Source organism: Podarcis cretensis (genome assembly GCF_951804945.1).
Source record: "Podarcis cretensis genome assembly, chromosome: 4".
NCBI classification, from domain to species: Eukaryota; Metazoa; Chordata; class Lepidosauria; order Squamata; family Lacertidae; genus Podarcis; species Podarcis cretensis.
This window is the reverse complement of record NC_137173.1, coordinates 49,047,389-49,191,567: the sequence shown is the minus strand read 5'-3', so window position 1 is coordinate 49,191,567 and position 144,179 is coordinate 49,047,389. Positions and strand designations below refer to the sequence as shown.

The 144,179-nt window shown below is 40.9% G+C and overlaps 2 protein-coding genes across 5 annotated transcripts; one reads left to right on the top strand and one right to left on the bottom strand.

Moving 5' to 3' along the window:
• Positions 1-47,350: 47,350 nt before the first annotated feature.
• On the top strand, positions 47,351-111,017 carry TMPRSS15 (transmembrane serine protease 15). Of its 3 annotated transcripts, XM_079972024.1 has the most exons (26): positions 47,356-47,536; positions 49,953-50,074; positions 51,183-51,250; positions 54,517-54,668; positions 56,166-56,207; positions 58,062-58,100; positions 59,099-59,218; positions 64,974-65,082; positions 68,560-68,669; positions 69,591-69,728; positions 75,078-75,227; positions 75,899-76,004; positions 76,240-76,390; positions 77,429-77,570; positions 84,165-84,254; positions 85,317-85,442; positions 86,296-86,436; positions 87,213-87,323; positions 90,362-90,494; positions 94,472-94,567; positions 96,264-96,313; positions 96,780-96,954; positions 102,320-102,501; positions 102,733-102,828; positions 109,550-109,689; positions 110,329-111,014. In XM_079972024.1, exons 1-26 carry the CDS (start codon positions 47,392-47,394, stop codon positions 110,482-110,484), a joined length of 3,090 nt encoding a protein of 1,029 aa, XP_079828150.1. In that variant the 5' UTR covers positions 47,356-47,391; the 3' UTR covers positions 110,485-111,014. The 3 variants fall into 3 exon arrangements, with proteins under 3 accessions (XP_079828152.1, XP_079828150.1, XP_079828151.1); XM_079972025.1 differs by lacking the exons at positions 56,166-56,207; positions 58,062-58,100 and having other exon boundaries at positions 47,357-47,536; XM_079972026.1 differs by lacking the exons at positions 94,472-94,567; positions 96,264-96,313; positions 96,780-96,954 and having other exon boundaries at positions 47,351-47,536; positions 110,329-111,017.
• A 551-nt stretch (positions 111,018-111,568) lies between these two features.
• Positions 111,569-136,673, bottom strand: CHODL (chondrolectin). Of its 2 annotated transcripts, XM_079972087.1 has the most exons (8): positions 136,073-136,673; positions 117,945-118,257; positions 117,378-117,535; positions 116,731-116,778; positions 116,262-116,345; positions 115,031-115,133; positions 113,543-113,621; positions 111,569-112,470 (listed from the first exon to the last, which is right to left on the bottom strand). In XM_079972087.1, the coding sequence occupies exons 1-8, from the start codon at positions 136,167-136,169 to the stop codon at positions 112,468-112,470; spliced, it is 885 nt and encodes a 294-aa protein (XP_079828213.1). In that variant the 5' UTR covers positions 136,170-136,673; the 3' UTR covers positions 111,569-112,467. The 2 variants fall into 2 exon arrangements, with proteins under 2 accessions (XP_079828213.1, XP_079828212.1); XM_079972086.1 differs by lacking the exon at positions 113,543-113,621 and having other exon boundaries at positions 136,073-136,672.
• Positions 136,674-144,179: the final 7,506 nt, after the last annotated feature.

Here is a 144,179-nt window from a genome sequence, read left to right as displayed (position 1 = left end):
AGATACTGAGTCATAATACTATATGAACCTTGACTCATCCATTCAAGCTGAATGGTGGGAGATTTAGGACAGTAGAAAGAAATACTTCTCCACACTGTCAACCTGAAGGGCTTTAAAAGAACAAGATTGCACACATTTGCAGAGGATAAGAATAGTACTGGCTACTAGCCATGATGGCTGTTGTCTTTGTCCATGGAGTTTTCTTGGCAGGCATACTGGAGTGGCTTACCAGTTCCTGCTCCAGGTGGATCATGTTTAGTCAAAACTCTCCACTATGACCTGTCCATCTTGGGTGGCCCTGCATGGCATAGCTCATAGCTTCTCTGAGTTATTTAAGCCCCTTCGCCACGACAAGGCAGTGATCCATGAAGGAGGAGGTCCATGGTGCTGGAGGAGACTCTTGAGAGTCCCATGGACTGCAAGAAGATAAGACCTATTCAATCTTAAGGAAATCAGCCCTGAGTGCTCACTGGAAGGACAGATCCTGAAGCTGAGGCTCCAATACTTTGGCCACCTCATGAGAAGAGAAGACTCCCTGGAAAAGACCCTGATGTTGGGAAAGCTTGAGGGCACAAGGAGAAGGGGACGACAGAGGACGAGATGGTTGGACAGTGTTCTTGAAGCTACCAACATGAGTTTGACCAAGCTGTGGGAGGCAATGGAAGACAGGAGTGCCTGGCATGCTCTGGTCCATGGGGTCATGAAAGTCGGACACAACTAAATGACTAAACAACAACAGCCATGATGGCTATACAGTGGTATCTAGGGTTAAGAGAGTTTTTATTTTGTTCTTATTCATTGGTTACTGTTTTACAGTAACAATAGTCAACAATTAAATTATATTCTCATAGGATATAATCCTAGAAGTTTCTGAAAAGCAAATAATTTAGCAAGAAACTGCCTCATTCTGAATCAGACTATTCTGTAATAGACAGAGAACTTTCCCAGTCCTTCTCCCTAAGGTCTAAACTGGACGTTACTGTCATTGTGTGGCTAACTGCATTCTATGGACTTTCATTTTCATTAACACCAGGAATAGGCTCCCTAATTTCCATTGGGATTGCAGTGTTCAGGGGTTTACCCCTTTCTTCCCAAGCTATTGTCCCAACAAAAGTTGTCTATAGGTGATTTAAGTCTGGGAGGGAAGAGTTAAACCTCCCCTCTCTATGTGCTGTGCTCCCAATGAAAATCCCCCCCTCCCATAAATAAATAAACAGCTATCAACCAGCCAAGTATTAAAGATAATAAAACTCCAGGCACGGCTGCTAACCATGCAGTTAAAGTAACATCACATTTGGCCCACAGATAATTTAACAGAGGGTTCTGGGTAATGCTGTAAGAAGCAAGACAACACTGCAGTGATAAAGCCATTGAACCATGAATATTTTTATCTGTTTAATTTTGCTGCTTGATCGACCTCAGATCACCACCACAAAGAAAAGGGATCTGGTACAGAGAGAGCTTCATGTTTAATAAGATAATGATATCTTATCGTTGCCATTATAGTAATGAGGTTCTGGCACTCTTGTGATCCTTGGGATACCCCGCACCATAATAAAACAAGACACCATAGGAAAGGAGATTATGATCTGTTATGCCTCCTTAAGCTTACAATATCTCCAAGGAAAGTAGTACAGATTCTATAAAATAAAACTAACAGGAGGAGTGAATTTGACCGAATAGAATGATATGCATTTAAGCCTCTGCGGCTGTGAAAATAATCTGTCTCAAGAACAGAATGATGGCTGCAATTGAGATTCAGGGGAATTGCTTCAGAGCAGTAATAGTTCAAAAATAAAAACATAGTAATAGCTTTTAAATCTGTGGGTTATGCTTCTTATTACTCATAATTCGGGCCTTTGTTGCATATGCTCTTATAGTCTCAAGTCTAACTGATAGGACCACGTTGTTCATATCGCTGCCCGGTCATGTCAAAGTATTCTTACAGTTATCAACAACGAAAGACAAGCTTAATATAAAACTTGGCATTTTATATACTTGGTTTTACATATGCTGTTGGAAAAAAATTTAAGCTCTCAAAGCACTATCTGACATCTGTAGTATATTGTATGACTTAATATTGTCCAGGAGGTCTCTGCATGCCACTGGATGCCTCACAATACCTCCCACCCAAGATCTCCAGAGCTGCCATTTGCCACCCCACCTGCCTCCTCCTCCATCAGGGATATATTGCAATTCATCCCTTGCTGATGCTTGCAGTTTCTGGTGCTTTAAAGCAGCCTCTGAACCAGTTCATTCACGTTAACTTCTGTCATTATGGTAGAATAGAGTCTTCCTGTTCTATGCACTCTTCAAGTGGCTTTTTAAATGCTGAAGGGGCTATCTTTGTGCATGACTTGGGTAGTTCCTGGAGGCATTAAGTACACTGGAAACTAGATTCTGGGTTAGGTGGGCCTTTGGTCAGACCCAGTAGGACTTGCTTAAGGTCTTATATCTTTCAAAGCTGCTTACAAGTGAATAAAAACATACAAAAAACAATAGCAGCTAGCACATTGAAAGCAACATGTGTGTGTGTGTGTGTGTGTGTGTGTGTGTGTTGAAGAAAAAGAGGTGGTGGAACTCACCATGAACACCTTTCTTGTTCTCATATAATAGCAATGGTGCCCACCTGAGAGGTGCTGGAACTAAGTTCTGGCTGAAAAAAGACATCCACCCACATGTACACATATTTTGACATACCTTGAAGAGCAAAAAAAAAGAGGACAGCCCAAGCTGCTGCCAAACCGAGCCAGGGAAAGAGGCATGGGGTGCAGGAGGCCACAGTCACCACACCTCCTCACCTCTTTCCCCGGCTCTGGCCAGCAGCAGCTGTGGCATCCAGACCAGCTTAACTCCAAGCTTGAGCTGCCCGAGACTGTGTATTAAATATATATATATATATATATATATATATATATATATAGTAAAAGGTAAAGGACCCCTGGATGGTTAAGTCCAGTCAAAGGCAACTACGGGGTTGTGGTGTGCTCATCTCACTTTCAGGCCAAGAGAGCCAGCGTTTGTCTACAGACAGCTTTCCAGGTCATGTGGACAGCATGACTAAACCGCTTCTTGTGTAATGAAACACCGTGATGGAAACCAGAGTGCCGTAGCAGTACCTATTTATCTACTGGCACTGCCATGCCTTTGAACTGCTAGGTTGGCAGGACAGAGCAACAGGAGCTTACTCCATCATGGGGGTTTGAACCGCCAACCTTCTGATCAGCAAGCCCAAGAGGCTCAGTGGTTTAGACCACAACGCCACCTGTGTCCTGGACATATGGCAACCCATATATCCTATAGTAACATCATTACAGTAACATCATTACTTCCTTCACAGACTTTATACAGGAAAGGTGCTGTACAGCATTTTAAAATGTCTTGAATACACCAAACACTCTCCCGCCTTCTCTCTTGTGAAAGTTCACCTGTTACGTTACTCACTTGATAATTGCTTAATAGCAATGGATATGTCAAACTGCTCTCATCAGTCATCTTGGTTCACTGCCTCTTATCAGCAAAGACCCAACAGTTTAGCCAAGCTACAGGAACAAGCTTATCACATGTTGGCTGGTTCCTGTCATCAGATAGCTATCACTTAAACCAAATATAAGAACTGTTCTTAAGACAGATTTAATGAAAAACATCTTAGGTAACAGATGAACTGCTCCACTTAAGCTAAGGCAAACCTGGGCAGCTTGTTATCAGTGGGGCACGGTTACTCCTAGGGCACCTCCAAACAGTCAGAAAGATACATTTACACAAGAAATCCTTGTTATATGATTTCAAGGATTTTCTGTGTTTAGGGAAAGGCATCAATAAGAGAGAGGCATCAAAAAGTGTGGGCCCAGCAAATGACAAATGGGAAAATACTAGTGCCACACAAGCGAATCAGGATGACTCAGGATGTGCTTATCCTCATCTTTCCTCCAAAGGGCTTGAGGATGCTTTGGCAAGATGTTGAGTTCCTTCTTGTTTCTCCAAACTACATTGTGTCACCTTAGTGCAAGGGTGATGTAATTGTGGGCTGTGTCACCTGATTGATAGGGTTGATGTGGGTGGCATGAGGGAAGGTCAAACTTTCACAATACTCCATGTGTTTCCCTCCTGGAGCTGAATGCTCAGTGGAAGAGAAGGACCATCCCTGATAGTTTACTCTTCTTTGGTTAAGCATGTCACTTCAGTCTCCCTCACTTGTAGAACATGATCCACAGGAGATTGCTAAAGAAGAGCTTTTCCCCCTCTGGTAGCAATTTCATGTTTTAAAACTTCAGCATGATAACTGGCCCTGACAACTGTGATTTTTTTGCTTGCAAACATTCGGTTCTTTGTGATTTTGTATAAATAAAATGGCGTTAAACCTTGGGCCTTCATTCTGATCACCATGATGTTGGATAAGCTCACTTCTTTTAAGATTTACGAAAAAATCATTTTTGTCACTTGCTTTCTCATTCATTTCCAAATACTAGATATTAGAACATCTAATGTCCAGCATACAGAACACCTACTGAGTCAAAGAATAATAAACTGGTAAAATAAAATATCAGGGGGGAATGGAGGTATGAAAAAATGTGGGAAGAAAATCAGTTGGTCATTAGTGGGTTTCATATCCACATTAACTAGGCATTGAACTGGTGCTGTCAAGGTCCAAAATGAAAACAAGCAAACAGATGGAGATTATTCATTGATCAACACTGGAAAAAATCAAATGAAAATTGGCCCAATCTAAAAAAAAGATTAAACAATAAGATAGGGATATAGAAATAGCTTGCCTTGAGGCAGATTGAGCTCTGCATGACACCTATGATTTCTGCTCAGAAGAAAGGAAAGGCAACTGACCAACTGAATGAAGCATTGATAGGAATAAATACAATTCCTAAACACCTACTGCGGCTATTCAACTTTGGGCACAATAGAATTCAGCAACATGACATCACGGCTTTGAATTACCAAGTGGAAACCAATAATAATGACCTAGTAACATGATGATTAGGAAGAACAGGCCTTCCCACCCATTATGAAACACAGCTTGTCTAATATCAAAGCAAAAGTGTAAATTCCTAAAGAAGTTGATTCTGAAAGGCACAATGAGGCAGGACTATTTCCAAGGATGGCAAATAGCTAGCACTATACTAAGAGAAATATGCATTTGTTTTCTTTTTCAGTGAGGTAAGTTTCCAACACTCACAGGTTTGATGCATTGTAATAAATGCCATTCCTTCCCCTTTGGCTCCAGATCCATTTTTGCTTCTTTCATGGTTAAATAATAGGTGCCTTTAATGAATAAGACTTCCACAGCAATAAAACCCAAAATGTCTAACTCACATTTTCCACTCAAAAGAAATTGATGGCCAAAGGCTAGAAGTTGAGAACAACTCAGCATGATGCAAGATACGACTTTTTGAAAAATTGGCTTCAGATTGCAGGTATTAATGAAGGAAAATCTGGTGTGAGCCTTACATTATATCACACTTCTCAAAGAATAGGGGTGAAGAACCCAGTGTCCACTGGATGTAGCTGGACTGCACCTCCCATCATCCCTGAGCAGTGGCCATCTGGAGACAATTAGCCATCTGCGGAGTCACAGGTTCACCACTCCTCATATGTAAGGATGACCTCAATTTCAAAGCATCAAAAAGGAGATGAAAATAAGGATAATTTCTGAGTGTACATTTGGATGGCATGAATGAAGCCAGTCTAGATCAATGCTGTTAGCACCTGCATGTTATTGGCCACAGTCCAACTTGGAGTGAAGCACCCTTAAGCCTATTAAAAGCAGTGGAATTAAGTGTGCTTACCTCTGTATTGGACTGTAGCCATTATGTCAACATAAGTAGCTTTCTCGCTTAATCTAGTCAAAGGCCCAAATGTGAGAGGTTAACAAGATGGTTCAAATCAGAATTTGTATATGATGCTTCTTTAGCAATCAGGACTTTTGTAAGCGATTAAGAAGAACATCTGTAATGATCTATATAATAGTGTCCTTGTGGCAGTGAAGACTTGCTTCATGAAGCATGCATATGAGTGAGGAGATAAACAGAACTGAATGAAAGGAGGTTGTGCCTGGTAATGTGGGGCCCCCATGCAGCAGGGCTGTGCTTGCTGGCCATGACTGATGGGTATGTTAATGTGACCTTTTATTTCAGTCCGCCCCAATCTGCCTCCAGTTCCCAGGCAAATCTTAATTCCAGAAGAATATCACTTCTATTGATTATCATACCTGTAACATACAGGCAGCCTGTCACTATCTGCTTCAGAGCCTCCAAATGCTGACAGCCACAGCAGAGGTCGCTCTAAGGGCAGGTGTCATCTCCTAGGAAACACGAATACAGGAAGAGATACACTGTTTTTATGACTCCCCCCAAAGAAGGTATAGATGGAGCTGTTTCCTCCCTTGGCATGCTTCTTCTGCAGGAGAGACATGAGCACAGGAAGCTATGCCTTACCTTCTGCAAGCAAGTGTCTGGAATAAGGTGCAACCTGAGATGAGATGGAAACCAAGAAACAAAAGTTTTTCTGCTGCCATCAGGTCCAGCTGGGCAGGGAGAGGAGAGCTAATGTTCTCTTCCATTGCAGCTCCTTGAGATAACATGAAATACCCCAGCATAGGGAGACATGTAAGCACTGCATGCATTGAAGGCACAGGGACCCCAAATATCAAAGATGAATCACAGGGCTGACCCAAGACATTTTGCTGCCTGAGTCAAAGAGATGGCAGCCCTTCTGATTCCAGGTACAGAGCTGTCTGGATTGCAAGTTTCAACACTGGTGATGGGACAGCATCCCTTCACCATACTTGAGGGTGCTGGTTACTTTAAAGGACAATGGACAGGTCATGTGGCACACATTCCTTTGTGCTGCTTCATTCTGCCTAATGGTAAGGCCATTGGTGAGAACATGTCACTGGACACATCCCTCTTACAGGGCCTAGAGAAAGAAGGAAGAGGCCAGACAGCAGGAACCAAGCAGCCAGTAGAAGAAGAAAGAGCAGGGAACCATTTTCACCTTTTGGATGAACTTGTGTTGTCACATATAATCACAGCTACCAGTACAGTGGTACCTTGAGTTAAGTACTTAATTCGCTCCGAAGGTCTGTTCTTAAACTGAAACTGTTCTTAACCTGAAGCACCACTTTAGCTAATGGGGCCTCCCGCTGCTGCCGCGTCACCGGAGCACAATTTCTGTTCTCATCCTGAAGCAAAATTATTAACCCGAGGTACTATTTCTGGGTTAGCGGAGTCTGTAACCTGAAGCATATGTAACCTGAGGTACCACTGTATAACCTGCACACAAATTCATCCTCATCCATTCAAGAAAGCTTAACATGTGTGCACCATCCATAACAGAGTGAGATATGTAGGCATCTCTCAATAAAATAATCTATCCTACCACAACATATATAGTCACCAGGCCGAAGCAAGTCAGACATATTTTTTAAATATGAGGGAGAGATTATAATCATTGAGATCAGCCTTCTTACTTCCTAAGCATTGGGAGTCTAATTCAGCTATTCATTTAATAAGTTCCTCAGACTATTTGCCAAATGTACAGATACATGGAAAAAACTAATGTTTTAAGACCTAGATGGTTAAGTTTTAAATAGCATAATGCATACTGAAAGCTAAAGGCTTAACTGAGTGCCAATATATTGTGAGAAATGTATTTCGCTGGTGAATACTGGAGTAGTTCCTCCCCCCCCCCATCTTCTGTAAAAGAACCATGATGTCTAGTCATGCATATCTAAAATGATCCATCTCCAAAAAACAAGCTGAAAGCACCAATGTTTATTTCCAACTGAGTTTTTAAAAACTCTATGAATGGCACAAATATTGATATTTGTATCTCTTGTCTCTATCTCTCTAAAAGTTTTTCTTTTTGAACTTGCGTTTCTTTAGTACATGTCTACCTTGCCTGCTGTCTTTAATTTTTAAAATAAAAACATGTTACAAAATTTAAAACTATCAGCTTTTGCACAATAGAACAAAATAATCAGTATACCACAAATTGTTATGACAGCACCGGGTGGGGGGGGGGAGGAGGAGTTTGGATTTGGATTTGATATTCCACTTTATCACTACCTGAAGGAGTCTCAAAGTGGTTAACAATCTCCTCTCCCTTCCTCCCCCACAACAAACACTCTGTGAGGTGAGTGGGGCTGAGAGACTTCAAAGAAGTGTGACTGGCCCAAGGACACCCAGCAGCTGCATGTGGAGGAGTGGAGACGCGAACCCGGTTCCCCAGATTACGAATCTACCACTCTTAACCACTATACCACACTAGATCTATGTAAAGCAAAGTGCATGTGAAAACAGAGTTACCAAATTATGCAACCTGGTTAAATAAATACCTTTCAGATTTGATCCCAGAGGTTCCAGTTGGCTCCTGATTCAAATTTACATGTTGCATTGCATGATATGATTAATCTGGGGCATCTGTAGGAGAGGGGCCAGTGCATCCTTTGCGTGCCAAAGATCACAGATTTAGCCCTTGACACCTCTAGTAGGCAGTGGGGGCTCTTAACAAAGGCCGTGGGTATAAGGACCATAGTACTTTTCATTTTTGTAACAAAAAGCCATTATGTGATGTATTGGTGAGAGGGTGATGTGTTTTTTTGATGGGCAATTTGAATTAAAGGAAGGCATATTTGAATTAAAAATAATAATTACATATTGAAACCTCTGTGTATCACATGGAATTTGACTGTCCTCATACCAGTCTGCTGTTGAGCCTTTTCAGCAATGATTCAATGGCTGGAGGAAAGGTGGTTAAATATATGTGCGGTGCTCACGCAAATACCTTGATCAACTATCACTGGCCTGACCTTGAAGTTCTAATTATTAAATTGTTTTCTATTATTTCTTGCCCAGATGACATTGATTCATCAATCTCATTAAATCTCTAGCTCCCAAGATATTTTTCAGCAAATGAATAGCAATTTTGTGTGCCTACTATTTTCATTGGTGTTCATGGCTGCTTATATGGATTATAGACTGTCTGTGTTCAAAGCATTAAAATTCATCATTCAGATGTAGCAAATGGCTATTAGCATGTGGTCATTTGTTTTACTATAAGTGGTTCTATTAGTCACCACAGTTATGCTTCACTAGAAGGATAAAATCCCTGTGCACTTTCCAATTCTCTGCAAAATGAGGTACTGAAACGTAGCTTGTGCCACATCTCTTTGAAGAATTGAAAGTAAATAATGCATATTTTCTATTGGGATATAAGCTCTTATATTTTGAAGATGTTCTCTCTTTTCTCCCTTTAATATAGCAATTCAACAGAGATGACATGGTCATAAAAACATAAGAAAACCCTCCTGGATCAAACCATAGTCCTGTCTAGCACAGCACCCTGTCTCACAATGCCTAATCAGATCTGTGCAAACACTAATTGAGGGGAGGGCAACAGAGAAATCACAATTAGAGGAAATCAAGCCAAATTGATTCCAAATTGTTCAAGTGTTATCGTTTGGGAAATGTTTTGTATGCAAGGGGTGGGGTCTAATATCTCTTACTGTTTATGGATATTTTTGTTATAAGGCGAATCCAGATCAAGATGGAGCTGCTTCTTTAATTTATAAATTCCTTATTGCTGAACTGATGGGAAATTCTCAGGTGCTGACAGATTCATGGAGAAAAGATTTGGGTGTACACTTCCCTGATCAATGAGGTCCAGTTTCCTCCCTCCTTAAAATAGTGTCAACCAAAATTCAAGCTCGTACCTTAAAAATGTTGTTGAAATGGCAACGGACACCTCTTAAACTTTTCCATATGAATGACATGGTATCCCCAAAGCAATGGAGAGGATGTGAAGGTTTGGGTTCCTCCAAACAAACGTGGTGACAGCGCACAGTGATTCAGTGCTTTTGGAAAATAACTTCCAAAGAAACTCTTACCATTGTGGGTTAGCAGTCTACTCCTGACTCAGTGCTAGAATCTCATTCGCTAGAGAGTGACTGTAACCCTAAGGCTGTATGCAGGCGCACCGCCTTGCCACCACAACAGCAGGTGCCCGGGGCACATGCTGATGTCACTGTGATGTGCCGCCGCCAAATAGAACCTTGGGTTCAAAGAAAATTTGTGGGTGCCTAGGCTGCCATGGCTCTGCATAGATAGCACCTATGGTTATATGCAAGGGAATTGCCGCTAAATGAAAATTTGGATCTGGTCTTATTCTTCAAAATTGGCTTGTTGGGATTTGGGAGATAGCATTATCAGGGAGATTAATAAAGCATAGTAGAGTGGTAAGAGCTCACTCCAAAGATGACATGTTTAATGCAACCTAGTTCCTGTCCATTTCGTATGTTAATAAATCTGCTTCCTCAATTAAACCTCTAGCAACACACATAACTTTATGGAGAAATTTGGTATCTTATAATATATGATACCACGTTTGGGCATTGTATGTGGCCAGTTTTACGATTTACTTACTTATTTATAAGAATATATATATGCTGCTGTGTCATAAAAATATATCATAGTGGCTTACAACAATATAAGAACATAAATCCAGACAATAAAATCATAAAAAGTTAAAAGCAAGTTAAAAACAAAAATAAATTTAAAAACAAACACCCATATACCATTGTGGGGTGTGTGCTCTTAATTGCCTGAATAGTTACATTATGTAAGTAAAAAAATGTACCCCACACCTCTTTTTTGTTGTTAATATATGTTTATTGAAAATAAGTTATAAACACAGAGATGCCCATCTGTGTGTAGATAACATGGATAATAGCTGCTGCTTTAGAATACTTTTTTGCACAAAGTTAGAAAATGCCCCCTGTACATTTCAAAACTTGTGTGTGTGCACAGCCATAACTTTCCAGCAAACAAATCAGGATGAATGCTCTGTAAACAGTTTGTTCAGAAAGAACCCAAGTGGCCAACTCTTTGGGAAAGAAGGAGAAGGATGTCTGCAGTTTGCAACAGCTCTTTCTAAAAGTGAGATCTATGATTGCCCATTTTCAACCCCAAACCCATCACATAATGCTAAACTACCAGCAAGCTGTAATATAAGTAAAAGAAAAACAGAGAAGTCCTAGATTCTCTGTTGTTCTTCTGACCCAACCTTATATTCTATCCAACTATTGCTGCACTGAATTCTTTTTTGCTCTTTCTATATTTGCGAAAAGATCAAATGATTTCTTTAAAATATGTATTTTTTGTTCTCTCTCCCCCTTCCCTCATTGTCTTAAAAGCTTGATATAAGTTTCTCCAAAATCTTCCTAAAGACAGCCAAGATTGAAATCTGATGCTTTTGTGCAGATTCAGGTTGCTTGCTACTCTGACCATTTCAATATTACACCATGCCATGTTTCATTCATTGATCTACCTCTTCACTCCCAAGAAAGTGTATAATTGACTATATCACATTGGAAGTTCATATTTTGACTCTCTGAGTGGCCTTTCTTCATCTCGCACACGCCACGAGGTCTGACATCCTCTTATGGAAGAGTGACAGAGCAGAGATATCCATGAACATTTTATGTGCAGTTGGATGGAGAAATGAATGATCATCTATTGGAATGGATGAACATTTGAAAAGACACATCAGTAAGTAGGCAACCCAAAGCCACCCTATAGGTTGAAAGCATTGGATCAAGGGAAGATCCCCATGGAACTGTCACAAGAGAAACGGCATGTGCCCAGCATGTAGCTTTTATCTAAATCTGACTCTCTGCCAAGAAATTAGCTCTGTCACTCCTCTGATACACTAAGCTGGTAAAGCCCCTGTCTCTTGTTTCAGTCCTGTACATTGCAATCTAGTTATTAATTTAATGTTTCCCCACTGCTGCTTCCCTTGTAGATTTAGGCTTTCATCTGTCAGATGAGCAATTGTTTCTACTATACTTTCCCATGTTTACGTGACCAGGTTTCAGATTATAAGAAACAGTTTACCTGAGCATGATAACAAAAAATATATATGAAAAAACGTTACAACCATTTTATGTTCTCTCACATGAACATACTGTGGCCAAATCTGAATTTACTTTTAAAGATGCATCAAACAGACTTTAAAATTGGCTAGGTCTTCTGTGACAGACCAGTAGCACCACCAACAGGGCTCATTGCAGATGTGAAAAAATTGTTTAGGTTTTTTTCAAGTATATGCAGGAAATGCTTTGGTTATACAGATAAATTTTGTTCCATGGTTTTGATTGTGAACCAGCTGAACCAATAAAAATACACAAATAAACCTGTTTTCTTACTTCTTAGCTGAAGTTCTACTGCAAACCGATTACTCATTTTAGACTGACATTCAGCATCTTCAAGTCACAGTATGAGTTTTTAAATTGACTTGTTATTTAGAAACTCAGCTGCTGTGAAATCAATTCAGCCATGTGAACACTGAGAATTGTTCTTTATTATATAGTAATAATCATGCTGTCCTTCTTCAGTAATTTCATTTCACCAGATAAGTGCAGCTGTTAAGCACTTTAACTTAACTTTTAAATTCACTGTTTTATTAATTTATGGGTGTTTTTATATATAATAAATATGCATTGACCTCTTACTAAAAGTTATGGATAGTTCTGATGTTAAGTTTTGTGTTGACAGTCAGTCCTTCAATCAGAAGAACTATATTTGTAATAATAATAATAATTTATTATTTGTACCCCGCCCATCTGGCTGGGTTTCCCCAGCCACTCTGGGCGGCTTCCAACAAAGATGAAAAATACACTAAAATGTCACATATTAAAAACTTCCCTGAACAGGGCTGCCTTCAGATGTCTTCTGAATGTCAGGTAGTTGTTTATCGCTTTGACATCTGATGGGAGGGCGTTCCACAGGGACGCCTGGTTCCCTGTAACTTGGCCTCTCGCAGTGAGGGAACTGCCAGAAGGCCCTCAGAGCTGGACCTCAGTGTCCGGGCAGAACGATGGGGGAGGAGACGCTCCTTCAGATATACTGGACCGAGGCCATTTAGGGCTTTAAAGGTCAGCACCAACACTTTGAATTGTGCTCGGAAACGTACTGGAGAGCCAGTGTGGTGTAGTGGTTAAGAGCAGTAGTCTTGTAATCTGGGGAACCGGGTTCGAGTCTCCGCTCCTCCACATGCAGCTGCTGGGTGACCTTGGGCCAGTCACACTTCTTTGAAGTCTCTCAGCCCCACTCACCTCACAGAGTGTTTGTTGTGGGGGAGGAAGGGAAAGGAGATTGTTAGCTGCTTTGAGACTCCTGAAGGGGAGTGAAAGGCGGGATATCAAATCCAAACTCTTCTACTGGGAGCCAATGTAGGTCTTTCAAGACCGGTGTTATATGGTCTCAGCAGCCGCTCCCAGTCACCAGTCTAGCTGCCGCGTTCTGGATTAGTTGTAGTTTCCGGGTCACCTTCAAAGGTAGTCCCACGTAGAGCGCATTGCAGTAGTCCAAGTGGGAGATAACCAGTGCATGCACCACTCTGGCGATACAGTCTGCAGGCAGACAGGGTCTCAGCCTACGTGCCAGATGGAACTGGTAAACAGCTGCCCTGGATACAGATTTGACTTGTACCTCCATGGACAGCTGTGAGTCCAAAATGACTTCCAGGCTGTGCACCTGGTCCTTCAGGGGCACAGTTACCCCATTCAGGACCAGGGAATCCTCCACACCTGCCCGCCTCCTGTCCCCCCAAAACAGTACTTCTGTCTTGTCAGGATTCAACCTCAATCTGTTAGCCGCCATCCATCCTCCAACCGCCTCCAGACACTCACACAGGACCTTCACCGCCTTCACTGGTTCTGATTTAAAAGAGAGGTAGAGCTGGGTATCATCCGCATACTGATGAACACCCAGCCCAAACCTCCTGATGATCTCTCCCAGTGGCTGCATGTAAATGTTGAAAAGCATGGGGGAGAGGACAGAACCCTAAGGCACCCCACAAGTGAGAGCCCAGGGGTCTGAACACTCATCCCCCACCACCACTTTCTGAACACAGCCCAGAAGGAAGGAGCAGAACCACTGTATGACAGTGCCCCCAGCTCCCAGCCCCTCAAGACGGTCCAGAAGGATGTTATGGTCGATGGTATCAAACACCACTGAGAGATCCAGCAGAACTAGGAAACAGCTCTCACCTTTGTCCCTAGCCCGCCGGAGATCATCAACCAGTGCGACCAAGGCAGTTTCTGTCCCATGATGAGGCCTGAATCCCGACTGGAAGGGATCCAAATGGTCCGCTTCTTCCAGGCGTGCCTGGAGTTGTTCAGCAACCGCTCACTCAATCACCTTGCCCAAGAATGGAAGATTTGAGACTGGGCGATAATTGGCCATCGTGGCCGCATCTAAAGATGGTTTTTTAAGAAGCGGTTTAATAACCACCTCTTTCAGCGGGTCTGGGAAGGCTCCCTCATGGAGGGAAGCATTCACCACCCCACGAAGCCCATCGCCCAGTCCTTCCCGGCTAGCTTTTGTAAGCCAGGATGGGCAAGGATCCAGGAGACAGGTGGTTGGCTTCACTCGTCCAAGCAGCCTGTCCACATCCTCGGAGGTAACAGATTGGAATTGATCCCACTCAACTTGACTAGACAGGACTCTAGCACTCTCCCGCCCTGGCTCTGCTCCCACGGTGGAGTCTACTTCTTCCCGAATCTGAGCGATTTTATCTGCAAAAAACTTTGCGAAATCATTGCAGGAGATCATGTGGCCCGTGCTGGGCCCCGATGTCGCAGGTGGTTCCGCTAAATTGTGAACCACCTGAAAAAGTCTCCTGCTGCTGTTTTCTGCAGATGCAATAGAGGCGGCGAAGAAAGTCTTCTTTGCTGTCGCTATCGCCACTTGGTAGGCTCGACGTTGAGCTCTAACCTGTGTCCGGTCAGATTCGGAATGAGTTATCCGCCACCGGCGCTCTAGCCGTCTCAGTGATTGTTTCATTGCCCTCAGATCCGTGGAAAACCACAGGGCTGTTCGGGCTCCATGCAATCGGAGAGGGCGCTTCGGAGCCAAACAGTCAATAGCCCTGGTTAACCCCACATTCCAGCGGGCCACCAGGGAATCAGCTGAAAGGCCGATACCCACTGTGCTTCTTTGTTAAGAAAGGCAACAAATATAGCCAAAATAAGCACCAATCCAATCAAGTAGCATCTAATGCAGGGATGGCCAAACCTTTGACTACTTGAAAACTGCTGAGGATCTTGGGAAACCACTTAATTATTTTTCTCTTTTAGCAAGTGTAATATTAAGTGCTAGATGCTGTATGGTTTTTAATGGTATTTTTTTCTGACAGACAGTGGACAACCCAAATGAAGCATCTGGACCACTCTTCAGAAACCCCTGATGCATTGCTTCACGTTGAAAATTTATGAGCCTTTAGAACTTTATCATAAAAGATTATTTCAAATTTTCTTCCAGACATTCTGTTCTCTTTTCCCTTAAGCCAAGTTAGGGGGGGATGAAGAAATCCAAGGGAAATAATTTAAAAATCTGCGTACAGTTTTGTTCTACATACAATAAAATGCATTTGGAAAGTCAAAGACACTAACAGAACAATCCTATACCTGTGGCGGACTTTGGGCTCTCAAATTTCAGTGGCAAAACTAAAATTCAGTGCTCTGCCGCACCTCTTGCATTCCATTCTGAGACATTGTTTTGGTGCCCCCTTCAGGGTGGCACCAGTGCGATCACACTGGTCATGCAGCCCTAAAGCTGCTTCTGCCTATACATATCTACTCAAATGTCAGCACAATGGGGCTTACTCCCAGATCACTGGTTACAGGACCATAGCCTAAGATGCTGAAACTGGTCATATCCTATGGCTTAAACAGTAAGCTCAAAACTTCTGCTTTGTAAATTCTGAGCTCAGCTTTTCCTGCAATGAGTCTGGAGCCAAGCTGACAAGTAGATATTTCTCAGATGACATCTGGGGCAACAAATGCTATTACCAAGTCCTTCTGGGTTTTATATGGGTTCAGATTCCTGACAGGGTGGCAACTGGGCAGATTAGGCTGGTAGCTAAAACTGATAAGAGCTAGCTGTATTCAGCAAGAAAATGGTAAGAACTGAGGCTGGTCTTACCCCTCCTCCATACACACACACAAAGTATTGGTTTCCTGAAAATCTTCTCTGCAATGAAAACAGAAGTCTATTTTCTGTTGCTTTCTTGGTAAAGAATTTTGTGAGGCTCAGGTTGACACCTTAATTAACCTTACAAGATAGCTGTGGGATTTCTATTTTTTCCTGCTTTTATTATTTTTTGCAAGTATCTCTCCACAGTTTCCTGCCAGCTGTACTTCCTCTGTTTTGCAACCCTGTAATGTGACATGTGGCTTCACTCTCAAGGCACTCCAGGAAACATGGCTGGTGGGAAGTGAAGAGAGTTTTAGTGCTGTGAGCCACGCAAAGCTTTTGAATGAATGAATGAATGAATGAATGAATAGCACACACACACACACACACACACACACACAAACCTGGTGACCCTCATCTACCAGGTAAGATTAAGTTAGGTAGTCAACAACCTTCCTGCACACTGATGAGAAATGTACTTTCCCTTTGGGGCAGAGATTTATTCAGCCCCCTCTAACTCAATGAATGGTTGAAAAACAAATGTTTAAGCTTTTCAGCTTAAGACATTTGAAATATGGCAACCCTATGTCAAGGCAGCTCAATAGCAAGAATAAAATCATGCTTGTAAATACTTGGATACTTATATTCATTAGTTGATCTCTTATTCTAGTCAACCAATGCTCCTGGATGCTTATCTCTCTATTTGTGGTGTCCAAGTACCAATGAAAAATGAAAAGAGGAAAGCTTGGTTTAAATGAGACAGGAAATAGAAGAAAGAATCTCTAGGATGAATATAGACCCAGTGTCTGAAAGATTCATTTTTCTCAAAGTAAAGACACTATAAATCCTTTCATAAATGCCACAAATGTCTCTTTTTTTTAAGCTACTGTCTCCCTTTCTTTTGATGTACAGAGAATCAATCTGATTCTTGAAATGATGCCCTGTAGATCTGTGATGTTTCAGCAAAATGAGTCACCTTGTAGCTTCATAGTGTTGTAGCTTTAAGTGGAAAATGGAAGACATTCATGCCGTCCCCAAATTTCTACAGCCCAGCATATGGGAGCTGAGAAAGAGACCACCAGTCCCTAGATCAGCCATGTCTTTAATAGGAGCAGCTGATCACTGGGAAATCAGGGACAAGATAACAGGGAGGTTGGCACTCTGTGGTTGCACGGATGGATCCAATATGGCACTCCCGCCAATGTGTCTGCACATTGCTGGCCTCTCTGCTACCTCTCTCTTTGCTTGCCAGTAAATGGCAGTGATCTTACTGACAGGAGGCACAGACTGTTCCTGGTCTTTAATAAAGGTGTATGCTGTTGGACTGCACAGTTAGCATGGCCCATTGTCACAAATGGTGAGAGTTGGAGCCCAACAACGTCTGGCAGCCCAATTGTTGAAAGCCTTGCTTTCATAGACGTGTTGCATCAACACACAGGTACAGCTTCTTTCATCACAATACAGCACTGTGAGCAGCTTATGAACTCCCTTCAAAAGCCACAAAGGGAAGATCAAGCTGCACTCATTCTCATATACAGAAATGGTCTGTTCCTTTAGCACTCTGAAACAACAAACTGAACAAATGACGTTCACATAAGAGATTTTACAGTAATCTCTACCTCTTTGCAGTTATAAATCTTGCTCTTCCCTTCAGTACATGATAGATGAGCACAAGTAGATAATAATAGGTATGCCCTAGTTACATCTGCCCAAGGAGTAAGCCACCATAAAAAAAGCCCCACTAGTACAGTCAGTCACCTTTGGCAGTCTTTGACTTTTAAACGTTGTGATGTTATTTTGTTTCATTACTTTAATCTCTTAGAGCATCTCAGTCAATTCAGGGATGCTTTTATCTTAATCACTCACCCGTCATATTTATAAAGGCATTAAACAGTCCCTGAATCAGTGCAGATTATTTCCCCCTAAAATGTTTAGCTAAACATTTCCTACTAAAATTGTTACTAAATAATTTTTTAAAAAAAACATAAGAATGTAGTCAGTTGTAACAAAATACCAGAGGGAGACAAAGAGAAATATCATTACTGTATTATTACTTAAAAGCTTCATGTTGATCATCCCTGTCAATGACTTTTCCCCTATATCGCCCTGAAAAAATGTTTCCCTGTGACACATATATCATTAACTTCTGTTAATGTTATGGTTCCCACTTAGCAGGAATGGAGCGGCTCACCATTTCCAGCAAGCATCTTTGGACTGGCAGGATGGAAGAGTTGTACTGGTCGAGGGCCATTATACCTTAGTCCTGTTATGCAACATTCTGCAGGCCTTGTTTCCCTATAGCAGGCATGGCCAAACTTGGCCCTCTAGCTGTTTTGGGACTACAACTCCCATCATCCCTAGCTAACAGAACCAGTGGTCAGGGATGATGGGAACTGTTGTCCCAAAACAGCTGGAGGGCCAAGTTTGACCATGCCTGCCCTATAGGAACGAAACAAAGATGCACCAATGGATCTGAAAGTAAAGGAGAACAATTTTTTTTTATTTTTTTTTGAAAACCTCATCCAGACAGTCAGGTGCACCCTGGGTGCAGAACTTGCCCAGGACAACACGAGAAATGATAAATTGGTGGGAATAATGAAACTGCTCCTGGAAGCTGTGATTCAGATTGCAGGTAACAGTGGAAAGAGGGAGGGAATACCAAAAACAAACATCTGCACATAGTATGCCATGCAGGCTAGGATAAACACTTTCCCAGTATTTAATGTTTACTATATGTGAAGTTTCCTATAAGAGAAAGCATTCAGTCATGTGAACCGTATTTGCACTCTGATGTGGTACAGTCCAGGAACAATTTCACCACCTCATCTATTGTTTGTGTAGAGCAGGCCTCGCGCTTTAGCTGTACCAGCACAAATTCATTATTAAGTCAATCCATCACATTTGGGAGACTGTCTTGCCTTAGGCAACAGTGATATTAAAGCAGTTTTGAAACTCTAAATTTCTGCTTCCCTTTACTACTAATTCTTCTTCTGATTTGTCTTCCCTTCCCCTTTATTCCCACTGATGTTTGCGGAACATGATGGTGTTGGTGCTTTTAAAAAAATCAGGTCCAGGTAAAATAAAACAACATTTTTAGTTGTGCATCGAGGTCCCCAATACACCCCCCCCCAAAGAAAAACACAATTGACACTTAATTTTTGTTTAAGGTTTTTGGCATAATTTTGGCCACAACTTTATTCAAATTACAGCAATGTGAGTGGTTGCTTAGGCATTGGTAGCACTAACTGACCCCGCCCGGGGACAGCTCTGACATTCGCACCCCCCGCAAAGTCAGCACGGGTAAGTCACCTGGGGAGAGAGACGGGACTGGGAATCTTGCCTCATCTCTCCCCAGAAAGCTCCCAGGGGCTTGCGTGGCCCTAGCCCCTTGCCAGGAGGGTTCGGACAAAAGCATGGGGAGCCCCTGGGTTCCTTTAACAGAAAACCCTTGCAGCAGCAGCAGCATTTTGGAGGGGCAGGCACAGCCAAATCCATACCCCCTCCACCAACCAATTCCATGACCAATGCCTAACCGCAAACCTTACAAGTTGTGACGATTTGCTACGCAGTAGGCAAAAAACCAAGTGGCACACACTAATCAGCAGACGACCCCATGACAGGCATAGCAAGGTCAAGCAAACAGCCTAAAATTAGGGAAGGGAGGGTGGGTGATCCGAAGCACACAGCTAAAAGAGGACGTTCGTCACTGCGTGGATTGTATTTAACAAATAGGGTTGTCAATCAACAAATGGCAACATCTAGATTTCCCCAGTAACAGCCCACCCCTGCTTAAAGGATGTCCAAACCATTTGCCTAGCAACAGTGAGGTGTCTCGTCAGCCCCGCCCACAACCCGTGCTCTCCATGAGGGAGAACACACTTTACACAACATGAACTCTGCTTTAACTTATGTGCTGCTAAGTTTAGCCAGTGGAGCAGAATTTTGCGGCAGAGGTCCAGGGTCCAGTTGACAGAATAAACAGAAAGCCATCTACTTGCTTGCCACATTTTGAAGTAAGTCAGGTGGGGGAATAACCCCATGTAAAAAGCCATATTTCCTGTCAAGACTATTAAATCCAGAGTCTAAATTTACCTATCTACAATGTTGATTTAGCCATTTTTAGGGTTTTGTATGCATATTCATCATCAGTGCGGTTTGAGCCATGCATTCCAATAACCTTGTCAATCTGCTGCCAATTAAACAGTCTCAAATGCCAATTTTTTTGTCTCTCTTCTTTTTTCTAGCAAATTGTTTATAGTATAGCCCGCGCACACGAACACACACACACAGGTTTTGGATTTAGGGGAATGCAGGGTAACTACTAAGATAGGATGCTTAATCGTTAGGATGGCATGTTGGAAAGCTTCTTGGGATATCATGTCCATGAGCAGAATATTATAACAGTTGGCAGACTAGCAGCTAAATGTGTGAATCGCCTTCACTGGAAAAATTATGTCTGAGGTGATGCCAGGTAATCTAGCACCTCAGTCTGTGATGCTTGAATTGTGATACCTGCTTTACTCAAGTCATCACTTGATGTTGCCACCACTGAAGAATGAACATGTGAACTTGCCCTGATCTGGAGCCCAGCCAGTTATGCATTTGCAGCTTTGTTTTCTTGTAACTACCAATTTATAACGTCGTGAAATCTATGATCCTCTAAGCAGTGCCTGCTAAAACCTTTTCAGGTACATTTGTATCTAGTATGCTTTCATCCCCTGTCCTGCCCTACTCCCCACAGCCAGTTCCCTGGAGAATTCACAGATCAGAAGGGCAACAATGATGTTCTCCCTTGAAAGCTCTATTTGGAAGCAGGCAACATTATCTAGGAATACTGAGAATTTAAGAAAGGGTAATTATATGTGCCGTGTGGATCTGAATCAAATATAAATATATTCATGGTATACATTAAAAGTAGTGCACGTCCTCTGTGTCCACGTGTTTATGACTATACAGGCTCTCTATATCGAACTGCCAAAATGTGCCACAATAATTACTGTCAATTTAACGGAGAGAACATAGCCATTGAGGATTCTGTCAGCCTTGAGCTTCTGAGCAAGACATGTTTATTGCCTGATTAAATATTAATATGATGAGAGGTCATGCTCTTTTGCGAAATCCCATTAGTAAACTGCACACCAGTAGGAAAAAACATCTACATTCAGCGCTATTTGTAATATGCCCTGTTTAGAACTGCATGACTAACCGCCAGCAAATAAAACAGTCTGAGTTCTCTCTAGTCTTGAAGGTACAATCTGTTGTCTGCCTCATACAAGATGTTTTAGGCATCAGCTAGGTGGATTTAAGAAGGCCTCGTGCAACCAACTTGGTGTCTTCCAGATCTCTTGAACTACAATTCCCATCAGCACCGTATGGTCATAAAACAGGATTGCAAACAATGTATTAATTTATTGTTACAACCATGATAAAAATGTTATAGTCTGGTAGCCAGTATCAGGGCTTGAAAAGCTAATTTGTTTCATAGTTAACCTAGCCATTATTGTTTCCTCTTTGCTGCCTCTGTGAGGAGTATGGATCTGAATTTATAACTTGCTGCCCTACATTCACATTACATTTTATATTAAAGACTGGTAACCTTCTGACTTGGCATGCACTCTCACCTAAATACAGAAATTTCTAGTGGAAAAGCATATAGGATACTGAAAGTTGGAGCCCACATCATGTTATGTATAAGATGTGTCTGTATTTTTAATCAAAGTTTGTGGAAGAGATGTTTTAATTTATGCTAGCTGCTCTTGTCAAGGCTATTGACCCATTCTGGGAAACAGAAGACTATAAAAAGGGGGGTCTTTCTTGGAAAACCACTGAACCATATTGCCATCGATAGGATTAATCAACATCAAGAATAACCACACCAAGAATCTATTAGGCATGCACAGTCAGTTTTATATGGACTGAATGTCCAAGTCTGTCTATCTCATAATTTCAATAGCTTTTCCTAAAATCTCCCATTGAGATCAATTCTTAGCACCACATAATCAACTCGTGTGTCCCCTATGTTTCAGCCCTACAGCAGAAGTAGGCAATATTTTTTGAAGCCAAGGACTGCACTCCCTCAAGAGTTATCTGCCCTAGGTCACCTACCAACCATGAGAGAAGCCAGAGTCAATAATGGATGGAGCCAGAGGGGAAAATATGTTCTGGGTTAATTAATCTGGAAAAAGACTGTCCCTGCTTCAATTTTCACCTTAGTGACTACTTCTATGGTAGAAGTGACGTCCAGGGGGGATTTCCGAAAAGCGGCAACATAAATGAAAAATCGTTGGGGAGGGGGTTAGGGCTTTTTTTCTTTAAAAAAAGCTCAACAAATGAGCTATTCACCCAAAAGAATTCAACAACTTTGGGAATTTTCTAAAGAAAGGTCAACAATTTGTTTGTGTTCGGATTTTCACTTATTGAAATATGGCAACCCTAGGCTACCTCAGATGAAAATTCCCAGTTTTAACTGCTGCAACACACGCCCCACACTGTTAGAGGAATGTGCTTCTATTCATACAAGGTCTTAGGAGCTATTATAGAGGATGGAATGGTTCTTTCGGAAGAAATTGAGGAAGAGTTCAGAGACATTCTGAGCAGCATTCCTTGAAAAGATTCAGAAAGGGAAAGCTAATGAGAGAAATTGGGGGGGGGGGAGAGAGAAAGGAAACTGAGGAGACTGCTGTGGTTGTGAATGAAAGGAACCATCCTGAGAAGTGGGCGAGGGAGAAAAGGGCTGCCGTCTTCCATCACCCAGCGGCAGCTCTAGCACCAGGGAATAACAGAGACTGCGGCTACAACTACATCCCAGCCCAGGGCTGTATAGTCAGACATAGACAGGTCTGAGAGACTCTAATTGCTCTCCTGCGGATAATTATTTTTATCAGCCTCAATTCTCTTCTATTTTTTTGTATAGAGATTTATCACAACAGTATTTTTTAAATCTGTGTTACTCAACTTGCTGTCCTCCCCTTGTTAAATCAACCCTAGTTGTTTACCTGTTCTGTTCAGTTGCCCACTGTTCCCAACCCCCTAAATCCCTGCAAGAAATGTGGGAATTGTTGGGTCAGAGGCACAACAGGCTATTTTGCCATTCTTCCACTTCATCTGTCACACAACTCTTTGAACCCAGGTCCACAACAAGGTGTGAAAAGTGTGGGTTATAGGGAGGCCACTGTTCCTGTTGTAGTATTTAATCAATACTTAATGCTAAAGAGACAGTGTGCACTGTGTTATACAGTAAATGACAGAACATTAAATTTGTGGATTTAGAGTTCATGGCACTGAGGGGTTAATGTGTTAAACTGTGAATGCTTTGGGATGAAAATAGAAGTAGGTTTTCATTCTTCTTATTAAAACTAATTTATTTTCCCAAAGAACTGTTCTTCCCCTCTTCCTCCCCAATCTAAATTTCAGTGCAAGAAAGCAGAAGTCAAAGTAATTGTTACACTCATTTATTTCTCCATATTTCTCACTGTGGAATATTTCAGAATTGCAGGATGTACTAAAGCAGAAATAAAATCAGTTATTAAAAATCTGACTGCCTATGTGATTCTGCGAGTGGATTAAACAATCCTTACCAGCAACCCTAACAGAGGAGTATGCTTTGAAATGCTTCATACCATTTTCCCCATTCTTTTCTAAGAAGAAGCATGGGAACTATTTTGGGTTGAAAGAGCCTTCACAGAAGACAATCTTCCCAATAAATAATTTCAGTTAAACATCTTCACCTGGTTTCTGGAAACCCTGGTACCTCCATCTGGCACAATATTCTTAATTCCCATGCAGAAGTGCCCATCAAGAGTTCTATTCCAGGCATGGTTTAACACCAGTTTGACCTTACATCTTGGTTTTATGCTGTCTTCTTATGGCATTACATTGCCTGCCAATATGATTGAAATGGAAAGCAAGAAAAGGATGGGATAATGATGAAAGGAAACAGAAGGTGCTCCCTCCTCACTTAAGTCTTGGGGGTGTCTGTGTATATGTGTGTCTGAAGTCATATCCAATTCTATTTATTCGGTTACATTATTTCTTACCCCATAAAGTCACCAACTGGTTTACAGAGTTATAATCATACGGACAAAAGAAATAAAACAATTTATATATATTTATAAAAAAACAACTTAAACAATTCCAAATAAATTTCAGCAGAGTATAGATTCAACAAAGCAGAAGGTCCCACAAAAATACCTTACTGCCAAAGGCCAAAATAAGAGATACATCTTCAGCATACAATGGAAGCTGTCTAATGAAGATGCTAGGTGCACCTCTATAAAGAGAACGTTCCAAAAATTAAATGTAAAGGTACCCCTGGCCATTAGGTCCAGTAGCAGACGGCTCTGGGGTTGCGGCGCTCATCTTGCTCTATAGGCTGAGGGAGCTGGCGTTTGTCCGCAGACAGCTTCCGGGTCATGTGGCCAGCATGAAAGCTATCTCCTGGTTAGCCTTTCCTCACACTTCTGAGAGTGACAGAACTACCAAGAGAACACCCTCTCAACTACCAAGAGTCTGTAGGTTTGGAGGTGGTTTTTCAATGCTTGGGGTCTAAGTCATTTAGAGCTTTAAACACCAATATGGGTGCCTTGAATTGGCCTCCAAAGCAAAGTACAACCTTTAACCCCTTATGTGAAGTATTTCTTGAATATCCAGCTGATCATTCCATTTTCCAGAACCTCATATATTTATATTTCTAGGCTTAATACCAGGACTTTTTTTAAAAAAGGCCTTTTGAATTCTGTCACCTTCGTCAGTGGTAAAGTTTCAAAAATTGGGTGCAGTATGTTCTTTGGTAAATATATTCGAAAGATAATTCTGATTCCTAAAAAAGGATGTTGGTTTGAAAATAGCTTTCTTTGAAACATACGAGTGCCCAGCTATGACTCCTATTTTAGCAGTCATTGGTTTTAATCAAAGCTCTTAATCCTCAGCAATTCTGAAGCTTGGGCACAATTTATCTTAACCTGGACACTCAGAAATAATGAGCTCATCAGAAAACTGGACAGTATAGTCCCTTTATCCAGTTCTTGCTAGCAATATTTCTCCATATACATTGCAACATATGCTAGTTGTTAAGCACAAATGCTGGTCTAAGCTTTTCTACACTGTGAATTGTCTGAGAAATAATATTACTAGCACTGTATATTATCTTTCTTCATGAAGAAACAGAAACCTGAAATCCCAGCTCAGAGAATTTTAAGCAGCTTCTTCATAGCAAGATAGCTAAAGATGTTGAGAAAGAGCACCCATGCCCCCTGGTGGTAATATGCATTCTTTGTTAAAGGGATTTTGAATTTCCTTTCCTTTATTTTTTTAATGGCTATTGTTTATTTTTGCTTTTGTTTAGAGACATGTAATTTAATAATTTAATATATAGTACAATCATCTGAAACTTTTCTTCTACATAGGTTCAAGATTTTGCCATACTAGTGGCATAAAAATGACATCTTTATGACTATCCTAATGAAACAATGAGATGTATCCAACTAAATTCTAATCCATGAGTAGGCAAACTAAGGCCTGGGGCCTGGATCTGGCCCAGTCGCCTTCTAAATCTGGCCCATGGGTGGTCTGGGAATCAGTGTGTTTTTACATGAGTAGAATGTGTCCTTTTATTTAAAAAGCATCTCCGGGTTATTTGTGGGGCATAGGAATTAGTTCATCCCCCCCCCAAAAAAAAAACTAGTCCGGCCCCCCACAAGGTCTGAGGGACAGTGGACCAGCCCCCTGCTGAATAAAATTGCTGACCCCTGTCTAACTAGAGTAGTCTCATTGGAACTGATGTACCTTTGCTAGTCATGTCCATTAATTTCAACAGGTCTATTCTGAATATTACTAACTTTGGATAAAGCCATATCACTTTTATATCCTCCCAACATTTCTCCGATGAAAATAGGGATGTCCCATTCCATAATGATAATTTTACTATTTATACATCTTACTGGGTTGCCCCAGCCGCCCTGGACAGCTTCCAACATATATAAAAACACAATAAAACTTTAAACATAAAAAACCCCTTCCCTATACAGGATTGCCTTCAGGTGGCTCAGGGGTCAGAAAACGGTATCAAAATTGACAACAAGAACACTTTTGACACATGCCAGTGCTTCTGCATCTTTATCCCAGTTTTTTTTGTGCTTCTTTGTCATCCCAACTACGGTACTTGCAGTTAATTGAAGGCCACTCCCAAAGTTCCCTAGACTGAGAGTTTCAGAGAATCATAGGATTTCCTCCTATAACCATGTACCTGGGAGTAAACCCAATTAAATTTGATGCAGCCATCTGAGTAGACATTCTTACAGTATGTTCCACTTCTGTGTGAACTTACTCAGAAGTAACTGCCAGAGCATTCAGAGGGGCAGTGATTCTACATTTATGTACAATTATGGGGAATATTTTTCATTGTCAGCAAGTCTGCTGTTGGTTAAAGATGTGCAATGCACTCAGATGGATCTATTCTCCTATTTGCTGATCCTAAATCATACTGGGCACTGTGAGAAATTGGGTATGTTTGCAATCCCTGCTGCTTGCCAATATAATTACAGATTACAGTGTAGTGAGATAGATAAGAGCTGTGGTTTCATATAGGAGGAAATCAATTCTGGACAAAGTCCACAAATATCTTCCTTAAAAAGCAAACAGAAGGAAACGTAATTGCTTTTATCTAAGTTTATGATATATGAATTTTATCTAATTAATATGTTAGTCTTCTGCAAGCATACTATTTAAAATAAATGAGAAGTGGCCATAACACCTGTAATTCAAAATAGAAAATATTTTGTGCATTGGCCACAGTTAGATGCAAAAAGAGATACCTATCAACGTAGGCAGTACCAATTTCTTATCTAACCTCCCAGGACGTTTAAGGAGGTCTGTTATATAACGTGTACCTATTAGTTAATGCTGGCAAAGGAAGGTTTGTTTAAAGGGTCATATCAGCATCAATCCACAGTCCCACATAATCTAAAATCAATCTGAAGTTTCCCCACATTTCAGTATTCTCAGTTATGGCTACTGTTGTATTAAAGTGGAGAAAAATAGACATAAAAGCATTGAATATGACAAGTGGTGTGAGCCTATGTATGTTTTCTCAGACACACATCCCATTGAGTTTAGTGGGAATTTCTCCCAGACAAGTGTTGCAGCCTAATTTACTTAATTGATTGATTTATAAATCAAGAAGTCTGTCCAGAAAGGGTTGGAGTGGAGATTCAGTAATGTGGGAAAACGTTGGGCAGATATGTAGCCAGGCCAATAGAAAGGCAAAAGGACTGGTTAGTGTGCATGTAGGATTGCAAATTGTTCATTGCCTGTAAATGTCTCCCCCCCTTTCAGGCCAGCTGTAATAATAATAATCACCATCATCATCATAATATTTCTTATATCCCGCAGATCTGACTGGGATGCCTCAGCAACTCTGGGTGGATTCCAACAAAAATACAGGAAAAACAATAACAATCTTTGAGAGCTTCCCAATAGGGTGTCTTCAGACACCTACAAAAAAATTAATAGTTGTTTAACTCTTTGACATTTGCTGGGAGGGCATTCCACAGAGCCAATGTGACTACTGAAAGGGCCTTCTGGATCCCTATAGTCTCAATCTCTTAGTGAGGGAACTGCCGGAAGGTCCTCAGAGCGGGACCTCAGCGTCTGGGCTAAACAATGAGAGTGCCAATTCAGTTTCCCCTCTTCACCTGTTTTTCTTTGGGGGTGGGTAGACATATACCTTGGTTAAACAGATAACTTGTGTTCCATGGCTCCACTCGGGAACCATCAAAGACTGCTAAGGTCTGCCCCCATGATAATCAAAACTGAGTGAAGTCCACCTCAAGCTCTTTCTTTGTAGCTTGTCTGTATTCTGTCCCACTACTAGAGTATCTGTATCACAGAGACCTGCACCTTATGTGCAAAGAGATCAAGGGACAGGCAGGCAGGCAGGCAAGTAGGAAGAAGAGTATAGACAAAAACTGTCGAGCCACACTAAGAAGACTAACTGGGACCAAGACCTGATTCAGAAATGTTTATAGCCAGGTCAAGTCAAGTCAGTCTAGAGCAGTGAGGTTCTGGGCTGGAGTTCAAGAGTGGAATCACACTGGAGCTCTGGGAAAGGGAACATTGCTTTTCTGTCATTCTTTCCGAATACTGGAGTGGCACCATTGGACGCTACATGTTAGCATGTACATAGGATGCTCCCAATTCACGTTTAGCTGATTCTGACATATGATGGGACCCTGATATTTTATAATTAGAAATGTTGGATTGGTCCATAGGGGTGACTGTGAATCTTCTATCTTCTTACTGGTGGTTATGTTTGGGCATCTGATATCATAGTAAGCCAGTAACACAGTGGGCTAGTGCATCAACCTATTAACCAGAAGGTTGGTGGTTCGAGCCCACCCAGGGGCAGCTGTGGGCAGGATTCCTGCTTTGCAGGGTGTTGGACTCATGGTCCCTTCCAACTCCGCAATTCTATGATTCTATGATTTAGAAGTAAAAAAGGATGTCATGTCAGACCCAAGCTGGGAATGCCTCAATAGGGTCCCAATAATAAGCATTTCATTTTAACCTTCTGAACAGTTCCATCCCCTAGGAATCCATGTTCAATTTCTTGCAAATTGGAAAGTATGTAAAGTTCATAGATCATCTTTCATTTGAACCACATATTTTCTAATTTGGCTGCTCAAACTCTCTATTCATAATGCAATAAGTATTAGTAGCCATAAGAACATAATACGCAGGCACACATATATATGGAATTTGTATTGCATCAGAAAATCCATGACAATTTTTTTTTTTTTTTTTTTTGGTTGTTGGAAGAAATTCCCTCAAAAACTGACCTTTTGCTAATGAGGTGGTTAGTTGAAACAATTCTAAAGAAACATCCATATTAGCTGTATGATAGAGATGCATGGAAATATTTGAATCATTATGTCTAGCTTCAGGAGCGCCATTTCAGATTTGAGGGGGTGAGCAGCGTTCATTAATGTCTGACACAGCTTGTATATACTGTAGATTCAAGATAAAGGGTGAAATCTTCTACACAAAGGATGAAATCCTCTACATTACCTTGGAGTAAGTGCCATTAAATTCATTGAGATTTTCCTTCTGAGTAAACATGCATAATATGGTGCTGCACATTAATTTTTTAAAAAATGCCTCTCAGTTTTAGCAATGTTTTGTGTCATTTTAAAATTGTTAGGCATATGATAGAAAGAATGGGAATTCAGATGAAGCAGAATTGACTTGATAACAAAATTGAAAATTTCTGTTGCAATTTGTGGCAGACATTTCAACAAATCATACTCCACTATGGATCACTTCACATTTCCCTAAGTGTCCTTTTGTGCATAATCATGAGATTTTTAGTAACCTTGTGAAGGATGCCCATGTGCACCATTTAATGTTAATTATTCTGCATATGGGAAGGGTGGCGCTGTGGGTTAAACCACAGAGCCTAGGACTTGCCGATCTGAAGGTCGGCGGTTCGAATCCCCGCAACGGGGTGAGCTCCCATTGCTCGGTCCCAGCTCCTGCCAACCTAGCAGTTCGAAAGCACGTCAAAGTGCAAGTAGATAAATAGGTACCGTTTCCGTGCGCTGCTCGGGTTTGCCAGAAGCAGCTTAGTCATGCTGGCCACATGACCCGGAAACTGTATGCTGGCTCCCTTGGCCAATAAAGCAAGAAGAGCGCCGCAACCCCAGAGTCGGTCACGACTGGACCAAATGGTCAGGGGTCCCTTTACCTTTACCTATATTCTGCATATGGACCTAGAGGTGACCAATATGAATTGTTCAAGCCCATTTCATTTATTTTTCTTTTGAGACAATGGATTTTCTTTAGCAAGAAGATCAATTATTTTACCCAGCTTGCTCTGAGCTGAGATAATTTTGTGAAAGTGAAAACTACCCACCATGAGTTAAGTGCTAATAAGTCTTTTGCATGCATATCATCATACCTGTAGCTTTGGAGTACATAGTAAAAGCACATTAACTGCTCAGCACATATCAGGTGGTAGCCGGTAACTTTTATTTGACCAACTTACCATTTGGCAGCAAGGGTTAAAATCCAGCATAAACCAGACAAAACACTGTTGCTGACAACTGCTCATATTGCCATGTGAATAAGTCTTAGGTTTTGCCTTTTGTTTGTGAGACTTTAGCTATGCATGCTGCATCTTCAGGATGAGAGATGACTAGAAGAGTTAGCCTGGTGAAGCCACAGCTCATCATGCACAGAGGTGAGTCTAGCAAATATGGGTCACCAACAGTGTGTATGAGTGGGTGTTGGGTTCAGGTAGGTTGCAGAGAGGTTTACTCTGCAGAAAATCTCACGATCAGGGCCATATTAGACAAACTCTCTGATTGTGAAAGAAAGGCACATTCTTTAAAAGGTAGCATAATTAAAGGAGAAGATATACGACATCGAAATTTGACCTTTCAACAAACCAGCTTTGCTGTTTACAGAGGCAGATCAAGATCCCAACAACTCCAGAAACATGAAAGGAAAATAGAGAAAATTTGAGTTTTGTGCCATTCAAAACATCTGCACATTTCTTTTTCCTCTAAATAAATTGAAATGATTGCTCCCTGCTTCCCCCAAAGGACACTGAAGTGGAATAAAGTATATTCATTTGTATGCAATAGAGCTTCGCCACCCAGGAATTTCAGTAAAAAAGAGCAGGCCACAAGAGCAAAGACTTTCAAACAGCACAGCAGCAGCAATTGCTTTTCTCTTTTGCTTTTTTTTATTAAATGAGCTTAGGGACATGATTCTTCCCTAGGTGCATGCGCATAATTCTCATTAGCACTAATGGGAATTATGCATTCAAAGGAGAATATAACCCTAAATTGAGAGTTTATAATGCAACTGCTCTCCCCCCCCCCCATTATATTTGAAAATGAGCCATAAAAGTAGGGCAGCCACAATGAAACAATGCTGGAAATCAAAACTGAAAATGAAAACTTTCTCTCTAAAGGGAAACTTCATTGTTCTAGTATGATTGCTGCTGCCATGCTTATTTGTAGCCCACGGTGTGCTAAGAGCCATTCCATTTGCTGCCGTGTTTCAGTTTTATCTAGTCAAATTACCTATGGCAGTCGTTTTCACACTCTATTCTGTGGGACCTTAGGGTTTCTCGGAAGCTTATTACTGAATCCTATAGATTAATAATGGCAGACAAACACCCCTTTTAAAAAAAGATTGTTCAATGTTATTGGTCTTCTGGAATACACAGACATGCGTTGGGAATGTTCTCGGTCCCAAACTCAAGCATGGCTAGGATATGACATCTATCATGCCTGTCTTGTGTCTATGTTAAATATGAGTGTGCTTTCGAATGCAGAATAATCTGCAGCCCACGGGAGCTGTGTGTGGCAAATATGTGGTGCGCTGCTACGAACAAGTCACAAGTGGAAGTAAGTAAAGTTTGAAAACCTGCTACATAAATAGATAGGGTAGATCCACTTTCCAGCTACATAACTGATGATAATCTAGCCACACATCAACAGCAACTCTGCTTATGAATGGATTGAAGGGGTGTATGTGTATATGTGTGCGTACAATGCTGTTTAAGGTAATATTGTTTGCTATATTTGAAAGAGTTTTTAGACTTTTTCACAATTCTGGAAATAGTATTAGTTATGCCAAATATATGTTGCATTGGTTCCAGCACGAATCTTCAGGCTTTACCAGGATTTTAAATGCAAAGCAAAAAGTCAAACTTTCCCGACTATCCAAACGTCAAGTACTTACCGACTGAAAAGGATTGTTTGATCTGAGACTTTGAAGGTGCCCAGGGGTATAGAAGTGAAATGGCCAGTAAAATATTTATAGAACTCTGTGGGTTGTAGGTTTTTCTTTTCTAGGGTATATCCCAGTGCAACAGCAGCAATTTTCTGTGTGCTAAAATGTAACAAGAGCACTTGACTTACATTTTCTGCTGAACAAATATTCAAGCATATAGTATAGTCAGAATTATTGACCATAATTTATTATAATGAAAACAAACAATATCTTTTTTGGGGAAAATATGTTACATACATAAATATTACCTGACCTCTGTGTACCTGCTTTAAAAGATCCACATTTTATCAAAGGAACCTGTAAGTGAGTAGTTAAGCTAATACCATATACTGTTTTATATTGACATCTTGTAGGCTTGTGATTAAGATATGCAAATAATTTTGTTGTAACTGTTCCAACAGTTCTGATGCAGAAACGTGGCAAACTAAATCTAAGCTTGCAAAAATGAGAGAAACTGTAATTGACAGCATTATTTTAAATACATAAGTAATAGCACCAGTCCTGTCTCTGCTGCCATCGCATCCACCAGCTCCATGCTCTACAGCTGGGAGAAGGGGCTCTTATGAATGTACTAACTCCTAGTGGGGATCATGAGGGTCTCTGTGTACCTATTCTGGTACAGCGGGTGGTGCTGTGGTCTAAACCACTGAACCTCTTGGGCTTGCCGATCAGAGGGTTGGCAGTTCAAATCCCCGCAACAGCTCCCGTTGCTCTGTCCCAGCTCCTGCCAACCTAGCAGTTCAAAAGCATGCCAGTGCAAGTAGATAAATAGGTACCGCTGCAGTGGGAAAGTATATGGCATTTCTGTGCACTCTGGTTTCCATCACGGGGTTCCATTGCACAAGAAGCATTTTAGTCATGCTGGGCACATGACCCGGAAAGCTGTCTGTGGAAAAATGCCGGCTCCTTTGGCCTGAAAGCGAGATGACTGGGCTTAGCCATCCATGGGTCCTTTACATTTTTTTTACATGCATATAATCCTTTTTCATCATCGCAGAACACACAGCTAGTGGCGAGGGTATGGCTAGCAGGTATGGCAGATGGATGACCCAGCATGCTTTTAACACTTGAGGGATATCATCTGAAGCCCCCTATGTAGAGAGCATATAACAATATGCTTTGGACTCTGAATACAGGTTTTAATGAATATGTGTTGGTCTGGGACAGAACCTGCCATGGCGATGCCACTTCCCTGATCCCCACATATGTTTGTTCAGCCTTTTTGAATGCATTAAAGGGGCTTTTATCGCACATGGAAATAGCTTTAGATTTTTTTATAGTGTTGACTTCCTTTTTTCCCCTTAGAGTTTTGTTTACAACGTATACAACAGATGGTCTGCAAAGTGAGATTGAAGACTTGAAATGCTACTATAACATCAGCACAACTTCTGGACACCATTCTTCCTGAATCTTGAATAGTCTGCTGTTGTCTTCCCATTTGGCCAGTCCCTTAGAGGCACTTGCTAAACTTTTTGGGGCTTCCAGATGCTTTTTAATAAAGCTATAAAACTTCCATTTTAATATATATATTTTACAACCACCTCTTTTTTCAGGTGGAGTCGTGATGCAGCCCCCCTTCCTCACCAAATAAAAAACAAATACAAGCACTATTTATTACATAGTAGAAGCTGCATATCAAACAGAGATTTTAGTATGTAAATATGAAAGCCGGTTTTTCATTCTGCTTCTCTTTGCGCTGTAGTCTTTTCTTTTAAAACCCTTAACCAACACTACTTTGAGAAACTAGTAAATATTAGATTCCAGAGAGACCCCATGGATATTAGGGAATATTGCATATCACAGCCAATGTTGTTTACTGAAGCACTGCAGCACAGTCAGTCGGTAGAAACACTTGTCAGAATTTTTACTAATGTGCCCACATACAATCTGGAAAATCTAAAATCATCCATCATGCTGGCAGTTCAGTCCCTTCAGTTTAGGATCTGTCCATCATGCGATACAGACATGATTTGAGGGGAGGGGATCCTTCCAAAATAAAGAGCTACTCAGTCCCTACTTCTTTTAATATCAGTCAGACAGACATTGTAGGAGCAGTCTGCCAAATTTAGTAATCCTGAGAGGTTATTAAAAGGAATAAATAATGTACCTTTTAAGAAAAATTTGCAGTAGACTCAGGAGGCCGCATTTTCAGTGATCATAGTATAACTTCATTTAAATAAAAAATGTAAACTAATTAGAACCTACCTTTCTCTACTAAGGTTTTAAGCAGTTCGATGCCCTTACAGAGGAATCAAGAACAGGAATTCCTCCCTTCCCTTGAACAACTGCTGAATTCAATTAGGTAAAAAGGTAAAGGACCCCTGGATGGTTAAGTCCAGTCAAAGGCAACTATGGGGTTGCGGCGCTCATCTCGCTTTCAGGCCAAGGGAGCTGGTGTTTGTCCACAGACAGGTTTCTGGGTCATGTGGCCAGCATGACTAAACCGCTTCTGGCACAACAGAACCCCTTGACAGAAGCCAGAGCACACGGAAACGCTGTTTACCTACCTGTTTATCTACTTGCACTGGCATGCTTTTGAACTGCTGGGTTGGCAGGAGCTGAGACAAAGCAACGGGAGCTCACTCTGTCACAGAGATTTAAAGCACCAACCTTATGATCGGCAAGCCCAAGAGGCTCAGTGGTTTATTATTATTTTAAAAAAATAATTTTTTATTAAGATTTTACAGATTACAGAAAAAAAGAAAAAATAATAACAATCAAGGGAAAAAAGAAAAAACAATACATATAAAAAAAAATCATCAACAACCAGAAAACAGAAGGAAAAAAATAAAAAACAAGTCAAACCTGTACATCACTTACTTACATTCACTTATTTCCTTGACCTCCTCACACCTCCCATTTTTGTATTCTAATTCAATTTGTTATTTCAGCAAATCCTTCCAACCTTATTTTTATCTTAATATTTTGTCTTAATATACTATAAATTTACATTCTCTCTTTCACCAACTCATTTTTACTTAATCCTTTATGTCATTTCTACTAAAACCACATGATTTTCTTTTCCCAACATCTTTCTAGCAATCCTTAATTTTGCAATATTTTTGAAGATAAACTTTGAATTTTTTTGAATTTTTTCCAATCTTCTTCCACCAACTCTTCTCCTTGGTCCCGAATTCTGCCGGTCATCTCAGCCAGTTCCATGTACTCCATCACCTTCATCTGCCATTCTTCCCGGGTGGGTAGATCTTGTGTCTTCCAATACTTTGCGATGAGACCACAGTGCTACCTGCGCTGAGAAGTGCCTGAAGAGTGCCTCTTTGTGGGTTATTTTAACTGGAACTTGGTTTTATACTATGCATCATTGGTATTCCGTTTAGATTTCCTTAGCCAGTATAACTAAGATTAATAATAAGAGCACCAAACAGATGCACCTACTCAGCGGATTCTGTGTATGTTGCTGTATAAGCACAGAACTGGGATGTACTAGGGAGCGACAGATTGTACATTCCTATTCTATATTGCTTGGAGCTTAATTTTGTGCTTAGTCTTAAATGTTGTATGTATTTTGTTATTTCTTCTAGAAATTGTTTCTCATGTTTGCATTCTTATTATTTAATCAAATAGTGGTGTGGTATGGTATGTTTCACTAGGTATTCCTAAGCAAGAACAGGGAGCCTGCTATAATCAGTGCCAGCTTTAGTTTCCTGCAGGATTTTCATTTCATCCCAAGGCATTCCATCTTTAAAAAAATGGATAAAAAACATTTTGCAAAACCGTAGGCAAATATATAATAAGCGACCCCTGTTTTAAGAATTCCTGTGCATTTTTCACATAATCTGACCAAAAGAAAACCAGAAAGCCCACCACATTAGTTCTGTCATTGTTTTATTTCTCAATCATCTTGTCAAGTGTCCACTGTGAAGTGCTAATTAGGAGCAAGGAGATAATTGGATTACCACAGAGGTCTAACCTGAATGTCTTTCCTCATGAGGTGCTTAAAAGTGCATAAATTATCTCTTGTTCAGCATTCAGCTCCCCTGTTGATTGTGGATCCTGCAAGGAAGAGAAAGTAAGTGTGATTGAGCAAGCCTGATGATCCAGAAATGTACCTCTGTAATCTTATTACCACAATTAACAAGGGGTGGCAGATAGATCCCTCAGGCATTCCTATCCTCATCAATCTTCCAGTGATAAAATGAAGATAGAGGAAGGTTAAACACAAAAGGCACAAAATATTCAAGAACATCGTAAGATGGCTTGATTTGTGGGTTTTTCTTTCATGTTGGTTATGTCAAAACATAAAATCATTGTGCTTCTTTGTTTACTCAAATGATAGCAATGCTGTCTTATGACTTAGGAATTTATGAGACTCATTCTAACACAGTTAGTTAGCGTACTGCCAATATTAAATTATGTGAGGATTATGTATCTCAGGAAGCACACAAACAAGGTTTGGTTTCAGTAATAACTGCTGATTTGCACCATAAAATTTCATAATCAAAGGTTCATATGGTTATGCAAAACATGCACTAAAACTAAAAGTGAGGCAGATCCTTCTTCTGGACATATTGGGTTGGATCCAGATTAAGTAAATTGAACTTCAGTCTCACTGAAATCAATGGGACAAGTTAGTCATAGCTTGCCTTAGATCCCATTGATTTTGAATGCAAAGTAAGTGCAACCAACCCAGTCTAGATCCAATCCATTATCATTTATTACCAAGCACAAAGATCAACACCTTCCACCCACCCAGGTGGCTAACAATTAAACTTTTATGCCAAGCTCCGATGGAAATATCCTCTGCTAAGGACCTGGACCCTCTGATGATCAAAAGCCCAGCTGAGCAAAGAGAGCTCCTTGACTGAAGACCCAGGTCTATTACCAAAGGGGACTCTAGAAGAACCCTTGGGGTGAGGGTTCCGATCCACCTCTGACACAAGAGGCTTTGGCCAAGTCAGAGGGGAAGTTTGAGTCACACACAAACACCGTATCCTTCAGAACATTTGTTCCAGAAGATCCAAACCACCCAACAATGGTGTGTGCCTGAGAGCCCAATGTTCACTGCACAAGTAAAGAGCTCCTTGAGAGTAATGATAATGCTCAAGAGATGAGGTTTTTAGAACAGACTCAGGCACTTGCAGCTGGTGTTGGCTGTGGCCTGAGCTATATCAGTCTTCAGTTGGAGTCTGCCAGATGTGGGAACAATGAAAGTACCAAGAAAAGAGCTGATTGTAAATCTCAGGGGAGATAGCTCTACAGCTGAGAAGGCCCTGCTTCTCTAGCCTGCAAGCCTCAGCTCCCTTCCTGGCATGCATGCAAGCAGGTTCATAGGTCTTTTAAGTACCTTGGCCCCAAACTATTAACCCCTAAGTATATTGCAAGTGGAGCAGAATTCCCTTCCAAAGCTCCAAACTTTTATTTGTTCAGATTCCTAGGTTTGGGGAATGGGCTCGCATCATCTGTGATGAGAACTTAACCTTGGTTGCTGCCTCAGCTATGGATGCAAAATGTAATATACTGTATGTTAAAATCACCTGTTGAAAGCTGAGCTAGAACTTTGCCCATTACCAAGTTATTATTAACTCATTCCGCTTTTCACTGACAAAAAACATTTTGGCGCCAGTGCTGCTGTGGCTTCTTTTTTTTTCTTCCTGCTGTGCCTGTCTCTTGTGCTATTAGCATTATCAGTGGAGATAAGAAACTGTTTCTTTCTTAGTTGTAGCACAGTGACTGGTGCCCTTACCTTTCGCAGAGAGGACTTTGACTCATCTGAAAGTTTATTTATATAGTCCATGATGCCTCTTATCTTATAAATGCAGTTCTTGTATACCTCTCCCCCTCATCATTTCAGTGCTTTCCTTTTTTAGAGTGGTGCTAAGTACTCTGTGACCTGGAATTCTGTGCCTAGTGCATGGACTGAGTCATATATTTTCCTAGCAATGAACTGTTTCACATCCTAGGTGAACCTGACACAGAAAAGCCCTAATGAGCCCACAGCTTCCTTCTGCTTTGTGTAATGCTTTTAAACAATTGATTGCCCACAACCCACATGAAAACGAAATAAGCCTTTTACTGGCACCTGGCACAGTAAGCCAAAATATGACTGCACAAGCCTTTGAACTTCCAGAGAGAAGGTTGCAGCAAGGGATGTGGAGAAATGCAATTAAGTTTGATTTTAAAGGCAAACCTACAAAATATCACGCTTTCTGAAAGAATATGCAGACTGAAAGGCAGACATAATTCAAAATGCATGCTTCTCTGACTTATGAAATGCAGGTCTCTAGCCAAGTAATGTGGTGGGAAATGCACATATTACAGTAAACTACATGTTAAAAGGGACGCGGGTGGCACTGTGGGTAAAACCTCAGTGCCTAGGACTTGCTGATCGTATGGTCGGCGGTTCGAATCCCTGCGGCAGAGTGAGCTCCCTTCTTTCGGTCCCAGCTCCTGCCCACCTAGCAGTTCGAAAGCACCCCTAAGTGCAAGTAGATAAATAGGTACCGCTTTATAGCAGGAAGGTAAACGGTGTTTCCGTGTGCTGCGCTGGCTCGCCAGAGCAGCTTCGTCACGCTGGCCACATGACCCAGAAGTGTCTCCGGACAGCACTGGCCCCCGGCCTCTTAAGTGAGATGGGCGCACAACCCTAGAGTCGGACACGACTGGCCCGTATGGGCAGGGGTACCTTTACCTTTACTTTACATGTTAAAATGCTCTTATTGGTAAAAATAACAGACAAAAATATTTTAAATTGGGGAAAACTGCTTTGCAGGGAAGCTAGTTGTGAAGTAGCACCTGTACTCAATGGGACTGATGCCTCCACATGATGGCTGTTGGGTGAAAGCATTGATCCCACATGCCTCAGGCAGGAAGGAGAGTCACAGCAATGGGTCTACCATCTCCAGGGAAGCTTCCAGGGTAGCTTCCAGTCCGGTAGGTCTGCAATTTCCTGTCCTGTGTATCTCTTCTTTCTGCCTGGTGATGGTGCCCCACGCTGTGGATGGTTTACTCTGGGTCATCCACCCCAATTTGCACTGATCCATGACTGACCTCCAAATTTTACTGATTTGGGTCAGGACTCAGCTGAATTCAGTGCAGAGCCCTATATGTTACTATGTGAATGGACCCCCTTAGTCCATAGTTACATCTTCTGTGGCATCCTTCATTCTTATCGCTCATAACCTGCTTCTGATGGCATGACCACAAAATTCTTACAGTCCTGGGCTCAGTATACTGCAGTATGTGATGAGCTGTTATGCACACAATTTCTCATGCAATGTCCGAAGTAATCTTTTGGCCTTTTCTCAGATATGCGTGCTTCCTGTTAATTTACATGTACTGTATGGTTAAGGCCACAGCTCTCATGTGTCTGACACTCTGAATTAGGATAAAGATTGGAAACACTTACTGAAGTAGTACAGCTTACTGAAGCAGAAAAGTCATAGTTTATTGCAAATATGATCTCAATTGAATCGGTAGATAACCCCATATAAAAGAGAAGTGGAGAAATGGGTGTGTTTATCAGTAGTGCAACACATATTGTTGCACAAATCATAAAATACAAGCTAAACATCCACAACAAACAATTCCAGCAAATTTAACAATACAAAGGGAGAATAAAGACTAAAAATGAGCTATGCATGGCATTGCACTTCAATCTATACTTTATAAGCAGTTTTCTGACTTGCCCCACAAAATGTAAACAATTCCTGGGTGCACCTAGGTTCTTAAAAGAAATAAAGGAAATACTTCTATGCTTATTATTATTTCCTAAGAGAAACTTTTTTTAAAGTGTATCATATTACTTCCCATTTTCAAATTCCTCTGTTGCAGTATTTTATGTTGCTTTTCTGTTGTGTGAGAGCTCAAATAAAATGCAGAAATTAACCATTAGGGAAATGTCAAAGAAATGGAATAAAGAGCCATGTGAATGCAGCCTAAAGCATCCATTGCAATCTTCAATTAAGCAAGGGCAATACTGGCTTTATATAGAATTTGTAATGTCTTAAGATGAGGTCACCAAACTTTTCCATTCTCCTGACTGGTGGCTTCAAAGACTGGCCAGTGGCCAAGGATCATGGCTAATAAGCAAAGCCCACCACCCTTGCGATTGTACTTTCTCATGCTGTAAAAAGGGTAAAGGTAAAAGTACCCCTGCCCGTACGGGCCAGTCGTGTCCGACTCTAGGGTTGTGCGCCCATCTCACTTAAGAGGCCGGGGGCCAGCGCTGTCCGGAGACACTCCTGGGTCACGTGGCCAGCGTGACGAAGCTGCTCTGGCGAGCCAGCGCAGCACACGGGAACGCCGTTTACCTTCCCGCTATAAAGCGGTACATATTTATCTACTTGCACTTAGGGGTGCTTTCAAACTGCTAGGTGGGCAGGAGCTGGGACCGAAAGATGGGAGCTCACCCCCCTGCGGGGATTCGAACCGCTGACCATGCGATCGGCAAGCCCTAGGCACTGAGGTTTTACCCACAGCGCCACCCGCGTCCCATTTCTCATGCTGTAGTTTTACCAAAAGACCACAGTCCTTTCTCATGACATTATACATTCCTGCACACCATTAACTCCTTTAAGTCAGCCCCAAAAGAGTCTATAATTAGCCAAATAGTTTTGGGTTAATATAGAGGCCTTATATAAGGTCTGAGAGATAATCTGATGAAATGCCACACTTTTCTTGTGGTTGCAAGATATCTTCTGTGTATTGTTGTTGTTGTTATGTTATTTATTAAATTTCATCATAGGATCTTGTCTTTCCCATACAGTGACTTTCCCATAAAGTTAACAAAGTAAGAAAGGCACCTTAAGAACCAGCTAATTTTAGTGGTTGTTGTCATAATCGTATTAACTTTCATAAGCAGGAGGCTGATTCAGAGGCACAAAATGCATATTTTTTTTTGTAACATAGTCACAGTGAGAGTTATGCAGGGAAAGCAGATGTGCTTAAATGTTTAACAGAAGTGTGTGACATAAAAATAACATATTGCAGAATTGGTGTTTTGCTAATACTCTTTTAAAATATGACTTTTAACAAGACAGTGTGCTAATTTGGATGTGTGTCAAATGGCCAACCTGCTTATATTTCAAAATTCTTACATTCCCCCAGCAGGCAAGGATATCCATCTAAGAGTTCTTTTCATAAGCATAGGCTCTAAGTGTCAGCAAAAATAAGCAACTGGACTTTTTCCCAGGTTTTCATCACAGATCCGTCGATGCAGTTTATTCACCTTTTTTCACAGCAGCTAGCACTGCAGAATGGATCGAATCATTTAACACACCTGCCACAGGAAAGCTGAGTCTGACTTCATCTTGCTAATGGAGGGCAATCCTGTGCATGTAACCAAATCATTTCCCCACAGATGGATTAACAATATGTCAGGCACTAGCTTCTTTTCACATAGATCTGGAATTAAAGGGATTCTTCTTCTTAAAAAAACACAAAAAACACACACTATGCTTTCCCATTCTGTGTCAGCAACTTCTTTTGCTTGTGTAGTCATGATTAAAAGGAGAAAATAAAAACAGCACAATGAGACTGTAAATCTCAAAGAAACTGCAGATACTGCTGAGCCAACATAAACTTCATCGAAACATGAATCTGTGGGGATTCAGATATGTAAAACATTTCTCAGAAAAGAAACCATCAAGACTTCTGGCCAGTTTGACACTGACAAGGTTTATGAAAAGCACTTAACAAAACAGTGCCTGAGAGGATGGCAGCCCTTCTGCATGTAACAGACATTTAACGGTAGTTGACACAGAGGCTGGTTGTCTCCTATGAAACGCTAAAAAGAAATTACAAAATAAAAACAATGTTTATTGAGGTTTTCAATTAATTCCTGATGAAACAGATAGTGTGAGAAAACAAGAACATAAACATGCACATAACCTGGAAGATAAATTAATATAACCATTTATTTTGTAAGTGGCAACATGGAAGAAAACAGATATCATTGGAGAGGAGTCCATTCACATGAAAGGTAAGTTCAGGTATTTATTCTGTCCCTTCACCAGGTATAGTTGCTTAGATAGCTTTTCTATCAAGGATACGTCCCATACTTTATTGTACCAACGATCCAGAGTAAGAACTTTTGAGCTTTTCAGTGTTGGGCTGTTAATATCCTAGCTACCATGAGAAGAAAACCAATTGGTTTCTTGTTAGCAAGCAACACTCGGTTTGTTCCCATATACACATTTAATAATGCCAATTCTGGTATTGCAGTTATTGCTGTTCTTGTTATTATTATTATTTATTTCTGCAAAAATAGAATCCCAAAAATGTTTAACTTTTTTGCAGTCCCACCACATGAGAGAAAATGAACCCACCTCACCACAGACTGCTCAGCATTGAGCTGTGGATGTTTTGAACATATACAAAAATCTTAATGGTGTCAGGTACCATGTTTTGCGCTATTTATTAAGTTGAGGTTGCTCTAAACAGTTAACAATATCACAATATTTCAAATCAGAAACTGGAAGCTTCTTAGGAAGAGTAATGATGGACAAACATCGCCAAAATAAAGTGCTGCCCATTCCTGAACTTCCTGTTTGTGATCTGCACAGCACAGGAGACTGCAGATTGCACTCAAAGTTGTATTCTAAAATTTATTCATTCAAAGGAAGGGAGAGGTTTAATATGTCTAACCTGTAACCTGCATGAACTGATGGAAGTAACCTTTTCAAAGTTATAATGACTGGGGGTTTTTTCTGGTAGACTATATTTCCTTCTTAGGCCCTGAAATGTGCTCTATGTATTTTTATTTTTTTAAAGAATTTTTTTTGTTAACCGACCAATCACATCAAATCAAACCAAATTACATAAATTCCAAATTACACAGCTGAATTTTAAATTTTTGTTGGGGGTACCCATATTTCAAATTCTGAAGGGGATTCAATCAACTTCTTGCTTCTTACTGCTGTTTTAATGTCCACAAATCTAACCTTTTGATGTTCACAGTACTATCCAGTCCTTTCTTCTTGTTTTTCCACATCTCTTGTTGTTATTTTCATATATTTTTCCTTTCTCTTTGTGACCTCTGATAGTCTCCACAAGCTGGTTAGACAGTTTGTAATCCTGTGTGGATATTATTATTTTTTATCCAGTAGCCATATCCAGACGTTTTCCATGTAACATCACTTCCATACATCAAAACAGTCTTAGCGTCATTAATCTTCACCAGTCTGCCTCCTTTCTCAAAACCTCTGAGGAGATTCACCAGGAATGCAGTCTGAAAACAAGTCCATTCCTTCTCTCGGCTATAAATCCTTTGGCAAGATGGCGACTCCAAATTGATTGCTGCGCCATTCCAAAAGCTCTTATTGCTTCTCGATCTCCATAAAGCATACTTTTGGTTAAAGTTTATCTCCACACAGACCTTAATCATCCTGCTTGGGTCAGTTCAACCAACGATTCTAATGAGGAGGGGTTCTTGTAAATCATATAGAAGGAAAGTAAAAAAGGTCCCCCCCCCATTCAGTCCCGTTGTCAACATACCCAGCCTTTGGTGTATCTTCATCGTAAAATATTCCTGTTTCTCCAACCCGTCGTCTTCTTTCACAGAGGTCACTTAAATTAGCAGACTTTACTCCCCTTCTTCACTTGAAATATGTGCATTTGCTTCTTTTGTAATTAATTATTCCAAATTGCTGCAGCTAGTGCGCGAACAGAGACAGCGTCCAGGAGAGCCGAGGTCCACATGGGGGCATTCTGCCTAGGGCCCTCACCCCCTTCTTTCAAATTAGGGGGTGATTTATGGGCACAGCAGGCAAAGGCAGTGTTCCCCATTTCCTTGGGGCAACAAGGGAGGCTGCCTACTCCCATAACAGCTTCTTAATTACCCTGTGTGGGTTGGAGAGATGGTATTGTCGGCCATCTTCCAATGCGCCCCCTAGTGGCCCCCTTGAAATGTGCTCTATGTCAGCCTGTTGTGTGAAATACTGAATTTAAGAGGGTGGTAATGCTGGGAAATTTCCCATAGTTTTGTGGATTGCCTTAATCAAAGCCTGCTCCTGTTGTGGATACCTGATAGAATATCTATATAAATTATTTCAACACCAATAAAAGCTGAACATTACCACTATTTTTATTTCTTAACTCAGGCATAAGCAAACTCCGGCCCTCCAGATGTTTGGGACTACAGTTCCCATCATCCCTAGCTAACAGGACCTGTATGCTTGTCTTAACTGAATTAGGATGGATTCCCTGGAACATGTTTCTACCATAACTGTCATTATTTTTGAAGTTACTGTAGGATGGAGATTCCCTTGACTTAGAATGGAACATTGGAAATGATTTTCTTTCAATGCTGGGAAGCAAAGGAAAAAATATATACTGTGTTGTGTGAATATTTATTAGGCAGAGGGCCTTCTCAGTAGTTGCGCCCACCCTATAGAATGCCCTCCCATCAGATGTCAAGGAAATAAACAACTATCTGACTTTTAGAAGGCAGCCTTGTTTAGGGAAGTTTTTAATGACTGATGTTTTGTCGCATTATTATCATCACCATCACCATTAATTCTGTTGGGAGCCACCCAGAGTGGCTGGGGAAACCCACCCAGATGGGTGGGGTATAAATAAATTATTGGAAGTAGTAGTGTAGTAGTAGTATTGCTGGATGGAGCAATATCAATGATCAATATGAAAATAAAGATTTACAGTAAAAGTATTTTTTTTCCAGTGTGAGGAACTTTCTGCTTTGCCATTTAAAATAATGTGGGTGATAGAAGCTTGGAGGGTGTATTTTCACAACGTATAAGACCTCTGATAAGGTTTTTTACTCAGATGATACCTTTCCTCAAGGCCTAATTCACCCTAACATGTCTCACCCCCTCCTGCATATTCTTTGCAGCTCCCAACTTTTCATTGTGTAATGGTTCTGACAGTCTTATTGAACTACATCTTACTGCTGAATTTCCGTAATAAAAAATAACAGCAACCCCTGCTAATGTAATTCTACAGAGGGCAGCATTCTTTTGCATACAAAATCTTGCCATTTGGGCAGTTTTCTAAAGCAAGAAAATTTTGGCCTCCTATCTCCCCTTAAAAGATTACCGTATTTTTCGCCCTATAGGACGCACCGTCCCATAAGGTGCACCTAGTTTTTTTGGGGGGGAAATAAAGGGGGGGAATTATTTTTTTCCCCAGGTGCGGGGCTGGGGCAGGGGAAGCCCGAGCTTCCCCTCACCCCAGCCCCCAGAACAGGGAGCTCTTTGCAAGCCGTGGGAGCCCAGCGCCGGCTCCCGCTGCTTGCTGAGAGGTCCGTGAAGCCTGGAGGTGCTGAGCTCAGCGCGCGCAGGCTTCAGCATGCAGGCAACTCTCCGCAAGCAGGTGGGAGCCAAGCGCTGGGCTCCCATGGCTTGCGGAGAGCTGCGCGAAGCCTGGAGAGCGAGAGGGGTCAGTGTGCACCGACCCCTCTCGCTCTCCAGGCTTCAGCGAAAGCCTGCATTCACCCCATAGAAGAGAAGAAGAAGAAGAGTTTGGATTTGATATCCCGCTTTATCACTACCCAAAGGAGTCTCAAAGCGGCTAACAATCTCCTTTCCCTTCCTCCCCCACAACAAACACTCTGTGAGGTGAGTGGGGCTAAGAGACTTCACAGAAGTGTGACTGGCCCAAGGTCACCCAGCAGCTGCATGTGGAGGAGCAGGGAATCGAACCCGGTTCACCAGATTATGAGTCTACTGCTCTTAACCACTACACCACACTGGCTCTCATAGGACGCACACACATTTCCCCTTCATTTTTGGAGGGGAAAAAGTGTGTCCTATAGGGCGAAAAATACGGTAATTTATGTACCTGGCACAATTCCCTCTGATTTCTAATATGGCTCTTTCTTTGATTGCAGGAGCTCAAGAGTTTTGGAAAAGAAAAAAAGATGGAGTAGGCCGTCACACTTTCTTTAGTGGAAGAAAGAACATGCACTAGGGTTTGGATTAGGAATTATAGCATTATAAAATGTGAGCTTTCCCTTTAAAAGCTATTTCTCTCCAACCTGGTGTTGATGGGAGTTTTGGTCTGGATACAGTAGTGTTAATACTGCGGGTTAATAAACTGAGCTTGAATCCCAGAAAAATGGAGGTCTGGAGGGTGGGTGATTCCTGTGTCCAAGAGATGGGTCAATTACTTGTTCTGGGTTTATTCCTTAACCAATCTCTGTCACTAAAGGCCCAAGTGACTTTTGTGGCCAGAAGTGCTTTTTAATAATTCTGACTGGTACTCCAGCTGCAACAGTACCTGCACCACAGCAGTCTGACCACAGTGGAAACCTCATGACTTGATTACCGTAACAAACTTTATGTGGGTCTGTCCTTGTATCTGGTCCAGAAGCTGCAGCAAGTGCCATAGAACTTCCCACATGACCATGGAGGGATCTCCCTATTTGATGTGTGTCATGGGGGGATTCTAAACTCTGATGAAGTAAAAATTAACCCTGGCGAAGTAATCAGCCAGCAGTTGGGCTCATTGATTCGGGGTGCATGCCCAACACCTCTGCCAAAGCCTACTTACATCTGTAATCAATAAAGATGTGGCCATTTCAATCCCAATACAGTCATACCTTGGGTTGCAAATGTGATCCATGTTGGAGGCTCGTTCGCAACCCGCAGCGTTCACAGTCTGAAGGACTGCGTCTGAGCATGCCCATGATGCGATTTGGCGCTTCTGCGCATGCATGTGAAGTCATTTTGTGTTTCTGCGCATGTACGAGTGCCGAAACCCGGAAGTAACCCGTTCTAGTACTTCCGTGTTCGGCGCGGTCTACAACCTGAAAACACGCAACCCGCAGCATTCGTAACTCGAGGTATGACTGTTGTCATTTTTTATGCTTCCCACACCCCAGCCCCAGTGGCCTCAGGCTCACTCTGATGAACTAAATGGAAAGGAAATTGTTGTAAAGCTCCCAGAATGAAGGAGAAATGGAAAAGCTGCCTGCATTCCCTCCCCATTCAGATTTCTCTGCCCATGTGAACGTCACATGTAGAAATGGGATGGGATAGACTAATGGGTGAACTCATAAAAAATAGCATAATCAGGAAAAAAAATGATGGTTTTACTTATCCCTATCTTTATACAGGAATGGAGGATCATTTAAAAAACTCGTGTTAGGTGATGGTATCTCTTCAGCAAACCCTGTGCAACTGTGTGTGTGGTTTGAAGATAAGTGGTTTGAATGTGAATGGACCTTTCCAAGCTGACTGCCACTGTTTCTAGCAGTTTAGAACTTTGATTTCATATCTTGTTGGTGCAAAGGTAAATTGACACAAGGCTTCCAATACCTCTAGCCTAGTAGCAATATAGAATGTCACATTAATTTCACTGGTGACAGATAAATGGTGGAATAATAATGTAAAGTTGACAATTAACATTTATAACCTTGGGTGTTTTGTTTACATACGCTATGTTCAAAAATATTATCTTTCTAAACAGGAGTTACATTTTCATACTATGTATATGTTCTTGAGGACATATCATTACACTGGATGACAGAGAAACCTGGGCTGAAATGACTGAGTGTAAATGAAGATTAAAGTTGCAATTAGTTTCTAATCACCATCGGTATATAAATATCTGCTCAAGCAGATCATTGTTCTTGTTATTCTTACATGCATCAGGTGGCAATCCTTAATTTGTCACCATTTTCCATCCTGAAATGAACCTGATAAAAAGATCAAAGAAAAACTGCATTCCTCTTACCAGCTATGAAATTTTGTTTGCTGCTCTGTTTACAGTATCATTATGCATCTGCATTGGATTATTAACACTTTTGTGGTTCGAAAGTAAACCAGCTGAACAAGGTAAGGAGGTAGGCTTCAACCTTGAGTTCTGAAGTCAACTGCTCATGTTACTTTAATTATTTGTCATGTTTGATGCTAGGCAGATGTACTGCTGCTTTGAAAAAGAATCATTATACATAACAGTAGTGAACCCTTAGACCATAATTTAAATACTAAAGCATATGTTCACTGAGTTAATGACAGAATAGAACAGGGTGACTTTAAAGTTGATATGAAAGTTGCTTTTGTACTTAGCCTTTTGTGTGAATTCCTTTAATTTACAATTTTGAGAATTGATTGTATGAGCTATAGGGCACTTGCTTAAATCAATGGAATGTTACAGTGCATTGAACAAAAAGATAGATGAAGGAAAAATAAGTTCTTTTGTTGAAGCATGTTTGGCACCACATTCTGCAAAGTGCTAAGTGTTTCTAATATGACAGTACCCCTGTGGTACATTTTACTAATAAGTCATTCAACACTAGGACACAGGTGGCGCTGTGGGTTAAAGCCTCAGCGCCTAGGACTTGCCGATCGAAAGGTCGGCGGTTCGAATCCCTGCGGCGGGGTGCGCTCCCGCTGCTCGGTCCCAGCGCCTGCCAACCTAGCAGTTCAAAAGCACCTCCGGGTGCAAGTAGATAAATAGGGACCGCTTACCAGCGGGAAGGTAAACGGCGTTTCCGTGTGCGGCTCTGGCTCGCCAGAGCAGCGATGTCACGCTGGCCACGTGACCCGGAAGTGTCTCCGGACAGCGCTGGCCCCTGGCCTCTTGAGTGAGATGGGCGCACAACCCCCGAGTCTGTCAAGACTGGCCCGTATGGGCAGGGGTACCTTTACCTTTACCTTTAATTCAACACTTGGTTAGGACGCATTGGTTCGAATCCCACAACGGGGTGAGCTCCCATTGCTCTGCCCCAGCTCATGCCTACCTAGCAGTTCAAAAGCACGTCAAAGTGAAAGTAGATAAATAGGTAGGGAAGGTAAACGGCATTTCCATGCACTGCTCTGGTGTCGGGTGTTCCATTGCACCAGAAGCAGCTTAGTCATTCTGGCCACATAACCTGGAAAAACTGTCTGTGGACAAATGCTGGCTCCCTTGGCATGTAAAGTGAGATGAGCACTGCAACCCCAGAGTCATCTGTGACTGGATTTAATTGTCAGGGGTCCTTTACCTTTACCTTTTAATTCAACACTTTGAGTCCCAGTCTCATGTTACATTTGGAGATCATGTTAAATTTGCCACAGAACTGTCACCAGAAGTTATATTTTCATGGGAGATTGATCATCACCATCATTTACTTGTATGCCACCTTTGAAAATAAAACATGCTTAGGGCAACTCACAACATCAAAAAGATAACATAGTTCACTAACAGTGTTGTGCCCAACCACATGATGTCAGTCTCTTTGCATCTGCTAGTGACAACCAGGAACATGAAGCAGAGGCATTGCTCTATGAACAAATTAAGCTGCATTTAAAGGGACAACACGAGGAACATTGGATTTATTTAAGAGATTGCTTTTCAAACCTTGCTGTTTTTCAGAACTGGAAAAAAAATATCTTAGGCTGGATTAAATAATTTAAATATTTAATGTGCTATTTTTAGATCTCAAATGACTGAAATGAACTTTATTTTATAAGATTACCAATCTGAAAGATCAAAATGACTGTAGGAAGGTATTCTCTACATTCACCAAAGCAATACATGAGTTCTGACAGAAAAGGTCAGACATATCTGTGTCAAATCAAAGCAGCCTCTTTCAAAGTGGTACATCAGAGAATTGTATCTATTTCATGCCCAAAGGAAATAGCATTAATCCTTAGTTCTTATAATACCCTGAAAGTATTCAATTTCCTCAGCATGATTTCCTGTATGGGATAAAATTGGCTGCTTAGCCATTGTCCCTTCCTTAGACAGAAGTGACACAACTTCCATAGCTGATGCCAACCACCGTGTGTGTGTGTGTGTGTGTGTGTGTGTGTGTGTGTGTGTGTGTGTTGCTGCAGGAAATTTCCAACATTCCTGTGCAGTAGAAGTGTAACTATATAAAAGAAAGCATTATGTCCAGAGGTGGATTTAAGGGAGTTTGACTGCAGTGGTAGCTGAACCTCAGCAGAGCCACAGGGGACACTGCAACTATTATTTCGAACAGAATGTGACATGTGAAGGGTGTAGAATTTTGGCATTGCCCAAAAGCTGCCGAAATTTGAGATCCCAAGGTCTGCCTCTGCAAGGTTGGGTATTTACACCAAACCCATTGTCAGAGATTTACTTCAAAACTGTGAGGAAACTTATAAGCATAACATAAGGTTTGTCACTCATTCCTCCTTGATGTTGTGGTTCCATTTTGGAATTCACAGAAAGTGCAAAGGACAGCTCTAAATAAAATGAGAGAAGTGTATCCTTGCTGATATATATCTCCTTTAATTATATCAGATGTGAGCAGAACTACAGCCCAGGGCAAATTCACCATACTGTCAGGAGCATCTTTCAGTCCGGCTTTGCAAGATAAATCATCAACAGCCTTTAAAGCTCTTGCCTTTGATGTTCAGCAAATGGTAAGTATCAACCAATACATTCTTTACCAAATTGCAATTGATTAGTTTTCACAGGTTCCTCTATATTGTCTTTCAGTTTTAAATCTATCCAAGTTCTCTGCCATTTACATGCAGATATCAGTAGTGGGAGACATCCAGTTGTGGTAGCCATTTGTGGAAATGAAATTTACCCTTCATCCTCTCCCTCCTGCAGCCCACCTCTGATCTGCTTCAGAGAGTTTGGGACCCTCCAGAGAAGATTCATGGTTGAGGCCTGCAGGAAGGGGAGAAAAAGAAACTTAATTGGAATCGACTGGTGTGATGTTTATTATCTAATGATGTACATGAACATGGCATTATGTGGCTGTTTTCTATCATTAAAGTAGCCACCATGGGCTTGTAGGGAGGGAACTGATGCTATGGTCTGGACAAAAACACCCCTATACCCTGAAAGATGCTATTTAGCACAGAAGGAAAACTGCCATTGGCATCAATATCTGAATGCCTTCCAATGCCAAATTGTGGTGATGTTCAGCAGTGTGTCCAAGTTTAAAGCAGAGATAGGAAATCTCATGCCCAGGAATCAAATGCAGCCCTCCGGGTCTCCCTGTCTATCCCATAGGATTCTCCCCATGCCACACCTCTCCCTGGTGCTGTATCTTCCTTGAGTGTTTTTACACTTTTTCTTCATTTAATCCAGATTTACCCTTTCTGTGGAAAATTTGATTTAAATAAAAACCCTGGTCCCAATGACCCATTTATGATAACTGATTGATCCAATTACAATATTAAGTCTGTGTCTAGAAGCCTCCATGCTTACACATGTGCAACTGTCGAGCACCAGGAGTTCGGAAAAAATTGAAGCTTGATGCCTAGTCAAGAACAATATTCTTACCTGGTCCTATACAGCTTTGTTGGACTTGTGGATCTTATTCTCAGTCTTTCTCTCTCTCTCTCTATCTCCACCCTCAGAACCTTCCAGATTTATTTATTTTTTTACAGAGCTATACCTCACTTGAAAGTTCATAAATTTGCATATAGGCACTGACTGAAATATTTTGTCATAATTGCCTGTCATCCTTCCCCCTCTAGATAGCTGAAACATTTTATGTCATCCTTTCCTATCTAGGTGGATGATATATTCCAGTCAAGTGAACTTCAAAATGACTACAAGGACTGTAAAATATTGCAATTCAGGTGAGGTATTTTTTTTCCCAAAAAAAGGGGGGGGGTTTGCAGTTTTATGTACACTAAATACTGCTAAAATCATACAGATTGAAATATATGCAAATGTGTGCAGGAATGGAGGCTAAATTATTTTGATAATAATACAGCATATTATATTCCTCTTCATGCTTCTCTTTAGCCCACTAAAGACGATGTGGTATTAAACATTTGAGATGGGGTAGCAGAAACAAGCATCCTAGCTCCACCCTGCCTCATTTTTGTAAATCTCAACTTCTGGAAGTTCTTGTGTGAAGCAAGCAGTCTCCTGTATCCATGGAACCCTACCCACACATCACAATGTGGTTTACAATCCTGAGTTTTCATATGATTCCATAAGGCACATGGAACCTTACAGATACAGGATTCTGCCCATATCATACAAATACCTTCCACAAGGTGAGGGTGACAGGAATGGTGATGTGGGGAGGAGCATGCTAGCTCTCCCAACACCTTCCAAATTTAGCAGTGGGTCCTAAGACCTGGATTTGTTCATTTAGTTTCTTTCATGACTTGTATAATAGCACTTCTAGCAAGGCCTAGGGAACTGTGCTGCTATAGAACGTCTGTTGCTTATTTCTTCTGAGAGTTTCTTTGATTTTTCCGAGATTTTTGTTACTCTGTGCATTTCCTCATAGCATATCTGACTGCCATTCTAATCAGTTCTCCAGCAGATCTGTCAAGAAATAAGACACATTTTCCCTTTGCTAAATACAGCAGCTGGCTGGTGCCTTTGACAATGTTAATGAAGCACAGAATCACCATTCCCAAGTTTAATAACATTTGCTGTCAAGTTATACTCAAATTAAGTAAAACCAGAACCTTTTGGCTTGCAATCTGAGAAATAAAATGAAACCAAATACAACATAAATGTTTTTAGTAACCAAAGCAGTATCAATTAAGATCTTTTGAACATCTAACCCCACTGTAATTCAGATTGTCAATGAAGCTTTAGGCTGCATGAACACTTCCACATATCGATTACATTTGATAAAGTGCCAACATGTATGCTCAAGCATACACAGGCAATGATTGCTCAACTCAACACTGAAAAAGGATCCCTGAATGTTGATGAATAACTCTCCACTTGACCTATAAGCCTTGGCTTTCTCTGGGATGTGGGGTTCAGTTTACCCACCCACTGTTTTCTTTTTCTCTGCCCCTCTGCCAAGGGTACCAGGACATGCTGGATAAAATGTAAAAATATTGGCTTGAATCCTATGAAGCACCAAGTAACCTTCCCAATAGCGCAAGGGTTTCTGCTTCTGCAATGGGACTTCCGCCCCCCCTTCCCCCTGACCACACATCTCTAAATCTGTTCTGGGATTTCCTCCAACCCTCTAGAGTAGCTTTGGAGAAGGTGCAGGGTACCTGATGGAGGAGGAGAAAAGGGAAAGTCCTATTGTTCAGGCAAAAATCCTTGCACTCACAGGATAGCTTCTATGTGCTGTATTAGATATAAGCCATAAAAGATTGTGCCTTAGAATCACAGTAAATATACGGTACAAGCAGCAAGCACATCAACACCACAGAGAAGGTGGAATTGGTTAAAACAGTGGTTCTCAAATTGTGTGGTGGAGAGGATGGCAAGTGTGGTAGGAAGATTCAAGAACAATCAGTTTTATATTCTGAGAATGATTCATGTTCTTATGTAGCTGCATTGTTTTACACTTTCTAGATGTGCCACAATCATATTACAAAGCAGCTGTGTTCTGTGTTATAACTCAAGCACCATTAGCAGTTGCTTCTTATCAATAAAAGAATGCTGTGTGGCACAAGAAAAAAAATTATTCTGAAAGTGTGGCCCAGAGAAGAAAGTCAGAGAACCACTGAACTAAAAGCATCACTTCACCACACTGCTCCAAAAGCCTGAGCAAAAATAGTGTATCTTCACCTGCTTATGAAAGCTGGTGCAAGGTGCAACTGGAGAAATCCATTTCACAACTTAGAGGCTACTGCCAAGAAGCCCTACCTATAGGCTTCATTTAGTGATGGTTCTGTGAATAGATCCTCCCCACAACCTTACAACTGGGCAGGGCAATAAAGGAGGAGGCACAACTTCAGAAATTCAGGGTCTAAACTTACCAGCATAGCCCTAACTTCTAGACAACAAGAGCATGCATTGTTTGCATGCTGACCAACTTCAATTGTTACTTTGATTCAAAGAGTGTATCCTTGTGCAGCTTTCCTAAGAAAAGTGTTTGCCCTATCCTTCAGGGCAATCCGATTTCTTGTTTCATCCCTGGAAATCAGATGAGTCACAAAGATAACATCAAAAGCTTTTGTTTACTCAGCATGGCCTAGAGGTTGTTAGAATCATTTAAGAAATTAAAGGGAAGAATCTTTCACTACATTGCCTCAGCCTCTCCTTTGCTCCATGATAGGATTAATCACCTCTTACCCCAAAGCACAGCTGTATCAGTGACAGTCTGCTGGCAGGAATTCTTTGAAATAAGAAAGGTCACTGCTGATTTTTAACCACGAGAAAACTTTCTTCACTTCAGTAAGCATTATTATAGAGTCACACATCATCGCCAGTCCAGATATTGCTACAAGTAGAGACATCTATATTGAGAGTAAAGAAAATGAAGGAAACCAAGCAGAAACTTCCACTGGGTAAACTAATGTTGTCAAAAATCCCAATACTCAGATTAAATGGCAAAGGATAGAAGCATTTTAGGTCATGTTCACTCTCCCCACTTATGAGGGGTATATTCTAAAATATGCCACTAGATTCTTTTTAATTTGTTTAGCCTGATTGAATGCACACACACTTATTCACCAGATTCATTTACAGGCCTCTTTTCACCCTTCCCTCCCTCCCTTTTGCTTTCAGAGTCAACACCCATGTATTTTGCAGTCTCTTACAAAAATATATTTTTCAAGATCTCCTCTCCCTTATTTCAGATCTTGCATTTTCATTATAGCACTATATAAACAAGGATTATATGTCGTTTTGGTGTGGTGACATTTTAAGGGGGGGGGGAGATGACCTTTTTTTTACTATTTCCTGATCTGGAGTTTGAAATGTGCACCATTTCTGGCCCACTGCCTAAACTTCCATGATCCCCCTTGGTCATCAAAGCAGTGAGAAAAACAGTAGACAATAAAATTATCAAAGTATCAATGAAATAAACAGTTTTCATATATTAAAAAAATGTATGTATTACATTTGAATTTATCTAAACAAAAAAGTTTTTCGCAGACTTTAATTTTGTTTTGTTGTTGTTCTTTGGCAGAAATGGCAGCATTATGGTACTATTCAACCTTTCCTTTCTACAATGGGTGCCTGGTGTAACTATAAAGAATGAACTTGCATTGGGCATTGAAAGAAATAAAAGTGATCTTCTGCAGACTCTCAGCATTGATGTGAACAGCATAGAAATAACAGGTAATCATTATTTCCTTTTGAAACATTGCATTGTGCTATTATTTCAACTACCATCCATTCATGCCTGATTCAACAGTGGCATCTTCTCGAAAGTACCCCTGCTTCTGCCAACAAGTCTTTATGTGTCGATAAGAGTCAGCAGCACTCCTCATCCTAAAGTATTTACCTACAACAGCCACAACAAGGCTGACTTAAAACAAAGAAATGACTGAATTTGTGAGGTGCAGTAAGATGAGTCAGAAGTGGAATTCAGGCACTGTGTACATTGAAGATGTGAGAGAGGATGGGAAAGTTTCCAAATGGGGTGAATATCCACAATATAATATAATAGGGACATTTGGTGTCCCAATTTATTTGCTTTCCCACCCCAAATTAGCAACCCCCAAATCCATCTCCATAGTGACAGGACTAGAAAACTGTTCAGTATTTGGCATTTGTTATTTGGCACTCAACATCTGGTATTCTGTCTTCAGTAGTATTTAATAGTTTGCATCTAATAATGTAAAAAAAAATTAGTACAGGATATTACATATACAATATCAATTGTGGACCCACTTGCAGAGCCCCCAACTTTGAAGGGTGAAGCAAATAGCAATGGTATGATGGAACAAACTTGACAAGAAAACAGTCTGGAATTAAAAATTGGCCACAACTTTATTGATTACAGATATAGGTTAGGTTTTGACTCAGGCATTGGGTGTATCTCTATTATCAGCCACCTGATGGGAGGGATGAAGCGTAAGCACGGTCATGCCTGGGATTTGGACCATGACAAGATGCAGGTCCACTGATGGGGCCCATCCTTGTCTGCTGCTGGAAGCTCTATGGCCCATTTGCCCCACACTTGGCTTCTGGGCAGAGACTTGCCCTTAGCCCCCTGAAATTACACCTGCTTTGCATTGGGGTGACTGAGATGAGTGAAATGCATGCAGAAGGCCTTTATTCCATCATCCAAAACAGCTGACCAGGGGAGGACTAAGTGGCTAGCCGCACCAAAAGGAATTTCGCATCCCAGGCATGGGGAGAGCACGCGACAGGCCACAAGTGCTGCCCACCCCTCCGTAGCCATTCCTTCTAAGTTTGGCACATAGTAAAACTATCATTTGAAAATAGCTTGCACTTGAGAGGTTATATTCTGTGCAAATATTTCATACCTAGTGTGTTTTAGATTCAGAAATTGAAGTCCAAACTGGAATTCATTGTTATGGAAACCACTAATTGAAAATGCAGCTGTTCGTTGCACAGTCATCTAATTAGCATCAGCCTTACTGGCTAGACCTTATATTTAATTGGTAGGGGTGACTCAGGGTAAAATCAGGGCAAATTCTCGCATTCCCAAGTTGGGCCGTGCAATTAACAAGGCATGTTAAATTGGAGCAGGGAGTCTCCAACCCAACTCTTTCTCCTTGTTCTTTTCCAAAAAAATAATGGCACTTTATTCTTTTGTTTTTCCTTTCCTTTTCTGAAATAATATTCAGTTTTGTTTTGGCTTTGCAGATTCAGGATTGTTTAGCACAAACAGTCCACTGACAACATCAGGTTAGTAAATACAAGTAGAAATCATATAGCATTTTCTGAGAAATGAAACCCAGCTGATTGGACAAACAACTAGAGCTTGAGAGGGGATAAGATGTAGAAAAAAAGGAATTGGGTAGAGAGGTGGGGGATCTCTCATTCTGAAATCACAGCAAATTATTTTTCAAAGCAGCTCTAGTAACAGTACTTTAGGGTAAGGTAAAGGTAAAGGTACCCCTGCCCGCACGGGCCAGTCTTGACAGACTCTGGGGTTGTGCGCCCATCTCACTTAAGAGGCCAGGGGCCAGCGCTGTCCGGAGACACTTCCGGGTCACGTGGCCAGCGTGACATCGCTGCTCTGGCGAGCCAGAGCCGCACACGGAAACGCCATTTACCTTCCCGCTGGTAAGCGGTCCCTATTTATCTACTTGCACCCGGAGGTGCTTTCGAACTGCTAGGTTGGCAGGCGCTGAGACCGAGCAGCGGGAGCGCACCCCGCCACAGGGATTCGAACCGCTGACCTTTCGATCGGCAAGCCCTAGGCGCTGAGGCTTTAACCCACAGCGCCACCTGCGTCCCGTACTTTAGGGTAGGGGTATTGAAATAAAGAAACATAGTCCTTTATGAGAGTGGCCATTCTCTTCCAGTCTTAGCTGTGAGACCAGTGTGTAAGTGGCTGAATTAGATTGTTGGAGTGATTTTCTTATTTCCTACTTGTTATTTTTTCCTAATGGATGGTTAGGAAAAAAAATTCTCTCTCGTATACTATATTTGCATTAGTCCATCATCAGACTCTTTTTATTGGCTGTTTCCCAAGGCTCTAAAGGCCGGGACATAGAAAGGAGGAAGGGGCAGGAAGGAAAAGGCACGCTCATGTCTGTAATAAATGACTTTGAGTGGTTAAGGGAAGGTATTGCTGAGGCAAGGAAGGGGAGAAGAGTTTCTCTCTGTGTGAAAGTTTCTCCACTGAGAGGGGGGAAATAGTAGTTTTAAACAATGAAAGAAATTTTGAGTAAAGCAAAGGCGAAGAGACACTGAGGGCAATGGAGATTTTAAACAATGACTGAGGTTTGAATAAAGCAGGGATAGAGAGACACTGAGGAGTTAGTTTATAAAACAACAACATTCAGTTTTAACAAGAATAAATAGCAGAGATGGGTCCAACACAGAAGCTAACACCAAAAGCAAGTGAATGAAAACAAACATAATTTCAATTCATTTAGTTAATATGTTCTAAAGGTTATATCAGCCTAATTAAAAGGAAAATCTGTGAAAAATAATTGATGATCTCCAATGGCTAAACAATATACTCCCACACTTTCCAATATCATTCTGACATGTATTATTATTATTATTATTATTATTATTATTATTATTATTATTATTATTATTCTCCAGCCACTCTGGGCAACTCTCAACAAATTCTTAAATACACAACAAAGCATAAAACATAAAAAAAAAACTTCCATATACAGGGCTGCATTCAAATGCCTTCTAAAAGTTAAATAGTTGTTTATTTCCTTGACATCTGATGGGAGGGCATTCCACAGGGTGAATTCCACTACTGAGAAGGTCCTCTGCCTGGTTCAACATCAGGTTAGTAAATACAAAGCATATAATCTAATATTAAAAGAAATCTAGACAAAGTCATTGATGAAGTGCAACAACCAAAGTAATATACTGCTCACATCATTTTCTTCATTGTTGCATAAGGCTACAATACTGTGCTCATTTACTTGGGAGTAAGTCTCATTGAACTCAGTGGGGATTACTGCATAGGATTGTACTATCAAGCTTATAATATGAATGGAAGGAACATTTGCTTTATAAATAATTTTCTGTCCCCTCCCCCAATTTTCTTTGTTTTTTGCTTTGAAGACTTCAGAACATTTGGTACAAGTCCTTTGACAACACCAGGTTAGTAGACAGAAAATGGCAAGATATAGTGTTTTTTGTATCAAAGATTCCAGGTATTTTTGTAATCAAGTAAATCATATGCTTTTCCACCCACAAGATCCACACTGAGCCTATGCAGATAAGGCTTTAAAAGGTTGTGTTCAAATTATGAGCAGCACTTTCTGCCACATTACACTAATATACATCTATTTCAGTAACCAGTGTCTGTACCAATTAGTGGATATTAGGAACAAGTAAGGAATATTTGTGCTTAAAAAGGTTGATGATTGGATATGCTTGTTATTCTGACTTGGAAAGAGAATCAGTAATGGAAGAAAGCACATTTTCTTTCCCCAGTAGATGGCATTGTGGTTCAGTTTTCTGAAGTTTAATTCCAAAAGGACTTAAACTTGTCCTTTATAAGCACAGTTTCTAACGTCAATAAAACTCTTTGAGTTCTTTGAGTTTTTGCAGACTACTACTGATTATTTTCACAGGATTTATTATGCCTTTACTTGAAGTATCTCAGAACTTATAATCAGTCTCTGACACTGGTAATATTGGGCTCACAGAATAGTATGAAGACACAAAGTTCTCTTAAGTGGATGGAGGGCTTGTAACTCGGAGGTAAAACTGATGCAGTTCTAGGTTCAATCCTTCACAGCTAAACATTTTAACCTCCTGATTGCTGCAGAACCAAACTGCTGTTAAAGGGACAGTTAGCAATCTTATTGGAAAGACTAGAGTAGCACATCTGGGAGAAGAATGCATGTCTGTCTTTTGCTCCAGGTTTGTACACTGTAAAGTTTGCACTGGAAGTATAGAGAACACTGTCAATACTGTATTTTGGATTGGGCATCCCAGACCACCCTTGCTATATTTATTTACTTATTTTAAAGCTTGATATGTAACTTAATATTTCAAAAATCTCTAATTGGTGCACAATCTATACAACAAACTGTGTATGAACAAAGCAACTTTCTGAATAATGCCATCTTCCTTTTAAAAACTTATTTTAGTGAAATGCTTACCTCTTGATGAGCTTTGTGCTGACGGTGTAAGCTGCATAAGAAGAGAATCATTTTGTGATGGAATACCAAACTGCCCAGATGGTTCTGATGAAAATGAAAAAACATGTGGTAAGAATTTGAGTTCCTTCAATTAACCTCTGACCCTTTACAGAATCTCTCAACATCATGCAGTGTTGTGTGGAAGGTAATACAATATGTGGAAGGTAATACAATATTATTTCTTTAACCCATCAGGAGAAAGAAATTCTTGCAACTTGAGTTACCAGTTTTTTAAATAAAAGAATAATGACAAAGAAATTATAGGTGAAATACTACAGAAAAGCAATATTCTGACTACAAAAAGATTTATGCAATTAACCATGAATAGCTGTTTTATGCTATCTAAAAGGCTGAGATACACTGTTGCTTTGAAACAAAGATCCAGCTTTCACTGCTCTAAATTCATATTGCATTCATATCCTCAGTCTGGTCTGGTTCCTTTCAGACAGAGGCTACAATAGAAAGAAATAGAAGTGAAAAGCCAAGCCTTGTATGTAAGATGAGATGGTCTCCCATGGAAGGCATCTTGGAGGCTATATGATAGCGTGTGGATCCACAGGAGGAAAAGGAGGTGTCCATTTGATGCCTCCATTTTACAAGCATGGAGGCCTCTGCTGCCCTTGCCACCCCACCATTGGTATTCTAGTTGTAGTATTGGCACAGATGCGGTGTTTTGGGTGGCAGATTGGGGATGGTTTTGCATCTGGCAGCTCCCAACCCTTTCTGTTCACTTGGTGCCTCTCCAGAATGAAAGGGAAGTTTGGATCTGGCATACTTCTTGTCTCAAAACCCTAACACACCAAGTCAAAAGGTGAAGCCCAATTCAGTCACTACTGTGTGTGTTTTTCTGCTTTCGTGTTGATTTTTTAGGGAAACATTAAGAAATATAATTGCTTGTCTGTAGTCTGTTCTACCTTATAAGTCAACCACCTCTTTCCCAGCCCATTCTTAAGGTAAAGGCCCATTGGTCAATGGTAGAGCATCTGCCTTGCATATAAAAGGTCTCAAGTTCAATCCCTGGCATCTCCAGGTAAGGCTGGGAAAACATTTTTCCAGAAATCCTGGAGAGCCACTGTCAGTCAGTGTAGCCAGTTCTGAACTAGATTGTCCTACTCAGTATTAGCCAGCTTCTTATGTTCCTAGTCTATGGTGGATAGTTGGGCTGTTTTCTTGAAATTGTATGATGACTGTTTGTGTTGAGATTTCAATATCAGGAGGCCAACAACAGATAAGGTGGGGAAATAAATTACATTCCAGCAGTTGGGACTTTAAGCACCAAACTAGTTAAGACATGGGAGACACATAAACAGTCTAGTGGTGGTTGTTATTAGTTATTACTTGAATACAACCAGGGAAGGGCTAGAAATTTGAATGGGAGAGTGGTAGAAAGATGCTTGACTGTTTCACTGCAGATGATTTTCTCAGTCAAAATCCCCCCTCCCACAACTGCTTTTCTGTTGTAAAATGATAGAGGGTCTCTTTTCCCCTTCTGGAAAAAAAGCAGTTGAGATCAGGGTTTTTTAAACAAGCAAACCAACAAGAGTGGTCCAGTTGGACAGGGAATTACTGCTACTATTACTACTATTTGTAGCAATATTTCTATCTGATTCTTCAATCTTTGCACCTAACGCAGCTGGTTAAGCACACCTTCACCTTCTGCCACTACAACTCCTCTGAGCATATTCACATAACCCAGAGCTATAGTTTGCTTACACAAACAAAGGTTATGAGATTGTTCACTTATGTCCACAACTCATATTGATGCCCCTGAGGGCGAAACTTTACAGGAAGTGCCTTAAGGAAGTATTCTAGTTACATGTGATCAAATATTATTCCCCAGTTCCAATGTCATGTTTCTCTGTGGGTGCTTATGCTCAATATTTATATTTGTTTTGTTCTTTCAAATTTCAGGTTTCTGCTGTTGACAATATAGCAAGAGCATTGGTGTTAATATTAAGATGTTAAGAAGCTAGCATGTACACAAGCTGCTCATTTAATCCATTTCTTTTCCTGACATTTAAAACAAAACTTCACAAACCATCAAGGGAGTAACTATGAATACAGTCTCTTTCCTAGTATGTCAACAATGTAGATGCAAGATTAATATATCACAGCCTCAAGTGTAGGAACACTGAAAGATGTTAAGCCAATACACAAGGATATATATATTTTTTTTCTATTTCCTACCTATAGAATTCAGCTTTCAGCTTAGTGGGAGTCTGTGAAAAATCCATATGCATAGAACTGAAAAATTAAGCTTAGCTCTATATCCCCGTGGTATGCTTAGCATGTATGCAGTTCAGTGATAAACCTCTGAGCTTTCTAGTTCAATAAACCCAATAGCTCTGAGCCAGAGTGAGCTCCTGCCAGTCGGAGACGTTATTGGACTATTGCTATTACTCAGTGTACAAAAGCTTTTGATGGCTTCTTTTTATTTGTTGAAATGACACATCACAATACATATACAGTATGGTCCCATCTTATGTGGGGATTTGGTTCAAAGGGTTCTGCTTATACTTGAAAATTACCTATAATCAAACACTTGGAGCCACCCTGCAACTTGAGGGTGAGGGGGGCGGGGGGAGAGAGATTCCTCAGTACTGCCAAATCCTGTGTGCTGAGTGGGCCCTGCCCTGCAAGCAAGACAGAAAGTTTAAAAGCTTGGGGGGGGGCATTTGGTCCACTTGGGGATACCTGGTGCATAAGGAGCATTTAAGCTCTCTGCCCATTCAGCATGCTGAATCTGGAAGGCAAGAGATGCTTTCAGAAGATCTCATGGGAGCTCAAATGACCCAGCTAGATTTTTCAAGAACATCTTGCAAGCTGAATGGGCTTGGGTGCCCTGCAAACCAGGCAAATAGCTTAAAAGCTATATTTGTGCCTGGTCTGCTTGGTTTAACTGGCATGAAAAGAGCTTTTAAAGCTCACTGCCTTGTTTGCCAGGCAAGGCCATCTCAGCACTCTGGCTCTGGAAGCCTAAGAACGTTCACATACTGGAACTCAGATTGCCCCTCAAGATCTCACGAGAGCATCCTAGAACTGGGAGTCAGAGTGGGCCTTGCCCCCTAAGCTGGGTTACCCGATGTGAAAATAGCTTTTAAGGTCATTCTGCAGCAGGTAACCCCAAGAGAATTTCAACCAGCCTGCCTTCAGCCACAGACGGTTGAAATGGCACAAGTTAAATGTGCATAAGATGCTAACATACTACATGGCCAAAGTGTTTGTTTCAGCTCATTGCTTCCCTAAAGAAACCAGCATGGTGCAGCAGTTAGAGTATTCAATTAGGACCTGGGAGAGCAGGATTAAAAGTCATACTTACCTGTGAAGTCCAGTGGGTGACCTTGTGCCACGCACTATCTCTCAACCTAAACTACTTTGCAGGATTTTTGTGATGACAAAATGAATAGAGAGAAAAGTGGGTATATTACCTTTGGATACATGGAGCAAAGGTGGTATATAAATGTGGTGATGATAATAATAAAAGTAGATAAAACCTGCCCTCCACAAAATTTAGGAGAATAGGTTTCTGTTGGGATAACAGTGTGACATTTTGACCATTATTTTTATGGTTTTATAGTTGGAAGTGAGGAAGAGTTCTGCCAGGCTTTAGTTCTTCTAGCAGAGTTAGCAGAAAGACCATCAAGAGGTGAACCAAGCCACTTACACTGTCAGAATGCAGGCCAAGTTTTCCAGGTCTGTGATTTTTCACTTGGTTCCCATTACCAAAGGGGCATTACCTCTTCCATAATAGCTGCCTGTGAAGTTTGGAAAAATTTACAACAGGATTTATAGTCATTTTATAACTACTCTTGTCCACAAAAGAACCTATGTCCAATACCATCCGGTCCCCATTAAAATTCCCTTTAGTGCTACTGAGTTCAGCATATGCTAGAGGTATAAAGCCACAGCACAGGAAGGGTGTAATTCTAACAGTTTCTTCCTGATGCTGTCAGAGTTCAGTGAAATCAATTAGCTTCTCAGCTGAAATGCAGACAACAGGTGACATTGCAACCCTCTGTCCCCTAGTTTTAATGATAAAATCGCCATGAAATGAAGTGACTCCACCATTGTCCCCATTCCTTAATTCAGCTTTAGAAAGTGAGAACCATGTCCTATACTGAAATTCAGGTAGTAATCATAGTAGAAGTAGTCATGGTACTAAAAGATTTTTTTGTTAAAAGAGGACAGAGATATATGGGAAATCTAAAGTGTTTTGGTTTTTTTATTAAGTTGTTACTTTATTTAAAATAAGTGGTGGATTGTATGACTGTAAGACAGAGATGTCAGCTAAGTCTAAACACAACAAATTTGAACAGCTATATACTGTTTATAGCAATCACCTTCTGCAGGCATTATTAAACAGTGAACGTAGACACAAAATCAGGGTTGTAAAATGTGGGGGAAGCCCCCATGGATACCAAAGAGTGTCAGCTTCAAATTGTCATCTTCCATGAAGGCTATGAAAACAGTGAGGGGCAAAATGACTAATGCTAGCACACTCATCCCCAATGCCTTCCCTTGCATGTTTACTATCACCATTTACTAATGCCTGAAGAGGGCTAATATTGTATCTGAAACTACCTGTCAACAAAATATCTTGGTTAGCATGGATTGGCTGTGAAGACATGGACACCCTTCCTCATTATCCTAAGGACAAATTCAAGAAAATGTGCTTGGATTGCTGTAATGAGTCAGCAAAGAAGCAAAAACAAAATATGCTCTGAGAATTTGAACTCATTTGGCCAGAGATTGGTCTCCCTTGGGGGAGAAAAGTGACCAGATTTGTATTTCTTCACATTCACAACACAAGGATTTACCTCATGGGCACAAGGCTAGCACGAGGATTTTTGCTGTCTGAGGCAAAAGACAAGATGGCACTCTCCCCGATTCTATTAGATTAGTTGAATCTAAGGCGCCATCTGCACAATACATTCAAAGCATTATCAAATGCTTTAAACAGTCATGGCTTTCCCCAAGGAAGCCTGGGAAGTGTAGTTTGTTAAGGGTACTGAGAGCTATTATTTAGGAGACCCCATGCCCCTCACTGAACTACAGAGCTCAGAGTGCTTTGCCAGCCAGTTACCCTTCCCAGGGAACTCTGGGCATTGTGGCACCTTGAACAATGTACAATTTCCAGGGTTCTTTGAGGAAAGCTATGACTGTGTAAAGTGGTATGATATGGCTTTAAATGTATAGTGCAGATGGGGTCATCAACAGTAGTGATGGAATAGCATCTCCTACTGAATTTGAGGATAGAAAGCTAAAGCAGAGCAAGTGGCACAAAAACAGTTCTCTCGAATACCACCCCACTTCCCACCATCTGCTGTCTGACGTGATTCTGTGACTGTGGCTAATGGTATGGCTGGCCCTCCATAAGAATGAGCTCCATGTCTCTAGTATACCAAGTTCTATCTAACCAGACCTTGCAATGGTGCCAGTGATAGTTAAGGCATATTCAGAAAGGAGGCTGTAACTGCAGCAGTGGATGAATTACTATCACTGTCTTAGAATAATGGTTGCAGCTGATTTGTGAGGTAATTTTTCCTGCTCCAGAAATCAATTTAATGTATAAGGGGGAGCCCTGGAAACAAGAAACCTAGCCCCTTCAAGACAGTAAAAATAAAATGAGGAATACCAAATCTATATTCTGTCTGCTAATATAACCAAATTTATCTCAAACTGTGAAGCTTTTCCTCTTCCCATAATGTGTTACTGAGACAATATAGTTGGAAAACAAAGTACAATTGTTCTTTATAATCAAGGACTGGAGCAATCTCTTTCTGAGACTGAATTTCTTGAAAAGATAATTATTATTTATTTACAGCTACACGCTGTGATGGAAAATTTATTTTGACTGGCTCCACTGGATCTTTCCACTCTATTCATTATCCAGAGCCTTATATTTCAAACCTTGCTTGCCAATGGATTATACAGTAAGTCACTTGACAACATTTTATCAACTAGACTGTATTTGCAGATAAAATGCAAACACTTTTTTCTCAACAATGTTTGTATACACTCTAGTTAATGCGGGGCATAATATGCAGCAATAAGTTATTTACATACATATGGTATATAATTTTATTTGGATGCCAACTTTCCATAGTACAAACCATGCTCAAGGCGACTTGCAACATAAAAAAATAACTACAACATAAAAGTAGTCATAAACAATAAATAAAACATTAGGAAATATGCCCTCTCTGCTCTCACCTGGGGGCCTTTCTTCCCTCTGCATCTCTCACCCTGGAATATCTTCACTTCCCTGTCTTTTATTATTTATTATTATTTATTGAATTTTTATACCAACCTATACCGGAGGTCTCTTTCACTCGGGATCATTCCACCACCTATCTGCAAACTTCATGGGGGTGCAATTCTTGGCCCCCAATGGCATCACAGAAGGGTAAATCCCAGAGGGGCCATTTTCTGTATTGTCTCCTCCTCAAGGTGATTCCCACAGGCACTGAGCCATCACTGAGCAGCCCACTGTCTGCAACGTGCGTGCCCAGCTTCTCTCCTTGTTTTGATCAGGGACAGCCCATCTCTGAGACAAGGTGAGGCAACTGCCTTGTGCAGCAGAATCTACAGTGTCAACATATCTGGCCTCCAAGCGACAGCTGCAGTGCACTCCTTGGAGGCCAGATTTGCAGATTCCTCAACAGCAGCTGAATAGGAGGCACTGCTGGTCTCCTTCCAACCTTGTTCCCAATGTAGATCACAACACACATGTACGCACACACACACTCTAGTTCCTGGTGTAGATCTTCACTCACACCTTCTTCTCTGGCAGGAAGGCATCTTGTGGTTCACCTCAGGTGTCAAAATGTCTTGGGCTGGCCCTGGTCTTGATACATAACGTCAGGGTGGGTTGCATCCAGTTTGCCTGCTTCTATGCATCAGTCAATTAACATTGTCTCATGCAACAAATGACTTCCTTTTCTTTCCTTAATAACCTAACTATCAACTGTTGTCGCCATCAGAGACTACTGACACAACTCTAGGAGCACCTCATAGGTCAGGGGGTGGGGAGGCTTACTGATGAACATAGATCTCCAAAGTACAGCTGTTGCTTGTCTTGTTTGCAGAGGAGGAATATGTTTTTTTCCCGATATAGGGCCAATATTGGCTGATGGATGAGAGCCCTTTAGCTCTCAATCTCCTAGCTAAATACCTGAGGGGTGGGGGAAACAAGCACAAGCTCAGGATATAGGATGAAATATCCTAGGTGTTTTCTTCCCCTTCCACCCTAGTCGTCTTCTCCAGCCAAACTGGAGGGGTATATTTTGAAGGAGCTGAGTGGCATGTGAGATATTTGTGGAAGGATTCAACAAATTACTCAGACACTTCCTGTCCTTGAATGATGATATAAACATGTTGAACTCCTGCACGTGCTGTTGTCAGTGATTCAAAAGTAAATCAGAAGCAGGACAAAGATGATCTGTTAGGGTTTTGTTTTGTTTTGTTTTGTTTTGATTTGTTGCTTTCTTCTGACTTAAGCTTTTATGAAGATTTTTCATTTCCTCATCCAATTTTGTGCTTCTTTCCTGAACAGAAATATATAATATTGTTATTCTTTTTAATAAATGTAGAAAAATAACTTGATTGTTGTCAAATTACCCTATCATATTAAATTAGCCAAATATGCCTTACTGAGTTACTTTTCCCAGCATTTTCCTTGAGCTTTTTTATTGTCAGATACAATTTTCTATGCTTCTTCTATCTACGCAAGTGCTAACAAAAGAATAAATAGAAAGGATTACAGATTGCATTAAAAATGTGCTCTACTGCACTTTCCAAATTGATTCTGACAAGCATGTTGAAATGGTTGTGGTCAAATACTTCAATTCCTTTTGGGAACTGCAACCAGGGGGAAAAAGGTAATTTAGTAAATTCAAAACAGTTTGCCAGTTTGAAGTTTGTATTCACATCCTGAGTATTCCAGATTTTCTAGTTTCTAAAAGGAGGAGGACATGACAATGTAAATGAGGACTGTTTCTTAGATGATGCTACTGTTTATTTTAAAAAATTACTATGCATTGTTTCCAGCACTGTTGTTCTGTTCATGCTACAGAGTTCCACTTGCATAACTGAATTTTCCCCTACAGCCCTTATACACCCCCAAAATCTGCTCCAGAAGACTGGGATACATGACATCCTGGAGCAGATTTATATCATTTTCTGAACGTGCATGTCTCTAAAATAAAGGGGGGGTGTGTATAGTTCCATTTCATGTTACATAATGGATGTAGTGCAAGTTCCTAGGTATAATGATAAAATGTATCCTGTTTTAAAAACTCTGCGTACATTGCATATATACTTTGTATAGACCAGCTCCACCCAGGATGCATGCATTGCTCAAATAAATTTGCAATCTTCTCCCATTTTACAGGATACATTGTCATCATATGTAGCACACTTTCTAACGTGGTAAAGTGTGAAGTGGCCATAGTATTACCAGATTTCTTAAATTCATTGCCTTAAATTCCAAGTTGACAAAATATAATCTAAACAATACTCTCCAACAAATAATTTAAAAATTGCCATGAACTTTCAGAGCAGATAGTGCACAATTAATGCTTATATTTATTTGTTATACAAATCAGCAACTTATACTTAGATTTGCACAAACTGGGGGGGGGGGAGAAAGTTTAGTTAAACAGGATTCAGATTCAGACTGAAATCCTAAATTAGGTGGCTCATAGAATTCGTTAGGACTTGCTTCAAAATTAGTCTGTTTAGAATGGGATGTCAACCACTTTTCCGCCATGCTACAGAGGCCCAACTGGCCTCAATCAGAAGTTGAGCATTCAGTCTCCAGCCTCATGTTTTGAAACACTCTTCCAACAGAGATTCAGCAGACACTGACTTTCAAACAAGTTGAATATTGTTTTATCCCACCAGGCCTATGTGGTTGTTTAACATTTTCTTGAGTAGCCACTAGCCAGTCATTTCAATCATCATTTTGCACTGTTTTAAATGTTTTTTTTTTAATGTGCTCCTATTGCTGTACAACACTCTGGTATTTTATGATTGGGCAGTATATAAATACTCTCCTAAATATAAATAAATGAAGTGTGTGATTTTCAAAATATAACTATCCCTGAATTGCTTCTCTTGGATACAATTCAAGGAGCACCTTTATAGGCTCCTTTGGGAGGAAAAGTGGGGTGGAAAGCAATAAAGTAAGTAAATAAAATGTGCAATCAACTATTTGAACATCTGGACGGAGCTCCAATGCTCTTTACATGAGCAGCATTTTTCTAGCACTTAGTTTGCAATGCAAAGCAAAATTGCTGCTGGCTGGGTGGAGGGGATTTGATTCAAGATACGTCCTCACATTTCTGTGTGTTATGTCTACTGCATTCAGCAACCACGCAGCTATTAACAGAATATTTTGCCCCCTTTAGTGTAAATCAAGAACTGTCTATTAAGCTGAATTTCAGTGCTTTTGATACACAACAGTATGCAGACACTCTAAGTATTTATGAAGGTGTAGGCCCAGGGAAGATTTTAAGAGGTAAGACACCTTTTTAATACTGTTTTAAATCTGTGATACTTACAGCAACCAGGCATCCTTTTCTTTTTACAATGCAATGTTTTATAATCCCATGTGGTGAGAATGATGCTCTTCATCCAGAGTTTTGTGTTGCAAGATACGCAGGGATTTTTTTTTCATGAGCAGGCTTCCCCATTCAGCTGAATGGAGGAGATAGCACCTTGTGTACATTCCTTTCAACAATTTCATTGTGGCAATTGCAAATGTGCTAGTCAGTTCAATAGGCTTTTAGTTGATCACACCTTTATGTGTCCCATTTGCATTTTCCAAAAGTTCTAAGAGAAGTAAGAATTGCTATTATAATAAATGCAATGTCCAACTTATACTTTTCCTGCAGATGAAAGCACAACACTTGTTGCAGTATCTCTGCTTAAAAGCATTCCAGGTTGCACTTCTAACCACATGCAAAGCCTCTGTTAGTTGAAGTTCTGATTATGCAGAAGTCAACCACTACTATATGCCCAAAGCCATGGGGAACCAGTGCCCACAATAATGCTGAACTCTTCATGTGTCAATGTCATATAAATGATTTGTTTGTTTTCCATGAAGTTATGAGTCAATGGTGTTTCTAATTCTAATTATAAATTGCTGTCTATTTCCATCATGAGATTCTAGAAGATAATCTGATATATTCTAAGATAACACTTATGAGGGCAGAAACAATTCCAATGGCAAATTGTAATCTTGCTCACAGCTTGGTGCTTAAATATGAGCAACTCCATTCATTATTAGGTATACAAATGGGTAATAGTAGAAAAAGCATAAGTGTTTGGGCTCACTTTTGGGCTCACTTTTCTGTAAACTGAAGACTACTGATTTGGATTATTTGCATGTATGTGGCATTATACCCTTTAGATATCTTTGTCATCTCTTTCTTTGTAGGTTTCCTCTCAGGTTGTGATCCTGGTACAATTTACATATTTTCTAATAAAGCCACTGTAGAATTTGTTACAGACTACGCTGAAAATTATAATGGCTTTAATGCAACCTACACTGCATTTAACACAAGTGAACTGACAGGTAAGTAGTCTTTCTAACTTCTGTTTAAATATCACATTGTTAGTATATGTGGTGGGAGGAGATCTAGCCACAGCTAGCAAAACTGTGACATTGCTCTGATATGGAGACAAATGCACCTGATTTCACATGTGATTTGCAGTGGATGTATTAAATCAGCTCCCATAAATGTTAGTCTTACATTGTGTCTATAGCCTCATGCTACAGACACTGTACTCTTTTATCAAATCCATTTTGAAGTGCTAATGTAACAAGGTGTTGTTATCCACTTAACTTGTCCAAACACCCCATGAATAATTTGTTGTTGTTTAGTCGTTTAGTCGTGTCCGACTCTTCGTGACCCCATGGACCAGAGAACGCCAGGCACTCCTGTCCTCCACTGCCCCCCGCAGCTTGGTCAGACTCATGCTGGTAACCTCGAAAACACTATCCAACCATCTCGTCCTCTGTCGCCCCCTTCTCCTTGTGCCCTCCATCTTTCCCAACATCAGGGTCTTCTCCAGGGAGTCTTCTCTTCTCATGAGGTGGCCAAAGTACTGGAGCCTCAGCTTCACAATCTGTCCTTCCAGTGAGCACTCAGGGCTGACTTCCTTCAGAATGGAGAGGTTTGATCTTCTTGCAGTCCATGGGACTCTCAAGAGTCTCCTCCAGCACCATAATTCAAAAGCATCAATTCTTCGGCGATCAGCCTTCTTTATGGTCCAGCTCTCACTTCGATACATCACTACTGGGAAAACCATAGCTTTAACTATACGGACCTTTGTTGGCAAGGTGATGTCTCTACTTCTCAAGATGCTGTCTAGGCCTGTCATTGCCCTTCTCCCAAGAAGCAGGCGTCTTTTAATTTCGTGGCTGCTGTCACCATCTGCAGTGATCATGGAGCCCAAGAAAGTAAAATCTCTCACTGCCTCCATTTCTTCCCCTTCTATTTGCCAGGAGGTGATGGGACCAGTAGCCATGATCTTCGTTTTTTTGATGTTGAGCTTCAGACCATATTTTTCACTCTCCTCTTTCACCCTCAATAAAAGGTTCTTTAATTCCTCCTCACTTTCTGCCATCACGGTTGTGTCATCTGCATATCTGAGGTTGTTGATATTTCTTCCGGCAATCTTAATTCCGGCTAGGGATTCATCCAGCCCAGCCTTTCGCATGATGAATTCTGCATATAAGTTAAATAAGCAGGGAGACAAAATGCAGCCTTGTCGTACTCCTTTCCCAATTTTGAACCAGTCAGTTGTTCCATATCCAGTTCTAACTGTAGCTTCTTGTCCCACATAGAGATTTCTCAGGAGACAGATGAGGTGATCAGGCACTCCCATTTCTTTAAGAACTTGCCATAGTTTGCCATGGTCGACACAGTCAAAGGCTTTTGTATAGTCAATGAAGCAGAAGTAAATGTCTTTCTGGAACTCTCTAGCTTTCTCCATAATCCAGCGCATGTTTGCAATTTGGTCTCTGGTTCCTCTGCCTCTTCTAAATCCAGCTTGCACTTCTGGGAGTTCTCGGTCCACATACTGCTTGAGCCTTCCTTGTAGAATTTTAAGCATAACCTTGCTAGCGTGAGAAATTAGTGCAATTGTGTGGCAGTTGGAGCATTCTTTGGCACTTCCCTTCTTTGGGATTGGGATGTAGACTGATCTTCTCCAATCTTCTGGCCACTGCTGAGTTTTCCAAACTTGCTGGCATATTGAGTGTAGCACCTTAACAGCATCATCTTTTAAAATTTTAAATAGTTCAGCTGGAATACCATCACTTCCACTGGCCTTGTTATTTGCAGTGCTTTCTAAGGCCCATTTGACTTCACTCTCCAGGATGTCTGGCTCAAGGTCAGCAACCACACTACCTGGGGTATATGAGACATCCGTTTCTTTCTGGTATAATTCCTCTGTGTATTCTTGCCACCTCTTCTTGATGTCTTCTGCTTCTGTTAGGTCCTTTCCACTTTTGTCCTTTATTATGGAAATCTTTGTACGAAATGTTCCTTTCATATCTCCAATTTTCTTGAACAGATCTCTGGTTCTTCCCATTCTATTGCTTTCCTCTATTTCTTTGCATTGCTTGTTTAAGAAGGTCTTCTTGTCTCTCCTTGCTATTCTTTGGAAATCTGCATTCAATTTCCTGTATGTTTCACAATCTCCCTTGCATTTTGCTTGCCTTCTCTCCCCCGCTATTTGTAAGGCCTCATTGGACAGCCACTTTGCTTTCTTGCATTTCCTTTTCATTGGGATGGTTTTCGTTGCTGCCTCCTGTATAATGTTACGAGCCTCCATCCATAGTTCTTCAGGCACTCTGTCCACCAAATCTAAATCCTTAAACCTGTTCCTCACTTCCACTGTATATTCATAAGGGATTTGACTTAGATTGTATCTTACCGGCCCAGTGGTTTTTCCTACTTTCTTCAGTTTAAGCTTGAATTTTGCTATAAGAAGCTGATGATCTGAGCCACAGTCAGCTCCAGGTCTTGTTTTTGCTGACTGTATAGAGCTTCTCCATCTTTGGCTGCAGAGAATATAATCAATCTGATTTCGATGCTGCCCATCTGGTGATGTCCATGTGTAGAGTCGTCTCTTGTGTTGTTGGAAAAGCGTGTTTGTGATGACCAGCTTGTTCTCTTGACAGAACTCTATTAGCCTTTGCCCTGCTTCGTTTTGATCTCCAAGGCCAAACTTGGCAGTTGTTCCTTTTATCTCTTGACTCCCTACTTTAGCATTCCAATCCCCTATAATGAGAAGAACATCCTTCTTTGGTGTCACTTCTATAAGGTGTTGTAAGTCTTCATAGAATTGGTCAATTTCAGTTTCTTCAGCACCAGTAGTTGGTGCATAAACTTGGATTACTGTGATGTTAAAAGGTCTGCCTTGGATTCGTATCGAGATCATTCTATCATTTTTGAGATTGCATCCCAGTACAGCTTTTGCCACTCTTTTGTTGACTATGAGGGCCACTCCATTTCTTTTACGGGTTTCTTGCCCACAGTAGTAGATATGATGGTCATCCAAACTGAATTCACCCATTCCCGTCCATTTTAGTTCACTGATGCCCAGGATGTCAATATTTATTCTTGCCATCTCATTTTTGACCACCTCCAACTTACCCATGTTCATGGTTCTTACATTCCAGGTTCCTATGCAATATTTTTCTTTACAGCATTGGACTTTCCTTTCGCTTCCAGGCATATCCGCAACTGAGCGTCCTTTCGGCTTTGGCCCAGCCGCTTCATCAGCTCTGGATCTACTTGTACTTGCCCTCCGCTCTTCCCCAGTAGCATGTTGGACGCCTTCCGACCTGAGGGGCTCATCTTCCAGCGTCATAACTTTTATATGCCTGTTGTCTTTGTCCATGGAGTTTTCTTGGCAGGGATACTGGAGTGGCTTGCCGGTTCCTCCTCCAGGTGGATCACGTTTGGTCAAAACTCTCCACTATGACCTGTTCATCTTGGGTGCCCTGCTCGGCATAGTTCATAGCTTCTCTGAGTTCTTCAAGCCCCTTCGCCACGGCAAGGCAGTGATCCATGAAGGGGCATGAATAATTATCCCTTTCTATATTGGTCAGGCCCTTTCTATATCATTACCCTTTTTGCTGCTTATAGATACCAGAAGGGCTGTATCATCAAGGCTGCTTACTTGTATTTCAGCTTTGAACTCTTTAGACTTTCTTTAAAAAAAAATAAATCAAAATTGGGAAAATGTATCCATACCTAGAGATGTTACCCAGGAACATACACAATTAACAGGATTTACAGATTAATGAAGATGATTTCCCATTTAATTCCCATTTCACCTTGATAATTACCATATTATGTTACTTTTTTCCTAGATGTTAGTACTCCGTGGTTTGGGAAAAAATAAATTAAATTGATTGAAATGTCTGACTAGTGGCATGCAAGAATATATTTCTTTGTTTAAGAAATTTCTGTAGCACATTTTAGGACAATATCCAGTTACTTCAAACCAGCATCCAGCATCATGCTCTACTCTCCAAATGGCATTTTTTAAAATGCGCATTGACAGGTCTTTTAAATTCTTTTAAATTTAAATTCCTCCAAAATTGAAAACCATGATAGGCAGAAACATGATAGGCAGGAGGCCCTGATTCTTGTGCTTCGCTGCAGGCATCAGATCAGGACATCTGGCATAGCTTTCATGAAATGGGTAGTCTGGTATGGGTGCAAGTGATCCCTAAGATAACTGGGTTACAACCTGTTTAGGGCTTTAAAAGTCAGAGCTGGTAACAACTATGCCCAGCATGTTGTACAAAACAAAAGCAAAAACACAACTTCTATATTCATTAAGAAGACATTAAGTGCTTTCAGCTGAGTCTTCTTTCTTCATATAAATAGATACCCTGTTGGAACACACACAGTTCAAACTAAATGTAGGCATTCATGCATAAGAACCACTGCTGAGTTGTAATATCATGTGTTATTTTGAAGCAAATATCCTCTGGCCCTGAAAACAAAGACCTGTATCTTTAATATTCATTTCTTCTGTGGCTATTAACAAACCTTACAGTCATAAAAGATACAAGTTGCTGCACTGATCTTGAAGAGAGGTAGAGTTCTCCAGTTGCCTAGGCATTTCTGTCTTCCTTTGCAGACGGGCCTAGGGCTTAGCCACACTTACCTTTCCCCCCACTCTTTCCCAACCCAGCTCTGTGTCTGAGCATGGGGGTATTTTTGCCCCTGAGCTTTCCCCACAAAAACCTGCTTTTTGAGCACTTCATCAGAGCAAATATCAATTTGGCTTTTCCACGGATTGCCATTTGTTCCAACTGAGCTTTAAAGAGTGGAGTTTTGTGGGGAAAGGCTCTGGAGCAAAAAAGGGTGGGGTGCTCGGACATAGAGCTTTAAAGCGTGGACCATGCCTAGAACAAGCAGAGGAAATGTAAGTGTCGATAAGTCCATGGTTGAATATTAGAATGAATATTAGAATGGAGGGAGATTTGCATCTGCATTACAGGCTTACTGCATATCGAGAATCCTAGAACTGCAGAGTGAGAATGGACTCCAAGGGTCATCCAGTCGAACACCAATCCCCTAATGCCGGTTGAGGGAAATAGTACTCATGTTTAGTGCTTTGAGAATGGGGAAAGACCATTAAACCTACCATGAAACTAGTACAGAAAATAAGTGTGTGTGGATTATCTACAGAAAACCATGCCAAGGCTCATAGAAGCTAACATTTGGGTGATGTATTTTCAGGTTGGATGGGAAGCACTTTCAACACAGTCACTTTGCTTGTAATATGAAAAGGATTATAATAAATGAGTACATGGTGGAATGTCATTGTTCACAATCCATTGAGTTAATTTATTAAATTTTGTTTCATTAATTTATTCACATTTCGCTTCAAGACAGTCAGAAACTTAGCTGCACTTTTGAAGATGGCTTTTGTTACTGGATTCAAGATTTAGATGACGATGATGAATGGGCAAGAATTAGTGGTCCCACATTCCCTATTACATCTGGCCCTAACTTTGATCATACATTTGGCAATTTATCAGGTAAGAATTAAGATATGAGCAAAACATGAATTGATTTGAATTTTCTTTTTTTTACCAATGTATTTTTGCAAAATAAAATAGAAATGTCTTGCAAGGCAGGAGGGATAATTTCCCCTCTTGAAGATCTCACTACTCTTTGTACACTTGACAATATATCTTATAATCATCAATCTCATTTGGATACCTATTTGGACCAATGGAATGCATATATTAATATCAATGTTTAGGTCAGAACTGACGGATTATATTTATTGTTCATGTGAGTTAACAATGTCCCCCCCTTTTTTGTTATATCTGCAAAATAAAGAATATTTGTTTGTATTTAGCAAAGGAAACAATGTCTGCTCTAAAAACTGAGAGTTTTAGCTTGTCAGGCCTGGGGCTACAAAACATGGGCTCCTTGGACCTTTCCCCTCAGCCCAGTGATCCATCATGCTTAGGCATCTGTATGAGAGCCAGTGGACTATGTGTGTCTCTTTTTATAAAGCTACAGCAACTAAGTGTCCCATTGAAGCCAATCGTATAAATTATTTTATTATTATTTATTCAATGTATATTCCATTGTTCAGGGTAGAAGTTCAGGGCAACAAATTAGCAAGTATACTTCCTTAGGTAGTTGGTGGAACAAGGAGTTAATAATTAACTAATATATATTATTATCTGTCTTGCAGGCTATTACATTTCAACACCAATGATGTCTGGAGGCAGACTTGTGAGAGTTCGACTTTTAAGCTTATCCTTAGTCCCCTCTTCAGATGTGTTCTGCCTAAGTTTCTGGTATTGTGAACATACCATATGTACTAATAGCAAAGTCAGTTCTCTCTCCTCCCTCCTCAAAATCTGTTCCAGAGAATCCCCCAACCCTCTGGAACAGATTTTGAGGGTCCACGAGGGGCTGCAGAGGGGAGGAAAAGCTCAGTGCACAAGCTGAAGTCTGCTGTGCTAGTGGATACCAGGTGGATTTCAATTTAATATGCCAGAATGAATAATTACTTCTCATTTTCCAATTCAGGTATCACATGTATGGTATTAATGTGTATCGTTTGAGCATTACCATCACGTACGATCAGAACACTGAAAGGACAGTTTTCCAGAAAGAAGGAAATTATGGAAATAACTGGAACTATGGGCAAATAACACTAAATGAAACATCTAATTTTAAAGTATGTCAAGCTATTTATCATCAGTAAAGAATGTAGTCAGGTCACTGAGTTCAGTGGGCCTTTATTACCATTCCCAGTCTTCTATCCCAATCTTCATATCTGCAAAATGAATACTTTTATCATTACAGTCTGCCAAAAAATGGTTATAGCACACAAGACTAGTTAGTATGAGCAGACTGTATGTTTTTGACAGAAGAAATTATTATGATTATGTTGGAACACTGAAACTTCTCTCTGTCTTGAGCTAGCCAGCTTTGTCACCAGCTAAGAACCCTTGGCTAGAGTGATGAAATATATCTACAACTGAAATTTACCTGCTTTACTTGAAGTACTTCATATAGGAACGCAATATGAAGTCTCTCTCCCCCTCCCCAATTTCTTTTGGGACTCACACCAGGGACCTTTCGATTCCAAAACAGCAATTCTAGGACTTGGTTATGCTTACATTGTCAAACTTGGCTTCTAAAGAGAACGTGCTTAGATCTAGTTTATAAATTATTGGCCTAACATGTCCAATAAATCAACAGAACCTTTCTATTGAAGAATTGTTCCTTCAGGTTTCCTGTACTGAAAAATGGATTCGGTCCATAAGTTCTACTGTATTCATATGTCATCTTTCCATCCACTAACACTGTCGGTAGCAAAAATGGCTAGAGATGTTTTGGGAATCTGAATGTGTAGTGATTCCTTTTAGGGGAGGTAGAATTCCTTGTAAAGCCATTAAAAGGTTCACATAGATGACTGCTCATATTTCTACTTATTAAAATTAGAAATGTAGAAAGATTCCTTCTATAATAGTGGAATCCCATACATGTCTAGGAAGCAAGCCCCATCACTGAATCCCATGGTTCTTACTCCCATGTGTGTCTGATTTTAAAAATGTGTCTGCGTTGTGTGGTTTTATGTATGATAGCTCTTATATCTTTTTATGAAAAGTGATATATAAATTATGTGTAAATAAGTAGAATAAATAAAATAAATAAGTAAAATCTAAAATGAAACGGTATGTATAACATTTTATGTGATTTTTTTAAACAGGTTGCTTTTGATGCCTTTAAAAGACCAGGATGGGATGGCATTGCCCTTGATGATATTGGTCTGACAAATGGAGGCTGCAATGAAACTGTTTATCCAGAGCCTACTTTGGTCCCCACAGTCCCTACGACCCCTCAGCTGCCCAGTAAGTATTATTGTTTTCTGTGATCACAGAAGCATTTCATTATAGGTTGGATTACTATGTTGTATTCTTGGAGGGGGCTATCAATAGTAAGTGGAACAGCTGATGACAGAAAAACAAAGCAAAGCTAGAGGCATAATATCTGAAGAAGGAATAACATCCCTTCACCTGCCATTCCTATGTTATCTCTTTCCTACTGACTGTTCTGCTTGCTGCAGCCAGTCAAGGTGGGAATTAAGGATTTAGCACTGCCAGGGCTGGACTCTTATCGGCATTGCTGCACTATAGCTCTCCTCTGCACTGTACAATTATGTGGTGCAAGGGGTTATAATGCTCTGCTGTTCCACTATTTTAAATTTTGAATGGCATGTCTGCCCAGGACTTTCTTTGGGGACTGGCTGTGCTAATTTAGCACATTTGAGCCCTTGACTCCAAACAACTAGCTAGTGCCATGCTAGCCCTCAACCCTCTGGCATGGCAGATGATGGGGGAAATAGTAGGGCTATTTGATTTATGCCACACAGAAGCCAGTTTTTGAGCAAGGAGGGATATTTCACTATGTGGAGGCCTTAAGACGAAAGTGTAATATTTCTAATGCATCCCCAAATTAACTGTAACCTATTAAAATCCAGACTTCCTACTGACGTCACACACTGATGCAAATTCATCCATGGCATCACTTTGCAGATCATCACTAATGTAAAATCCCATTTATTGCATTATGTGACAACTTGATGTTCACTGAAAATCTCAGCAAAAGCATTGATAGGATATGACTTTCGTGCGCAGGGGGGAAATAAGGATGTCTTAATTAAATTCACATATTTTCCAATTTTGCTGCTGTTGCTGTGTTAGATGCTGAAAGACACAGAGTTGATGATGCACATGAGTAATTTCTGTCCATTTCAGAGAGAAACACTAACCTATATCTCATGAACATTCAGTGAACTGACAAATAATAACAAGGGTGGAAAGGATAAAGGGTCAGCCATACATGCTTATGAAACAGTTAATGAGGTTCTGAGGCAGGATCAGATTGCTTCACATAATGAAATAATAGCATATTCTATACTAACTCTGGCCAGGGAAAGATGGCTAATACGTCTAGTTTTATTATATTCCTTCTTCTGCTAAAGCATGCTGAAAATTGTTTTCCCTCTAGAGCTATCAGAAATCTTGAATACCATCAAATTCAATCTTTCAACTTGTCACATTTTTATAATACTACTGATATTATTAAATCTGTTCTGCCAAAAACAACAGACAAAAAGGACCTGAGCCTACCTCAGCCTACTCCAATAAACATTAGCTGTAATGCAGCACTCAATGGAGACAATAGCAAAGCATCAGTGATTTTAAAGGAATTGGATAGGCCGTCTTTTACACGTTGCTGTAATATTCCCATTTCTAGATGTGAAATATATGGTTTTTTTAAAAGGATGGATATTAGTGAAATTTTAAAACAGGGCATGGTGTTTAAAATCATTGGAAGGGGATACCCTTACCATCTTTTAGTATATCACTAATATCTATCGCTCTTTTTTCAGATTCTGTTCTACATGGGGACATGATAGGAGATGGAAGTTGCATTGCACACAAAATGTCCTTGCAGTAACAAAACTATATAGCTGGACACCACCCATAGTTATTTGCTGCTATTTGCAGAAAAGAGTCCATTGCAAACTAATTTCCACAGCTAGTCTGCTTCAAAATGTTTCCCATAATGTTACTCTTGAGGGTGTCGCTGAACCAATCAGAATTCATTCAAAATGCTTTCAACCATTCACATTGCTGCTGCTGCAGTTCCTTTCTAAGAAAGACGGGTATGGTCTACTGGGTGGACCAGAGTGAAGACTTCAGGTGCTGGTCTTCACTCTGGTCCGCCTACTGAACATAAAGGCAGGTCGTGCTTGCACTCTTCTCCACACCCTTCCCAGCCTTTTGCCTTGCTCTTCCTTCTCTTCCCATTGCTTAAACTCTGTGTAAATTTGTGTGTGTGAGACAGAAGGTGGGGTTGCTCTACCTACTGTGACCTCTGGCTCTTCCTACCCCTGCTCTTAAATGCCCCATCCTTTGCCCAGCCAGCCCCACTAGGTAGCATCCGTCATCTTTCTCTTATTCATTTTCATTTTACATAGTTCTATAAACCTCTAACATGTTCTATCTTCAGCTTTTTCCCCAGACTAAACGCTTAAGTGCCTTAGCCTTTCCCTTGAAAGGAAGCTGCTCCATTTACACAGCGTTCCAAATCTGACTGTGTGACCTTGTCATTCTTGAGATTCTGTTTTCGTAATAATTCTTAACACTGAAGTCAGATGACATTTCCAGTGAGCTTCATTCTATAGATCCAATATGGCTTTTCTGGGTGGCCACAGACACTGAATATCCATTCAGCATGCATCTGGTTGGGAATTTATTTTTGTCCCTAAGTAATTTACTATGCACATACAATGGTACCTGACATTTTTTTACTCCTTTATTTAATTTTGGATCACCTCACAATTTCAAAATAAACATAGAAAAGTGATGTATCTTCCAGTCTGATGGCTTGGAAGGTAGTATGAACAATCTTGAAAGTACATTTCAAGATAAAAGCAGAAGTATTTTTCTACATTATTTTTGCCAATAGAACTATGTTTCCTATTCATGAATAGGAAATCTAGTGTACAGGAATCATACACAATCAAATTTTGGCCAAGCTCAAGTTTTGACTTTGCTTCTATGGTTCTGTTTAAATCATCAGATCACACACAGAGAGACACTATTTTCCTCATCTTGTTATCCAGCCTTAAAAACCTGCTCCAAAACAAAATGCCAGTGATTTATATCTGTTGAGAATGGACTTCACTTGAGGTTTTCCCCTGACTCTAGTTCTATCAATATCTTCATTAAATTTATGTCACTTGATGTGTAGCTTCTTTCTATTGCACATCTTTTGCTATCTCTGGACGTGGCAATTCAGTCAACTAGAAAACCATATAGATTGGCCAACACTGAAAAATGAAAACAAGTCTATTCTTTATTGTAGCACCCAGCAGTTCATAGAACAAAAAAACTGACAGGCAATCAAGGCACAGTCTTCACAGGACCACGCTCCAAATTTCTTTAAACTTTCAGTAGATGTAAGAGAGCATTCTGCTGAGACACATTTGGGGCTGTTTGTATGAGTACACTTCACTTAACGCCATATGTCTCAATATGGGGAGACCAATCCATGTGTAAACAGTTCAAATAACCTTGGTCTCTATAGCCCTAGCCATGGAGGACATTAACCAAGAACTGCTTAAATTATGCGTGATGTCAGGTTTCTTGAGGGTTTCCTATGTGGCTTATATATCCAGTTGTTCCGCCAAATTGAAATATGTGATACATGCAAATAGTGTTTAAACTCAATGTAAAACAAAGATTGATTCCATAGTGCTGCCATCTTTCACCCTCAATGTGCCACAAATGCATAGAAAAAATGGTGGGATTTGTATAAAAATAAAATAAAAAATAAGGGTGTATTCTCTTTGGGATGCCATATATTAGAACCAAATGTACATACCTAGAACATCCCTTATTACTTTGTTATGCTCAGCAGTGATTAAACAGCAGTAGCAACAGTAGCTGGTAACAATGGTAACTACAATATCTTTAGAACTTTAGCTTACTGCCCTTCACAAACATTTGGCAGCCATAGATAGATCTACTTCATGTCAAGAGTATGACACTGGTAGGTGAATGATGAGTCTGCTGTGCAAATGGTTATTAATATGTCACTCGGGAGTTGCAGTTTTTCTGTTTAGTGCCACATACAAGGGTATGATCTTGTGCATTTGGCATATGAGAACAAAAAAAGAATGTCCTGACACATATCTTACTCTGTCCTAGAAAATGGGGGGGGGGGAGTAATTAAGTTAATAAACTGTGAGAACAATCCTTTGCTCCAAGGGAAGGTGGCTGAGACACAGCAAGATGCTGCTGATCTATCTCTCCAGTGCCCAGAGGTCCATCACCAGAGGTCCCCTGATGCAGCAATAGAAAACTCCACCTGGTGATCATGTCCCATTGGGGGGTGAAAACAGGGCACTCCGGGTGGGGATACAGTGGATCTGCTGGATCCTAAGCCCCTTCATTCCCCCACCATAGTCCCAGACGGGTCCCCTAATTATACCAACTCAGAGCAGGCATAATTAATCCCCTCCTATTGCAATCAATTTAGGAGTGGAGAGACCCAGAGGGGGGGATACAATATCTCCTCCCACCCTGGCCGCAGCTAACCAGCAGGACATAGGAAGAAGTGGCAGCTTTGCCACTCACAGATTGTCCCCCTCCTACCCATACATATTCATTGTGTTGCTCTCTCTATGTGGTGACAGTTTTCCTAAGAACCCAGGTGACTGGATGTTCTTTGATGTTAAAGTCCATTAATCAGTAATAGTGAAATAGTCAACCAAGTTTATTTCTCTCTTTTTCCATGCCAAAAAAAGAAAAAAGTTTTCTTATTTGGACCCTTTGCAATTATGGAATATTTAAACATATTAATTCACTGGTACACTTCTCAACTTCTCTTAGAGAAAACAAACTATTTTGAAACAGATACACAAGCTGCCTGTTGTACAGCTAAGCATGCTGGTCTTCAGCAGCAACCACTGAAGTACTAAAAACTGAGCTTTGCCCCACACCTTGTGACTTGACATTTGAAGGTTATTAGGGCAGACAGTCCAGAGTGAGGCTTCTTTCTTTAAATATGTAGCTCTCAACCTTTCTCCATTGAATGCTTATTCTGCCGCTGTATGATTAGTATATCTAATAGCATAGTATAAGAGGATGCATGAAGCAATATTATAGAGGAAGATCTGTTCCACACAGAGTAGTCAAATTATCATTAGATTTAATGGTATCATTATAATTATAATAGCTGATCCTCTAAATGCTTCTTTCAAGCCATCTGTACCTAGACAGCTGTTAATATATCTTGTTAGACAAAGAATAAAAGATACATTGCCTGGTGAGGTGTTCAGCATAAAATTATACTTTATTCTAAAACTTGGGTCTTCATTATTTAAGAATACATCTTCTACTTAGCATGTATTATAGATATTAGAGAGGCTTAGTAATTTTGCCAGGCTCATTAATGCCCATGACATTTCTTTCCTTCTCCATATTTTTTCTGTAGGACCATAAAAACCATCTTAAGATAAACAGACTACTTTTTGAACTTCCCAAGTTCTTTCTGTGTAATTAAACATTGCTAGGGCCCTCGGCTGAGTGAAGAGATTTAAACCTCTCTGCCCAACCAGCTCTCTGTGTGTTTTAATTTCCCTTTTGCTGCCGCTGCCCCCAAACTCTGTGGTGTCTAGCAAGGACAGAACAATTAGTGTGGAGACCTAATCCATTTTCCAGGGCAGGGGTTAGCAATCCCCAGTTTTGATTTTAAATCAGTAGACAGGATTGTAACATTGCTGATTTTATTATAAATATAATGTTGTGTTTCTTAGCCCCTTGAGAAATGTTTGTTTATTTTTTATTAGAATGTCTTAGCCAAAAGGACTTATTGAGCCCAAAATAATATTTTGCCCTGTTTACTTGGGGTACGTAAATCCAAAAATGCTTTCCTGTGTTCAGGAATAAGCCTTTCTCAAACCCAAGAGGGAGGTTAGGTCTAGTGCAGTCCTTTTTCTACTGCATGCCTGGCATTATTCAGCTGGAAAAGAGGTCACTATCCATCTGGTAGAGCTGGGTTTGGAGACATTTACAAAAATGCACAGGTCAGTCAGTGTCAATTAAGGAATTAGTCTAGATACTGGGATGCCCTTGTAAGGTACTTGGAAAATTATACACTGAAGGCTTTCTCAGAGAAAAGAAAGGTAGAGGGAGGATAAGAATTGAGATGACTGCAATGTCCAGAAGGCTGTGATGCTTTAGAGTTCAAGGGAAAGGAGGGACATTGAAGTGGCGCAGTGGAAAGCTAACAACGGCAAGGTTCCTGTGCATCAGGGAAAGTTCAAAAGGGAGGCAGTTCTCCTCAGTCAAGACTTTGCCAGTCAAGGATCAGTCGATGAGGAGGAGCACAGAAAATCAAAGTGGGAGTTTACAAGTCATAAGACTAAGCTTATCCCAGCAAGATATGTCCTGGAATTCAGATAGCAGCCAGGTCAGCAACGTCACTCTCCAAAAATCTCTTTGTGTTCAGTGTTTAAGAAGTGCAAGAATGGACGCCAAGCCAAGAGTTCCAAAATCCAGTGAGGCTGTGTCTCTGTTAGCAACACTGCTCTTGAAATTCCACCACTTTGGAATATCTTAATCCAGTTATAGTTTTAGAAACCAAAGGCTCACGAAGGCATGGGGCTTTTGTCATTTGAATGAATGAATGCAAGCATGAATCCTGTGTCTTGCGAATGCACACATTTGGAGCAAGTGCACAGCAATGTATGGTGCATATACTCTTTCTAAGGATGAGATAAGGATATGCCCAAACAGCATTACATGGAAAAAGAGGGAGCAAGGTTGGAGCACAGTTTCTAAATTTTCAGCCAAGTAAACAACTGTATTGATATACACTAGTCAATGAATAAATGGATTGTCATTTCTTTATCATTTTTCCCCTTTCAGCTGACTGCGGTGGACCATTTGACCTGTGGGAACCAAACACTACATTTAGCTCCATGAATTATCCAGATAATTACCCCAACCTAGCCTCTTGTAAGTACTGTAACTTCAGAACTTAATGAATGTTTGTTTGTTTGACAACATTTATATACCACTTAATCAACAAAATTTTGTTAAGCAGTTTACATCATAAGCTGTTATTAGACTGGATGGAATATGGTATGTGGTCATGAACAGTGCTTATACATAAGGAAAATCTTGTGACCATACTAGGAGCCTAGAAAGGTACACTGTGTTTAAATACTGCACAGAAATGGTTGCATTCCCTCTTTTATTTGGTGTGGAATAGGGGTGGACTGGACTGTTAATTTCAGTTCTCTCAGTTTCTCATTCTTCCAGTCTTAAACTCCTCCCCACATTTCTGCAGAAATTTGCTATTTTAAAACTAATCATGAGCGTTTATTTTTCTAATAAACACATTTTTGTATGCAGTTTTGACTGATGTACATATTTTTGCAAGCAGTTTCCCTAATAAAGTGCATTTTGTTTGTTATTTTCACCAAAATATTCATTTTTATGTATATTTACACAGGATATATGCATTTTTGTAGACACTGCTTGACTGGAGAACTGTATCGCACAATTAAGAAAAGTATGAATTTCAAGTATTCCTGTGTTTTGGTTCTCATTGTATCAGAAAGTATGAATTAGGCATGATTGCCTCTGAATGCAAACTAAATCAAATTTCTTCACTGTCCCTAGTGTGAAATAACATGGTTCTTTATTTATGGTTCCCTTTGCCCACAGCCTGCAGTAAAAGGTGCAATTTCAAAAAAAAATCAAAATGCAGTTTTGATTGTGTCTCTCTGTATTACATAGAACACAGTCAGATAATTCCAAGTAAATGATTGTAGGATGTATTGATGTTCAGAGATGTTCATACTGAAAGGTAGAGCATAAATGGAAGAAGTGACATGCCAGAGTGACTTCACATGAGGCAGGAATTGGTTTTATATTCATTCTCAGACTGGAAGAGAACGTTGTTATGTTTGCCTCTTTGCTTAAGCTGCTACTCATATCTCTCTGTGTGGAGATGTTGATAAATCAAAGCTCTAGTATATCTATAAAACAAAGGGACTGTCTTTTATTTCCTAGGTGTATGGTATTTAAATGCAGAGAAAGGAAAAAATATCCAACTTCATTTCCAGTACCTTGATCTGGAAAATATTAATGACGTTGTAGAAATCAGAGATGGCACAGGAACTGGTTCTTTATTTTTAGGCAAGTATAACCCACAAATTTATGCAGAATTAGAATACTGTGTGTGGTTGAGCAGTATTTCATATTTTCTGGAAAACACAGGCGACCTTAGTAAGTTAGTTAGTTTAAAAAAAATACACAATGAAAGTTGCTTATAGTACATTTGTGACAATTTCACTGAGCTGAGCATGAGATAATATTTTGATGGTTTATCCTTGCTAGAGTTAAAAATATAACATCAATAACACTAGCTGCAACAATGCAGGTGAAACTAGAAGTGGGCAGGTTCTACTCTGGAAACAATTTGGTGGGCTTTTCACACAGACTTCACTGAAACTTCCAAATTGGCTGGTATAGTTTAAAAGAATTACAGAGAGGTCTTTCTGGACTCTGAAATGCTGTTTATCCCATGATGCTCCATAGGTTTCTGTGTAGTAAGGCTTTCAGTGTGTCAGGCATTGTTGTAGCACCATTGTAGCATGTTGTACCACAATGTGGTAGAGAGGCTTCCATGCATATGTGGCAGATTCTAGTGGTGAACCCACAACTTGCTTGAACCAGAACTGCTAATAGATTACAGATGTTGGTCCTGTTTCAGGTATATTTCCCCACAAATTCCAGTTTGGGCAGAATTCACCAATATATGTGGATGAAACATATTGAAAGAATTCAGGATACTTTTTCTAGACTAGTCTTAAAAAACTGTGTCCCCTAGATATAGATAAAGGACAATGGCATTTTTTTCACTCATAAAATTATGGGGTTGGGTTTTTTCTTATTATTTTTATGTATAACAACACTTCACACAATTTCTAAGCAGAAAGCATTTGACCTGTATCTAAAATATACATATTTCTGTTTTCTCTATGGGTAGCTGTATATACAGGAAAGTCCCCGGTGCCAGATATATTCTCTACGACTCATCAGATGACTGTATTCTTTATTACTGACGATTCTGTAACTAAGAAAGGATTTGCAGCCAATTTCACTACAGGATACCATTTAGGCATGCCAGGTGAGATTCACACTTACACATTTTTAATCAAAAATTTTAAAAGGGCACATGAAACTGTGAACAATCCTATGCATGTCTACTTAGAAGTTAGTTTCATTGGGTTTAATGGAGCTTCCTCTATTACAGTGTATAAGGCTAAAGCCTTCAAATGTAATTCACATTTATCAGGACCTCTGTTGAACTAATCTACATCTTACACACTAACTTTCAGTTATTCAGTTATGGATAATTCTGTACTCCAAAGAAGCTCAGCAGGGATGATTTGCTGCAGAGAACCGGGGGGTGGGTGGGAGGGAATTGCCCTCTTCTCACTTTCCCCTGAGATTCCTTCTCAACTCCATACACTTCTGTTTCCTGTGGGATGCCAGGCTGTGTTTGCCTTTAAAAACATTGGTCTAAGAAATCATGGGCTTTCAGAGAGGAAATAGTATGAAGAAAAGGGTTAAGCATCCTCCCTGCTCTTTCCCCACTGCAAATCACCTTCTTCTGATGACAGATGGAGGAACGAAGAAGTGGCTGTTGGACTAATGTTGGTTATCAGGGTAACCTAGTATCTCTTCACAAGAAGAGGTTAACTAAGCCCTTTTGAACTGTAAGTCCTTTTTGCAGGAGTTGCAAGAATGCCCTTACACATGAGAGACCAGAAAATTGCCTCAAGTTTCTAAAGATAAAATGGATTCAGATTGTGTTTATTAACATTATGTAGAATTCGAGTTCAGTACAATAATTAAAATGCTACATTTTTATGGCCAATGATACATATTTTTATTTTACAGATCCCTGTGGTCCCAATTATTATCAGTGTGGAAGTGGAGAATGCATCCCGCTGGTTTACCTTTGTGATCAATCACAGCACTGTAAAGATAATTCTGATGAATCAGACTGTGGTAAATCTTTATTTCAAAAACGAAAAACAAGCTACCCACTTCTAATACATGTGACATTCTTGAATAAGTAAAAAAAAAAAAAAACCTCAATAAGAAATTGTGATATATAGAATATCTTCAGGGAGGAAAGTAGATGTTAAAAACTTTGCTTTACTATCACAGCTTGTTCACAAACCTTTCTTACCTAAGTGTAATGAACAATATGCCTATCCTTGATCTTCTATAGCAGTTACTTTATCTTGTTTGACGGTGACATCACCACACCTTTCCTGTGCTAATCTCTTTCTCAAAAAAATGTGAGGAACTAAGAACTCTGTTTACAGAGATCACTAGTTAGAAAACTAAGTCATCCTAACACTTCTTTATGGATTTTTGCTTTCCCTGGACAAGTGCTATAACTCCTGAGCTCATATACCTGTAGAGTGGATTATAGGATCAAGCAAAGGAATTATAAGAACAACCAAACTGGATGGCACAAGTAGGCAAGCATACATTTGGAAGGATGTACTGTTTCATAGTAGATATGCCCCGCTTCCACATCTACTTTTCTGGTAGGTGAAGGGCTTTTTTTTTTTTTTTTTTTTTGTATGTGAAGCAGTGCAAGCTGCTTTATCTCCATGGGAACAATCTACCCACTGGTTTATATTTAATAGGCTTCATTCCACTGACCCTACTGAAACTTTCACACAGGCCAAGATTCTCAACCAAAATGTAAACCATGTTACATACTGCTGTATCTATACATATACAATATTTAAAGCAGACTGAGGCCACAGAGTGAAGAGCCAAATGTACTTTGAGCTCTGTATGCTCAGTATCTATGCACATACCCTCTCTGAATTAGTATGCCCTGGGCCAGAGAATACACATGATCTTTTGGGAGCTCTGTTCATTTTAGTGGTAAAGGGAGATCTGTACATGATATCCCTTAGACTCCTTGTGCAGCTCTGTTTCCACTGAACTGAAAGAATAAACTATTGAGGACTGAGACTTGCAGCCTAGTATCTTGAACCAGAATGTATATACACGTAGGAGCTGTAGATTTACTGCCTCTGCAACGTCCTATTTATTCACTTCAATGTTTGTTTAAAAAGCATGCTTAGGACTAAATTCTCAAGCTCACTTTCAAGCAAACAAGTTTAGGATCAAGTGTAAGCCTGATAAAAGTGTTTGACAGGAGCATAAAACAGCTGTGGGGGAGCGCCATTTCAACTCTTTTGCAACACATATGCGGGTTACTTTGACAGCTATGACAGCTGTTGTCACAGTACCATCTGTGGAGGTAGTTATTTCCAAAATTAAATGTTCCATACATAGCTCTGTTTCTCATAAAACAGAAATAATGGTCTCTGTGCACCAATTTATATGCAGAACTGATGTTAAAATGATGCTAGGGTCTGGTTTTTTAAAAAGACAAAATTGCTCTCACAGACAAAGAGCTGTCTGACACAATCGTTTCTGTGGGTGGATGTTTAGATTTGGAGACACGTATTTCCTTGGCTTATGTTAGATAAATCATAACTGTTAGTAGTGAAACTCTTAGACATCTGTTGGCAGGTATCTTGGGCTATATCATTAGTGGTATATGTGTCCAAAGGCAAAATACAGCTCCTAATACATCTTATCTTGCTATATTTAAAGAAGACGACATTTTTATCGGTAGTCTACTTTTTGTAGCAGAAGCTTATTTTAAAAAAACTATACTTTATTATTTTTTTAACAAATATGAACCTGCAAATGTTGGCAGTAATTTCTATAGAAGGTTTAATATCTGAATAATACAAGTATTTATTTGCTCAATTTTACTCCCATAAAATTGTGGCTGTGGTTATGGTTAATTGAACACCTATCCCTAAAGTGCAATATGAAATACTTTATTTGCATGTACTTTGCTACTGCAGTGACCTTTTTTGTTCCTCTTTTATTGGTCAAGGCATTTGTAAAATCTTCTGTCCATATGTTTCCTCTAACAGTGTACTTGAGCCAACAGTGTGACGCGGCAGCTAAAAAAGCCAATGCAATTCTGGGCTGCATCAGTAGGAGTATAGCATCTAGATCAAGGGAAGTAATAGTGCCACTGTATTCTGCTCTGGTCAGACCTCACCTGGAGTACTGTGTCCAGTTCTGGGCACCATAGTTCAAGAAGGACACTGACAAACTGGAACGTGTCCAGAGGAGGGCAACCAAAATGGTCAAAGGCCTGGAAACGATGCCTTATGAGGAACGGCTAAGGGAGCTGGGCATGTTTAGCCTGGAGAAGAGGAGGTTAAGGGGTGATATGATAGCCATGTTCAAATATATAAAAGGATGTCACATAGAGGAGGGAGAAAGGTTGTTTTCTGCTGCTCAGAGAAGCGGACACGGAGCCATGGTTCCAAACTACAAGAAAGAAGATTCCACCTAAACATTAGGAAGAACTTCCTGACAGTAAGAGCTGTTCGACAGTGAAATTTGCTGCCAAGGAGTGTGGTGGAGTCTCCTTCTTTGGAGGTCTTTAAGCAGAGGCTTGACAACCATATGTCAGGAGTGCTCTGATGGTGTTTCCTGCTTGGCAGGGGGTTGGACTCGATGGCCCTTGTGGTCTCTTCCAACTCTATGATTCTATGATTCTACTTATCATACCATCCACAGATGCACCTAAGGGATGCTAAGCAACATACAGTTGCAAGAAACTCATAGATGAAAGCTTTTCACTGGCCATTCAGGAGTTAACCATGGTACAGTGTCAGCCACCCTGTTTGGGTTACAGGTAATGGGTTCATGATGGCAATGGTGTTTGCTTCAGGACCCAAACTTACACATACACGCGCACGCACACGCGCGCGCGCACGCACACACACACTATGGCTGGCTTCAGAGTAGCTTTCTAAACACCTAAATTAGGGAGAAGTCTTAGCACAAGTCTTAGTTCCCTTTTCCCATTCTTGGCTAGGATGCCTTAAGTTGAGCCCATGCCTCCTCTTCATGAGTGGAAATATCCTACAATCTATAGTGCACTGTTAGAAGTTTACTTCTGAGTCTATTTACTTTGTCAACAGTGCGCTTGGTCAATGGTTCTCTCAGCTTCAAGGGGTTGGTCCAGTTCAAGGTTGAGAATGAATGGTACACAGCTTGTGCAGATGAGTGGGCTGAACAATTGTCAAGCAGTGTCTGTCACTGGTTGGGACTTGGGTAAGTAAGGCTGTTTAATTCATTTTGTTTCAGACTGTATATGCTTCATAATAGCTATATCTGGTAGTAGATAGGCCAACTTTGCAAAGGACAGTATACATACATGTGTGATTATCCAATAAATGAAGATAGATGAAGAATAGATGAAGAATAGGGAACCTATGGCTCTCCAGAGGTTGTTCAGCTCCAGTTCCCATCAGCTCTAGCTGAATCATCAGGGATGACAATAGCTGAAGTCCAGTTATATCTGGAGGGCCATAGGTTTCCCATCCTTAATATAGAGCATCATTTTTAGTGGATCAATACTATGAGGTTATATATTTATATTTTTGTTCTTCCACTAAGGCACTTCTCGGAAAGGGCAGTGGGCAGCTTATGACACTGCTTTGAGAAAGAGCAGGGATGCAGGAAGGGCCCTAAGACTGGTACCCTCTTGAATGTGTTGTGGAGTATAGCTGATTTAGTTCCGCAAAGTCTATTACAAATAAACGAAACTTTCATAACAAATGCTGCATCGTTCAGAAAACCTGCATTGGCCAATGCACTCTGCCTTTTTTCATTAGTTTTAGAAGACATCTTCTTAAATGGAGTATTACCAGCATCTATTAGTAGCACTATTTTAAAGAAAAGTACAGAATGCTAAAACATACAATTGATAATAATATCATCACCACCATCATCTTAATCTTAAGGATGCTATCAGCATGAAGGAGGCTGCCCGTCCATCCTGTAGCTGCCAGGCACTCAGAGGCCCAGTTCCCCCTCTATACACCATCTCCTCTGCAGGGACATGCACCTGTTAGGAAATCCACCCCACAGATGGTTTCCATTGACAGGATTGGACTGAGGATCACCTCGTTCTGAGACAGGCTTTGCATCATGGCCACCTGGGTGGGCATCCTCAAATGTTCTTGTAGGTATCATTCCAGTCTTTGCCATTAAGCCAAATAGGGTAGGCTGCTAAGGACAATGATTTTCACAGCAGCAGTAGCAACAAGATAGTTGCAACACTATTGCTTGGCAGGAGCATCTGTCAGGCACACAGCATTATCTTGGCATCAGCTGTGACCAGTTAGGAGAGGAGGGACCTCTTCTTAGGATACCAGTGGGGCTGCTGTGGCCAGAGAGGCTTTCCCTAAGAGGAGCAATGGCAACTATGGGTTGTTTGGTGAGATACACTAGCAGGCAACCCTCCTCACTGGGAATGGGGGTGTTGCCTGGTCTTTTGTTGAAGATCCCCCTACCTGAACTGAACTTGCTTTCTGTGGCTGCTGCTCCTTGTGGGCAGTTGCTGCTGTTACTGGATCTCCAAATTGCAGCTGCTACTGCTGGTGCATTCCTGTGGAGAGAAAAAGCTTGGGAAAGAGATGTTAGCATGACAATATTGTTTCTTCCCCATTTGCACTTCATTGGGAAAGTGTTCATAGTGCCCAGTATTTGTGAAGTATGTTCCCTGGAGTGTTCACAAGGCCCCTGCTGCACCCCTACCCAAGTGCTCTTTCAGAGTGGCGTGGGACATTAGGGCAAGCTAGGACCAGATTTCTGAGGATTGGGCCCTCTCTATTGTGTGGTTTGAATTACTCCATCCTTTTTGCTGGCCTCACTTCTGCCAGGGTGTCAGGCAATGTGATTGAGTAGAGTTAAGATTCAGCCTGGGTCCCTAGCTGGATGGTATGATGGATTGTAAGTCACATCCTGGCAGATCTTGGATCTGGCTTGCTCCCTAAGCCATGCTCATTCATTTCAATGGTTCTACTCTGAATAAAGAGGGACGCAGGTGGTGCTGTGGGTTAAAGCCTCAGCGCCTAGGGCTTGCCGATCGAAAGGTCGGCGGTTCGAATCCCTGCGGCGGGGTGCGCTCCCGCTGCTCGGTCCCAGCGCCTGCCAACCTAGCAGTTCGAAAGCACCTCCGGGTGCAAGTAGATAAATAGGGACCACTTACCAGTGGGAAGGTAAACGGTGTTTCCGTGTGCGGCTCTGGCTCTGGCTCTGGCTCTGGCCAGAGCAGCGATGTCACGCTGGCCACGTGACCCGGAAGTGTCTCCGGACAGCGCTGGCCCCTGGCCTCTTAAGTGAGATGGGCGCACAACCCCAGAGTCTGTCAAGACTGGCCCGTACGGGCAGGGGTACCTTTACCTTTACCTTTACTCTGAATAAAATATAGCTGAATACTACCCTAATATTTGAAAAACTGCATGGGCATGAGCAAAGGGAGTTGCCATTTGATGCTCGTGATGTCCTCCTGAACATTGTCCAGTAGCTAATGAGACTTGCAAGCAATGCGCCTTAGCTTTTTTCTCTCTTGCACTGAACTGGAGATAGCACTGAATTGAGCAGCTAAAACAGCTTGTGGAGCAGGCAGATCTTTTAAAGGAGTTCATTTTTTTCCAGTTGAGATTTATGAGGAAATTCAATTTTTACCTAGCCTTTTCCTGAGGAAAAAGACTAACCGCTGATCAAATTGGAAATGTCTGGTCTTCCCATGGTGACAAGGAGAAGTAAATCAGAGGGGCTGGGCATGTGCTCAGCATCATCCTTCTTGATAATGACTTGAGGAACAGTGTGTAAAACTCACCAGCTTAACAGAAAGAGTGGTTTAGGGCCGTGTTTAGCACAGTGTGTGTGCTTCAGCTAACTGCCAACAGCATCCCCGTTGCTTGAAATTTTGGGGGAAGATGACTATGTTGTCTTCTTTTTATAATGGATGTATTGTATTCCGCCAGACCCTCAAACCTCTGCGCATATCCTGCTGCTTCCAAGCACTTTGGTAAAATGGCAAGAGCAAAGTCAATCATAAAATCAAAGAAACTGCAGATAGAAAAGACCTGCTAGGTCACTTAGTCCATCTTCCTGCCAAGTGTGGGATTGTTCTCCAGCTGTATTTCCACACTAGTGTTAGCTAGCCTAGTTTTCAGCTTCCAGGATTTTCTGCCAATCGCCCAATGACTTCTGCATGTTTAGCCTTGCATTCTAGAGCTCTGCTGATATTTGGCCTATATTTTCATTTCTTCAATATTTTATCACAATGGGCATGAAGAGTCCTACTGGGTATTGCCACCACAATACACAAGAGCAAATCACGTTTGAACCGTCATACAGAACTTCTAAAATTAAATGTTATTTTAGTCAATGGTAAGTAAAATGAAAGTCCTAAGGGTTAGACATTAACCTTCTCTCCTGCTCACCTAAATTAAAACATGCTAGGATTTATAAAATGGAATTGAGTTCAAGAAAAAATATTCAAGCTTTCATGGAGAAAATTTGCACTATACTTTCTTGCTCTAGTCCCCAAAGCCTGCTTTAGGTATAGAAGCTCAGAATTTCATTTGTAATGCTTACACCCACAGATTATATGCCTGTAGCTGTTTACTACAGTCAAGTACAGTAAAATAATAATAATAATAATACGTCATTTGATATGGTTGGACTGAAACCAGGGAGTGCGTTGGTCTATATAGAGCATCCTTCCTAACTGAACATTTTCAGAATACATAGTGAATTTTACTATCATCACTGGTTACTGATGAAAACTGTACAATTTGGCACTGTCAGTTTTGATGCCACTAATCTCTCATTTTGGGGAGGGAAAGGAAGAAGGTAAGTGGATTGATTCCCTTCTCTCAAATGGATTGTGTCTAGCAAGCTCATATGTAGTCCCATTCCAGAAACAGGACAACACAGTAATAGGTGCAGCACTTTTTGCCCTTGGCTGGCCAAAGTACCATTGTGATCACAGGAATTGTTGGCTGTCGTATTCTGACTGCTCAATTTACTGGCCACATTTCTCCATACATCACAGATGTTGTGTGACATGTATCTATAAAGGGAAGATTCCTTGAGGAAGAGGAAGAAAGAAATCCATCAGACCATTTCTTATAGCCACTGCTATATTAATAAGGCATTTGGCATAATTGTTTCTAGAAGGTTTATTATTATTATTTTAAAGAATATATTCCAAGCATTGTTTTCCTTTGTAGAAGTGTGAATAGATCGTATCCTGTCTTATTTGATCGGGCAGGACTTTTTGTGGAAGTTACAAAAGCAGTCAACAACAGTTTAATACTAACACCCAAGTAAGTATTCTAAACTTATGATGATGAACAATTGAAGTTGTGCTTAGGGCACATTATTTTTTCCCCTTTAAATTCAGCTTGTCATCTTTTATAAAAAGGGATCATGCTAGTGGCATTAGGAGAGGGCTTATGCAGAATCTGCAGGTCAGTCCCAATGGTATAGTGGGGGTGGGGTTTACATCCTTTCCCCCCCTTTTTTTGCTTGCATCTCTTCTGTCAAAGTTAGTCTTCCTTTTTCTTCCCATGTGGTCAGGACTTTCATTTCCTGAAGGAAGCCTTCTTGCCTCTAACAGCTACCTTTTCTTCTTGTTGTTAACTATTGTGGTATCTTCTTGGCTCTAGTGGTACCTCTTGAACTGCTGTATACATTCTACCTGAGCTTATTGTGATTTTGAACAACCTCCAAGTCCTCTGGAGATTTGACCCTGCTGACTTTGCCTTTCATCTTCCTTTTATACCACTCTCCTCACAAGCAGTGTGTGAAGCAAGGCCAGTGAGGGCTATGGCCTGGGTTGAGGGCATATAGTTGGGGATAGGGCGAGAGGGGAGTTCCCAGGGCCAATAGTACTAGTTGCATCAGGTGGGAAGTTCTAGGGGATTACCTGGGTGAGCAGGGGGTTGGCAATAGAGTAAGGGGTTGGTTGGAGGAGGCAGCCTTGGCAAGCAATGCAAGCAGGGGCAGAAGCCCTTAGTCCAGGGGTCAGCAAACTTTTTCAGCTCTGGGCTGGTCTACCATCCCTCAGACCATGTGGTGGGCTGGACTATATTTTGAAAAAATTCCTATGCCCCACAAATAACCCAGAGATGCATTTTAAATAAAAAGACACATTCTACTTATGTAAAAACACCAGGCAGGATCCACAAATCACCCAAAGATGCATTTTTAATAAAATGGCACATTCTACTCATCTAAAAACACGCTTATTCCTGGACCATCCACGGGCCGGATTGAGAAGGCGATTGGGCCGCATCCGGCCCCTGGGCCTTGGGTTGCCTACCCCTGCCCTAGTCTCTCACTGTGTATTTTTTTCCATTTGTGCAGTTGTCTTCTATTTATCTGCAAATTTTTATCCATGATGCTTGTTGATATTTACTGATTTGTGATGTGTTAACTAATGGCACAGTCACAGCTTCTGGGGCTCAGATGAATTGCAGGCTAATGAAATATTCTTCAAGCCCCTGGATCACAGAAATACTAGAGTCATTTTGATCTGTGGTCTTTTACTGTTCTGGAATCTATCTTCTTTTTTTCTTGACCAAATATTTCTCAGTCTTCTGAGCAAAGCTAAGATAGTCCTGACAGAGCAGAGTTATATCTATGTAGGTATTACTTCCTAGCAAGCTAACATTTTTAAATCTTTGGTCACACTGATCTCTAGTGGCAAATGACTGTGTAAACATATAAGAAAGCAATACTGTTTTCTTACTAGAGTACTGAGAGTCTATAGACTATTGTAAAATGTGCATACTTCCTAATACTAATGATTAAGGAAGTACAGGGTTTGGGGTGGCTTTTTTGTAGATTATGCCGTGTAGACTTTACATAATCCTTAAAGATACTTGCATATTTTAAACAAAAAAAATTAAATTTATCTGGTGAGAAGCACCATGTCACTAACCTTATGGTGTTCCAACAGGTAATGAAAATCTGTTTTCGCTAAACAGCTTAAATACAATTACTGTGTTCTCATTCTAGGGCAAGTTGTCTCAATAATTCAGTGATTCACCTGCAATGCAACAATAAACGTGAGTGTATGAACATTCAAAAGTTTAACACATAATGCCTGCACCACGTACATTTTCTCTTACCATATTATATGTAACAATATGGTTTTTTTATATTTAACATGTATAAAATAGATTTCACAGGAACAAAAAGTGTTGTAAATCCTAGCTTAAGTTAGGACACCAAAAGGCAGCACAAATAAAATAATCTTTAAGTGTTTCCAGAAAATATCTTCATGCTACGTGAAGGCTCTAAGAGAAAGGATTTCCACTATGGGCAGTTGCCCCAAGTCTCTGTCTCTGACATCTGTCTGTATAGTAAACTCAAATAATGTAGCTCTGGGTAATTCTGGAGATCATAAACTGTTCATAAAGAAGGCAATCTCAAATGAAATTCCAACACTTTGGAAAGTCATTATACTTCCTTCTAGATTTGGAGCCCCACAAATGACATGGATTTAACTTTAACCTTTTCTTTTAATGGTAGCATGTGGAGAAAGGCTGATTACTCGGGAACATGGAATGAAAATTATAGGTGGTTCTGATGCTCCAGAAGGTGCTTGGCCTTGGATGGTCTCATTACGTTTCAACTCCAGGCCAGTTTGTGGAGCATCTCTTGTCAGCAATGAATGGCTAGTCTCTGCTGCACACTGTGTTTATGGGTAAGCTTAATTCTATCCTTAATTTGTAATATGTACCTGGTTCTTTGTTGTCATAATATTATTACTTCTGATAGCTTAGCAGGAATTAGGAATTTAGGAAGTTGTTTTATACCAAGTCAGACCATTGGTGCATTTTACTTAGTATTCCTTTGCTTCTGTATGATGCTGTTTCTTAATTTAGATTCTGTTTATGTTGTTGTTTTATTGTAATTTTAGCATGTTGTTTTATGGTGCATTGTGATTTCAAATAAAAGGAGGTATAAAAATACTTTAAATAGATAAACAAATTGTCAACGCTGACTGGCTGTGGTTCTCTAGGTTTCAAACAGGGGTCTTTCTGAACCCTATGGGGACATAGCAGGGCATGAGCCTGGGACCTTTTGCACATAGAGGTCAGTGCTCTACAACTGAGCTATGGTGTTTGATTTGCCATTTTGGGGAGAGCCATAAGCTAACATAAAATCAGGGTTGAGTGGATACATGAATCTGACCCATCTTTCAGGTACTTTTGTCAGGTACACGCCTGATTCTTCATTCTTTGTAACCCCAGCTTTAATTTCATAGAAACATAGAGCTGAAAGGAACCACAAGGGACATCTAGTCCAACCCCCTGCAATGCATGACTCTTTTGTCCGATGTGGGGCTCAAACCCATGACCCTGAGATTAAGAGTCTCCTGCTCTACCAGCTGAGCTAAACTGGGCTTGCAAAGGATGGATCTTTGCAGCCATGGCTTGAATTCAAGCTGGGGCTGCAATATTCCTGTCAAAACTCAGCACCACTCTATGCAGAAATCAACTGCAGAAGCTCAGATTGAGAGCTCCTGCATAAATCCAGCCGGGCTAGGTTTTTGACACCAAAAACAGCCCTTCTTGCTGGGTAATATCAAGAATGCACTTTAAGGCTCCCAAAGATTTCTTTGCAGCCTTTACTTGTCCCACACTTGATGTCATATGGCATCAGGTATAGAGCAGGTAGATGTGGCTTGGGGAAAATGGCCATGACGCAATGTAGGACCCCATTACCTGTTTTAGCCCATGTCACTCTGATCTTAGATCATTGGGGGTGGGGCGGGGGTGCCCTAGACCTTGAAACTGACAAATCTTCAAACTCAGCAACATAAATGATCAGGGTTAGGGATCATATGAAATTTCATGTTATATCATTTCATTATATCAACATTTAATCCTGGTGCTGCAAAGGGCTCATTATCCTTGTTGCATGCTGTGTTTCCTGGGATGAAGCTTAGCTCTAGTCAGGGCTGGCCCACTCCTGCTGCTCCAGCAACAATAGCTACAGCTGGATCCTCCACCTTGCTACCAGCGGCCTCTTGGTGTATAGGAGACACTACTGATTTCCTCCCTTCCCTAGGGAAGAAATGGTGAAGATGTCCCTCTGGGGCCTCCTGGAATCTTCACCTGCCTGGTGTGATTCAGTGGGCCCTTTCCCCACACCCACAACAGCCTTTGCGTAAGGTTGATTGGATTCCCCACCTTGTTCCCAATGTAGATCTTTATTCTCCCCTTTTTCCTAATGCAGAAATTCATTCACCTCTTCATCCCTTGTGGGAAGGTGCCATTTTGTAGTTCGCCTCAGGTGCCAAAATGTCTTTCTAGTGAAAATGAATCATATACATTCAGCCCCCCTCTTTCAATCAGGTTTTATCAGGCATCTTGGTGTAATGCTCATTTAAGAACTATACAAAAAAGCACTGTTGCACATAGAGACAATGAAGATTGTTCTGCTATATAGACAAAAGAAGTGTGTAAATTCTTCTGGCAGATTTCCCAAAGGTTAATTGAAAATAGCCATAATCAGTTATAATTCTTCATTTTTTCCATCTAGATTTATTAATGTTATGAAGATCTTCTGGGCAATTCTTACTCAGCTGTATTTATTCATACTGTTCTAACAATAACATAGAACTTTAGCACTATTTAAAGCGTGCCATTTTCCAGTGCCTTAGCAATTAAGGATATGCTGGCATATTGAATGATATTTTAAAAAACCAAAAACTAGGCAAACTTACAGAGCATACTTCCACAACATCATGTGGGTCTCTCAATTTTTTAGATATTTTAGCTGCCTCTATCAAGGTTTTTGTTGCTTTTTATTTTCTTTAACAAAATGCTGCCTTTAATGGAGCTGACACAAAGCAATAGCTCTGTTTTACTGACAGTTACACTCTGGGGCTGAAATCACTATGAGCTGATGTGTTAATGAGATGTTAATGGTTTTGGAGGAGATCTAAAAGACTGCTATGGTAGTATTAGAAGCAACTGCATTGTCATCTTGGTGTAAAGGGAAAGTGTGTGTGGAGTCAAAATTTGGTTCTTTGGAGACAATCAGTGGATTGACTTCACCCAGTTTTTGGCATGACAAGCAGAAACTCAACACTATTCATTTAAAAATCACAATATTTCTTGGTTTGCAAAAATACTTGGGCATGCCAGGCATTTCCTTCTAAAATTTATATATTTGTCTGTGTGCATATGTAAATATATATAAATTATTAACATATATTTAACATTTTGCTGATTATTTTTCAGTTCAGTTCAGTTTTTTTTATCAGTGTTGATCAGATTACATATTACTAAAACCTTCTATGGTATATCAGAATGTGAACATATTTATTGCAATGTATCTAATACAGTCAAAGCTCTTCACTTCTAAAAATGGAATCCAGTTTGATGATTCTTCAATTTACTTGCAACCTTATATCTCATCAGTTACAATAGGGGATATAAGCAAGTAACGAGTGATTAATGTAAAGTTATCTACATGAAATATGCTATACCAGGCTAAGTGTTCCCACGTTATTTAGAATCACTTGAGTATCTGCATTACTCATCCAACATGTTGCCAGTGGTGTCATTAAGAAATGACCTCATATCTTCTAAAGGTAGATTCAGCTTCACAGCCCAGTATACAACCCATCCATATAAGGCAAAATAAGCCAAGGTATTCGTGTTTGACCACTAGAGCAATGAATTACACTCTGCAGTGTAAGTGGTATTAGCAAGCACCCCATTTGTCACTGACCAAGCTGTCATTTAGCCTTTGTCATAAAAGCACAATAATATACTCCTGAGCCCTCTTCCTTTGGCTGCTATAAAAAGACCCCTCTTTTCTCAAAGCTGCATAATAGATAGTACTGGGCTAGAAGGTGATCATGTCTCTGCAGTGGAATAAATGCATCAGTTATCCTTACCTCTTTGATGATACCCCACTTCCCAGTGCTATGAGACACAAAATACAGGCAGTGGTAAGTCAGGTTAAATTAAAGTCTGTAACTATCAAATATATTTTTCTTTATTCACAAATAATCTAAATTCATCTGAAATGCTGCTTAAATATGAAAGCAATGTACAAACATTTTGATGTATTCCATAATGGTGTCCCCAGGCACCATAGTTCCTTGGCGGAAGCTGAAGTATGACTTGAAAAATTAAGCCACCCTGTTGGATCATCTCTCGCTTTGTGGTAAAACCAGACATGGTGTCCTGTGCACACCCAGCCAAGGGAGACAAGCAGCCGATAGTAAATTCTTTATTGACAAAAGCACACAATTACAGCGCACCAGATAGAAACGCACACATGCTTCTAGCGTCTACGTAGCTAGCATTAACTTTCCCAGGTTTGTGCTGGGTGAAGCAGTTGAAGCAACTGTGGGACCAAACCACTCTGACCACCACCACCCCAGTTTGTGTAGCCTTGTCTGACAGAGTGAGCAGACACAACCTGAGACATGAAAGTTGTCACTGTGCTTTTTTCCACAAACTCTGATTGGGGGCAGTGGGGCAGGAGAGAGCAGGTCCCTTACCCAAACTGCCTCTACATCCATTTCTGACATGCCCTGTCTCCCTCCTCCAATTCTTACTGCTTCAATCCTGGCTCCTGCCTCATGGGTGGCACCAAAATGCATAAAACACTGCCCTCTCTCCTGGGTCAGCCTCTATGCCCCCTTCCTCCATCACACATTCAGCAGAACCCTGCCAGTCCCTGACATCTGGTAGAGATATGGGTACCAAATATCGGCAGAAGTATCCCCTGGAAGGTGTACAACTACACTGTCATATACTGGTCCAGTTCATACTGTAGTTATTGGGCAATTAAGGAAAGTATAGTCCCAATATCAACTGACCAAGGAAAGGTTTGTGGGAATGTTGTGGATAGTAGGAGAGGATATATTGATTAAATATTATCCTTCCTCACTCACGCTAGTGAGTCAGTAGCAGAGTACATTCCCCAGTGTATTGCAGGCAGCTAGTTCGTATATTCATTTGAATCTCTTTACTTAAGCAATCCAATCTGGCTTTGTCCAGATTGGGTTATTCCTGGTAATTTCCCCTTTTATCCCTCTTTAAAAGAATAAAGGCACAACAGTCTTCTTTTAAAAGTACAGTGGTACCTCAGGTTAAGTATTTACTTCATTCCGGAGGTCCACACTTAACCTGAAACTGTTCTTAACCTGATGCACCACTTTAGCTAATGGGGCCACCTGCTGCTGCTGCGCTGCCGGAGCACAAATTCTGTTCTCATCCTGAAGCAAAGTTCTTAACCTGAAACAATATTTCTGGGTTAACGGAGTCTGTAACCTGAAGCGTATGTAACCCGAGGTACCACTGTAATAAGACATTTTCTCACATTCAGTTTACAGTTGGTTCCCTGAATGCAGGCTTGTAGTTACAGAATAGAGATTGAGTTCATCCCATATGAGGATTGGGCTCATGTGCTGCTGGCTGAGAGCCAGCAGACAGCAAAAGCATCAGTATCAGAAGAGAGCAGCAAAAGAGTCAAAGAGGAAGATGGCTGCATGACTGGCCCTTTTAAAGGGTCTCACAGAATCACACCCATCTACATGGTCACAGGCAGGGGGAGGATGCTCCAGACCAGGTGTGACAGGAAGTCCTCCTGACTGGAGTACCATCCCCGTGTGTCCACTCTGAGCAAACAGGAAATGTTGTACTTGACTGCTTATGTTACATCCCACAAAGTTTTGGGTGGTATGCAGGACACAATATTAGATTACCTTTCTCACAGTAGCAAACAGATTGCTTATTCAGTTTTCAGGCTGTGTGTAAATTTTGTGTTAAAATAATATGTCTTTCCAATTTTAATATGTGGGAATCTTGTAAAAATTTGGCATGCTCTGGTTTATATCAACAGTACTATCAGACCTCCATACCAATTTCAAATGATACAGTAAGAGCCCATTGCATGGTCCAGCTGCATTCAAATGATTGAGACATTGTGCAAAGTGGTGTAAAAGTAGAAAGTAACAGAAATTACATGTCACAGATTGCTCAGATTTGTTATTTGATCACAGTTGATTCTGACTCAGAATATTCTTTGTAATTCCTCAGGAGGAATTTAAAACCATCTCAGTGGAAAGCCGTACTTGGTGCACATAACAATCTGAATTTGTCATATCCTCAAATAGTCATTCAAGAGATCGATCAAATCATCATAAATCCCCATTACAATAAGCGAACGAAAGATAGTGACATTGCTTTGATGCATCTTCAAATCCGAGTGAATTACACAGGTGGGATCATTTTCTTTTCCTGGTTTCTTTCATATGGTGAAGTGATTTAGAGTCTGAAAGAACTTTGGAAAGTTAAGATACTACAATGTTTCCAATAAAATAATAAAATAGGCCTGAGTAATGGACGCATTCTGGACTCATTGCTGTGGAGGAGCTGCTTGTATAATGACATCACAAAATGGACATAATGGACACTGGAATTGAAACTGATTGATCATTTATTTTTCACAGATTACATTCAGCCCATTTGCTTCCCAGAAAATACAAAACAATTTTTGCCAGGAACTAATTGCTCCATTGCTGGCTGGGGAAGAACTACAAATCAAGGTACGTCATCACACTGTTAAAAGGCCCTATTAAAATCTGGAGCAGAACTTTTTCTGTCTCTGTGTTTTGGTATTTTCATGGTGCAATCAATACAAGGTACTTGAAGTAAATATATGTTGCTATGCAGAAAAATATTTTCCTTATAACTGTCATAGCACTAGCTGCAATGGAACAAATTATACCCCCCACCCACCCAGGAGAGCTGTTGGACCAAAGTGTGGGCCATAAGAAGAAAAGATAAGCCCTTTTTTTCCTCTGTTGGTCAAACAACAGATTGGGTGTGGAGATTTTTATCTGGAAAATGTTGAATAATTAAGCGTGACTAATTGGTTTACGACCCCAATTAGGTGCAGTTTATAGTGGTCCGGCACGTTTCCGCTGCACCGATCTGCTTCTCTCTCAGTCACGCCTTGCAGAGTAAAACACAGCGAAAAAAACTGTTGCTTGAGATCCTTGCAAACACACCAGGCATTTGTGAGCTTATTTATTAGCCTTTATTACAGCAGAATATTTACAGATCAACATTTCTCAGATTCTCCTGGGCTGCTAGCATTCATGGCTGCCTTCTCCTCCAGAGAACAAAAAGGACAAAGAATAAAGCTCCTCCCTTCTTCCAAACCTGACGTCAGAATGTGAGGCGTCACTCAGAACATCTTAACTCTATAAGTTCTGAATCTCTACACCCCCTCTCGCCTTGCATTCTGACGAGACCTGTGGATGTACCTTTACAGACCTCTGTGAGATCAAACACTTCCCCAATGCCTTGCGCCTTTTCCTGGCGTCTCTGTCAGGCACCTGTGAAACCTCCTCACAACTCTCAGATTCGCATTGTGCGAAACCAACCCACACACCTGTGGCCTGATACCTTTCAGGTGGAATACCCTTTGTTGTGCAACTGGACCGCCTGGGCACAAACTCAGGTATTTCCTCTGACTCACTGCGGTCAGCAGGTGTGTCCTCTGCATCACGGGATTCCCCCTCTGACTTAAAGCGTCTTCGAATCCTTTGCATCATGCTAACAGGAGAACTAGGCTCACTCTTGGGCTCTCTTTTTACAACTTGTGGAGATGCCCCATCCTGTTCCTGACCTTCGTCAGTGACCTGGCCTTCATCAACAGACTCAGCCCCTGGCTCTCCTTCCTCCTCATCAGAATCTTCCTACTCTGAATCAGAAAGATATTCTGAGAGAAAATCACACCTAGCAGGAGTCTTTGGCCTTTCATCCTGCTCATAGAATTCAGCGTGTTTACTGATCAGCAGCTTACTCTGATCACCTGCTGGGTACGCAAACCTCCATGCTTTAGAAACCGGCTCATACCCACAGAAGATCATTTTCTGGAACTTGGGTCCACCTGGCCCTCGCAAAGCTTTAGGCAACGGCACAGATGCAGTCGACCCAAAAGAACGCAGAAAGTGAATCTGGGGTTTCCTGCCGTGCAGCATGAAAAAAGGCGTGTCTCCTACCATTGAATTGTAGGACCGATTCCAGGTGAAACTCACATATTTAATTGCCTCCATCCAAAAACTTGGAGGTAATCCAGAGTCTGACAGCAACACCTGTGCAGCCTTGACCAGAGCCTCACTTCTGAGCTCTGCCACCCCCCTCTCTTGAGGAGAAGTCACCTTGTGACGTATCCCTTTCTGGTGAAAGAACTTCTGCAAAGCAGACCCAGTAAACTTTGCACCTCTGTCACTAGTGACTGCTTGCACCTTGGTGGAGAACCTTAGTTCCACCTCCTCAACCCAACTTTTAACCAGTTGTGCTGCATCTTCCCTGGATCTCAGAGCATGAGTCCAGGAGTTCTGGGTATGGTCATCCTGCATCGTTAGCAGATATCTGGCCCCTCCCAGACTTCGTTCCTCCATGGGACCCAACAGATCTATGTGAACAAGCTCAAAAGGTTTTGTGGTTACCCTCTCCACCCTAGGATAACTGCACCCTTTTACTTTTGCCTGTCTGCAAGCCTTACAATTTATGGCTCTTCCACATTCCTGAATTTTACATCCTTTGGTACATTCCTGTAACACCTGAATTTCTTCAAGAGAACTATGAGCTGTCTTCCTGTGCCAAGCACATGCACATGAAACATGAGTGGGAACTGTAGCACGCAGGGCTTGTGCTCTCTCAACCTTCCCCTCACCCTCCAGAGGCGTTTTAAGAACAAAGAGATCATTCTGCCCCTTTGCAACTCTGACTAGTTGCTTCCCTGCTTTGGAAATTGTGCACACATCATGTTCAAAGCAAACTTTAAACCCCTTCTGCAACAAATAAGGTACAGATAAAAGACAGTGACGCATCCCAGGTACAGTGCAAACCTCCACCTGCTCCTGCAAAACAGAAAGAAAGATATTTGCAACATTAGTTACATTTTTCTTTTGCCCATTTGCAAACTGAACAGTTTTTCCAGCTGGAATTGCCTTGCAATTCCACATCTCGACAGCAGGGGTCTCTGGAATCAAGTTGCGGTTCGCTGCTGAGTCGATGACAAAGCAGAGTTCATTGTCTCTCTCAGAGCTGTCCTCAAACATTGCCATACTGGCTGTCAGCTGATAAGCGTCCTCATTGTCTTTAGCGCGTCCGCCTTGCGCATTCCCACGCCTGGCTGCCTTGCCGGGCTGGTTACCATGGAAACCTGGCTGGTTCCCATGAGAAGCGACCTTGACAACATCCTGCCTCATCTCTCTGCTCCGGTGGGGGCAAAAGCGACGCAGATGTTCAGTAGAATTACAAATAAAACAACGACGAATTGTGGAAAAAGTGGAAAAACACTGCCCAGGGCTCCTTTCAGCTGGCCTGGCCCCCCTTCTTCCGGAAGAGCTCTCTGTGCCAGCCCTGCCCTGTCTGAAACTGCATTCCACTCCAGCACTCTCAGTGGAAAACTTTTCAAACTTGCCTTTGGAATTCTTTGCCCCCCTGACTTGCTCATTAGCGCTCCTTGAGGCTAACTTATCAGGAACTGGGGCTGCCGCCATCTCTGGGCTCTTTATTGCTTCTCCAGGGCTCCGGCCTCCTGCTGAAGTTTCACACAAACTTCTCAGCACCTCCCAGGCAGCCCTTGCTGACTCTATGCCCTCCAAACTAGGCAAGAGCGATGCGTGTACGCATGCTTTCAGCATACCAATCTCTCTTTGCATTCTCTGCTGGCTATCTTCAGGCAACGCAGCCTCAAAGCCTGCAACGTCTGTCCCATCCATACCTGGACTGAGGGGTAGTGGCTCTTTCTGGCTTACATCCCAAAGCCCTGTAGCCAAAAACAAACCCCGCACTTTTCTGGACCAGATTTCCCATCCTTGGGTAGTCAGCTTTTCAAACGGGATGTCCTCAAGGACCTGGCTGTCTGCCATGTTCTTCCCGGGGTCCCAAGCTTACTCACGTAACAGCTTTTCCAGTACCCGGTTTTCAGCTGCTCTCAGCTCTCGGCTCTCAGCTCCTTCCAGCCAGCTGCTCTGCCTCAGAACGCAGACCTCCGCTCTCGGTAGCGTCTTCCCAGCTGACTTCAAAGCACACCGGCACACTTCGCAACAGCTTTTATAGCGGTAATTAGTCCCATAACCTGTTGAATAATTAAGCGTGACTAATTGGTTTACGACCCCAATTAGGTGCAGTTTATAGCGGTCCGGCACGTTTCCGCTGCGCCGATCTGCTTCTCTCTCAGTCACGCCTTGCAGAGTAAAACACAGCGAAAAAAACTGTTGCTTCAGATCCTTGCAAACACACCAGGCATTTGTGAGCTTATTTATTAGCCTTTATTACAGCAGAATATTTACAGATCAACATTTCTCAGATTCTCCTGGGCTGCTAGCATTCATGGCTGCCTTCTCCTCCAGAGAACAAAAAGGACAAAGAATAAAGCTCCTCCCTTCTTCCAAACCTGACGTCAGAATGTGAGGTGTCACTCAGAACATCTTAACTCTATAAGTTCTGAATCTCTACAGAAAATGATGTGCAAGGAATTAGTAATTTAGCCACCTGCTCCAATCAAATTAGCAGATCAAGGTGGCTGCTTTTCAATAATGCATGGCGTGTAGTTTAGCCCTGAATAAGTAATGCACATTGCAACCAATATGAATAGATCTGCACCAGTTAAAAAGGACAGAATGCAGTCAAGGCCAGGGTTAAGGAAATCAGGAAACACCAATACATGATGCAAATACATAATGCCTCATTTCTCACGAATGCCTACCAATCCCATCAAGTTATTTTTTCCATTCTGATATGTTAGTTTGCATGTTGGCCTCTGCTTCTAGACCATGGTTCACCAGTATGGCACCGGCAGATGCACATGTGCCTACAAAGACCCTCCCTATCATTCACAAGGTATCTCTCTCCACTGAGGTTTATCCTGAAAGAAGCATTTTATTGTAGACAATGGAAGAGGTTGTGCTGTGTGCTTGGCTGCAGGAGGGGTGCCTACAACAGTTTCTCTGGTTTGCAAATGTGCCCACAGGCCCTCTGCTTTAGACTATGATCTCAATTATATGTATAAACAAGGGGCTATATTTAAAGATACCAATAAATTAGAAACAGCAAAGAGTTTTCTTTTTTTTTAAATTTCATATTTATTAAGATTTTTGAATACAAATGCATAAATAGAAGTTACTTATATCATAACATAATTTCGTCTCTTCTTTGGACTCCCTCTCATCTCCCACTCCCACTTACATCGTTACAGAAGATTTTTTCCAAGCAAATTACCCACTTATTTATCACCGCTCATTTAGATAAAATCTAACAATTCTCCAAAATAAATTTATATTTTCCTTATTTCTCACTTATCATCAAAATCAAATCTAATTCAATGGTAGGCAATTATTTATGATCTAGCATCCTTCTTAGCATTCAACCAAATTACAGTATTTCTGTAAATAAGTCTTAAATTTCCCCCAGTCCTCCTCAACTCTCTCTTCTCCCAGGTCTCGGATCCTGCCAGTCATCTCGGCCAGTTGCATATAGTCTATCAGCTGCATCTGCCACTCTTCCAGTGTGGGTAGATCTTGAGTTTTCCAATTCTTAGCGATGAGTATCCTTGCTGCCGCTGTTGCATACATAAAAAATGTTCGGTCCTTCTTTAACACCTTCTGGCCAACAATACCCAGAAGGAAGGCCTCTGGTTTCTTAGTAAAGGTATACCTAAATACCTTCTTCAGCTCATTATATATCATTTCCCAGAAGGCCTTCACTTTAGGGCAGGTTAGTTTTCTGGCACTTTAAAAATACTAGCTGAGTTGTTGTCGCATTAGCTTTTATGGACCTGAGCCTATTTCATTTGATGCATCAAGTATCCTCCTCATTTGGCAAACACATAGATGTTTACAAACAATAAAAACTGTAAATCGAGGGCAGTCTACAAAAGCTTATGCCACAATAAATCTGTTTTGAATGTGTCACATGTTTTCAAACAGATATTCAGTTATCCTTTAGGAATTATTTGTGACTTGCAAGAAGTTAAAGATGATTTTCATTGTTCTATAGAGAAATATTTTGGCTAAATTTTTGTGCAGTATTAAATGGAATGCTTTTGGTAGTGCAACCAACATAAATTTGCCAGTTTTAAAATAGTTTAGTTTCAGTTAACAGCCTACAAATTTAAATGTGATTTCTCACCCACTCACCCACCCCCCTTTCAAATTTCATAGATTCTTGTGGAGAACTGAATCTTAGGATTCAGCTGGATTTAGTCTTAGCGTTTCATTCTTACAATTTTATGGCTTTAAATATCTTACTTATTCGTAGTTTAATAGAACATTAGTATTTCATCTAATACATTTGTATTCAATCATGGAACTCAAAGAGGCATAGGTTCTCAGGCACTCTCCCATCTAGGTACTGACTGCACCAAAACCTACTTAGGTTGAGCAATCATGTAAGGACCCAAATATTTGGCGGGGGGGATACCCTTTACCAAGGCTCAGAGATGCAGCTGGGACCAGCCAGCAACCTCATTTCCATGGAAGGTAAAATGGAAGCTAAAATGTAAACCAACAATGAATGCATTTCTTTTGACACCCCATTCAGTCCTAACATGTTAATTAATTTCAGTGGGTCTAAGATTCTATGTGAATCAGAGAATTGAAGAGTTGGGATGGATCTCGAGGTCATTTAGTACAATGCCCTGTAAGGCAGGAATCACAGCATAGCTGAACACCACCCAAGTTGTGTGAATGTCAATAGTTGTGACAATCTTTGTTTTTAACAACTAAAAGGAGATGACTGAATAAGAAGACCACCTGGCTATGTTAGTCCAAACTTTAAGCCAGTCTGTGCATTATCACGGCTATGCTCATGTACACATCTGCTACAAGCTCATCTTGTTGACATTCTAAGAGTTTTGCTGCAACCCCAAATGTACGTTTCCCAAATGTGGGTATTTAAAATAGGTGTGTGTGTGTGTGCGTGTGTGTGTGTGAAAGAAAAATATGCATGCATATATATATATATATATATATATGCATGCATATTTTTCTTTCACACTTCATGTGTTTGCAGCAGAAAATACCTGATATACATTGTTTCCTGCAGCAGTTATGAAGTTCCCTACTCATTATGGAAAGCTAGCTGCTCTTAGACTTCACTGGATTTATTAGCACGGTAACACAGGCAGTATAAGGCATCTATAAACTGTCCATTGGAAACGAGCAATGTTAGAATGAATGAAAATATTGCTTGAAGAACTTGTTTTATATTATGCATCAGTCTCATTCAGTGCATATGTTTAAACAGGTTCTGTGGCAAGCATATTGCAGGAAGCAGAAGTCCCTCTTATAACACATGAGAAATGCCAGCAATTGATGCCAGAGTACAATATTACTGAAAATATGATATGTGCAGGATATGATGAAGGAGGAACTGATTCCTGTCAGGTAAAATTGATAACATATGTCTTCTCTGCTACAATACAGCTGGGGAAACCCAGCCAGATGGTGGGGTATAAATAATAAATTATTATTATTATTCGGCACATCTTTTGATTCTCTGATCATTACTTATGGTGCTAAATGTTCTATATCATAATTTGATAACTGATATATGGAAAAAGCATTACTTGGGAGCTTTCTTTAAGGACAGCATCATTATCAACATCATCATTATCTTACTGCTTTCAATTCTTCCCATTTATGACCTTAGCATACTTGAATTTATTTAGAGAAACAACAACCTCTAGGCTCTGTCACCTCCAAGGGAATACAGAGCAACTACTGATAGCATTGCAGGCCATGGGCTGCTGTCATTCTCAGATTGTTTCTAAAGATATTCTGCCGTCTAAGAAAGGCAATGTCTATTTCTCCAATGCTTACAAAAACCCTTCTGACACAACTTTCATGCTGGCTCAAAGAATTTAGCTTAAAGTAGAAGCTCATGCAGAGGGTTCTGTTAATACTGCGTATAACTGACAGGCATCTCAGTGAATGCTGAAGGCCATAGCAAATCCCATTTTAGCTTTACATAGCGTTTTGTCTCCAATTAAAAACAAATGTATGTAACAATATTTGTCATTCCAGGGAGATTCTGGTGGGCCACTGATGTGTCAGGAGAATGAAAGGTGGTTACTGGCTGGCGTGATATCCTTTGGCCGTCAGTGTGCTCTGCCAAATCGTCCCGGCGTTTATGTGAAAGTTTCGAAATTTGTCGACTGGATAAGAAAGACTATCCATTAGCACCATTTTATATATATATAAAACTAGAGGGTTATGTTCAACAAAGCCACTCCATTACTACAAGGATTTCCACTTGTTCAGAAGAACTTCCACTGCTTCTTCTCCCCCTGTCTTTCCACCCTCCACAATAAGCATGTTCTGGGGAAACTTAACAGGACAACAGTGTCCCGTTAGGACTACAAGATCAGCAGAGAAGGGCACCACCTTCAGAAGTGCAGAGAACGGTACCCCAGGAGATAGTGTTCTCCATGGCAGCCCCTAGAACTCTCTCCCGAGAGAGAAGTGTCTTGCATCTTCATTGATCACTGTATGCTATAAATGCACCTCTTTACCCTGAAACATCAACTGTGACATGTATACCATCACAGAATTGTAGAGTTGGAAGGTACCCCAAGGGACATCTCAACTAAGCCCCTGCAATGAAGGAATCATAGTCTTTAAAATGTATTTTTGTAGTACTGAATATTGTTCATGCCTGCTCTCTCTGCTTAACTTTCATTGTGCCTTTCTCGTCACAAATAAAGTACCGAAGATGCTGCAAGTAAGCCTTCCTTCTGTTGATTTTGGTTACTGGAAATCTCAATCCTGAAGTATTATTTAAGATGCTGAGGTAGAAGCAGAGATTTCTGCTGTCAAAAAGGTGTTCCTGGAACAGGCAACTTTGGCAGAGCCATCCATTTCTGAAGGTCAAAACGCAACACAGCTTCACTTCCTTACTGCAAGGATATACCTACACAACCTCCATTGGTGTTGGATCATTAGAATGACTGTAGTTGTGCTTTTCTGATACTGCACTGTAAGAAGCTGTTCATATAAGCTTCTTCTTAATTGCCACATATATCCCTCCCTCAACTGCCACTGCCTTTGAATAGCAGTTGTGCCCAGGGTCTTGAAAGGATCAGTGACCTAGAAACTATGATGCACTGGGACAATGTCTTCTCTCTCCCAGTGCAGGAAAGAGTAAAAACACCAAAACAAGGAGACAAAATGTCCCCCCTGTGCCAGTGGCTGGCTTCTTTATACTAGACCCTGGACATTTCTGCCTTTCCTGACATAGCAGAACACAGGTGGGGAAAGTTTGTAAATTTAGGTCGTCAACAATTGTTCTTAAAATCTAGTTACTTGGCACAGCAATAACTAGGGATCTTTGCCTTCCCACCCACCCCACCCCCTTTTTTTTTGTTTCCAAGGATTGAATGAATAACTTGCCATGGGCAGAATGACTCAAGTTGCCCCTGGACAAGCATAATATCAAAATACCCTTTCTGCTACCAAAGTGTACTCATTACAGTTCATCAGTTTGTTTCCCCATGGTTTTGAAGTTTATCCTTGCAGAATAGCACAGTGTTGCCAATTGTCTTTAGTAATGTAAGTCAAAGAACAACAGTAAAATCACCTCCTTTTTCAAATAAATAATCCTACAGTCAATATTTTTATCAAATTTTTATGCAAAGATAAATTATTTTGTTACACTGTAAATTTATATTAACTGAATTTACAGTACACCCATTAATAAGAGACAATACAACGTATGAGAAACTAACAAGGAGGGAGTTAAAATTTAAACTAGAAATGACTGTTTAGAAGTGACATATACAGTAGACATTTTTCCATATATATTCCAAATGCTCTTTCCATCTCATTACTATCTGTAGCAGAGTCATTTTCCATAGCAAAATAAATGCATTCTTTTTTTCTTTTGGAGTGCCATGTTTTGCTACTGAATTCAAAATCAAACATTGCATATAAAAATGATCTGAACAATTGCCTCAAGGGGGAGCTTCCAATTCATTTTGCTGATCCATTGCACTTCCAAGCCATTCCAAGCTAAAATCTGACATGACATTATAATAGATCCTGAATGGAAAAGTGTAATTCCTGCTTTCTTTTCAGTCATATCTCTATACCTCCATGCTGCTGTCTTTCCGTGTATTCTTAGAAATCCATAGCGTAGACTGGTCCGGACTGGTTTTTGTTCTTCCTTTACTGGAAAATTAGAAACAGAATTGTACATACATGCATTTATTATGCATCTATTCCTTTCATATGTTCATGTAAGTATGCAATGAAAGATGGGTGATGGTGCACAATAAACAAAAGTAAAGGCTTTCCAAATGGTCTCTGCTACTAATGTTGCTTGGTTGGCCTCCTGTAAAAAGATTATGCACTTAGCAGCTGGAAAGTGACCTCACACTTGACAGGATGTTTTTCTTGGTAAGGAAGTATACAAGATGAGCTATCAATGCTGTGCTTTCTCACAGATCTATCACCTATATGATCCTCAAAATCTATGCCCACCCTCAGGCAAACCTTAAAGTCTAAAGCTTAGACCCAGTAAGCTTCATGTGGTACTTTACATATTTATCTTACAGTACATTTATTCATTACCTGATCTATAGCTTCTTTGTATTGAGTCAAAAATTCCTAATGGTAGTTAATAGCCATAGCTGTTGAAGCAGCCCAGTGGCTTTCCTTCTTCAATCCACCACTAGCAGTGTTATACTTTGAAACCAGTTTTGCAGTATGCATTTATTTCTCAGCTAACCTAAGGGCACTACATCCATAATGTGGAAGCTTCTTTTCTATGGCTCCATTCAAAGGCACTGCAGCTAAAAGCCTAGCAATACATTTGAGTCCTTCCCATACAACTATTAGTCATCTGAGATGCATGGGTTGGAACAATCTGATAATAAAAGCACAATTGATCCCAACCACATTGTGCCAAACCTTTAGAATTTGCCACAGTGCCATGGAATGAAGCAAGGAAAAGTTACTCCCAATCTAGTACTGCTGCTTTTAAAGGACACTTTGAGTGGGATGTCATCTGAACAAAGGTAGCAAAAATATGTTCTGAACCAAGTGCATAGATTGAACTATATCCATAGATATAGATCAACATAATTCCAAGGCCACCAAACTAAATGAAGCCAACTGAGCCCTGGTGAGGAGATTCTGTCCCTGTGCAAAGTTTCTTGGAAGAGTGTTCTGTAGATCACAGGAGTTGCCAGGAACCCTAGCTCTACCTTAAAAATACAATCATAGAAACTGAGAAATATACCAAGTTAGAATCTAAACTTTCTGCAAGGCATTCAGATGATAATGGAGATGAGTCATTGAAGCAGTTTCTCCTTGCTTCCCTAGAAGAAAGGAAAGGGAAAGCCACTAAGCATGAATGAGTTGCTGGTTTGCCATAAAGCACAGGAGAAATGCTCAGTGTGGATGCTTCTCGTGCCTTACTTTGGTTTTAGCACTACCAGTGGGACCATGATAACTTTTTCTTCCTTTGAGAGCAAGTGCAATATAGCATCCTGTTGGAGCAGAACTTGGTCTGTTCTTGACATAAGTTTGCTGCTGAAATGGCATTTGTGCATCAATTCCTACCTCTCCTTGCAACTTTCAGTCAGATATGCCTGTGTTGTTTTCCCAACCCGTTTCAGCTCCACATCATTGACTGCAGCCAATTGGTTAAAGAAATGTGGATGATGTAAGTCTGACTAAACTTTATGGGGATGAGGACAAAGCTCAGCATGGGATCAAATCCTTGTGTTCCTGCCATTGCTCTTTCTTCTGCATAGGTAGCAGTAGCAGCAGTACCCACAATATTCCAAGACTATATACTGTGGTTGTGTGCACATCATACATTTAAAGCACATAACTTCCCTCATAGAACCCTGGGGACTTTGGTTTGCTGAGGGTACTGGAATTGTAGCTCTGTGATGGGTTAAACTACAGTTCCCAGGATTCTTCAGGTGGTGTCATGTACTTTAAATGTTTGGTGGGTACACAGCCTGTGTCAGAGAAAGTGTTTCAGCTGATTCAGCCCTAAAAAACAGCCTGTTCTTGTGATCCTTTTGATAACAGAAACTAACCAAATATTCAAAGCTGGGAAACTCACTGAGTATGATTGACCTTGATTTCTTCTTAAACAGACTTTTGAAAGGAAAAGCTAGGGAGGTATCAGAGCAGGGTAGAAAAAGTAGTAAGTTCAGTTTTGCATTGTAATCAAGTACACAACAAGGACCTTTTCTCCTATCTAAGGGCTGTTTGCTTAGGCATTGGGTTTAAATGTTAGTTTTCTAGTTTCTATACTATACAACAGGTGTGTGGAAGCAACAGCCATCCAGATGTTGTTAGACTTTTATCGGCCCCAGGCAGCATGGCCAAAGAGCAACAAAAATGCAAAATGTAGTCCAATAATATTTGGAAGGCCAAGGCTCCCCATGACTAATCTACAAAAGCAATGAGTTCTTTACACTAGCATGAGAACAGCATTAACTTACTTAGAACAAAAGGTTTTGCAAACTCAATATACCTGCTATTAATGTTGAACATTGAACATGATGATGTGGCTACATTATTAAATGTGGACTTCCTGCCATTTTAGTCAAGGCATAACACTGGGATAATATTCATTTTCAAGTGCAAATGAGAATGGCCTTGCTTTGTGTGTGGAATGGCCTTGAATATGAGTCAGTTGGGAGGATTAATTTTATAATACATGAACTTAAGTTCCAAGACACTCTTTCTGTCCAGTCATAATAGTTACCTTTTATGCAGCATCTGGAAACAGCAAGTCCCGAAAGCCACTAATATCAACAACAGCAGTGGTATAGTAGGTATAACAACATAAATTAAATTGGGAATTAAACCTACAAGAAAAAGGGTTTCATTATTGTATTTTGCTTGAAATCATAGGCTCTGCTTGCACAAATTCTCTTGTACTGCACCAGTCAATCACAACAATCAGAGATCTCTTAAGCCAATGGCTCACACATATGAACTAGCGTGATCTAGTCCATGAAATCTTACAACCCAAGAGGTATCCCATCTTAAGGACTCTACTCTTCCAATTTTCAAACTGTAGGCTGCAGAACACTACCCTGAGGCTCTTTCAAGGCCTCAATGAAAAAACTGGTCATGGCAAAGACATGAAAGACAACTTGCCTGCCTCTAAAGACTTTTCCACATAAAGTACAACTGTAAAAGTTTTGAGAGTGTTCCAGGGTTTATCTTCAATCCTGGCTAGGGCTTTTGGTTCTCACCATTTCCTTTCTGTGTTGAGCGGTGGCAGTGGAAGCAGGGAGTGCTGAACCCAGTCCCATGTATGATTGGTAACCGGATGGTCAACCCAGCACGGGGACAGGTTGCTTCAATAGTACCCCACCTCCAGCACTACCTAACAATGTAGGGGGAAATGCATGCCCCCTACTTCAGCATCATAGCTGTAGGCAGTTGTACTCAGCAAACAACCTCACCAGCCACCATTTATAAAAGCCAAACAAACAAAACAAGAACCTGATTGGGAAGGTGCAGAACTTTAGCAAAAAGCTGACTTTCCAAAACTTGTTCATTAACCAAATGTTTTGTTAGATCATTTTTTAAATTAGTTATTCTGCAGTCCATTAAGCTTAATGGGCTAGATTAAGACTTGAACATGCAGAACCCCCTGCAATTCATTCACTGTGTGTGGCTCTGGAGTAAGAATGAGAGGAAACTGTGGGAGAAAATACTTGGCATATTGACTCTGGCTGTTTGCAATGTGATGTCTATCCTTGACAAAAAGCATTTCCCCTTAAAAACCCAAGTAGAGCTATTTGCCCTGCAGCAACGACATCTTGAATTCTTCTTCTTTTTAAAATCCCAGCGCTCAGGTTCATTTTAGTTTCTGGGAGTACAGCCAGTTTATTCATATGATGAATAAGTGGGGTTTGCATGTCTGCAGTCTATGCTTTATATTTAAATATTACTCAGATATCAGAATCATATGCATCAATTACCAGTTTCAGTAACAACCACCGGAAAATGATCTTCTGGCTTGCTTGAATCGTGAGGCTTCCCTGCTGGCACCGTTGGCTGGGCTTCTGTGAAAGTAATTACATATTTTAAGAAAACAAAATCGAATTCCTGTGTTGGGACATCTGCACATATTACTGCACTTTGCAAAAGCTCCAAAGGCAACAGGATTAATCAGTTTTGAACATGAATACGTGTAGGTGATAAACTCGTCTAAGGACTTTACTGTAACATAGGGATAACATCTGGAATAAGAGTTACAAACTGAAATATTCCAAAATGTATCCATTCACTTATAAAAACATACATGGTAACTATTATTCTCTACAGGATTCATTGTTTAGCTGTTCCATGGCTACTCTGCTTTTCCAATCTATGGATTGTTTTGCTTTTGGAAATGATGGATGAGATTCTATTGCTTTACCATTGCAACTCAATCCAAACGTTTCTTACCATAATCTGGATCTGCTCTGTCTCCTAATTCTTTTTCTAGGATGTCATCTGTTAAAATAATATATAAACAAGGCAGGGAGGAATAGGTTGTTTACATTTTTCAGGCAATCCTAAATTTAAATAAGCAGCTTTTCAGATACTTAAAACCATATGTTGACAATTGTGTTCAGTGGGATAGATTTTTGTACTTAAGGACACAATACGTCCTGTAGCATCTTAAGAAGTACTTAATTAGAGTTGCAATTCTATACCTACTTCCCTTGGAATAAATCCCATTGAACTCAATGGAATTTATTTATAAGGAGATATGTATACTACTGTATGGATAGTTAATGCAAGATCCTATGCCTGAGGCAGAAAATAAAATAGTGTGTAATGATTAGTTTAACTTCTGCTAAAGTCTAGGCCTTCTGTTAAAATTTGAAGCAGAGTGATGTTGCCTCTTAGTAACAGAATAACATAGTAACCCCCCCCCCTGTTTACATTTTATCTTGCTTCTATACACTAATCCAACTAAACTGTGAATTTCACCTGTCTTAATGAGATACATGGCCTGCACTAGGGTAAAGTCACCAGGACTTCAAGGGTTTGAAAAGTCAACCAGAAATCGCACATAACATCTGAAGCTCATCTTCAGCATTTCCTACCTGGACCATATTTGCAGATAAAATTGTGCTTCATGTTGCATCTGTCATCATTCCATTGGTAAAGGTAAGGCCCTCCCAAGCCAGGATTTGCAGTTGGTTGATGATACATCACAACACAAGCTTCGCTCCCACAGGAAGGCTCATCTGTATACCAATTTCTATAACAATACACAAATTAGAGTAAAAATTAGTTAGAAAACTATTATTGCTTGTGAGTCCGTTTTTGCTTTGCTAGATCTAAAAAAGGGACCAGGAGTAGCTCAGTGGTAAAGCACATTCTCTGCAGGCAAAACATCCAAGGTTCAATTCCCAGCAAGGACTGAGAAATACTTCATTCTGAAGCTTTGGAAAACCACTGTATGCCTATGAAGACCAGAGGTAGCCAACATGGTGCATTCAAATGTTGTTGGACTACAATTCCCATCATCTTCAGCCTACATAGCCAAGGGCTAAGGAAGCTGGGAGCTGCAGCTTAACATCATCTGAAGGACAGCATGTTGACTGCCCTGGATATAAATAATACTATGCTAGATTCAGCAGCAACAGCAAATGACACAAAATATTTACCTGAAGAGTGAATTGCTTCCATCTGTCCACTTGTAAAGATCAGGGCAGGCACTTGATGTGGTTTGTCCCTCACCACTTCTCCATAGCCCGATCCAAAAGTCCCCGTCAGAAATGCCGAGGCCTGATTTTGTGAGGTTCTGCAGCATGTTTTCTATTAACTTTTGCTCTGTTTCACTTTCAAGGCTGAGGAGTACTCCGCCATCTATTTCACAGGCCAGGCGAGCCTCCTGGAATCCCAGACGTCTGGACAAGTCTTGGAAATAGGCTATCTTGTAGCAAGGGTGTGTTGAATCACCATAACATATTTTTTGCCCTAAAAAAACAACCACACACCAATATAGAGACATGCAGTTATAGGTTAATGGAGACTTATTTCATAGTAAAACAGCATATAAATGACATCTGGGTACATTCCCCTACTCTCGCACCATCTTTTATTTAACTTTTCCCAGAATTCCATGCTAATGATTGAAAAATTAATAAACAACTCAAAAATGTTATGTGCCTTAAAAATGTAAGAATCTGATAAGATAACTTTTGAGACGCCATGGGTACAATATCTGTGAAGGTTACAACCCACAAGAGCAGACTAGGGGGGGGGGAATCAATGAATCATGTATACATTTTCATTATTATTTTTTGTGGGAGCCATGAACATTTTTTTGTGGAAAATGAAAGAACTGGAATGACATGAAAATAACATCTTTCCTCCATTGATCCTCTCTACCCTAACTGCTCTGCTCCTATCCAACTACAGAGATTGATGAGCAAAAGCTGTCTCCTGAGCAAATGTCACATGATAGGTCCTGAGACAAGTGTAATTTGAACACTCATCAAAATGCTGATACTGGTCCTGTTAAAATGGAACTGGAAAGGACCTCATCAGAAGCTTAAATGGAGTGAGTTTCAATGGAAGCATCCTTTCAGCTTTTAAACAAACTACAGTCCTCCATTATGAATTCAGAGAGCTGTGATTTGCACAAACTATGGTTTAACTAAAACAAACCAGTTTGCCCAGTATTCATGTTTTAAATACTTTTCTAATACACCCTTCGGGATCTAAAGCATGGTTTGTTCTTGCAAAACCTTTTAAGTTATAAAAAATAAAATAAAATGGGGAGAGGGTTCAAGGGTATGGGGACACCATTGAGAATGCCCTGTGTAAGGTGCCTGCCCAAGGTCTGATCTGAAGAATCATGAGGCCACCACATTGCTGAAGCTAAGCAGTTCTGGCTCTGGTCAGTGAATAGATGAAAGACTGTCTTTGGGAAGCACATGAATGCTGTCTTGGATTACATAATGGAAGGAAAGTAGGCTACAAATGTAAGAATATGAACATATAAGTATTTGGTTTATTGATTGGCTAGAAAGCAGGACCTCAGATGTTGAACTGAGCATCTGGTGAGGCTCATATGGATGAAGGTGGTCTTTCAGGTATCCTTGGCCCAAACTGTTTAGGGCTTTAAAGGCTAAAACCAGCACCAGTAACCAGAAACCGTGATTTGTTCAAAAGCAGAAATGAATGTTTCTAATCCTCTCCTTGTGACTGTGAAAAACTATAAAAGGGCAAAGTGCAGGAACTCAATGCTCACACAGGTTCATAGCAGACATAGCATGAAACTATGGTTTCCAAACGACCAGTGCTATTTTTCTAGAAACCTCAGCTAGCAGCAAAAGCACTAAGTGGGCTGGTCCTTGGGTCATGTGACACCTTTGCTGGGTACCAGTAAGTTTTTGGACGCCAATCAAAGTGCTTGCTGGCACTACTGAAGTCTACCAGGCTTGAGGCCAGAATACTTAAAGGTCTTCCTTCTTCCATTTTAGGCTCTATCTCTGAGCACATCTGATAAGGTTATGCTGTATATCTTCCCTTTGTCTGCAGTACATCCAGTAAGAATGTGGAAGGAGACCTGCTCTGTGATGGCTCCCAGCTTATGTAACTCCTTGCCTAGGTAGATATGTCATCACCCACCTTACAACATTTTCAGTGCCTTTCTCAAAACTTCTTTGCTAGGCTAATACACATGGTTATGAGCTGGAAGCAAGGCTGTATTCAAATGTGAGGTTTGCTGTGTTAGTTTTACTGATTATAAGGCTAGAGTTTCTATCCCAATTTCTAATGTTCCTTTTGCACTGCAGTACCAGCTGCATTATGGAACTGTGGCTTTTAGATTGACATACTGCCATGTCAAGCTGAATTTTGAACAGCTGGGATATTGCCCCATTTTTCATCACATGGAACTACAATACAAAACTCAGCTTTCCAAGTTATCGGGCTTGCGAGTTAATGGGGTTGCAAACAGATTAAAAAACAACAACAATTAGTATGGAAATAAGTGCTAAACCTCCACCAGATTTCCAAAAGTGGCTTTTATGTCATGTGAAATACCACATAAAAGATTAGAAATTATTGGCTATGGAAATGTCAGGGAAACAATAAAGTGCTGTCTGAATGCAGCCCAAGTCCTGCTGAACTTAATGGGGTTTACTTCCAAGAATACATGCATAGAATAGCACTATAACTTGATCACTTAACCATTATTTTTTGTTTTGTTTTGGGTTCAGTTATCTGCCACCTCTAGCTGCATTTTAATTGCCAGGTTTGGGTTTTGATTGTCATATAGTTCTAAATTGTTGCATCATTTTAATCTGACTTTACTGGATTAAATGGACAGTGTGATAGAAATCTAATTCATGGGTTGCATATTCTGATTCAGAGATATGTGCACACCACTGCTTGTCCCTCATGCCCAAACACATGATTAGCCCTACCATATATGGCAGAACTGGTCAACTTTTCAGTGCCACATGTGTGGTCCCAATTCTGCAACAGAAATTCATATGCTACCCTAGGCTGTGGTCATGAGTTATGGCATCCAGACAAAGGAACCAAATGTACATTTGTTAGTAACCAAATTCACATTTATCTAACACATATATATATGTGATGTTTAATATGATAAATATATCTATGATAAATATTATATCTATATTAATATAATAAACACCCTGTTTAACAATATAGTATAAAGTTAAGACACAGAAACAAGGTGATCCGAATAGTTTAAGGAAAACAAGAAACAAATTGCAAACTCAGATGTGGACTCAGCCTACTGAAAGAATCACAGCATCATCCTTGTTTTATTTATTTTTGTATTTTCCCATGAAAATATAATTTAGACCAGAAAGCTTTATACCTACCACATCGTCTGTGAAATAGCCAACAAATACCATATCAAAAGCATGCAATATTGAATGAAGGTAGGCATGCATTTATTCCTTGCTGGCTTTCATGAATGAATTGACTCCACAAAGAGAAAGCATATCTGGTACCAGATAAGGCCAACAGGAATGGGATAAGAGGAGAGGTCCTCTTATGGATCAGAAACTACCGGTAGTTAAATAACAGGAATAAGAATATATGGACAGACTGCATCAAGGAGAGATGTGAACAGTGGGGTCCCCCAAGGATCTGTATAGGACTAGTGCTTTTTAAACATTCATAAATTATCAGTAGTTCTGGGGGAACAAAATGATATCCATATTTGTTCATGATTCCCAAATTGTTCAATGTTCTTAAAAGAAGTACAGTGGTACCTCGGTTTAAGAACAGCCCTGTTTACAAACTATTCAGTTTACGAACTCCAGAAAACCAGAAGTAGTATCCTGGGTTGTGAACTTTACCTCGGTCTAAGAACGGAATCCAAACAGTGGAAGGGCACCGGCAGTGGGAGGCCTCATTAGGGAAAGCGTGCCTCGGTTTCAGAACGGTTTTGGTTTCAGAACGGACTTCCAGAACAGATTAAGTTTGTAAACTGAAGTACCACTATGTAAGTCCAAGTAGAAAGTGATTTACATTAGAGCAAAAAGAATCCTAACCACATAAATGACAATGGGATCTGAGGTTATGGTGGACAACTTGATGAAAACATCAAACCATTGTCTGACTGTTGTGTAACTAAAAATACCGTTATCAAAATGCCTTTATACAAATCTAGTGTGACCACATTTGAAAGACTGCCTATAAGTCTGATTATTTTTTTAAAATGCTACAGAGCTGGAATAGAGCAGTAAAAATTATCAAGCGGCTGCAGCAACCTCTCAATGAGAAAAGGCTACAATCACTGAGACTTTTAAACTTATTTTTAAAATGTAAGTAAACTGTGGGAACATGACAGAATTATGCATGGTGTATAAAAGTACAGTGGTACCTCAGGTTACAGACACTTCTGGTTACAGACTCAGCTAACCCAGAAAAAGCACCTCAGGTTAAGAACTTTGCTTCAGGATGAGAACAGAAATTGCACGGCGGCAGCGGCGTGGCAGCAGTGGGAGGCCCCATTAGCTAAAGTGGTCCTCAGGTTAAGAACAGTTTCAGGTTAAGAACAGACCTCCAGAACGAATTAAGTTATTAACCCAAGGTACCACTGTAGATAGAAGTCTTTCTCTCTTTCTCATATAATACTTAGAGCCCATTTTTCCAATGAAGATGTATGGTGGAAGAATGAGGACAAATAAGAGGAAGGACTACTTCACACAGCACTTAGTTAAACCAAGGAATTCTCTACCAGAGGGTGTGTGATTTTTGCCACCAATCTGGACAACCTCAAAAGGGAATTAAAGAGAGCCATGGAGGATAAGAAACTGGAGAGTTTTGTTGGAGAGGCAAAGAGTGATGTTGACAAATGCCCATGAGTTTTAAAGAAGAGGGATGTATGAGAATCCATGGAAGATCATGAAATTAACAGCCATACCCTCAAATGCTACATAATAGGCAACGGGTTGTCACAGCTGCTGAAAATGATGATAACAAATTCATTGATATCTCTGTTAATGTACCAAAGTTATTTTATTCATCCTACAAGTGGTCCTGACTACCTAAACGTCACACACAATTTCAGCTGGAGAGCTAACATGCCACAGAAAATGCAAAATGTGAGCTGATAAATAGAAAGAACAGATCTCTAGGGTAGCATTTTGACCCATCCATGATGTATCATATGATTAGCAATCATCCTTTCCTATTATGTTGTCAGAACTTTGATCCGATTCAGAAGCCAATCTTGTGATGCATTAAGTACTATTGATGTTTCACTAAACCATACCCTTTTTTTCTTTTTCTTTTTTGTTCCATCGATGGGCTCTAATCTGCATTTTAGGATAAATCACATTACATTATGTCTCTTCAAAAACTACTGCCGCAGCGTAATTTCATAATTGTACTCTGTATTCATTAGTAAGATAAATATATGGAAACTAATAGCTTCTTTTCCGCTAAGAAACATCTTTCTGCTTCAACATTTATGCTGGTCTTTCATCCCTCTAGCTGGTTATCTTTTGCCAAGCCGGCACAAGATGTGACCCATAAAGCTGAATTCTGATGACCAACCAGGTATAGAAACCTACCTGGTGCCTAAGAACACACACTTTTGATGGTCTCAGGTAGGAAGCAAAACAAGGAGGTTGATCAAATTCTTTGTAAGCTACCATACATGACTTGGTGAGTCAGGGAGTGACTATTTAAAACAGTGCAAGATCCCCTGGGGAGATATATTGCCAATATGTTTTTTCTAAGTACACAAATGTCCTACCTAACTACATCCAGAGAATCAGAACTTAAGAACATCTTGCCTGAGCATCCAGAATTTAAGATTCCCTTAAGCGCATGAGACACAAGTTTTATGGTAGGAGATCTCCCACTGGCCATCTTTTCCAGCAAATGAATCTGGGTTCAAAACTATTCCCCATGGGCACAGCTGAGTCACTAATAAAAGACCATACACTTAAAACGGTAACTCATGTGAACTAAACTTAAAACACGAGGGGTAGTAGAGAAATAATTATATATCTGCTTAATAAAATAGGAGAAATACTATAAATGCAAAGAAGAATGCGTGATAAAGAAATGATAAAACAATACGGATAATAAAGAACTTTGTAGAAATAAAGAAACAGTACAGCCATGTAGAATTAAAAAGATAAGAAACAAATGAAGCCAAGCTTTCCTCTTATCCAAAGCTCCCTTCTAGTCCACCTACTTAAAAGTTAAATCAGTCTAGCCCCTTCTGAGTTCCAAAGTACTTCATATCAACCACTACAAAGGGCCTGGTGAACTTTTTCTATCCATCACTCCCCTGAGAAGAGAGGCAGAGAGTGTATACTCCAACTCACTAATCCTGAACTTCTTATATTGAATTCTCTTGATCTCTTGATCCAAGTACCCTGTTCTAGTTACTCTGCTGCAAGATTATTGTTTTGCTGCATGTTTTAAGCTATGGATGTTCAGAGTTGAATGTTTTAAGGATTTTACACATGATTTTTGTAAATGGATGGAAGCCTATCTTGGCATTAAGTGGTATATAATTAATCAATATTCATCAATCAGAGGTGAAGCCAGACCTTTCTGTGTTGCTAAGAGGTGGGAACTATTCCACTCTCCTTGTTTGCAAAATAAAAAATAAAAATCAGAGGGAAAGTTTAAGAACTGTCATTGTGATTTGTCCCACTATCTCATAAACAAATTTTGACTCAGAATATTCTCAGTTATCTCTACCAAACGTCTTATGGCTTCACCTCGTGATCATCTTCTCAGCCTTTTATCAAATACTGTAACAATCCCTTCCCTTTCCTTGTTATTGTGCAGGTCCCACAGTCTCATATACACAGTGCCTTTCCTCAGCAAAATTCACATTAACCCAGGGCAAAAGCAAGGTGTGGTTCACGTAACTCACTCAGGAGCACATCCCAGAAGATGCACATCCTAGTTAGGGGTTGATAAAGTTGGGTGGTATATAAATACAGATAAATCAAATACTGTACATGGATGTGTAAACCCATTCTGAGCAGTATGCATCTATCACCTATAACCTAAAGTGTCTCACTTCCAATTTAATGCAATCACAGAAAAAGTGAGCTCTGAAAGAATCCACAAAGAACAGAGCTCTTCAGACCTGGGCATACGTTAGTACTGTATCAAAGTTTATTTGCACATCTGACTAAAACAGACTCAGCATTTTAGTTTTCACAGATTTCCAGAAGAAACGCAGAAGTCTAATTACCTGGATCAATACACGATAAATGGTTTTTCAACCAGCAAATTGGTATTATGCTGAAGGAGCAAATGAAACACTGTTTTACTTGTTGGTTTAAGTGGTATGCCTTTATCAAGGAAAAAGCCCTACATATTACAGTATTTCCTGAAGGCAATTGTGCGCCAAACTATTAAAATTCTGACAGCTTTACCGTTCTAAGTAGAAAATGTCTATTTTTTGGCATTAGTTCCACTCCATATATTTAATACTGTATGCTATAAAATGTGAGGCTGAGACCCATTTAGTTGTTTCTGTAATAGATGCTTCCCCCCACCCCCATTTGATCTCATGGACCCTGCAGCTGTAAATTATAGGATCAGTATTGGCAGACAGCCAGAATTCTGTCTAAGCAGAAGTCTCTTAAGAATGTTCCAGCAGTCTCAAACTGGTGGTATCTGTGGCTTCACAGAGATCTTGAAGCATAACTTGAAACCTAGCATGGGACACACTCTCTCTAAACAAGAAGCTAAAGGTTAACCAATGGTTTTCCTGTTGGTCTAGTCAAAAGTGGCACACAAGCTCTTCTCAGCCTTGGGGTTTTCTACTTAACATACCCTAGCTGCGCTCTGGTTCAACAGAACAGAGAATAACTTTAAGGCATATATGTATGTGTACACTCATTTATTTATTTTCTCTACGGTCACTCAGATGAAACTCATGATAATTGTACTAATAATAACCAGATGGGTGGGGTATAAATAAATTATTATTATTATTATTATTATTATTATTATTATTATTATTATTATTTAAAGTGTTTGTATTTGAATAATATGGTATTACTAAATTCACATGAAGTTGCTTCTCTTTCTGCTGTGATGTTTTTAACCCTCTTTTTTTTTTTAGTAGAGGATGTTCTGATCAGTGGGAGACCTTGTTTTCAATGGTTTTTGAAGCTAGATTCTGAAGCTGGCTCTGGACCTAATTCACCTGTTCAGCTCACCTGCTTTTCTCAGCATAACCTGCCTCTTTCCTCTTTACCTTCCTGCTGCAGATTTGCTTGTACCAGGGGCAATATAAAGATGCCTGGCAAGTGCTGTGGGAATGTTCAAGGAGGCAGAAGAGGCTATATTGTTTATTAATATCCTTCCTAACTCGCACTAGCAAGTTCCTTTACTTAGCAGAGCTTTACATCCCCCTTTTAAACGCACAGCGGATAGCTGGCTGCAGGCTTGTTTAAGTCTCTCAATATGAGGTTCCTGGTGAGTTCCTTATATCTTTCTTAAAAGAATAAAAACACCACAATCTTGTTTAAAGTATATAAAAGAAGTTTACTCACATCATCAGTTCACAATTGGATTCCTGAAGGCAGACTTAGTTACAAAGTATATGCATGTGAATCTATCCCATATGGGGATAATCCCAGTGTCCTCTGTTGGCTAAAAGCCAACAGAGCATTTCTAGCTAAAAAGCTGCTCCAACGACGTAGGAAGTCAAAGAGAGAGAGAGTGGCAGCATGCCTTGTTCTTTTGTTACCTGGACAGGTAAGGTCACGCCCACCTCTAGTCACATGCAAAGGAAGTATGTCCCAGCCAGGAGTAAACAGTAAGTTTTCAACTGGCTGGACCAAACATTCCCCCGCATGTCTACTCTAGGAAAACAAGGAATGTTGTACTTGACTGCTACTTATGTATCACATCCCACAAGTGCAACCCATATTTACGGTACCTAGTGGAACATGCTCATTTCACTTCAAGTAACAGAAACAGCAGATCCTCTACAGCAGCTGCACTTATTTTCTGTGGCCACAGTGATCAAGGGTCATTTTTCTAAGCTGAAATCATTGTGAAGTATCACACTTCCATGTTGCTTTTCTTGCTTGCGGAGGAGATAACATCTTAGGAGGACCACTGCTTTCATCAAGGATCCTTGGTTTTTCAAAGCTCTTGATGAATATGCAGAAAATCAGAAGTCTTGCCAACTATGTTTTGCAACATGATTTGATAAATCACGCTAAGCTTCTTCCAAGAATGTTATTAAGAATCTAAAAACATATATTCATCCATTAGTTTGCTCTATCTTCTAAAGTAAGTGAATAGATCAAAAGCATATTTGAAAATGGCCAATCACACCCAAAGTGAGTCAGTGTGGCCTCATGGTTATAGTACTGAACTGGGGAGACAGAGGGTCACTTTCCAAGCCACCAATTGAGCATTCATCCTAATTTGTTTGCAGGGTGACTAAACATTACTATTTACTGAACACTCATTTTTATTTGTTTGTAGGGAAGTCAGATATAGCAGTTTCGAAATACTCCTGGATTTAAGGCCTTGGGCAAATGCCTGTCTTACTGCCTAATGCTCCTCATAGCTCCGTTGTGAGATAGCCTGGGATGGAAGTGGCACTGTGGTCTAAACCACTGAGCCTCTTGGGCTTGCCGATCAGAAGGTTGACGGTTCGAATCCGCACAACGGGGTGAGCTCCCGTTGCTCTGTCCCAGTTCCTGCCTGCCTAGCAGTTCAAAAGCACACCAATGCAAGCAGATAAATAGGTACCGCTGTGGCGGGAGGGTAAACGGCATTTCCGTGCACTCTGGTTTCCATCATGGTGTTCCATTGCGCCAGCAGTGGTTTAGTCATGCTGGCCATGTGACCCGGAAAGCTGTCTGTGGACAAACGCCTGCTCCCTCGGCCTGAAAGCGAGATGAGCACTACAACCCCATAGTCACCTTTGACTGGACTTAACTGTCCAGTCCTTTACCTTTACCTTTACTTTAGTCCCATCTATTTTGCTGCCAAAATCTTGAACATAAGGGTGATACAAGCTTGACAATGGGAAACCAACCTTAAAATTAGGTAGTCTAATTCTGACATAGCGCTGCCCTAATCAGAGGTATTGCTTATTGCAAAGTTGTAAATGCTTTCATGCTTCAGCCAGTTGTAATTCTTTGTAGAGAAGCATAAGTCACAACCTCCTATTCAGCGTGAAGTGGTGATGTGAATTCAAATGTCTTGGATCAATATTGCAAAGCCTTTAACTAGCTCTAATGTGAGCCAGGGGCTGGCTCCAGAAGCTGTGTAACTTCCAGAGCTCTCTTCTGGAATGTGTGAAGTAAAAGTAAAAGCAAGAGTGTGCCTGAGCATGTGCAGACATAAAGGCATTTTTGAATGTTACCGCAGTGGTTTGAGAGCTATGATTCCATGAGGTGCCTGTTTCTTGGGCAAGAACTCGTGTGATCAGCTACAGAGTAACTGCTCATAGAAAAGCAAAAAGTGTCGACACAGATCAGATGCTCATGCCACAGTGTTCAGAGGGATCTACCATTCCATACGGACTGTGAAACAGATTGACATGCATCTCCATCTACTCTTTGGGCTACTGTAGTTATTGTCTGCCCATTATTAACACAACAACTATCTCTGGAATTGTGCCACACTTCTGTTGCTGATATTTCCATTTTAGTAAATGGCAACTTTACACACACACACACACACACACACAAACACCGTGAATTATTTTTGATCTTCAGAGATCTTATTTTGAGTACTGTCACATAAATATTGAAATGTGCACTTGACAAAATCAAGAAAATATCACAAATAAAAGGGCAAAAATAAACTGACAGCAAACAGCAGTCATTAAGGCATAATGGCTTTGATTAATACATTGGTTGTTAAGTGGCTAGTAAAGAGATTAGCTCGGGTATTTCCTGCCCAACAGATACTTAAAGTAATTGCATTTTTGCAAACTGCATTATCATCACTTTATGTGCTTTATGATGTCATATGTACAGCAATGCGGGTTATGTAACACTCAGCAGTTTTTCCTAACCCTGTCTTCTCACTTTTCTTTTCTTTTTTAAGGACTGGTCTTCAGCCAACTCCAGGCATTCTGAACTACTGCATTGCAAACAGCTATTGTTGCCAATAATTCAATATGAACACAAAATTAGCATAATGTGTTTCCCTATCATTTCTTATAGCACTACCACCATGAGAAAAATTGCTACAGGGTAAATTACGAGGATATGAGATAAGGCATGGTAGAATGTAAAAATGCTGCAAGCTACCATGAAGTATCATGAGTTAGCAGAGATAAGAGAACAGAATAGAATAATTTTGCTCTGCTGAGGGATAAGGAGCATGCAGTTCTCAGGAGCTCATTTATGAAGCCCACAGATCAAATCCTTTTCATCTCTACCATTCTATCATTTTGACATTATTACCAGTGTTCTTTTTTTTTTTTTTTTTTTTTTTTGAGAAATACTTATAGCCCTTGCAGTTGCAGAGAGAGTTTTGAATAAATAGTGGGAGAAATGTCCATCATATTCGCTGATAACAACCAAGCTGCCCATCTCTTTTCAATCCTATTGACAAAAGGTGAATTGGGGGGAGCTAATTTCATGGTGAGAAAAGAAAATAATGGCACTATTACACATCAGAAGTGCACTGAAAACTTGAATCAGGGGCTACTACAAATACAATTGGCTCCAATGTGCATTTTATGTGATCTTGGCTTAACTTGCAGAGATGGCATTTGATTGCAGTTACCTTATTAGTCCTAGAGTCACACCTGTTGAACTCAATTAGACACCTTTCCAGTGATTTTATGGAGCGTTCATTTATAACCCAACAAAGATTATGTTCGCTGTGACCAGGGATGGGAAAATATATCCATTTCATTTTCTCTCTGTTTCTCATTTTTAAACTTTTTCCTTTAAAAGCAAAAAAAAAAGTACTCTTGAAAATTATTGAGTGTTTTAGTGTGAATTTCTCCTAATATGCCATTTTGCCTGTTATAAACATTTTTTGCAATTTCCCCTAATATAATGTATTATTCTGTGTTACTTTCACAAATATATACTGGTACATGCAGTTTATGCACCCTAGTACAGTGGTACCTCGGGTTACATATGCTTCAGGTTACATACGCTTCAGGTTACAGACTCCACTAACCCAGAAATAGTACCTCGGGTTAAGAACTTTGCTTCAGGATGAGAACAGAAATCGTGCTCCAGTGGCGCGGTGGCAGCAGCAGGCCCCATTAGCTAAAGTGGTGCTTCAGGTTAAGAACAGTTTCAGGTTAAAAACGGACCTCCGGAACGAATTAAGTACTTAACCCGAGGTACCACTGTATATGCATCTGTGTACATGTTACTTGGTTTGGAGAACTGCCCTCCACAGTTTGGGAAAGAGCAAATTCTAAAGGATGGCTCTATTTTGGTTCACATACTTCTTCAGCAAATACAGAAGAGGTGGGTTTGCCCTTAAATGGCAACTGAGTCAAAATTCTCCCCACCCCTACTGTGGCCTACAGTTCAACCCTGACTAGTATTCGTAAGTCCATGGAACTAGTTCCTGGAATCCAAGGGGGCTTTACACACACACCCCAACAGCTGTCACCTCTCCCATCATGTTTCATAATACACCTCAAAATTAGTCTGTGATGCAGCAATGAGGAGGGAGTCAACTGTTCAAAATAAAAATAAAAATCCTTTGACTGCACATAAACCCTCAGACAAAACTTCAAGTAGCTCTGCTTTCAATATGGCTTGGAAATCCCCAGTCCTCCACAGCAAAGAGCCAGTCTCATTCAACATAGAGATGCTTACGTCTGAGTAAACAGGCCTAAGACTACACCATTAGGAATACTGGTGTATATGTGGAACAAGCTACAACAGTGGTTTATAGACAGGTTGACAGCAATAATTCAAGAGCCTTCCGAAGGAGGATTTATTCCAAAACAAATTGGGCCTAATCAACCTTTTCTTGTGCACCTGGAAGTCTCCTTCTGTGATTGGCACCTCCTCATTTGGTCTTCCTGCACACATACAGCAAATAAGTCCATTAAATAGGCAGGTCTAATCCCATTAAAATTAACAGGCTTAAAGTGCTTAACTTTGTTTGGAATTTGGTTGCATGGTGTAGTTTTGAGAACACAACTTCTTTCTATTGTGTACATTCTTGTTATAGACTATGATTTTGTATATAGTGCTGCTAAGTTTATCCCAGAGAGAGGCCCCAAAAGCAGAAATCAATTTTATCTTAATGTTTAAAAAGATCTGGAGAACGTTACTGTATATATACAGAGAGAGTCAGAGTCTGCTGCTGAAAAGGCATAAGAATTGGCACCAGGTAACCTTTGCAGAGGAGAGTGTTCCATAAGTGAGGCATCACAGCTGAAAAGGCTTTTTTCCCTGAGAGACACCTATCTAACCTCTAATAGCAGCAGCATCCCGAAAAGGTCGATTTACTCTGATGTTAACACAGGAAATGTGAGAGGAAGAGGACCCTGAGGTCCCAAGGCTTATCAGCAGTGTGAGAAACTTGAAGGAGCATCTCCACCTCCATCGTTCTGCCCGAACACTGAGGTCCAGTGCCGAGGGCCTTCTGGTGGTTCCCTCGCTACGAGAAGCCAAGTTACAGGGAACCAGGCAGAGGGCCTTCTCACGGTCACTACAATGGCATGTCTAGGCATCTTTTCTTTTTTGCAGTGAAATGTATTTGTTGTTTAGTCATTTAGTCGTGTCCAACTCTTCGTGTCCCCATGGACCAGAGCATGCCAGGCACTCCTGTCTTCCACTGCCTCCCGCAGTTTGGTCAAACTCCTGTCTTCCACTGCCTCCCGCAGTTTGGTCAAACTCATGTTGGTAGCTTCGAGAACACTGTTCAACCATCTCGTCCTCTGTCATCCCCTTCTTCTTGTGCCCTCAATCTTTCCCATCATCAGGGTCTTTTCCAGGGAGTCTTCTCTTCTCATGAGGTGGCCAAAGTATTGGAGCCTCAGCTTCAGGATCTGTCCTTCCAGTGAGCACTCAGGGCTGATTGCCTTAAGAATGGATAGGTTTGATCTTCTTGCAGTCCATGGGACTCTTAAGAGTCTCCTCCAGCATCATAATTCAAAAGCATCAATTCTTTGTCAATCAGCCTTCTTTATGGTCCAGCTTTCACTTCCATACATCACTACTGGGAAAACATAGCTATGGTTTTCCCAGTGAAATTTATTATTATTATTCACTTCATTACTAAAGCGCTTTATATTTTTAAGAAAAAAAGCTGAAAGTGGTTTACAACACATTAAAACATCAAATGAAACAATCCAGAATAAAGCAAATTCAAGCTTCAAGGAAAATATTTCAGATCCTTCTCTGGGTGACATATTTGCTTTTCCCATACTTATTTACCTACCGGTACTTAATTTAGGTTGCTGCCCCATAGCAGAAATACTATAGGAAGCCAGTGTGGTGTAGTGGTTAGAGTGTCGGACTAGGACCTGGGAGATCAGGGTTCAAATCCCCACTCAGTCATGAAGCTCACTGGGTGACCTTGGGCCAGTCACAGCCTCTTAACCTACCTCACAGGGTCATTCTCAGGATTAAGTGAGGAGGGTGCTGAACCATGTACCATACTCCTTGGAGAAAAAGGTGGGATATAAATACAGTAAAAAAGCTCTTCTGCATACCTGCTTAAGAGAGCTGGAGGGACCAGCCAGATGGAGATGTCAGTCACCAACCTGGCATCCACATAGTCACAGTTGGACCCATGCCAGTCTCAAAATGCGCCTGGCACCTGGGGGTTCAAACACTGCTTATCAGGCTTTAAATTGCTCTTAGAATTTGGGGCTGATCGACAACAAAGCTGTTTCAGAACTAGCAATATGTGTTACCTATAGCTCATCTCAGTTAGTCTAACAACAGCATTCATAAATTTTCAGAAAGTTTCAAAGGCAGCTCAGCACACAACCATAACCTATTCAGGCAATCACCAAAGTAAGGATGACTATGGCTTATCTCTGCTTAAAAGGGACCACAGCTGGTATACCAGCCTTAGCTAATGGAAAATGTTTTGTGCTTCTTAAGCCAAGTAGGCCTCTGGTGACAAAGCTGGGTCAATCAACACCCACCAAACTGCAAATATGATCCTCTTGTAGGGTTCGATCCTCCCAGAATGTGTTGAACCCAAGCCAGACAAACTACCCAGCAACATCAGCTCCATCATATCTAGACTGAGCTTATTTCCCTCGCCCTCATCCATGCCATCCTAATTCCCAGACATCAATATTTTGCACTTCTAAAGCTTTGCTTGAATAAGATAGGAACACGAAGTAGAGCTCCATGTTACCAATGTATTGAATGCCCCTCTCTCCAAATCCCATAATCATTTCTCTCCATCAAATACTCTCACTCTCGCATTTGTCCTGGGTTGTTACAGGCAATGGACACCTCCTGAGTGTCAGCATTTTGTGGAAAGGAGTCAAACCTTACCAGAAATTTAGGTGTGTGCAATTAAAGTGGATCAAAGCACTCTGTTACCATGGCACAACAAATCTACACTGAAAAGTGTAGGATGAACAAATAGTTCATGGGACGATGTATAAACATCATGCAAGCAAATCAGGATGAATTTTGAAAGAATGCTCATGGCCATATAACATCACCACAAACAAATGCTCAACAAAGACAAGACATAGTCTAACTGCAGCACAAGCTTTCTGCAAACAAATCAAGTTGGGTACTTCATAAACAGGTTATCTGAAGACACCAAAGGATTCAGCACCAAGGCTACAGTTGTTGCACCTCCTGTACAGTTAATTCACTAAAGTCCACTCCACTTTTCTTCCCCTTGTGTTCTGGTGGAAAAGAGGTGGGTGGACAAAGAGACTAGTGCAGTACTTTGAAGAAGTTGCCTAATACTTTAGAACTTTTAAAGGGATGGCCACTGTCTTCAGGTAAAGACTTTGCAACCTGGAGATGGTACAGAACTTTTAACAGTTCTGCCTGGCATCTGAATGGACAGTGTTATCTCCTATGAATTGATTAATGTTCCATTTGTATAGTGGCTTCCAGGCACAAAGCTCAGAAGGGATGGCATGAATTAATCTCCTGTTTGCTACATGCAACTCTCTCCCCTCAGCTATTATCACAATCGAGATTTTGAGGGGCCCGTGGATAAGATGCCTTCAACACTTCCCCATTCCTGCATGGACTTGCTTCCCTGTGACTGCTGTCACTGACTTCCTCTCCCTGAGACCATCTTCACCATTGCCCAAAAGGGCAATGTTCCTTCTTGTTGTTGCCACTGAATGAACAAGAAACAACAGCCAGATAAGCAGAGACAGGGGATGGGGGGGGGGATCTGCAGTGGTCCCCATAACTGTGGTGGCAGCCTTGACAAGCTCCTGACACTGAAACCCCCTGGTGCCTACATAGCACCTTAAGATTGCTGCTGCATGTGATCAGGAGCTGAAAAGGATCAGAACTGGTTCTAGGTTACGTGAACTATTTAAGCCATTCCTAAGAGATTCCCTGGAATGTTTTTCTTTTCATTTCATTTTAAAAGTGGTGTGTCCAATGACGAGGGGTCTAAAGGTTCCTGCTTCTTGTGTTCATGTTTCATGAATCTATTCTAATTATGGAAAACTGGAGCATAACTATCACCTTATCCAATTTCTAGTCCCTTGCTTCCTGCCTGACCTTTCAGGAAACCATTAGAATTGGACTGAAATGTACCCTATAGAACACACTCAGGTAATAATATGTACAAGTCCATCTAGAAAATAGGCACACACTGAATCTGCACCAGGGAAAGTTAGCTCTAACCTATCAAAGCTCCTTGCATAGTAAGTTTGTTGACCTTAAAGATACAACTAGATTCTTTATTGCTTATGTACACTGTATCTTTATGTGCAGGACACACATGGCAGGTTCCAGCTCCTCCACCACTTGTATGCAATGAATGGATAGGCACAGTATATTTCTCATATTTATGACATATTTCACATATTTATGCCAAATATATAAGGAAGGAAGGAAGGAAGGAAGGAAGGAAGGAAGGAAGGAACTTTGTGCCGCAGTTGAAAAACTTTGTACGTTAATCAATATTTTCTTTAAAATTTCCTTAAGGAGCTTTTCAATATATGAAGATGGCTTCCTAATTATAAAGAATTGAGCAGTTCAGCAAATTCCCTGTGAAGTTCTTTCCTTGGAAAGAAATATTCAAGGCAAGACAATCGTATCATAGAATGGGAACCCAATGGTCATCTAGTCCAACCCTCTGGAGATTGGGATCATCTGAGGAAGCTGTAGAATTTTCCAATACTGATTCACGTCAAAGTTCAGTAGAAGTACGAGCTCAGAAGTTTAGGACACCACCCATATACCCCTACCACCGACTACTCAGGGTGGAAGTCTACATCTGGTAGCACACATGGTTCTTCAGAGGTATTCTTGCACTGATATATTTCCCACCACAGACCATGCCACACAAATCCTTATCCACAAACATGAATGTGGATTTTGGTGGTTACTGCAGACAAGCAGGAACTGAGAAAGTTGTCAGGTGTGATGGGCATCTCTCTCACACCACTCTTTATCTGGTATTTGAGCCCCCATCCTGCTTCTCTGTATTTGATCCTCTATCCTACTTTTCAGTCTCTGAACTTTTTAAAAATGAGGGACAAATAGACTCTCTATAAATGGAGGACAAGTCAGAACAAAACCTTTTGACTTAGGAGACACAATATAAGGGACATCAAACTTTCAATCCCCATATTTAAAGATATGAATTGGGGATCTCATCTTTGGAGTTTCCAGGATTGAGGATGTGATCTTTCCGCAAAGTCAAATCATCAACTTGGGACAAAATCGAGCCTTTTTTCACTCGCCAGAAAACAGCTGGTCCCTAGTGCCAGTGACACAATGCCAAGACTGCGTTCCCTGAGTTCCCTTTGCTTCACTGAATCAATAGAGCGCCACCCGCTTGAAAGTAAGAGGATCCCCACCAGAAAGAGCCACCTTTCTGTTTGGGAATCTCTAACCACTGTTCAATGATCAAGTTGAAAAGCAATGAAAGAAGGAAGGCCTGGGAGAGGGGTAAGGATTGTACCCGAATATCCGGAGCACTTCGGGGGTCTTTATACAGCAGGCAAAGGGCCCTGCAGAGGTTGTTGCGCTCCAATTCCCAACAGTCCCAGGTCGCATGGTCAATGGTCAGGACTGATGGGAGTGTGGAGTCCAGAAACATCTAGAGGGGGTCCCAGCTCTCTCGCTGCTCTCCCCCAAATAAGAAACCAGGTTCCTCATCCCTCCCTTCAACTCACCACTCAGGACTCGCAGCGAGAGGCAACTCTGAGCCCACAGCCAACAGTAGCCCAGCAGCAGCAGCTGGGGACGCCTTCCGCGCGGAAAAGGGAGCATCGCAGCGGCCGAGGGAAGAGGCGCTGGGCTTCTGAACAAAGTCCCCGAAGTGACAGCAGCAGCAGGTTAGGCAGGCAGGCACCCTCAGCGCCTGCGCAACGGCCGGTCCTCCGCGGGGAAGATGCTCCAAAGCGGGTCCCTTCAAAGCGCCAAGCAACTGCAGGAGCAGCAGCCGCCTTGAGGAGATCCCTGAGAGCCAGCTGTTGCCCTGCCCGCTGCCGCTGCGCGCATCTCCGTGCGCCAAGGAAGCGCGCGCGTTTTTGCAGGACCCCTTTGGGCGAGAAGGAGAAGCGTCTTGTCCAAGGGAGGAGGAGGAGGAGAAGCAGCAGGAGCAGGAAGCACTGCAAGGTCTCCCTTCTCCTCGCCTTGGCCTGCCTGCGCCTGGAGACGCTGGACGCGCAGGGAGAAAGAAGGCGCAAGCTGCTGGCTCCTGGTTATATAGCGGCTCCGGCCAGCCTCCCGGAGCCTCCGCGTTGGGCAGGGCCAGCCCCGCGACTATCGATTTCTGGTGCGAAATGCAGCTCTGCAACTTGGGAGGGGGCCGAGCGCGAGGCGGGGGGCTGGGCTGGGGGCGGGGGTCCTGAAAGCCGCGGATTCAGCAGCCCCCTCCTCAAGTCAGAGGGCTTTCCAGAGCCGCAGAGGCAATTAAAAGAGGGCGACGGTGCCAAACCGCGAAAGGAGCGGGTGGCCTCCCTGTCTTTCTGCCACCGCGCAGAGGATGGTAACGGGTGGCGCCCCTCCAACCCCTCTCTGGGAAAACAGCGTGACTTTCTGGCTTTATTCTGCCGTCTCTTTGGGCTTCCTTGTCGCTTTAGCGCACAGTCGAGGCGCCACTTCTGCAATCCGCGCTGCAGCCAGGCAAGATTGGGTGGTGGTGGCGAGGGAGAATATTTCTGGGCATATACAGAGCGCCTTCCCCATATTACTGGAGGTGTAGGCATAAGTAGCAGCACCCATCTCTATAAGATCAGAGAGGAGACGGAGTTTTGGCATCGCCTTGCCTTTAGGCTGCGGTTTTGCTATTTGTGGATTACGTACATGAATCCGAGAAGGCTCTTTGCTGGGCCAACTGAAAGGCGTCTATAAATGAACCCTAAGCAGTCTAAAGGCTCAAGACCAGGATCGACTCTACCCGTCGTTTTGCTGCCTAAGGCAAAATGGGAAAATGCTGCTTCACCCGCACCCTGCTCCAAAGTCGGGGTCACTCAGCTTTTGGGTTCTGGCGATGTTGCTTTTCCTAACTTATCTGGTGACAGGGGGTGGGAAGTGCCTGCGGTGGCACCAGAGAAGCACAGGCATGTCCTACCCCTCCACCCGCCCACGCCAGAGAAGTGAGGAAAAGGGGCAGCAGCAATGACTTCCAGGTTCCAGCAAAATCTCCCTGGAAGCCAGGAGCCAGGTGCATCAAGTTCTGCCCCAGGTTGGGGGGGGGGGGGAGCTGGGCAGCAATGCTGGGTTATGCAACTATTTTCTTCAGTGGTGAAGACTCCTTGCGGCTCTATCAGGATCAGCTTTGTAGGCCAAATTCAACAGGTGGATGGGCATGTTTGCCTGTCAAGCACATGGTGCCATTATGACTTCACGTGACTAACGGATAGGTTGGCCCACCCACCCACCCATGAGCATAGCCCAAAGGGTCAGCAGCAGGGAAGCTGCCCCCTAAATCATTAAATAAAAATACAGAACTAACTGAGGTTCTGCCTCCCCCAACATGAAGCCTAGCTACGCCCATGCACCCACCTGTCAAAATCCATGGCACAGTTCTCAAACACCCACTGCTGCTGTGGGAGACCCAAGAAAGTGAGACATTGGAGGATTGGCATGGGGCACCTTCCCCCCAAAAAAACCCCTCCTATCACCCCAGGCATTCCTGCTTTCATTCACCCATGAGTTGATGGGCAGTTGGAAGCATTCCTAGTTCCAGCAGATGAGCCACTGGAATCCCGCTTCAGGCTCTGGATTGTTCCTTTCAAGTCCCACCCTTAATCCCCCACACCTGGCATCATGGATGACATTAGCTTTGTTTGCCAAATGGGGACGACAGGTGGACCAAGTCTGGCCCACAAGGTGGAGGTTCCTGATTTTCTCCAACAGCACATTGCCACTCCCCCATTCCCAGCACCTGTCACCTGAAGCGCCTGCCTCAGTCAGCCTAATGGTAGGGCAAGGAAGGACCAAAGCTAAGGGCCACTTCTTATGCAGTGCTTTGCACTGAGACTGGCACAAATACTCAAAGCACACTTCAAAATATATGTAGACCAAAGTCATGTGCAAAGAACACACAAAGAGAAACCCAAGCTTTCCCTATCAAACTACTATTGCCCAGTCACCACTTGTGTGTATTTGAAGGGGAAATGCATCTGTTTAAATATTTTATTTATTTATTTCATTTCATAAAATTTATACACCGCTTAATCATTTTTTTATTTTAAAAAAACCCCTCAAAGCAGTTTACAAAAAGATGAAACAAAATCAAGGGGGGAATACAATAATGATTTTAAACATATAAAAAGTTAAAATACTAAAAGAGGTGCAACTTTCTGAGCATCTGGGTGTATGCCCTTCATCCTGAGGCAATGCATTTGGGAGCTTTTTGTACTCAGGGATCTCTGCACAAAAGCACAAAATGTCTCACAAGAGGTGCCTCTGTAATGCAGTTCTAAGTGCTTATTTCTGGGATTTACTTCCAAGCAATGCTATAATAATTTAGAAATGGAATCAAGTCACTTGTGTGCAGAGTCACTTTTGTACTTGCGGGCAGAGGGTGATCACTGGGTTTGGACCCATATAGTGGAAAGATATTGGTAAGTGGAACTTACCTACTACCAACCAGAAGAAAGACTGGAGCTCAGTGTTATCATGGTGCTCCCTCAGCTGTAGAAGAAATACATAGAAAAAACCCTCATTTGTTAATGGGACTGTGGATAATGACTGCCCCCCCCCCCCGAATTTCGCACAATCCTGGGAAATCTGCAGTTCTGACTCATTTAAACTTCAGATGCTTTTCCATCTCAAATGCATATTAACATAGCCTCCTACTACAAGACTTTAAAAAAATGGATTAAATGCTAGCTTGCTCTTTATGGTTCCATGGGTAGATTGAGATAATGAAACAGCTGCCTTTTTTATGAACAGCCACAGAGAACCAACAGGACTAATCTAATAGTTTGGGGACCAAAATCTTTATTAAGCTCATTGCCATATCTGAAGTTCTCACTGATGCACAGGATGGTGCTTTCAAGATAAACCAAGAAGCCAACCAAGTAATTAAAAAGAAGCTACTAAAGGTCCCTGGTTGGCACTCATTGCATGATTAACAATCAAGAAACAATGCACTGGTTTAGACTTTATTTTCCCCAGTGCAGGCCCCAGAAAAGACCTTTTCCTGATGGCAACTGGGAAGAGCAGTGTAAACAGCCTGTATCTTATGCCTGCTTACCTACAAGTAATTGTTACGGTGTTCTGTGGGCATTATTGACTCTCTAGTGCAGGCATAGGCAAACTCGGCCCTCCAGATGTTTTGGGACTACAAATCCCATCATCCCTAGCTAACAGGACCAGTGGTCAGGGATGGTGGGAGTTGTAGTCCCAAAACATCTGGAGAGCTGGGTTTGCCTATGCCTGCTCTAGTGAACCTTCCTTAGGAATGTAACCACAAACCATCTTTATGTTGCCTGCAGAAGGTAAGAGTACTGCTGGATTAGACTAAAGTCCATCTCTGGTTCAAAATCCCCTACAGAAGCCCACAAGCAGGAGAGAAAGGCAACCGCCCTCTACCATGAAGGAACTGGCACTACTGCAGGTGCCTCATAATACCTGCTCCACATTTAGTGTGGCAGTGCCTAAACTTCGGAACTCCCTGCCTCTTGACAGCAAGCAAGTGCCTTCCATTTAGTCTTTTCAGCGCCTGCTAAAAACATTCCTCTTTAGACAAGCCTACTCAGATGCTTAGCATGTTGAGGTAATTTTAACCTGTTTCAGCATTATAACATTATTCAAAAAATTTCACACAAGCTAAATTATGTGGCTGAGCCAATCCCAGTGCCTTTTGACACACAACAATAAAATCTGTATCCCCATTCGCCTTGCTTGTGAATTAAATGAAGTGGCACATTGAACAGAATGTCCATTTTCAATCTTAAAATGGCTGTCCTCCCTTCTGCATTAATACGTTATGCACCATATATGAAAACAGTACTCACAAATACAGTACCTGGCATCTTTGCTAACACTTTAAAATACTGCACTTCTATTGGGAATACTCTAATTTATAATAGATCTCATGAGTTATGGAATTTGATTCTTAAATAATCTATATAATAGCATATCTATATCTATGTCTAGACCTAGCTTTAATATCAAATGCAAATTGTAGTTTTCAAGATCCAGCACAGAGATTTTAATCCTTAATAGTTTAATATTTAATAGTCGAACAGATGGATTCTCAAAGTCACTGAACAGCCTCCTTCATCTATCCACAGGGCATACAACATTTTGAAAAGTCCCCATTGCTTGCTTGTATTTATAATAATAATAATAATAATAATAAATTTTATTTATATCCCGCCCTCCCCAGCCGAAGCAGGGCTCAGGGCGGCTAACAACATTAAAACAGTATGACATTATAAAACATTATAAAAATGAATTAAAATTAAAATTGATGGCAACCATAAACTAAAGCTTTGTAAAGATTGCCAGAGGAGGGGGTCAGGCTGCGCCCTGACCAAATGCCAGGTGGAACAGCTCTGTCTTGCAGGCCCTGCGGAAAGATGTCAAGTCCTGCAGGGCCCTTGTCTCTTGTGACAGAGCGTTCCACCAGGTTGGAGCCGCAGCCGGAAAAAGCCCTGGCTCTAGTTGAGACCAGCCTAACCTCTCTGAGGCCTGGGATTTATTGCACATCACTTCACACATTTGTAGATGGTGAGGCATTAACTCTATACATGCTGGTGTCTGATAAGTTCTGTTCATTCAAATTCTATTTCTGGCTGTTGTGACATCTAGGGATATTTTATATTTCATGTCAATGTTTTATACCTAATAATCATCGATACTTTGTAGTTAACATTTTAAATAGCTCACTTGAGGTTTGTTTAGTATCTGACACCTGACATGCAATAGCCTTTTGTGAATGTGGTCTTTAGTGTTAATTTTGCAACACAATCCTAGCCATGTCTACTCAGAGGTAAGCCCTATTCAATTCAGTGGACCTTACTCTCAGGCAAGCAGGGTTATGACTGCAGCCTTACAGCACAAACTTAGCCTTGTCTACTCAGACGTAAATTCTATTGAATTCAGTAGAGAGTACTTCCAAGTACTTAGAGTTGGGATTGCAGCATTAGAGCCAATTTAGCTATTTGGGAAACATTCCTTTACAGAACAATCAAATACATGTCAAATCAGAAATAAGTCTCCTTGAGTGTAAGTTATGTCTACAGGACTGCAACCTTAAAGAGATAAAAAAAAAAAAAGTAATATTTTGAGATAAAAAATTGATTTGTGTAAAGTTGTCAAACTGGAAATTTTAAGATTATTTAATTTCAGCTCTAGCTTGCAGTCCTATGAATCTTAACCTTATCTGATGTTTCCTTTTAATAGTATTGAAAGTCAAGGCTGGAAAAGAATCTCTGGAACAGAATGGAAATAATCCCATAACCTCACAACATCTCCTTCTCATTGCACATCATGTGGTTTGCAGTCAATATGGAGGTGCAAGGAATCCGTGACATTCCATTTTACTTTATGCAGGCAAAGAAAAGGCTGAAAACTTGGGATGAGCTAAATACTCAAAAGATTCCAAGCCTGACAGCACACAGGTGTGTTATAGTTGTTGACCATATCCTTTTTTTTTTTTTTTTCAGGCAAACTGCTCATAAGTGTCTCAAATGTATTCAGTGAATATCTCTCCATGGAAGCTAGTTGTCTGAGGAGGAGGATTAAGATGAACCCCATAAAGCATTAAAATATCATGTGAGCCCTGCCCCTTGTTGCTGACATGTCCACCAAATGTGAAACCAGATGTGTGCTGTATAGCCAGCACACATGAGTAGGCACCTATGTGTGTACCTTTACATAAGGGAGGGGGAAATCTGAATAGCTGCAGGATCCTCTCCAATATGGAGACTCACCCTTGTCCATCAGTCCACCCATGTTTGGCTTTTTCACATGTGTGACTGGTAGGGGGTGTGGTAGGCTAGGGTTGGTGGCTGCAACCTCTTCCTGCCTTGATGTCTTGAGGTGTACGTGCTAGTTTGAACATGCCTGATTCCTTGGTACAGAGAACTCTGTGGGATGTTTGGAATGTGAAAGTCATTAGAGCTGGGAGCACATAACAGGTGGAAGCATTTAACTTAAATGGTGCTTCAGTGTATAAGTATTTGTAAGATCTGTGGGCAGTAGGTTCCTCTTGTGAAAGGAAACGATCAGTTATTACTTCACACAACTGAAATAATTAACCTTGTGGAACAGCTACAAGCCAATAGGAAGGGACAGCAACTCTCAGTAAAGGTATTAGCCTCCCTGTGGCATTTATACTTAGTTGTTTGTATGGGTGAAATTATTATTCTACTTACACTAAAAAGCAATGGCCTAGGTTAAAAGTGGGGTGTTCTGCAGGCACTGTTACTCACATTTCTGTGATGGCTTTTTTTGCTACCTGTTATCCTTGTTATTTCAGTCCTGCTTTTCTCTCCTGCCCCACCCTCCATTGTGTTATAATAAAGCTTTCTTATGGAGCCTTAGATCCTATTAGGACTTTTATATTAAATAGTTGAGTACTGAATTTGAAAGTTATGCTTTGAGAGTTTGAGTTTTAATATTTCTGTTCTAGGCAGTGCTGTTTTTCTAGAAACCATGAACGCCTCCCTTGTTCTCTTGTAATGGCAATGATACCCACCTGAGTGGTGCCGAAACTGAGTTCCAGTGAGTTCCAGCTGAAACCAAGCCCTGGTTCTAGTCCTCCTAATTATCCTCATTCTTCTTTCTCAGAATTTGCTTCCACTTGGACAGAAATGGAGGATTCAGACTATATTTCATCAGATGAAGAAGTAAGGATCCTTTCTCCCCTTCCTTCCTCCCTCTTGAACCAAGGATTAAGGGTCTCTTTAAGGACTAGGATAGAAGGGGTATCTGGCTAGTGGACTGGGATAGAGGATCTGCTATTAGTATATCCTCATAAGGCAAAAACAGACATTCAGCTATTAAAATTTGCAGCAGTAGCAAAAGCTTTAACTTCTGCCTGCCATATGCAGGATCCTATCCAGGAAAAAAATTATCCAACATTAGCAGTTGTAAAAGGAAGTGTAATCATTCACTTGGGATAAAATTGTGCTCTAGGTCATCTTTTTTTACCATCCGTAGGATAAGACAAAAAATGGCACACATTTTCCAGAAAACATATAATATGATACCAGCTCCTCTTTTCCTCATCTGTTGCACAGTAGTAGCCATTCCATGGAACTGAAGCAGAGGGAGAGAAGGGAAGCAGGGCCACTCCACCAGGTTGCTTCTGTTTTGAGTGATAATTTGATGGTTGGTGTTAAAAGTTAATAAGGACAAATTAGAGGCATTGCAGGGTTCTTGTGATGTGGGAGAAGACTTACAACGTGTTTTGGATAGGGTTATGTTTCCCTGAAGAAGCAGGTATGCATTTTGAAGAGGCACCTGGGCCTGGCAGCAGCTGTGACCAGGAGCACTTTTCTTCTGCTTTTGCTGGCTAATTTCTCAAATCAGTTTAAAGCAGTATCCTTTTCATTTAAAGCCATGAGTGCTCATGCAGCAGGTTACCTCAAGGACCACCTTCTCCCATTCAAACCTTCCCAAACATTGAGATCAGTGTATGATGCCCTGCTTTTTGTGCTGTCTTGACATGAGATCAGATGTGCAGGTACAAGAGACAGAGACTTCTATTAAATGCCCTTCCTGTGGAGATCAACTGGACTCCCATCCTATTTTATTTTAGATTTATTAAAATTAATCTACTTCAATGAAAGCCAGGATAATGTGCAAATACAG

What these genes read in the sequence shown, in the direction of transcription:
- TMPRSS15 (XM_079972024.1), top strand. Translation starts at nt 47,392, where the DNA reads ATGAACCTGATAAAAAGATCAAAGAAAAACTGCATTCCTCTTACCAGC. An exon ending in AAGTAAACCAGCTGAACAAG is followed by an intron (nt 47,537 to 49,952) that starts GTAAGGAGGTAG and finishes TAATTATATCAG; the next exon opens with ATGTGAGCAGAACTACAGCC. An exon ending in CCTTTGATGTTCAGCAAATG is followed by an intron (nt 50,075 to 51,182) that starts GTAAGTATCAAC and finishes TTTCCTATCTAG; the next exon opens with GTGGATGATATATTCCAGTC.
- CHODL (XM_079972086.1), bottom strand. Translation starts at nt 136,169, where the DNA reads ATGCTCCCTTTTCCGCGCGGAAGGCGTCCCCAGCTGCTGCTGCTGGGC. An exon ending in TATCTGCAAATATGGTCCAG is followed by an intron (nt 116,779 to 117,377) that starts GTAGGAAATGCT and finishes TTATTTTAACAG; the next exon opens with ATGACATCCTAGAAAAAGAA. An exon ending in TTCCAGATGCTGCATAAAAG is followed by an intron (nt 112,471 to 115,030) that starts GTAACTATTATG and finishes CTAATTTTCCAG; the next exon opens with TAAAGGAAGAACAAAAACCA.